This window comes from Cherax quadricarinatus, chromosome 100, assembly GCF_038502225.1.
Source record: "Cherax quadricarinatus isolate ZL_2023a chromosome 100, ASM3850222v1, whole genome shotgun sequence".
Lineage (NCBI taxonomy): Eukaryota > Metazoa > Arthropoda > Malacostraca > Decapoda > Parastacidae > Cherax > Cherax quadricarinatus.
The window spans coordinates 4,827,509-4,971,687 of NC_091391.1; the positions used below are offsets into that span (position 1 = coordinate 4,827,509).

The following is a 144,179-nucleotide window of genomic DNA, read 5'->3' on the forward strand; positions in this document are numbered from 1 at the left end:
CCCATGAAAAGCAGGGGCACCATTAGTACACTAAGAAAAAACACAGTAAATTCAATAAGTTCAAGGACATAATGGGAAGAATATAGAACTATATACAGAAGATGAGGTAATCAGTCCCTCAGCCTTTGAGTTGAAGACCACCGTAGTGTTGTAATAAAGTTGGTAGAATTACCGACAATATGTAAAGTAAAAGGACACAAGTGCAACTAATGTGACATTTATTGTGGCAACGTTTCGCTCTCCAGGAGCTTGATAAAGCTCCTGGAGAGCGAAACGTTGCCACAATAAATGTCACATTAGTTGCACTTGTGTCCTTTTACTTTACACCGTAGTGTTGAAGACTCTGAAGCCCGGGCAAGAAGGCTTTATATATATAAACAAACACTGATCTCTGGCTGAATGAGACTCGAACCTACGAACCTTGGAACAAGGTACGCAGTGCTTTACCAATCTACCCACACTGGACCAATACCTTGGAGTCCAGCTTGTGCTAGACTTTGATCCAAGGCAGCCAGCTTTCAGGGAGAAGGCTTACAGCTTTTCATCCCATCCCCTGCATGCATCAGCCTTTCTAGAGATATTAACAATGCAAGGAATTCGCAAGAGCAGGCGAAATATACACAATATATACAGTGGACCCCCGGTTAACGATATTTTTCACTCCAGAAGTATGTTCAGGTGCCAGTACTGACCGAATTTGTTCCCATAAGAAATATTGTGAAGTAGATTAGTCCATTTCAGACCCCCAAACATACACGTACAAACGCACTTACATAAATACACTTACGTAATTGGTCGCATTCGGAGGTAATCGTTATGCGGGGGTCCACTGTATATCCCTGACCCCCTGAGACCATGAGGTGGGACCATAAGACCATACAAACTGCATCTTCGGTTTTTATTCGTTCATTGTGATTGTCTTTTATATATGGTTACAAGGATGCTGCTTGGGATCTGGTCTCTGAGTATTCCTTAAGGCACTGGCTGTTTCCCACAAAGGTAGGGGCACGCAAGAGACGAGGCACATTTACCATTATTCACGCCAAAGATGCTTTAATGGTGTGTTGATATCGTGATTCTAATGACCTCCAGAACTGTAACATCCTCACTCATCCTTCAGAGTACAGGTACTGTACTTCCCACCTCCAGAACTGTGACATCCTCACTCATCCTTCAGAGTACAGGTACTGTACTTCCCACCTCCAGAACTGTGACATCCTCACTCATCCTTCAGAGTACAGGTACTGTACTTCCCACCTCCAGAACTGTGACATCCTCACTCATCCTTAAGAGTACAAGTACTGTACTTCCCACCTCCAGAACTGTAACATCCTCACTCATCCTTCAGAGTACAAGTACTGTACTTCCCACCTCCAGAACTGTAACATCCTCACTCATCCTTCAGAGTACAGGTTCTGTACTTCCCACCTCCAGAACTGTGACGTGACATCCTCACTCATTCTTCAGAGTACAGGTACTATACTTCCAACCTCCAGAACTGTGACATCCTCACTCATCCTTCAGAGTACAAGTACTGTACTTCCCACCTCCAGAACTGTAGCATCCTCACTCATCCTTCAGAGTACAGGTACTGTACTTCCCACCTCCAGAACTGTAGCATCCTCACTCATCCTTCAGAGTACAGGTACTGTACTTCCCACCTCCAGAACTGTAACATCCTCACTCATCCTTCAGAGTACAGGTACTGTACTTCCCACCTCCAGTACTGTAACATCCTCACTCATCCTTCAGAGTACAGGTACTGTACTTCCCACCTCCAGAACTGTGACATCCTCACTCATCCTTCAGAGTGCAGGTACTGTACTTCCCACCACCAGAACTGTGACATCCTCACTCATCCTTCAGAGTACAAGTACTGTACTTCCCACCACCAGAACTGTGACATCCTCACTCATCCTTCAGAGTACAGGTACTGTACTTCCCACCTCCAGAACTGTGACATCCTCACTCATCCTTCAGAGTGCAGGTACTGTACTTCCCACCACCAGAACTGTGACATCCTCACTCATCCTTCAGAGTACAAGTACTGTACTTCCCACCACCAGAACTGTAACATCCTCACTCATCCTTCAGAGTAAAGGCACTGTACTTCCCACCTCCAGAACTGTGACATCCTCACTCATCCTTCAGAGTGCAGGTACTGTACTTCCCACCACCAGAACTGTAACATCCTCACTCATCCTTCAGAGTACAGGCACTGTACTTCCCACCACCAGAACTGTGACATCCTCACTCATCCTTCAGAGTACAGGTACTGTACTTCCCACCACCAGAACTGTAACATCCTCACTCATCCTTCAGAGTACAGGCACTGTACTTCCCACCACCAGAACTGTGACATCCTCACTCATCCTTCAGAGTACAGGTACTGTACTTCCCACCACCAGAACTGTGACATCCTCACTCATCCTTCAGAGTGCAGGTACTGTACTTCCCACCACCAGAACTCTAACATCCTCACTCATCCTTCAGAGTACAGGCACTGTACTTCCCACCTCCAAAGCTGTAACATCCTCACTCATCCTTCAGAGTACAGGTACTGTACTTCCCACCTCCAGAACTGTAGCATCCTCACTCATCCTTCAGAGTACAGGTATTGTACTTCCCACCTCCAGAACTGTAGCATCCTCACTCATCCTTCAGAGTACAGGTACTGTACTTCCCACCTCCAGAACTGTAACATCCTCACTCATCCTTCAGAGTACAGGTACTGTACTTCCCACCTCCAGAACTGTAACATCCTGACTCATCCTTCAGAGTACAGGTACTGTACTTCCCACCTCCAGTACTGTAACATCCTCACTCATCCTTCAGAGTACAGGTACTGTACTTCCCACCTCCAGAACTGTGACATCCTCACTCATCCTTCAGAGTACAGGTACTGTACTTCCCACCTCCAGTACTGTAACATCCTCACTCATCCTTCAGAGTACAGGTACTGTACTTACCACCTCCAGAACTGTGACATCCTCACTCATCCTTCAGAGTACAAGTACTGTACTTCCCACCTCCAGAACTGTAACATCCTGACTCATCCTTCAGAGTACAGGTACTGTACTTCACACCTCCAGAACTGTGACATCCTCACTCATCCTTCAGAGTACAAGTACTGTACTTCCCACCTCCAGAACTGTAACATCCTCACTCATCCTTCAGAGTACAGGTACTGTACTTCCCACCACCAGAACTGTGACATCAATGGAATATCATTGTGTATATACACTGTGAGTGTACCATGTGTATAGTGTCACAGTGCTCATGACTGGTAGTGAAGGTTACATGCAGCCTTAATGACCATCGTGTAGTAGATAAGCTTGAAACCTAATAATATAACCAGTAATCAACATGCAACCTCAACCACACAGCCTTCCACTCCCGGGTTCAAATTTGGGCTATTCAAGCCTTATTTAACGAAACCTTTTCTCCTGCTAGTACAATAGCACCTGAGTACACATAACCACCACTTAGAAGACTGAAACCATGACTACGTTTCGGTCCGATTTGGAACATTAACTAGTCACACTTAAGGGAGAAGGGAAGGAAGTCAGGCCCTCGAAAAAGAAACATAAGGGTGATATACAACTCAGCTTCGGCCACAGACTCTCTTTACCTTCTACAAAGGGCCTATGAGGCATAGTTATATAGATCTCTTTTCTCTCTCTCTCCATGTGGGTTTTAAGCTTTCGGTATCAATGGTGTAACCTAGAGTTGAAACGGATCGATATAGCTAAAAGCAATTCTCTTGGCATGTGTCTTGACGGTCGTGTGTGTCAGATCATCCTGTGGACAGTACCACGTATTACATAAAAGGCCTGGTTCCTAGGCCTTTTTATGTATCCATATGCTCTTGCGCTACTATCCATAGGATGGATATGAGGTACACAATAAACTAGCCACTACCATCCACAGGATGGATATGAGGTACACAATAAACTAGCCACTACCATCCACAGGATGGATATGAGGTACACAATAAACTAGCCACTACCATCCACAGGATGAATATGAGGTACACAATAAACTAGCCACTACCATCCACAGGATGGATATGAGGTACACAATAAACTAGCCACTACCATCCACAGGATGAATATGAGGTACACAATAAACTAGCCACTACCATCCACAGGATGGACTGATTACATCTTCATTTCACTACTACACCTGCTGCCTCTGTATTTGACTGAAGAAGTCTATGTAGGCGAAACATTTCATCAATAAAGATACCCAACTGGTGCACATGTGTCTTAATCAAAGAGTTAGGTAATCAGTCCCTCAGCCTGGAGTCGTTGTGTTCAGTTCAGTCAGCTGATAGACTGAACACAGTGCTGACTCGCGAAATCGTAATGACACGATTGCAAACAAATCATACCACGGGTGGGGTTAGAACTCGCGGTCAGAGGGTCATAAAACTCCAGATCGACGCGTTAGCCACTGGGCCAAATGGCCACAATACGATTCATCCAACTAGGTATATTTATACACCATAGGAAGGTTAGCATAGGCCACCACTGTGACCACAAATGCAAGTTTTTACAGACGAATCTCCAGCTAGCGTGGCCGTGACAAACTCGAGCTCAAGTCCCCTCATAGCCGTCAACATGACGGATGAAGGAATCTTATTGTGGCTAGCTGGCCCAGTGGCTACCGCGTCGGTCTGGAGTTTTATGACCCTCTGACCGCTGGTTCTAACCCCATCCGTGGTATGATTTAACACAGTCCTGGCTTAGCAATCCACTCATTGTAAAAGACTATGTGAATTTGTTCTTGTGTGTACACAGTGGCAGGATCTTTGCATAGCTTTGAGATCAGGTATGGGAGGGCTCAGGCAGCCAGAAGAGTGAACCTAGTAGCAGCCAGTGTAGAGGCGGTGTCAGGAGCTGAGATTCAAACCATGCTCCAATACCTTGCAGCGAGTAACAGCCTGGCTGATCAGGCCCTGATTCACCGGGGGGCCCTGGTCATGGACGGGGCCGCAGGGGCGTTGACCCCCGGAACATCCTCAAGGTAGTGGAGGGTGATGTGATGCTGCCTCCAGCATCACATCACTGCAGCCTCCAGCATCATTGCATCCTCCAGCATCACATCACTGCAGCCTCCAGCATCATTGCATCCTCCAGCATCACATCACTGCAGCCTCCATCATCACTGCAGCCTCCATCATCACTGCAGCCTCCAGCATCACTGCAGCCTCCATCATCACTGCAGCCTCCAGCATCACATCACTGCAGCCTCCAGCATCACATCACTGCAGCCTCCAGCATCACTGCAGCCTGCAGCATCACTGCAGCCTCCAGCATCACATTACTGCAGCCTCCAGCATCACTGCAGCCTCCAGCATCACTGCAGCCTCCAGCATCACATTACTGCAGCCTCCAGCATCACTGCAGCCTCCAGCATCACTGCAGCCTCCAGCATCACTGCAGCCTCCAGCATCACTGCAGCCTCCAGCATCACTGCAGCCTCCAGCATCTCCACCGGATGCTGGGAACACAAGATCTGCAGGCAACATTTTTTGACCTCTTGAGGCGGAAGCTGTTAGCTCAGCAATTCTCTTGACAACTTTTCCTGTCTAGGTCGCGTGAGCACAGATTACACGCCTCTGATCATTCTCTCTGTCTCTCTCTCTCTCTCTCTCTCTCTCTCTCTCTCTCTCTCTCTCTCTCTCTCTCTCTCTCTCTCTCTCTCTCTCTCTCTCTTTCTCTCTCTAAATTAGTCATGACAAAACGTATAAGTGAACATAAAGGTCAATTTACCGTGTATTGTTTAACCGTGGTCTTGGGGTTAATACACTCGGGGGACTGATTCCCTTTAATGCGTCAGCACAAGGTAACTGACGTTTTTCTTTCTGTATTTCGTTTGTTGTTGGTGCCTTCGGCAGGAAATCAAGCTGACATGAACAAGCTGACATGAACAAGCTGACATGATGCCTGGAGTTAGTCGTTCACTTGTGCTGATAGCAGGACTTTCTTGTAATCCATTACAGTAGTGTCAGCTCAGGCTGACACTACTGTAGTCTGCCAGCTCAGGCTGACACTACTGAAGTCTGCCAGCTCAGGCCGACACTACTGTAGTCTGCCAGCTCAGGCTGACACTACTGAAGTCTGCCAGCTCAGGCTGACACTACTGTAGTCAGCCAGCTCAGGCTGACACTACTGAAGTCTCCCAGCTCAGGCTGACACTACTGTAGTCAGCCAGCTCAGGCTGACACTACTGAAGTCAGCCAGCTCAGGCTGACACTACTGTAGTCAGCCAGCTCAGGCTGACACTACTGAAGTCTGCCAGCTCAGGCTGACACTACTGTAGTCAGCCAGCTCAGGCTGACACTACTGTAGTCAGCCAGCTCAGGCTGACACTACTGTAGTCAGCCAGCTCAGGCTGACACTACTGTAGTCAGCCAGCTCAGGCTGACACTACTGTAGTCAGCCAGCTCAGGCTGACACTACTGTAGTCTGCCAGCTCAGGCTGACACTACTGTAGTCTGCCAGCTCAGGTTGACACTACTGTAGTCTGCCAGCTCAGGCTGACACTACTGTAGCAGCGAAGTCAGCCAGGTCAGGCTGACACATTTCAACACCTCGTATGAGCACCATCCTGTGTGATGGAATATGACAGGGAAACATAGCTAGCTTTTGTTCCCACTGTAGCAACACTGCTGGTGTTACCACTGTGTAACTATTATATAGTGTAGCAATACTGCTGGTGTTACCACTGTGTAACTATCATATAGTGTAGCAACACTGCTGGTGTTACCACTGTGTAACTATCATATAGTGTAGCAATACTGCTGGTGTTACCACTGTGTAACTATCATATAGTGTAGCAACACTGCTGGTGTTACCACTGTGTAACTATCATATAGTGTAGCAATACTGCTGGTGTTACCACTGTGTAACTATCATATAGTGTAGCAACACTGCTGGTGTTACCACTGTGTAACTATCATATAGTGTAGCAACACTGCTGGTGTTACCACTGTGTAACTATCATATAGTGTAGCAACACTGCTGGTGTTACCACTGTGTAACTATCATATAGTGTAGCAACACTGCTGGTGTTACCACTGTGTAACTATCATATAGAACAGTGTAGCAACACTGCTGGTGTTACCACTGTGTAACTATTATATAGTGTAGCAACACACTGCGATCACAGACGTGCAAATTAAAGATTTAGTAGATGCGGCTGGCAGCGCAGTGGCTTGGCTAAACCGAATAAACGTTAACTTGTGCACGAGTGATACCCTGGGTGGGGGAAATTGGTTGTAACCCGCTGCTACCAGGGGGCAGAGTGTGCCCCAGGGGGCAGAGTTATAACTGTACCCGTGAATGTCTTCCCCAGGCTCAGGGCCACAGGTCTTGGAAGAAAATTAACCCGCTTTTAATATACTCTAGGTTCGTGAAGCCAGGGGGAAGCCGCAGTGAAAGCCACAGGGGAAAGCCTCTGGGTAGGAACTCGTGGACGGCAGGATTGAAACCCCCGGACAAATATTACAGAGTTCACATATGCAAGATATATGACCATGATAAGGGTATACAACACTGACATGTTGGTGCGTAAGACACATGTAACAAACTTTGCTGTACTCGACTGGAGGAGCCTGCCGTGTAGGCGATACTTTTCAGAATAAAGATACCTAACTATTACACATGTACCTTATTAAGCCACGTGAAATATAAATTAAGGAACATCCATTTACTAATTTTTCCATATGGTACCTAATTTTTCCACATGGTATCTAATTTTTCCACATGGTACCTAATTTTTCCACATGGTATCTAATTTTTCCACGTTGTACCTAATTTTTCCACATGGTACCCAATTTTTCCACATGGTACCTAATTTTTCCACATGGTACCTAATTTTTCCACATGGTACCCAATTTTTCAACATGGTACCTAAGTTATCCACATGGTACCTAAGTTTTCCTCATGGTACCTAATTTTTCCACATGGTACCTAATTTTTCCACATGGTACCTAATTTTTCCTCATGGTACCTAATTTTTCAATATGGTACCTAAGTTTTCAACATGGTACCTAAGTTTTCCTCATGGTACCTAAGTTATCCACATGGTACCTAAGTTATCCACATGGTACCTAATTTTTCCACATGGTACCTAATTTTTCCACATGGTACCTAATTTTTCCACATGGTACCTAATTTTTCCACATGGTACCTAATTTTTCCACATGATACCTAAGTTATCCACATGGTACCTAAGTTATCCACATGGTACCTAATTTTTCCACATGGTACCTAATTTTTCCACATGATACCTAAGTTATCCACATGGTACCTAAGTTATCCACATGGTACCTAATTTTTCCACATGGTACCTAATTTTTCCACATGGTACCTAATTTTTCCACATGGTACCTAATGCTGTAGTTTGTGTGTTCATATTCTGTATCCATAGATGAATTGTAATTCTGAATTCGTGTAGTTTATGGGTCTGTTTGATGTACATATTACTGTACTGTGATAAGTGTACATGTGCGGTAATTTATAAGATAAGATAAGATAAGATTTCGTTCGGATTTTTAACCCCGGAGGGTTAGCCACCCAGGATAACCCAAGAAAGTCAGTGCGTCATCGAGGACTGTCTAACTTATTTCCATTGGGGTCCTTAATCTTGTCCCCCAGGATGCGACCCACACCAGTCGACTAACACCCAGGTACCTATTTGCTGCTAGGTGAACAGGACAACAGGTGTAAGGAAACGTGTCGAAATGTTTCCACCCGCCGGGAATCGAACCCGGGCCCTCCGTGTGTGAAGCGGGAGCTTTAGCCACCAGGCCACCGGACCTAGTGAAGGGTAAAGTTCTACTCTGCAAGTATGTCTTGGCTGGTTCTTGGGACGAAGTCTATAGATTGGTATGTGGGTCAGCGGGCCACCAGCAACAACAGCCTGGTTGACCAGGCTAGCGCCAGACGAGCCTGGCCCATGGCCGTGCTCTGAGAGTAGTAAGACTCTCGAAACTCATCACAGGTAAAGTTAGTACCTTTTACTAACTACCTTTTCAAAGCCTATATGTGGCGCCACTAGTACGCTCAGAGACAATAGAATAAGTGTCAGGGGCCCAAGACTGTTCAGCTGTCTCCCAGTATACATAAGGGGGATTACCAATAGACCCCTGGCTGTCTTCAAAACCCATGGCTATCTTCAAGATCCATGGCTGTCTTCAAAAGGGAGCTGGACAGACACCTGAAATCAGTACCTGATCAGCCGGGCTGTGGTTCGTGCGTTTTCTTACGTGAGACCAGCAGTAACAGCGTTGTTGATCAGGCCCTGATCCACCGCGAGGCCTGGTCATTGACCCCCGATACCCCGCAGGACTTAAATAGGCCTAGGGTGCTTGCGTGAGCTACATTTGTCACTATCTTAACGCTTAAACTGTCCGAACGCAGATCTACGTTCAGTTTTATATTCTTTCTTATGAGAGATTAGTCGAGTCAATTTGAAGAGAAGTGAGGAGAAGTGAGGAATAAGAGAACTGAGAGCAAAATGTTAAAAGAATACAATGAAAAGATTGTGATATGAAAAGAGAGAGAAGTATTACAAACACAAGTTTATTCTAGTGGCCTGCACACCTGGCTGTAGCACAACCGAGTTAGGAACGCGCAAAAGGCAGCAGAGTAAATGCTTATGTTTCCTTAACCAAAGAACAAGCAGTGTATGTACAATATATACTAAGAATATTTACAACTCAACTGCCAGCAAGACACACGGTGAGAAGCATAACAACCAGACTTACAACTGCCAGCAAGACACATGGTGAGAACCGTAACAACCAGACTTACAACTACCAGCAAGACACATGGTGAGAACTGTAACAACCAGACTTACAACTGCCAGCAATACACGGTGAGAACCGTAACAACCAGACTTACAACTGCCAGCAAGACACACGGTGAGAACCGTAACAACCAGACTTACAGCTACCAGCAAGACACACAGTGAGAACCATAGCGACCAGACTTACAACTGCCAGCAAGACACACGGTGAGAACCGTAACAACCAGACTTACAGCTACCAGCAAGACACACGGTGAGAACCGTAACAACCAGACTTACAACTGCCAGCAAGACACACGGTGAGAACCGTAACAACCAGACTTACAACTACCAGCAAGACACACGGTGAGAACCGTAACAACCAGACTTACAACTACCAGCAAGACACACGGTGAGAACCGTAACAACCAGACTTACAACTGCCAGCAAGACACATGGTGAGAACCGTAACAACCAGACTTACAACTGCCAGCAAGACACACGGTGAGAACTGTAACAACCAGACTTACAACTGCCAGCAAGGCACATGGTGAGAACCGTAACAACCAGACTTACAACTGCCAGCAAGACACACGGTGAGAACCGTAACAACCAGACTTACAACTGCCAGCAAGACACACGGTGAGAACCGTAGCAACCAGACTTACAGCTACCAGCAAGACACACAGTGAGAACCATAACAACCAGACTTACAACTGCCAGCAAGACACACGGTGAGAACCGTAGCGACCAGACTTACAGCTACCAGCAAGACACACAGTGAGAACCGTAACAACCAGACTTACAACTGCCAGCAAGACACACAGTGAGAACCGTAACAATCAGACTTACAACTGCCAGCAAGACACACAGTGAGAACTGTGACAATCAGACTTACAACTGCCAGCAAGACACAGTGAGAACCTTAACAACCAGACTTACAGCTACCAGGAAGACACACGGTGAGAACCGTAGTGACCAGACTTACAACTGCCAGCAAGACACACGGTGAGAACCGTAACAACCAGACTTACAACTGCCAGCAAGACACACGGTGAGAACCGTAGCGACCAGACTTAAAACTGCCAGCAAGGCACAGGGTGAGAACCGTAACAACCAGACTTACAATTGCCAGCAAGACACACAGTGAGAACCGTAACAACCAGACTTACAACTACCAGCAAGACACACTGTGAGAACCGTAACAACCAGACTTACAACTACCAGCAAGACACACGGTAAGAACCGTAGCAACCAAACACGGTGGTAAATCTGCCAAGGATGATTCACGTGTGTGCCGCATCACTTAACATCTTAAGCAAGCTTGTAATTGTCAGGTTAAAGCAAGGTACTGGCATAACAAAGGGGCTCTTACTCATTACACCCTCCACACCTAGTTCACTGGTTGGGAAGGAATGCCTATATGGGTGTGTGACATAGGCCGATTAAAATGTAATTTTTAACATGGGACAAGAAGATAGTGAAACAGAAGAGGAGAAGTGGTAGAGGTGAGATAACAGGATGACGGGGCTAATGGTTACCAATTTTCACTAGAGTTGAAGTCTGCATTTTCTCCTCATCCCCTTCCTCCTCCTCCTCCTCCTCTTCCTCGTAGCCTGTACAAGAACTGCAAATAGTGTAAAATAATGGTAAATCTCTGCAAAAGTTGAATATTTGCGGGTCAGTTGAAGGAAGATTGAAGGAGTACCACCAGGTCACCTTTGTTTACACCAGGAAACATCAAGAATTGTCCAAATATACTTTCCCAACCACCTTCCTGGTGTGTGTGTGTGTGTGTGTGTGTGTGTGTGTGTGTAACATGGGGTCCACCTCTAATGCAAATTGTGAGGATCCATAACCTCGGAGCAATAAATAAGAAAAAGAGTATTTATATTTGCCCATTTCCACCACCACTCCATCCTTCATAAATACACAGATAATTATATTGTACCATGTAACATGGTATACAGAAGTCGAAGAATACATTGGTATTTTAGTATTTTATACGTGATGTTTGAGAGATCGACTAACCGTCAACTTTGTTGGTGAGGATAGAGGCATCAAGGCTAGGTACAGCACCAGTGTGGATAGTCTGAGTGTCGGTACGAGTGCCAAAGGAGGAATATTGGACAGCCAACAGGAAATTCCCGGCATGAGGAGCTCTCACTGCCAGTGATTTGGACATGTAGGCAAGACACATGCGAGCACTTGTGTAAACACAATCATGCATTTTCCAAGACACAATCATTCACTTGTCTTTGCCTACAGCTGTTGGTGCAGGCTCTCACCTCTGTTTCAAAATGTCCTCAAGAATATGTGGACTCTGAAGCACACAAAAGAGAGTCTTAGTTAAACCATAGAGTACAGTTGTTACCTTTATTTACAAGACGGAAGAAAAGTACCAAGTCCATCAACCAACAGATAATGTAATCAGTCTATCAACCAGAGTATTTCGAGCAAATTAAGTCAACTTTATCCCAGGATGCGACTCACACCAGTCAACTAACACACAGGTACCTACTTACTGCTAGGTGAACATGGACAGCAGGTGTCTTAAGGAAACACGTCCTAATGTTACCAGCCGTACCGGGGATCGAACCTCTGACCTCAGTGTGTGAGCTGAGTGCCCTACCAATCGAGCTACGGGATTATATAGGGATGTAATAGGGAGGGAGGTAGGGAAATAGGGAGGAGCAGAGGGAACTAAAGGAAGGGGGAAAGAGAGATGAAGGGATTTGGGTTGAGGGGAGGGGGAGGGGGAATTATTTTGTTAGTGAGGGGGAGGGGTAGGAGGAGGGGGCTGCTGACCCTTGTTATAAGGAACTTCCTCACTCTTGCTCTACATGTTGCAGCTACGGTGTTGCTGCAACGAATATATATTAAGTTGCAGCAATTATTTACGATTCTTTGTAGTTCTTGAGATGATACTTGGGTTGAGAGATGTTTCGGGTCACTATTGATGCTATCTTCAGAGCTGTTTAAGTATGTGTTGTCGTATTTAATTAAAACAAATTGCAATTGCAAAATTAATTACCTGTCGTAGTTGCTTTTTGACATCTTGAAATATCAGAAATTTATAAATTTGAAATGAGGTTTGTGGGTGTTGGATAGGTATTTTCGTCTCACGGCTGGCAAGGGAGAAGCGTACGATAACTTGGGTGTTGTGTTGACGTTGCCAGAGCACCCACAGCATCCTTCTCCCAGCGTCTTAAGATCTCAGTTTAGCTTGAGCGACGGGGGGGTGTACACGTCACTCTCGCTTCTTCCTTCACTGACTTGGCCAGCATCTTTCCGGGGACTTGTACGAAATATTTTAAGCCCAAAACGACGGAAGAACTGATGTGTGAGCGTAATACTTATGACGATTTTCTTCACCAGTGATTAATTACGGTGTAAATAAGGTCCTTTAAAATCATTATTTAGTGGGGAAAGTGTAATTGCTATGATAGTCGTCTTTAACGACGACCATTAGGGTTTACCTGCGTAAAAAATAACATTGGAATTAAAAGGTACAATACCGAGACCGGAACAATACAGGTAACTAATGACTACGTTTCGCTCCGACTAGTTGATCTGACACTCAAAAGATGGAGTTGTTACTCAAGTGGTTGTTTGTGTTGGTGTTGAGTGTTAGTTACAGCTGGTCGTCCAGGGTCGTCCTGACAGACCAGGGCTACCAGGGTGTGGTAGTGGCCCTCGACGAGGGTCTTCCACTTACGATCTGCCAACAAGTTCTTGAGGGACTTCAAGTAAGTGTTACGACTGATTTTGTCTTCTTATCTTCAGGTGCCTGATCAACCAGGCTGTGGTGGATATGTGGGGCAGCGGGCCTCCAGCAGCAACAGCCTGGTTGACCAGGCAAGCACCAGACTAGCCTGGTCTATGGCCGGGCTCAGAGAGTAGAGAAACTCTCGAAACTCTTGAAAGGTATATCAAAGGTATATTTCCTAGGCAAAAAGGACACAAGTGCAACTAATGTGACATTGTGGCAACGTTTCGCTCTCCAGGAGCGAAACGTTGCCACAATAAAATGACACATAGCTGCACTTGTCCCTTTTACATAAAAACATAAGAAAGGAGGAACACTGCAGCAGGCCTGTTGGCCCATACTAGGCAGGTCCTTTACATAAATAACAAAAAGGCACAATACCGTGACTGGAACGATACACAAATAACCCGCACATAAAAGACAGAAGCCAGTGTGACTTTGTCAATGGTCCAAGTCGGACCGAAACGTCGTCGTAAGCTTCTGTCTTTTATGTGCGGGTTATTTGTGTACAGGTCCTTTACAATTCATCCCACTAACAAACATTTGACCAACCCAATTATCAAATCCAACCCCTCCCGCTCATGTACTTATCCAACCTAAATTTGAAACTACCCAAAGTCCCAGCCTCAATAACCCAACTAGGCAGACTGTTCCACTCATCAACTACCCTATTTCCAAACCAATACTTTCCTATGTCCTTTCTAAATCTAAACTTATCCAATTTTACCTTAAAGGTGATGTTAATTAAGTATTGAGGATGTGGAACCAGATAAGAACCAGAAATAATGGAATTAAGTTGGACAAATCACTCAGTTTTAACATATCATGGAATTCCCCTAATAATGGCAATCAAGTCTCCGTCCCTGACTTTCGCTTGGCTGATTTCATAGGACTGAAAAATTACTTAGGTGGGCTGAACTGGAATGACCTGACTAAGGGTCAGGTAGGTGGTGATGGATGCCGATGTGACGCTTTCCAGGGCATAGTTCTAGCTGCTCAGTCAAATTATGTTCCAAATAGGGAAAGCAGATCAAACAAAAATGATCCTAAATGGATGAACAATAGATTAAAATATCTGATTGGTCAAAAGAGAGGCATATATAGGCAAATCAAAAGAGGAGAGGGACAATTAAGAAATCGATATATTCAGTTATAGATAGAAATAAAAAAGGTAATTAGAAAAGCAAAAAGAGATTATGAGGTTAAAGTTGCAAGAGAATCGAAGACTAATCCAAAAGGATTCTTTCAGGTATACAGAAGTAAGATCAGGTACAAGATAGGCCCACTCAAAAGTTCCTCGGGTCAGCTCACTGACAGTGATAAGGAAATGTGTAGAATTTTTAACACATACTTCCTCTCAGTTTTTACACAGGAGGATACCAGCGATATTCCAGTAATGATAAATTATGTAGAACAGGACGATAATTAACTGTGCACGATTAGGGTCACAAGTGACATGGTCCTTAGGCAAATAGATAAATTAAAACCTAACAAATCCCCAGGCCCTGATGAACTGTATGCAAGGGTTCTAAAGGAATGTAAAGAGGAGCTTAGCAAACCTTTGGCTAATCTTTTCAACATATCACTACAAACTGGCATGGTGCCAGATAAGTGGAAAATGGCAAATGTGATACCTATTTTCAAAGCAGGTGACAGGTCCTTAGCTTCGAAATATAAACCAATAAGCCTAACCTCCATAATGGGAAAATTTATGGAATCAATAATTGCCGAGGCAGTTCGTAGCCACCTTGAAAAGCATAAATTAATCAACGAATCTCAGCATGGTTTTAGAAAGGGGCGTTCCTGCCTTACGAATTTATTAACTTTTTTCACTAAGGTATTTGAGGAGGTAGATCATGGTAATGAATATGATATTGTGTATATGGACTTCAGTAAGGCTTTTGACAGGGTCCCACATCAGAGACTATTGATGAAAATTAAGGCACATGAAATAAGAGGAGAAATTTTTTCCTGGATAGAGGCATGGTTGACAAATAGGCAGCAGAGAGTTTGCATAAATGGGGAGAAATCAGAGTGGGGAAGCGTCACGAGCTGTGTTCCACAGGGGTCAGTGTTGGGCCCCTTGCTGTTCACAATTTACATAAACGCCATAGATGAGGGCATAAAGAGCGACATCAGCAAGTTTGCCGATGACACCAAAATAGGCCGTCGAATTCATTCTGACGAGGACATTAGAGCACTCCAGGAAGATTTGAATAGACTAATGCAGTGGTCGGAGAAGTGGCAGATGCAGTTTAATATAGACAAATGAAAAGTTCTAAATGTTGGACAGGACAATAACCATGCCACATATAAACTAAATAATGTAGATCTTAATATTATGGATTGCGAAAAAGATTTAGGAGTTCTGGTTAGCAGTAATCTGAAACCAAGACAACAGTGCATAAGTGTTCGCAATAAAGCTAATAGAATCCTTGGCTTCATATCAAGAAGCATAAATAATAGGAGTCCTCAGGTTGTTCTTCAACTCTATACATCCTTGGTTAGGCCTCATTTAGATTATGCTGCACAGTTTTGGTCACCGTATTACAGAATGGATATAAATTCTCTGGAAAATGTACAAAGGAGGATGACAAAGTTGATCCTATGTATCAGAAACCTTCCCTATGAGGATAGACTAAGGGCCCTGAATCTGCACTCTCTAGAAAGACGTAGAATTAGGGGGGATATGATTGAGGTGTATAAATGGAAGACAGGAATAAATAAAGGGGATGTAAATGGTGAGCTGAAAATATCTAGCCTAGACAGGACTCGTAGCAATGGTTTTAAGTTGGAAAAATTCAGATTCAGGAAGGATATAGGAAAGCACTGGTTTGGTAATAGAGTTGTGGATGAGTGGAACAAACTCCCAAGTACAGTTTTAGAGGCTAAAACGTTGTGTAGTTTTAAAAATGGGTTAGATAAATGGAAATAAATGGTATAAGTGGGTGTGAGTTGGAGCTGATTAGCTTGTGCTACTAGGTCAGTTGCTGTGTTCCCTCCTTAAGTGAATGTGACCTGACCTGACTAGGTTGGGTGCATTGGCTTAAGCCGATAGGAGACTTGGACCTGCCTCGCATGGACCAGTAGGCCTTCTGCAGTGTTCCTTCGTTCTTATGTTCTTATGTTAAGGAGAGGATGAGTTTGAGGTAATCAGTCCCTCAGCCTGGAGTCGATGTGTTCAGTCCATCAATCTTGTAGAATGCTATGACCCCGCCTCCTCCTGCTTCCCCTCGCCTGACTACTTCGACTAGTGGATGGTACCACTATGACCCCGCCTCCTCCTGCTTCCCCTCGCCTGACTACTTCGACTAGTGGATGGTACCACTATGACCCCGCCTCCTCCTGCTTCACCTCATCTGACTACTTCGACTAGTGGATGGTACCACTATGACCCCGCCTCCTCCTGCTTCCCCTCGCCTGACTACTTCGACTAATGGATGGTACCACTATGACCCCCCCCGCCTCCTGCTTCCCCTCGCCTGACTACTTCGACTAGTGGATGGTACCACTATGACCCCGCCTCCTCCTGCTTCACCTCATCTGACTACTTCGACTAGTGGATGGTACCACTATGACCCCGCCTCCTCCTGCTTCACCTCATCTGACTACTTCGACTAGTGGATGGTACTACTATGACCCCGCCTCCTCCTGCTTCACCTCATCCGACTACTTCGACTAGTGGATGGTACCACTATGACCCCGCCTCCTCCTGCTTCACCTCATCTGACTACTTCGACTAGTGGATGGTACCACTATGACCCCGCCTCCTCCTGCTTCACCTCATCTGACTACTTCGACTAGTGGATGGTACCACTATGACCCCGCCTCCTCCTGCTTCCCCTCGCCTGACTACTTCGACTAGTGGATGGTACCACTATGACCCCGCCTCCTCCTGCTTCCCCTCGCCTGACTACTTCGACTAGTGGATGGTACCACTATGACCCCGCCTCCTCCTGCTTCCCCTCGCCTGACTACTTCGACTAGTGGATGGTACCACTATGACCCCGCCTCCTCCTGCTTCACCTCATCTGACTACTTCGACTAGTGGATGGTACCACTATGACCCCGCCTCCTCCTGCTTCCCCTCGCCTGACTACTTCGACTAGTGGATGGTACCACTATGACCCCGCCTCCTCCTGCTTCCCCTCGCCTGACTACTTCGACTAGTGGATGGTACCACTATGACCCCCCCCCGCCTCCTGCTTCACCTCACCTGACTACAGTACATAAGCCACGTCTACTGCCCTATGTTGTACATTCTACAAAATTGATGGACTGAACACATCGACTCCAGGCTGAGGGACTGATTACCTTCCTGTTTTGTATAAGACTGATGAAGCCACTGTGTGGTGGAACGTTTCCTCAATAAAGACTCCCATATGTTGCTTAAGTGTCTCAATTCTTCAAGGAAACACGTCGTAATGTTTCCACCTGTACCGGGGATCGAACCACGGACCTCAGTGTGTGAGCTGAGTGCTCTACCAACCCAGCTACGGGAGACGGCCATTGTCCAGCATATAGAGTGAAGATCAGAAGCAGTGGAGATAAATACGAGGTGACAGATCAGTGCCTTCCTCATAACGTAAGAAGGAAGGAACACTGCAGCAGGCCTACTGGCCCATGCGAGGCAGGTCCAAGTCTCCTACCTAGTCAGGTCAGATTACATTCACTTAAGGAACACGGCAACTTACCTAGCAGCACAAGCTAGTCAGGTCCAACTCACACCCTCTCATGTATTTATCTAACCTGTTTTTAAAACTGCACAACGTTTTAGCCTCTATAACTGCTCCCTCTTGAAAACAACCAGGGGTCTATTGGTAATTCCCCTTATGGGTGGTGGAAGGCTGTTGAACAGTCTTGGGCCCCCAGACACTTGTTGTGGTTTCTCTTAGTGAGGGCACTAAGTTAAGCTGCGCTACCAAGAGGGAGTTTTGGGGGGGGGGGCAACGCCCCCGTGCCAAGGTCCATGACCAGGCCTCATATGTTTGACTTTTTTGAGTTAACCCATCGGAATTAATAAAAAAAAAGTCTTGCACACCGGATGTACATCTGGCCGAGCCTGCTGGGCCTGTGGCCGGCTACACCACCGCACAACACTGCTCATTAACTTACAAACATTGTTGCTTTAAGAGTTATGTCCAGACTGGAACCACAATGACCAAATCATTCTCTTAAATCCGTTTCCTGCCCCTAAACCAACCCAAAATTTCAATGGGAACACTAACGAATACATTATTATCTCCAATGGTTTCTTCAAGCTTATCTAATGTTTTATTACATCCTCTTTCGTGTCTTCTTTGTCCCGGGTTCGGTTTCTTTTTCTCTGTTATTGTCTCGTCCTTTTTTTTTACCGGCCGTCGGTGTGGGCCGGTCATATACTCTGAACCTGACCGTTGGGGTGTGAACATAAGAAAGAAAGAATTCTGCAGCAGGCCTGCTGACCCATACGAGGCAGGTCTAAGTTTCCTACCGGCTTAAGCCAATGCCCCAACCTAGTCAGGTCAGGTCACATTCACTTAAGGAGGGAACACAGCAACTGACCTAGTAGCACAAGCTATCAGGTCCAACTCACACCCACTTACACCATTTATTTCCATTTACCTAACCCATTTTTAAAACTACACAACGTTTTAGCCTCTAAAACTGTACTTGGGAGTTTGTTCCACTCATCCACAACTCTATTACCAAACCAGTGCTTTCCTATATCCTTCCTGAATCTGAATTTTTCCAACTTAAAACAATTGCTGTGAGTCCTGTCTAGGCTAGATATTTTCAGCACACTATTTACATCCCCTTTATTTATTCCTATTTTCCATTTATACACCTCAGTCATATCCCCCCTAATTCTACGTCTTTCTAGAGAGTGCAGATTCAGGGCCTTCAGTCTATCCTCATAGGGAAGGTTTCTGATACATGGGATCAACTTTGTCATCCTCCTTTGTACATTTTCCAGAGAATTTATATCCATTCTGTAATACGGTGACCAAAACTGTGCAGCATAATCTAAATGAGGCCTAACCAAGGATGTATAGAGTTGAAGAACAACCTGAGGACTTCTATTTATGCTTCTTGATGTGAAGCCAAGGATTCTATTAGCTTTATTGCGAACACTTATGCACTGTTGTCTTGGTTTCAGATTACTGCTAACCAGAACTCCTAATTTTTTTTCGCAATCCATAATATTAAGATCTACATTATTTAGTTTATATGTGGCATGGTTATTGTCCTGTCCAACATTTAGAATTTTGCATTTGTCTATATTAAACTGCATCTGCCACTTCTCCGACCACTGCATCAGTCTATTCAAATCTTCCTGGAGTGCTCGAATGTCCTCGTCAGAATGAATTCGACGGCCTATTTTGGTGTCATCGGCAAACTTGATGTCCCATGTGCAACATCTGGATATCTTTATTGTAGTAGACGTTTCGCCATCCTAGAATCTGTATTGATAAAGCCACTGGATGGCGAAACGTCTACTACAATAAAGATATCCAGATGTTGCACATGTGTCTTAACTTTCATATTGTCGGTATTTTATACCTTTCTTACACAAACTTGATGTCGCTATTTATGCCCTCATCTATGTCGTTTATGTAAATTGTGAACAACAAGGGGCCCAACACTGACCCCTGTGGAACACCGCTCGTGACGCTTCCCCACTCTCTGCTGCCTATTTGTCAACCATGCCTCTATGCAGGAAAAAATTTCTACTATTCCATGTGCTTTAATTTTCCTCAATAGTCTCTGATGTGGGACCCTGTCAAAAGCCTTACTGAAGTCCATATACACAATATCATATTCATTACCATGATCTTCCTCCTCAAATACCTTACTGAAAAAAGTTAATAAATTCGTAAGGCAGGAACGCCCCTTTGTAAAACCATGCTGAGATTCGTTGATTAATTTATGCTTTTCAAGGTGGCTACGATCTGCCTTAGCAGCCATGGCTTTGTAACCCTCCACACTAATCTCCAAAGCAGCTCAGAACCGTATGACCTCTTGTGACCACTAACCTCACTTCAGGTCACCATGTGTCACTCACAGCTCACTTCAGGTCACAATGTGTCACTCACACCCATTCTCCACCTATATATACAGTCTTTAACATGCATATTAGAAGTGATCAAGGTCCCAGGACCGAAACGTTTTCTAATAAATATGTCCTGGTGTTTATACCAAGGTTTATACCATAAGGAAGGAGCACTGCAAGAGGCCCGGTGGTCTGGTGGCTAAAGCTCCCGCTTCACACACGGAGGGCCCGGGTTCGATTCCCGGCGGGTGGAAATTCCGACACGTTTCCTTACACCTATTGTCCTGTTCACCTAGCAGCAAATAGGTACCTGGGTGTTAGTCGACTGGTGTGGGTCGCATCCTGGGGGACAAGATTAAGGACCCCAATGGAAATAAGTTAGACAGTCCTCGATGACGCACTGACTTTCTTGGGTTATCCTGGGTGGCTAACCCTCCGGGGTTAAAAATCCGAACAAAACCTTATCTTATCTTACTGGCCCATGTTAAGGCAGGTCCAAGTTACTGACCCGAGCTACTGGCCAACGCAGCCAGATGCAAGTCACATCCGGTATATACTACCGACAAGATGAAGAATTAAACACATGCAACATCTGGGTGTCTAATTCGTCACAACGGGATATAAATATCCGAGAAAATAACCTAGTCTTTGTATGCTTCTGTAACTCCTCCAGGAACTGTATAGGATGTAAGGGCTCGTGTCTGCTTCCCAGGATGTATCTCATAGTTTTTGGTTTATGTTCCAGTCATTTCTATGGGTGTTGAATTAAACTGAACATCCTTTCTCTTAGGGCTGTAGTTCCCTAACCCTGAGTTAATATTCTTTTGTACTTCTATGTGACCTGGACCTGACTAGGTTGGGTCAGTGGCTAAAGCCGGTAGGAGACTTGGACGTGCCTCGCATGGGCCGGTAGGCCTTTTCTTATGTTCTTATATTTTATTGTGGCAACGTTTCGCTCTCCAGGAGCTTGATCAAGTCGTTACCGGCTGGAAAGCGAAACGTTGCCACAATAAAATATCACATTAGTTGCATTTGTGTCCTGTTATCCATATTTTTGTCAGTGTTTTTACCATTTTTTACCATCTCTACGCTTATTTTCCACTAGTACACTTCAAACATGTCTCCCCTCATTTTCCACCTCTTAAAAGAGAACGGAGGTTCAGAGCTGCACTAGAAGCACCATTTTGCTAGGCATGGTACGCTAGTTTTTCTCATTCTTCACTCCGGGCTAGGTGTGGCGCTGCCATCATCCCACTACACCTGCCTCCACTTACGTTTACCTCCTGGCGACCCACAACACCTCCTACCCAAAGACATTGACCACCTCAACCTCCAGCCACAACCTTGCTGGCCTGCAACAAAAATGCGATTCCCATATAAGCTAGCGGCCACTGCTATCGTTACCCGCCATAGGGCCATCAGCCACTGCTACCATGGACCACAATAAGGCCATCGGCCATTGATCACTGTTACAATGACCCGCTATAGGGCCATCAATTACTGTTACCGTGGACCCGCTATATGGCTATCAGCCACTGCTACCGTGACCCGCTATAGGGCCATCTGCCCCTTACCGTAACACGCTATAGGGCCATCATCCACTGCCATCGTCGAACGCTCTGGACTTATTGGAACCACTGAACAAATCATCTCATGACAGATTCATTTCCATTAATATGTCGTTAGTGTGTATTTACACGTCCTTCATCGCGTTTACATTCCTGGAGCGGCAGCTGAGCGAGGCATCGTCGAAGACCTGCATCAGGATGCTGTTCCTTACTAATATTTACTACCTGCAGTAGAAAAGCCCCTTTATCCGTGTATATACTATACTTATATCGAGATTGATGGACTGGCTGCATCATCTCCAGGCTGAGGGACTGATTACCTCAAACTTCCCATCTTCCACCTTTGTATTGGAACGATGAAGCCGCCGGTGGGCGAAACGTTTCCACAAGGAAGATACCCAAGTGTTGCACATGTGCCTCAGTCATCAACATGTCAAGTTTTAAAACCATTTGTATATAACAGAAGTTGGGAGCCAGGTATACGAATGGTGGCTAAAGACGAGGTCCACAACAAGGCTGAATGTTGATACGTATTTCAGATAGTAGTGAACTGGTCTTTAGCAATATTGGAAACAAGAAATCACTGTCTTATTGCGTTTATATACTTAACAGTTCGCAGACAGGTGAAATTATTTACAAACATCTCGGTCCACCGCAGTATTCGAACCTGCAAACTTGTCATCAGAGTGGTAGGTAAGACACATAGGCAACAGTTAGGCAACTTTATTCCGAAACGTTTCGCCTACACAGTAGGCTTCTTCAGTCGAATACAGAAAGTAGGCAGGAACAGTATAGATGTGAAGACGATGTAATCAGTCCATCACCCTTGAAGTCGTAGAATTTGAGGTTGTCAGTCCCTCGGCCTGGAGAAGTTCAGTTCCATAGTCAGGAACTATCTGAAGATCAAGCGACAGTGCGGAGACTTAAATACTGTCGGAAGGAGAGGTGCAGAGTAGTAGTAGTAGTAGTCAGAATGTAGCCACTGAGAGGTCAGGTCCCTCTCAGATCCAACAGTTCTCACTTGAAAGCGTTGTCTAAGGCGTTTTCTGTACCAAGAGGCCATGTATTGTATACCATTTTGATGTTCATCTTGTCATCAGAGTACACAGCTGTGTGGATCAAATACTGAGTACTCTGATGCCGAGTTTGCAGGCTTGAATCCTGCGGTGGACTGAGAGATAATGGTTGTATGGAACCTGTAAGTGTTGGAAGGGAAAATAACCATGACACTTATAAACTAAATAATGTAAAGTGAATAGAATCCTTGGCTTCATATTAAGAAGCATAATAGGAGTCCTCAGGTTATTCTTCAACTCTATATATCCTTGGTTAGGTCTCATCTAGATCATGTTACAGAGTTCTGGTCACCGTATTACAGAATGGATATAAATGCTCTGGAAAACGTACAAAGGAGGATGACAAAGGTGATCCCATGTATCAGAAATCGAACCCGGAACATTTAGCCAGCTTCCTGGGAACTTAACTAGCCTCCTTCACAGTAATTAATCCACCCACCATCATGTTACAGAAGAATTAAATCATAGCAAGTGATACAAGAATTTGCATGAGCGGATGTAAACCAAGTCTTCAGCTGGAATACAGTATGATGCTAATCATAACCAGTCAGTGGAGTGAGAATGTGAAAGACACTGGAGTGATAATGACAGATAATTTCTCTTGGTATAAACCTTGGTAATAGATACCGACAAATTGGTTTAGAAAAATACACGATCAAGGTCCCAGGACCGAAATGTTTTCTAATATGTACTAGTGTTTGCTTACGTGTTTTTTAAACCAGAATCTTGCAAGGATCACAACAGCGTCATTATCACAGCCAACCAGCCCAAGGCCGGGTTCTGAGAGTAGGAAGACTCTCAGAATTCATTAAAGGTATAACAAGAATCTTCAAAACAAGAGTTGGCAAGATAATGATCCGCTTCGTCATTTGTTATTTCTAAGACCCGGATGTTGGTGTACACTAACAGCCCCTTTCAAGCCAGGTAATATTGCAGATCTAGAGAATATACTGGGAACCTTCACTGCAAGTAAACTTAAGTCCAGCATCTCAGTTACCAGGAACGTTTAACGTTCCTTGACCTGTACTCCTTGCTCTTAAATCTATGCACATAAATCATTCCACACAGAAGTAAGAGTATAGGCAGATGGTGCAATGAGCCATCTGCTTATACCTCTGCTTCTCACTGCACGAGGCAGTGAGAAGCAGAGGTGCCATGAACAACTGAGACAACATAATAAGTATAATGGGTCCAAGGCTGTTCAGTACTCTCCTCTCATACGTAAGGGACAACTGGATAAATTCTGGAGCTTATTTAGCGCCCTCTTGAAGACAATTTGGGGTCTATTAGCAATCCCCTTTATGTATGGTCAGCTGGGCTCTGGTTCGCATGTTGAATGGCGTGCAGCCAGCAGTAACAGACTGATTAATCAGACGTTGATCGCTAGGATTGAAGAATTGAGACACTTATGCAACACATGGGAATCTATATATTTCTACTTTGTATTGGACTGGTGAAGCCACTGTGTGGCGAAACGTTTCTTCAATAAAGATTCCCATGTGTTGCATAAGTGTCTCAATTCTTCAACTTGTCGGTTTTCAAAACCATTCATCACATCGCTAGGATTGGTCTGGGACCGGGCCACGGGGGCGTTGTTCCTTGAAAACCTTCAGGGAGACGCCAGATGGAAATGTAAATAGTGAGGAGAGTTGGGCTGTTTCTTTCCGTCTCCATTTGTGATAAACGGTTTGTTTACACACTTTTCCGCTAACAAATTGTGAATGTTATTCTTCGTGCATTGTGTGATACAAAGCAAAATATTTTAGTAAGCCCAGACACGACTGGGCGTCACAACATTGTTCACAAGTTGTGTGGTGCTGTGTATCAGTTACTGGGGACCCGGAGGGGTTGTAAGGGCTCTTGTTTACAAGCTGTGTATCAGTTACTGGGGACCTGGAGGGGTTGTAAGGGCTCTTGTTTACAAGCTGTGTATCAGTTACTGGGGACCTGGAGGGGTTGTAAGGGCTCTTGTTTACAAGCTGTGTGTATCAGTTACTGGGGACCTGGAGGGGTTGTAAGGGCTCTTGTTTACAAGCTGTGTGTATCAGTTACTGGGGACCTGGAGGGGTTGTAAGGGCTCTTGTTTACAAGCTGTGTATCAGTTACTGGGGACCTGGAGGGGTTGTAAGGGCTCTTGTTTACAAACTGTGTGTATCAGTTACTGGGGACCTGGAGGGGTTGTAAGGGCTCTTATTTACAAGCTGTGTATCAGTTACTGGGGACCTGGAGGGGTTGTAAGGGCTCTTGTTTACAAGCTGTGTATCAGTTACTGGGGACCTGGAGGGGTTGTAAGGGCTCTTGTTTACAAGCTGTGTGTATCAGTTACTGGGGACCTGGAGGGGTTGTAAGGGCTCTTGTTTACAAGCTGTGTGTATCAGTTACTGGGAACCTGGAGGGGTTGTAAGGGCTCTTGTTTACAAGCTGTGTGTATCAGTTACTGGGGACCTGGAGGGGTTGTAAGGGCTCTTGTTTACAAGCTGTGTATCAGTTACTGGGGACCTGGAGGGGTTGTAAGGGCTCTTGTTTACAAACTGTGTGTATCAGTTACTGGGGACCTGGAGGGGTTGTAAGGGCTCTTATTTACAAGCTGTGTATCAGTTACTGGGGACCTGGAGGGGTTGTAAGGGCTCTTGTTTACAAGCTGTGTATCAGTTACTGGGGACCTGGAGGGGTTGTAAGGGCTCTTGTTTACAAGCTGTGTGTATCAGTTACTGGGGACCTGGAGGGGTTGTAAGGGCTCTTGTTTACAAGCTGTGTGTATCAGTTACTGGGGACCTGGAGGGGTTGTAAGGGCTCTTGTTTACAAGCTGTGTGTATCAGTTACTGGGGACCTGGAGGGGTTGTAAGGGCTCTTGTTTACAAACTGTGTGTATCAGTTACTGGGGACCTGGAGGGGTTGTAAGGGCTCTTGTTTACGGAGGGGTTGTAAGGGCTCTTGTTTACAAGCTGTGTATCAGTTACTGGGGACCTGGAGGGGTTGTAAGGGCTCTTGTTTACAAGCTGTGTGTATCAGTTACTGGGGACCTGGAGGGGTTGTAAGGGCTCTTGTTTACAAGCTGTGTGTATCAGTTACTGGGGACCTGGAGGGGTTGTAAGGGCTCTTGTTTACAAACTGTGTGTATCAGTTACTGGGGACCTGGAGGGGTTGTAAGGGCTCTTGTTTACAAGCTGTGTATCAGTTACTGGGGACCCGGAGGGGTTGTAAGGGCTCTTGTTTACAAGCTGTGTATCAGTTACTGGGGACCTGGAGGGGTTGTAAGGGCTCTTGTTTACAAGCTGTGTGTATCAGTTACTGGGGACCTGGAGGGGTTGTAAGGGCTCTTGTTTACAAGCTGTGTGTATCAGTTACTGGGGACCTGGAGGGGTTGTAAGGGCTCTTGTTTACAAGCTGTGTATCAGTTACTGGGGACCTGAAGGGGTTGTAAGGGCTCTCCCAGAATCTTGAAGTGGTAGTGGAGGCTGCCATCATCCTACCATTGAGATTATGGAGGTTGTACACATAGGAAATGACGTTTGGTAGGTAAGACACATAGGCAACAGTTACGCAGCTTTATTCCGAAACGTTTCGCCTACACAGTAGGCTTCTTCAGTCAAGTACAGAGGAGGCAGCAGAAGCAGTAGAGATGTAAACACGATGTCATCAGTCCATCACCCTTGAAGACGTAGTTTTGAGGTGGTCAGTCCCTCAGCCTTTTCCAATATATTTAAGAATAGGTTTTACAATTCTTAATATTATAAGGAAGGGTTGATGGATTTGGAAAGGACCTGCCAAACCTAAGAACACGGCAGAAAGCCTACTGGCCCATGCTAGGCAAGTCAAAATTATCTATTGGCCCAAACCAATCGGGTCCAACTCACACCTACATACTCATAAGAATATAAGGTACTGGATAGGTTGTTAAGTCAGTTCCTGACCAGCCGGACTATTGTACGTTGGACTGTGTGTGGCCAGTAGTAACAGCCTGGTTGATTATGAATTAATGCACTGGGTTACCTGGTTACCTGGAGGTTATTCCGGGGATCAACGCCCCCGCGGCCCGGTCCATGACCAGGCCTCCCGATGGATCGGGGCCTGATCAACTAGGCTGTTGCTGCTGGCCGCACGCAGTCCAACGTACGAGCCACAGCCCGGCTGATCCGGCACTGACTTTAGGTATCTGTCCAGCTCTCTCTTGAAGGCAGCCAGGGGTTTATTGGCAATTCCCCTAATGCTTGATGGGAGGCTGTTAAACAGTTTTGGGCCCCGGACACTTATGGTGTTTTCCCTTAGTGTACCAATGGCGCCCCTACTTTTTATTGGGGGCATTTTGCATCGCCTGCCCAGTCTTTTACTTTCGTAGGGAGTGGGAGGCCTGGTTATGGGCCGGACCGCGGGGGCGTTGGCCCCCGGAACACCCAGGCAGGCCTACTGCATTATTCCTCTGTTATGTTCCCTCAGCCTATCGTTGAGGGCAGTGCAGGTTAATTCATTCTCCCACAGTAACAGTGTAGGTTCGTACAACCTCCCAGTGACAGTGGAGGCTCCTGCAACCTCCCACAGTGACTGGGGAGGCTCCTGCAACCTCCCACAGTGACTGGGGAGGCTCCTGCAACTTCCCACAGTGACTGGGGAGGCTCCTGCAACCTCCCACAGTGATTGGGGAGGCTCCTGCAACCTCCCACAGTGACTGGGGAGGCTCCTGCAACCTCCCACAGTGACTGGGGAGGCTTCTGCAACCTCCCACAGTGACTGGGGAGGCTTCTGCAACCTCCCACAGTGACTGGGAGGCTCCTGCAACCTCCCACAGTGACTGGGGAGGCTCCTGCAACCTCCCACAGTGACTGGGGAGGCTCCTGCAACCTCCCACAGTGACTGGGGAGGCTTCTGCAACCTCCCACAGTGACTGAGGAGGCTCATGCAACCTCCCACAGTGACTGGGGAGGCTCCTGCAACCTCCCACAGTGACTGCCGAGGCTCCTGCAACCTCCCACAGTGACTGGGGAGGCTTCTGCAACCTCCCACAGTGACTGGGGAGGCTTCTGCAACCTCCCACAGTGACTGGGGAGGCTCCTGCAACCTCCCACAGTGACTGGGGAGGCTCCTGCAACCTCACAGTGACTGGGGAGGCTTCTGCAACCTCCCACAGTGACTGGGGAGGCTCCTGCAACCTCCCACAGTGACTGGGGAGGCTCCTGCAACCTCCCACAGTGACTGGGGAGGCTCCTGCAACCTCCCACAGTGACTGGGGAGGCTCCTGCAACCTCCCACAGTGACTGGGGAGGCTCCTGCAACCTCCCACAATGACTGGGGAGGCTCCTGCAACCTCCCACAGTGACTGGGGAGGCTTCTGCAACCTCCCACAGTGACTGGGGAGGCTTCTGCAACCTCCCACAGTGACTGGGAGGCTCCTGCAACCTCCCACAGTGACTGGGGAGGCTCCTGCAACCTCCCACAGTGACTGGGGAGGCTCCTGCAACCTCCCACAGTGACTGGGGAGGCTTCTGCAACCTCCCACAGTGACTGAGGAGGCTCCTGCAACCTCCCACAGTGACTGGGGAGGCTCCTGCAACCTCCCACAGTGACTGCCGAGGCTCCTGCAACCTCCCACAGTGACTGGGGAGGCTTCTGCAACCTCCCACAGTGACTGGGGAGGCTTCTGCAACCTCCCACAGTGACTGGGGAGGCTCCTGCAACCTCCCACAGTGACTGGGGAGGCTCCTGCAACCTCACAGTGACTGGGGAGGCTTCTGCAACCTCCCACAGTGACTGGGGAGGCTCCTGCAACCTCCCACAGTGACTGGGGAGGCTCCTGCAACCTCCCACAGTGACTGGGGAGGCTCCTGCAACCTCCCACAGTGACTGGGGAGGCTCCTGCAACCTCCCACAGTGACTGGGGAGGCTCCTGCAACCTCCCACAATGACTGGGGAGGCTCCTGCAACCTCCCACAGTGACTGGGGAGGCTTCTGCAACCTCCCACAGTGACTGGGGAGGCTTCTGCAACCTCCCACAGTGACTGGGGAGGCTCCTGCAACCTCCCACAGTGACTGCCGAGGCTCCTGCAACCTCCCACAGTGACTGGGGAGGCTCCTGCAACTTCCCACAGTGACTGGGGAGGCTCCTGCAACTTCCCACAGTGACTGGGGAGGCTCCTGCAACCTCCCACAGTGACTGCCGAGGCTCCTGCAACCTCCCACAGTGACTGCGGAGGCTTCTGCAACCTCCCACAGTGACTGCCGAGGCTCCTGCAACCTCCCACAGTGACTGCGGAGGCTTCTGCAACCTCCCACAGTGACTGCCGAGGCTCCTGCAACCTCCCACAGTGACTGCCGAGGCTCCTGCAACCTCCCACAGTGACTGGGGAGGCTCCTGCAACCTCCCACAGTGACTGCGGAGGCTTCTGCAACCTCCCACAGTGACTGCCGAGGCTTCTGCAACCTCCCACAGTGACTGCGGAGGCTCCTGCAACCTCCCACAGTGACTGCCGAGGCTTCTGCAACTTCCCACAGTGACTGCGGAGGCTCCTGCAACCTCCCACAGTGACTGCGGAGGCTCCTGCAACCTCCCACAGTGACTGCGGAGGCTCCTGCAACCTCCCGCGGCAGGAGAAGTAATTGCACTACCGTGTTGTTGACCCTCCGACCGCAGGAGCCCGGTAGCAGCAGCCTCTGAGCACAGCCCAGGAAGGGATGCTGGAACTGGTATTATTATAGTCGTAACACCAATTTCTCAAATGCGGGTTTGAGGCTATGTCTCGCTGCGTTCTGACCGTTTTCATTTCGTTCACCCGGACGTTCTTTTACGTCGTGAGAGCCTGGGCGTCTAGCAGGAACGTTCAGCTGTAACTGTAGCAACTTACAGCTGCTCTGGTAGCTGTAAGTTGCTGTACTTACAACATCATTCGCGTTCAATGCATCTGGCATCCTTCAGATTACGTTTCGCTGTATTCTTGCCTCGTTCCGTCTTCAATTCGTTCATCCTGACGTTCTTTTACGTCGTGAGAGCCTGGACGTCTAGCAGGAACGTTCAGCTGTAGCAACTTACAGCTACTCTGGTAGCTGTAAGTTGCTGTATTTATAAAATCTCTGAAACACAAAGCATCCGGCAGCCTTTCATTATAGCCATCTCGGGGTTTTTTTTTCCTCTTAGCATCGTTAAGAAACCTTCAGCGGGGTTTCAGAATTCATCGTCCGGGTAAGGAAGCCCTTTAGGGCTGCCTGGCGAGCGAACTTTGTAGGGACGTGAGTGAAAGGTTGGAGGGGTTGATAGTTGCCGGGGGTTAAAAAGAGAACAATTACTGAGTTGATTCCTAGTGAGTGGAGGAGAGGAGGCAGTAAATGCAGTAGATGAGGCAGTAGATGCAATAGAGGCAGTAGATGCAATAGAAATACGTAGCAGGCGAAGCAGTAGAGGTAGCAGGCGAGGCAGTAGAGGCAGCAGACGAGGCAGTAGAGGTAGCAGACGAGGCAGTAGAGGTAGCAGACGAGGCAGTAGAGGTAGCAGACGAGGCAGTAGAGGTAGCAGACGAGGCAGTAGAGGTAGCAGACGAGGCAGTAGAGGCAGCAGACGAGGCAGCAGAGGTAGCAGACGAGGCAGCAGAGGCAGTAGAGGTAGCAGGCGAGGCAGTATAGGTAGCAGACGAGGCAGTAGAGGTAGCAGACGAGGCAGCAGAGAAGGGGACCCTTCAGGCAGGTCTCGGCCGAGATTACAAAAACACCTATTTCTCCAGCATCACTGGTGACACCCTGCGGCCAGGTCGAGAAAGCTGATTTAGAGACATGATTACAGTACTGGGTTGTAGCTATCTGGTGGTGTTATTGAGCCAAATCAGTGGGTGTTCGTTAAGGAACACGTTCCACGTTCCTGGGTGCTTCTGTCAGCCAGTTGTGGTCAGTAGTGTGGCTATTGACCATCCTAGGTCATAAGAATGGAGGAGCACTGCAGAATGCCTACTGGCCCATACAAGGCAGGTTCTTATCAAAGCAAAACCAGTCTTGATGGAACACATCTATTCCAGGCTGAGGGACTGATTATCTCAAACTAATAGTACTTTTTCTACCATTTGTATTGGACTGATGAAGCCACTGTATGGCGAAACGTTTCCTCGGTAACAATTCCCAAATGGTGCACAAGTGGGTCATTCTTCAACCAAGGGGGCAACGCCCCCGCGGCCCGGTCCCAGACCAGGCTTCCCACGGTGGATGACCTGATCATTTAAGCTACTGGTACTACCCGAACAACGTCCAACGCATTCACCACAGCCCAGCTGATCAGGTACTAGTTTGAGAAACTTGTCCACTTCTTGAAGACGGGAGATGTGAGCGAAACGTTTTATCAATAAAATTCCCAGAGCAAGATACTTAGAAGACTGCAATATACTTACAAAAACAGAGATTCTGTGAGTACACTGACAGACAACACAAGTGTAAGGGACCCGAGACTATTCAACAGCCTCCCAGCTAGATGTCTTCAAGATGGAACTGTGATAAGATTCTAGTCAGTACCTGACAAGTCGGGCTGTGGTTCGTGTGTTGGACTACAGTCAGACAGCAGCAACAGACTGGTTAGGCCTTGACCAGGAGGTCTGCTCATGGACCAGTCCGAGGGGGCGTTGACCCCAGGAATACCCTCCAGGTAGACCCCAGGCAGGTAGATTTAAGGTGCTTAGTCATCTGCATATGACTGAGTACCCATGACTGATGACTTGGGCCACTCAAGGGTAATGATTCGGGAATCTGAAGCTTTGTACGGAGAATCGGGTTCCTGTTTGAGGTCCGGATCCCCGAAGCCTCACCCAAGGGGAGACTTCGAGTCAAAGAATGGTTCGCTGAAGACCCGGCCTCCCATCCATCTCCAGCCTAGTCAGGGTGTGAATAGGAGCGGTAGACCGTAGAGTAGCCGGGAGGGGTATGTGGGTGGGTCATTCAGGGTGTGGGTGGGTTGAGTGGGCGAGCAATACTGGGTGTGGGTGAGTGTGGAGAGTGTTAGTTACCATCAGTCACAGGCTGGATCGGGTATAAGAACATAAAGAAAGAACACTGCAGCAGGCCTACTGGCCCATGCGAGGCAGGTCCAAGTCTCCTACCGGCTTAAGCCAATTCCCCAACCTAGTCAGTTCAGGTCACATTCACTTAACCCTTTACCGGGATGTTGAAGTGGAAGTTGGGTGTGGGGTGGATGTTGAAGATTGTAGGTGGGACTTTCAGGGTATGGGTGGATAGTGGGCGGGTCTTTGAGGGTGTGGGTGGATAGTGGGCGGGTCGTGGAGGGTGTAATTGGCTTGTTGGGAGTTCTTTTAATATCCATAAGTTTCGACGTCGTTAGAACGACAAGACCATAATATGAAATCAATATTTCTTTCTCATTTCCAGAAATATCTACCAGGTAGATGGAAGAATCTACTGTGATCTACCTAGTACATGAGTAGATGTAAGAATCTAACTACTGTGATCTAGGTAAGACACATATGCAACAGTTAGGTATCTTTATTTCGAAACGTTTCGCCTACACAGTAGGCTTCTTCAGTCAAGTACAGAAAAGTTTGGAACAATGCTCTTCTCCAGACTGAGGGACTGACCACCTCAAAACTTTAAGGGTGATGGACTGATTACATCGTCTTCAAGTATCTTCTGCTTCTATCAACTTTTCTGTACTCGACTGAAGAAGCCTACTGTGTAGGCGAAACGTTTCGAAATAAAGATACCTAACTGTTGCATATGTGTCTTACCTAACAATCTGTCGGTATTTTATACCATTTTAATGTTCATACTGTGATCTACCAGGCAGATGAGAAGATATAATCTGACTTCTGTGATTTACAAAGTAGATGAGTATATGTCACCACATCTGTTGATCTACCAGGTAGATATCACATTTACCAGAAACTACAGCCTGGTTAACCAGGCAAGCACCAAACGAGCCTGGCATAGAACCGGGCTGCTGGAGCAGGAAAAGTCTGGAAACCCGTCTAAAATTTAAGAAAGGTGCTCAGGACACTTTTAGTGGAAAGGTTTCGATTCTAAATGAGTTTCGAACCTATTTTTCTGAAGCTTAACTTTCTGTGGGTCATAACCGAAAAAATCACTTCAGTAGGCCTACTGGCCTACGTTGAAAATTGTAAAATATACCAGACCATAGAGTTGAACTCTTCTCCAGGCTGAGGGACTGACCACCTCGACTTTTTCTCCAAGGTTGAGGGACTGACCACCTCGACTTTTTCTCCAAGGTTGAGGGACTGATGACATAGTCTTTATTTCACTACGACTTCTGCCTTCATGTTTGACTGAAGAAACCTACTGTGGTGCTCGAACTGCGAAAAGTTCAGTGTCCCAAACAGTATTTTCAAGGCTTTAATTATCAACCTCACACACGAGGACTGGTCACACACTGGGCCCGGGGGCGTTGACCCCTTAAGCCCCCTCTAGGTATCTCCAGATATACTGTACGTTGAAGATTGAGACACTTATACAATGTATGGGAATCTTTATTCAGGAAACGTTTCGCCACACAGTGATTTCATCAGTCCAATACATAGCAGAAAGGTATAAGGAGAGGAGGAGTTTGAGGTAATCAGTCCCTCAGCCTGGAGTCAATGTGTTCAGTCCATCAATCTTGTAGAATGTACAGCATAGGGCCGTAGACGTGGCTTATATACTGTAGTGAGGTGAGGTGAAGCAGGAGGAGGCGGGGTCATAGTGGTACCATCCACTAGTCGAAGTAGTCAGGTGAGGTGAAGCAGGAGGAGGCGGGGTCATAGTGGTACCATCCACTAGTCGAAGTAGTCAGGTGAGGTGAAGCAGGAGGAGGCGGGGTCATAGTGGTACCATCCACTAGTCGAAGTAGTCAGGTGAGGTGAAGCAGGAGGAGGCGGGGTCATAGTGGTATCATCCACTAGTCGAAGTAGTCAGGTGAGGTGAAGCAGGAGGAGGCGGGGTCATAGTGGTATCATCCACTAGTCGAAGTAGTCAGGTGAGGTGAAGCAGGAGGAGGCGGGGTCATAGTGGTATCATCCACTAGTCGAAGTAGTCAGGTGAGGTGAAGCAGGAGGAGGCGGGGTCATAGTGGTATCATCCACTAGTCGAAGTAGTCAGGTGAGGTGAAGCAGGAGGAGGCGGGGTCATAGTGGTATCATCCACTAGTCGAAGTAGTCAGGTGAGGTGAAGCAGGAGGAGGCGGGGTCATAGTGGTACCATCCACTAGTCGAAGTAGTCAGGTGAGGTGAAGCAGGAGGAGGTGGGGTCATAGTGGTACCATCCACTAGTCGAAGTAGTCAGGTGAGGTGAAGCAGGAGGAGGCGGGGTCATAGTGGTACCATCCACTAGTCGAAGTAGTCAGGACCTTCCCTCTCTCTACCAGGACCTTCCCTCTCTCTACCAGGACCCTTCCCTCTCTCTTCCAGGACCTTCTCTCTCTCTACCAGGACCTTCCCTCTCTCTACCAGGACCTTTCCTCTCTCTACCAGGACCCTTCCCTCTCTCTACCAGGACCTTCCCTCTCTCTACCAGGACCTTCCCTCTCTCTACCAGGACCCTTCCCTCTCTCTACCAGGACCTTCCCTCTCTCTACCAGGACCTTCCCTCTCTCTACCAGGACCCTCCCTCTCTCTACCAGGACCCTCCCTCTCTCTACCAGGACCTTCCCTCTCTCTACCAGGACCCTTCCCTCTCTCTACCAGGACCTTCCCTCTCTCTACCAGGACCCTCCCTCTCTCTACCAGGACCCTCCCTCTCTCTACCAGGACCTTCCCTCTCTCTACCAGGACCTTCCCTCTCTCTACCAGGACCTTCCCTCTCTCTACCAGGACCCTCCCTCTCTCTACCAGGACCTTCCCTCTCTCTACCAGGACCTTCCCTCTCTCTACCAGGACCCTCCCTCTCTCTACCAGGACCCTCCCTCTCTCTACCAGGACCCTCCCTCTCTCTACCAGGACCTTCCCTCTCTCTACCAGAACCCTTCCCTCTCTCTACCAGGACCTTCCCTCTCTCTACCAGGACCTTCCCTCTCTCTACCAGGACCCTCCCTCTCTCTACCAGGACCTTCCCTCTCTCTACCAGGACCCTTCCCTCTCTCTACCAGGACCTTCCCTCTCTCTACCAGGACCTTCCCTCTCTCTACCAGGACCTTCCCTCTCTCTACCAGGACCCTTCCCTCTCTCTACCAGGACCCTTCCCTCTCTCTCTACCAGGACCCTTCCCTCTCTCTACCAGGACCTTCCCTCTCTCTACCAGGACCTTCCCTCTCTCTACCAGGAACATCCCTCTCTCTACCAGGACCTTCCCTCTCTCTACCAGGACCCTCCCTCTCTCTACCAGGACCTTCCCTCTCTCTACCAGGACCTTCCCTCTCTCTACCAGGACCTTCCCTCTCTCTACCAGGACCCTCCCTCTCTCTACCAGGACCTTCCCTCTCTCTACCAGGACCCTCCCTCTCTCTACCAGGACCTTCCCTCTCTCTACCAGGACCTTCCCTCTCTCTACCAGGACCTTCCCTCTCTCTACCAGGACCTTCCCTCTCTCTACCAGGACCCTCCCTCTCTCTACCAGGACCTTCCCTCTCTCTACCAGGACCCTCCCTCTCTCTACCAGGACCTTCCGTCTCTCTACCAGGACCTTCCCTCTCTCTACCAGGACCCTCCCTCTCTCTACCAGGACCTTCCCTCTCTCTACCAGGACCTTCCCTCTCTCTACCAGGACCTTCCCTCTCTCTACCAGGACCTTCCCTCTCTCTACCAGGACCTTCCCTCTCTCTACCAGGACCTTCCCTCTCTCTACCAGAACCTTCCCTCTCTCTACCAGGACCCTCCCTCTCTCTACCAGGACCTTCCCTCTCTCTACCAGGACCTTCCCTCTCTCTACCAGGACCTTCCCTCTCTCTACCAGGACCTTCCCTCTCTCTACCAGGACCTTCCCTCTCTCTACCAGGACCCTCCCTCTCTCTACCAGGACCCTCCCTCTCTCTACCAGGACCTTCCCTCTCTCTACCAGGACCTTCCCTCTCTCTACCAGGACCTTCCCTCTCTCTACCAGTACCTTCCCTCTCTCTACCAGGACCTTCCCTCTCTCTACCAGGACCTTCCCTCTCTCTACCAGGACCCTCCCTCTCTCTACCAGGACCTTCCCTCTCTCTACCAGGACCTTCCCTCTCTCTACCAGGACCTTCCCTCTCTCTACCAGTACCTTCCCTCTCTCTACCAGGACCTTCCCTCTCTCTACCAGGACCTTCCCTCTCTCTACCAGGACCTTCTCTCTCTCTCTACCAGGACCTTCCCTCTCTCTACCAGGACCCTCCCTCTCTCTACCAGGGTCTTCCCTCTCTCTACCAGGACCTTCCCTCTCTCTACCAGGACCTTCCCTCTCTCTACCAGGACCTTCCCTCTCTCTACCAGGACCTTCCCTCTCTCTACCAGGACCCTCCCTCTCTCTACCAGGACCCTCCCTCTCTCTACCAGGACCCTCCCTCTCTCTACCAGGACCTTCCCTCTCTCTACCAGGACCTTCCGTCTCTCTACCAGGACCTTCCCTCTCTCTACCAGGACCTTCCCTCTCTCTACCAGGACCTTCCGTCTCTCTACCAGGACCTTCCCTCTCTCTACCAGGACCTTCTCTCTCTCTCTACCAGGACCTTCCGTCTCTCTACCAGGACCTTCCCTCTCTCTACCAGGACCTTCTCTCTCTCTCTACCAGGACCTTCCGTCTCTCTACCAGGACCTTCCCTCTCTCTACCAGGACCTTCCCTCTCTCTACCAGGACCTTCCGTCTCTCTACCAGGACCTTCCCTCTCTCTACCAGGACCTTCTCTCTCTCTCTACCAGGACCTTCCCTCTCTCTACCAGGACCTTCTCTCTCTCTCTACCAGGACCTTCCCTCTCTCTACCAGGAAACTCCCTCTCTCTACCAGGGTCTTCCCTCTCTCTACCAGGACCTTCCCTCTCTCTACCAGGACCCTCCCTCTCTCTACCAGGACCCTCCCTCTCTCTACCAAGACCTTCCCTCTCTCTACCAGGACCTTCCCTCTCTCTACCAGGACCTTCCCTCTCTCTACCAGGACCTTCCCTCTCTCTACCAGGACCCTCCCTCTCTCTACCAGGACCCTCCCTCTCTCTACCAGGACCCTCCCTCTCTCTACCAGGACCTTCCCTCTCTCTACCAGGACCTTCTCTCTCTCTCTACCAGGACCTTCCCTCTCTCTACCAGGACCTTCCCTCTCTCTACCAGGACCTTCCCTCTCTCTACCAGGACCTTCCCTCTCTCTACCAGGACCTTCCCTCTCTCTACCAGGACCCTCCCTCTCTCTACCAGGACCTTCCCTCTCTCTACCAGGACCTTCCCTCTCTCTACCAGGACCTTCCCTCTCTCTACCAGGACCTTCCCTCTCTCTACCAGGACCTTCTCTCTCTCTCTACCAGGACCTTCCCCCTCTCTACCAGGGCCTTCCCTCTCTCTACCAGGACCTTCCCTCTCTCTACCAGGACCTTCCCTCTCTCTACCAGGACCTTCCCTCTCTCTACCAGGACCTTCTCTCTCTCTCTACCAGGACCTTCCCTCTCTCTACCAGGGCCTTCCCTCTCTCTACCAGGACCTTCCCTCTCTCTACCAGGACCCTCCCTCTCTCTACCAGGACCCTCCCTCTCTCTACCAGGACCCTCCCTCTCTCTACCAGGACCTTCCCTCTCTCTACCAGGACCTTCCCTCTCTCTACCAGGACCTTCTCTCTCTCTCTACCAGGACCTTCTCTCTCTCTCTACCAGGACCTTCTCTCTCTCTCTACCAGGACCTTCCCTCTCTCTACCAGGGCCTTCCCTCTCTCTACCAGGACCTTCCCTCTCTCTACCAGGACCTTCCCTCTCTCTACCAGGACCTTCCCTCTCTCTACCAGGACCTTCCCTCTCTCTACCAGGACCTTCCCTCTCTCTACCAGGACCCTCCCTCTCTCTACCAGGACCCTCCCTCTCTCTACCAGGACCTTCCCTCTCTCTACCAGGACCTTCTCTTTCTCTCTCTACCAGGACCTTCTCTTTCTCTCTCTACCAGGACCTTCCCTCTCTCTCTCTACCAGGACCTTCCCTCTCTCTACCAGGGCCTTCCCTCTCTCTACCAGGACCTTCCCTCTCTCTACCAGGACCTTCCCTCTCTCTACCAGGACCTTCCCTCTCTCTACCAGGACCTTCCCTCTCTCTACCAGGACCTTCCCTCTCTCTACCAGGACCTTCCCTCTCTCTACCAGGACCTTCCCTCTCTCTGCCAGGACCTTCCCTCTCTCTACCAGGACCCTTCCCTCTCTCTACCAGGACCCTTCTCTCTCTCTACCAGGACCTTCCCTCTCTCTACCAGGACCCTTCCCTCTCTCTACCAGAACCTTCCCTTTCTCTACCAGGACCTTCCCTCTCTCTACCAGGACCCTTCCCTCTCTATACCAGGACCTTCCCTCTCTCTACCAGGACCTTCCCTCTCTCTACCAGGACCATCCCTCTCTCTACCAGGACCCTTCCCTTTCTCTACCAGGACCCTCCCTCTCTCTACCAGGATCTTCCCCCTCTCTACCAGGACCCTTCCCTCTCTACCAGGACCCTTCCCTCTCTCTACCAGGACCCTTCCCTCTCTCTACCAGGACCCTTCCCTCTCTCTACCAGGACCCTTCCCTCTCTCTACCAGGACCCTTCCCTCTCTCTACCCGGATCCTTCCCTCTCTCTACCAGGACCCTTCCCTCTCTCTACCAGGACCTTCCCTCTCTCTACCAGGACCCTTCCCTCTCTCTACCAGGACCCTTCCCTCTCTCTACCAGGACCCTCCCTCTCTCTACCAGGACCTTCCCTCTCTCTACCAGGACCCTCCCTCTCTCTACCAGGACCTTCCCTCTCTCTACCAGGACCCTCCCTCTCTCTACCAGGACACTCCCTCTCTCTACCAGGACCCTCCTTCCTACCCTCCACGTGACGGGGACCTCCTTCCCTTCACGTGACGGGGACCACCTTCCTTCCCTCCACGTGACGGGGACCTCCTTCCTTCCCTCCACGTGGTGGGGACCTCCCTCCCTCCCCCCACGTGACGGGGACCTCCTTCCTTCCCTCCACGTGACGGGGACCTCCTTCCTTCCCTCCACGTGACGGGGACCTCCTTCCTTCCCTCCACGTGACGGGGACCTCCTTCCTTCCCTCCACGTGGCGGGGACCTCCTTCCTTCCCTCCATGTGACGGGGACCTCCTTCCTTCCCTCCGCGTGACGGGGACCTCCTTCCTTCCCTCCACGTGACGGGGACCTCCTTCCTTCCCTCCACGTGACGGGGACCTCCTTCCTTCCCTCCACGTGACGGGGACCTCCTTCCTTCCCTCCACGTGACGGGGACCTCCTTCCTTCCCTCCACGTGACGGGGACCTCCTTCCTTCCCTCCACGTGACGGGGACCTCCTTCCTTCCCTCCACGTGGCGGGGACCTCCTTCCTTCCCTCCACGTGGCGGGGACCTCCTTCCTTCCCTCCACGTGGCGGGGACCTCCTTCCTTCCCTCCACGTGGCGGGGACCTCCTTCCTTCCCTCCACGTGACGGGGACCTCCTTCCTTCCCTCCACGTGACGGGGACCTCCTTCCTTCCCTCCAAGTGACGGGGACCTCCTTCCTTCCCTCCAAGTGACGGGGACCTCCTTCCTTCCCTCCAAGTGACGGGGACCTCCTTCCTTCCCTCCACGTGACGGGGACCTCCTTCCTTCCCTCCACGTGACGGGGACCTCCTTCCTTCCCTCCACGTGACGGGGACCTCCTTCCTTCCCTCCACGTGACGGGGACCTCCTTCCTTCCCTCCACGTGACGGGGACCTCCTTCCTTCCCTCCACGTGACGGGGACCTCCTTCCTTCCCTCCACGTGACGGGGACCTCCTTCCTTCCCTCCACGTGACGGGGACCTCCTTCCTTCCCTCCACGTGGCGGGGACCTCCTTCCTTCCCTCCACGTGGCGGGGACCTCCTTCCTTCCCTCCACGTGGCGGGGACCTCCTTCCTTCCCTCCACGTGGCGGGGACCTCCTTCCTTCCCTCCACGTGGCGGGGACCTCCTTCCTTCCCTCCACGTGGCGGGGACCTCCTTCCTTCCCTCCACGTGGCGGGGACCTCCTTCCTTCCCTCCACGTGGCGGGGACCTCCTTCCTTCCCTCCACGTGGCGGGGACCTCCTTCCTTCCCTCCACGTGGCGGGGACCTCCTTCCTTCCCTCCACGTGACGGGGACCTCCTTCCTTCCCTCCACGTGACGGGGACCTCCTTCCTTCCCTCCACGTGACGGGGACCTCCTTCCTTCCCTCCACGTGACGGGGACCTCCTTCCTTCCCTCCACGTGACGGGGACCTCCTTCCTTCCCTCCACGTGACGGGGACCTCCTTCCTTCCCTCCACGTGACGGGGACCTCCTCACTGGAGGTGCTGGTTCACTCCACCTTCCCTCCACGTGACGGGGACCTCCTCACTGGAGGTGCTGGTTCACTCCACCTTCCCTCCACGTGACGGGGACCTCCTCACTGGAGGTGCTGGTTCACTCCACCTTCCCTCCACGTGACGGGGACCTCCTCACTGGAGGTGCTGGTTCACTCCACCTTCCCTCCACGTGACGGGGACCTCCTCACTGGAGGTGCTGGTTCACTCCACCTTCCCTCCACGTGACGGGGACCTCCTCACTGGAGGTGCTGGTTCACTCCACCTTCCCTCCACGTGACGGGGACCTCCTCACTGGAGGTGCTGGTTCACTCCACCTTCCCTCCACGTGACGGGGACCTCCTCACTGGAGGTGCTGGTTCACTCCACCTTCCCTCCACGTGACGGGGACCTCCTCACTGGAGGTGCTGGTTCACTCCACCTTCCCTCCACGTGACGGGGACCTCCTCACTGGAGGTGCTGGTTCACTCCACCTTCCCTCCACGTGACGGGGACCTCCTCACTGGAGGTGCTGGTTCACTCCACCTTCCCTCCACGTGACGGGGACCTCCTCACTGGAGGTGCTGGTTCACTCCACCTTCCCTCCACGTGACGGGGACCTCCTCACTGGAGGTGCTGGTTCACTCCACCTTCCCTCCACGTGACGGGGACCTCCTCACTGGAGGTGCTGGTTCACTCCACCTTCCCTCCACGTGACGGGGACCTCCTCACTGGAGGTGCTGGTTCACTCCACCTTCCCTCCACGTGACGGGGACCTCCTCACTGGAGGTGCTGGTTCACTCCACCTTCCCTCCACGTGACGGGGACCTCCTCACTGGAGGTGCTGGTTCACTCCACCTTCCCTCCACGTGACGGGGACCTCCTCACTGGAGGTGCTGGTTCACTCCACCTTCCCTCCACGTGACGGGGACCTCCTCACTGGAGGTGCTGGTTCACTCCACCTTCCCTCCACGTGACGGGGACCTCCTCACTGGAGGTGCTGGTTCGCTCCACCTTCCCTCCACGTGACGGGGACCTCCTCACTGGAGGTGCTGGTTCGCTCCACCTTCCCTCCACGTGACGGGGACCTCCTCACTGGAGGTGCTGGTTCGCTCCACCTTCCCTCCACGTGACGGGGACCTCCTCACTGGAGGTGCTGGTTCGCTCCACCTTGAAATACTTGATAAAGTCGACTGTTTTTGCTCCTCCATAACAAAGACTCTTGTGGTAATTATTTATGTACGTTATAGTGTGGCGGTGGTAGTGGTGGTAGTAGTAGTGGTGGTGGTGGTGGTGGTGGTGGTTGTGGTTGTGGTGGTTGTGGTTGTGGTGGTAGTACTGATTGTGGTGGTTGTAGTGGTTGTGGTAGTACTGATTGTGGTGGTTGTAGTGGTTGTGGTAGTAGTGGTAGTGGTGGTTGTAGTGGTGGTTGTGGTAGTGGTAGTGTTATTGATAGTAGTGATGGTAGTGGTAGTGTTATTGATGGTGATGGTAGTGGTAGTGTTATTGATGGTAGTGATGGTAGTGGTAGTGTTATTGATGGTAGTGGTAGTGTTATTGATGGTGGTGATGGTAGTGGTAGTGTTATTGATGGTGGTGATGGTAGTGGTAGTGTTATTGATGGTGGTGATGGTAGTAGTAGTGTTATTGATGGTGGTGATGGTAGTGGTAGTGTTATTGATGGTGGTGATGGTAGTGGTAGTGTTATTGATGGTAGTGATGGTAGTGGTAGTGTTATTGATGGTAGTGATGGTAGTGGTAGTGTTATTGATGGTAGTGATGGTGGTGGTAGTGTTATTGATGGTGGTGGTAGTGTTATTGATGGTGGTGATGGTAGTGGTAGTGTTATTGATGGTAGTGATGGTAGTGGTAGTGTTATTGATGGTAGTGGTAGTGTTGATGGTGGTGGTAGTGTTATTGATGGTGGTGGTAGTGTTATTGATGGTGATGGTAGTGGTAGTGTTATTGATGATGGTGATGGTAGTGGTAGTGTTATTGATGATGGTGATGGTAGTGGTAGTGTTATTGATGGTGGTGATGGTAGTGGTAGTGTTATTGATGGCTGTGGTGGTGGTGGTAGTGATGATGGTGGTGGTAGAACACGTTCTCCTGGGTTATTAACCATCTGTGGGTTAATAACCCGTCAAAACCCTAAGATGCAACCCAAGCCAACCATCACCAAAGTACCTATTTACTACTAGGTAAATATGAGTTCAAGTGTCCTAGGATCCAGTTGTCCGGATTCGCCTGGGAATCGAACCTCGGTCCCCTCGGTTGCAAGCGGAGAGGTTTTGGAGGATGGTAACAACGATAGAAAGTCTTATCTCACCTGTCTCAGGTACAAGGGGCGTCATCTTAGTTGCTACGTCACTTCCGGCAGGAGCATAATTGCTAGAAAGAGAACAGCATCCTCAGAGAGAGAGAGAGAGAGAGAGAGAGAGAGAGAGAGAGAGAGAGAGAGAGAGAGAGAGAGAGAGAGAGAGAGAGAAAATCTACAGCATCCTCAGAGAGAGAGAGAGAGAGAGAGAGAGAGAGAGAGAGAGAGAGAGAGAGAGAGAGAGAGAGAGAGAGAGAGAGAGAGAGAGAGAAAATCTACAGCATCCTCAGAGAGAATGAATCTTCAGCATCCTCAGAACCTACAGCATCCTTAGAGAATCTACAGCATCCTCAGAACCTACAGCATCCTTAGAGAATCTACAGCATCCTCAGAGAGACAATCTACAGCATCCTCAGAGGATCTACAGCATCCTCAGAGAGGGAGAAAGGATCTCCCACAGCATCCCTCATCATCAACATACGATCTGCCTGACAGCATCAACTTTGTGACTGATTTCTAGTGTATAACATGCTGGCGGAGCCTTCAGTATTTGCCTTCCTTGAGACTACCTGGAGGGCGTTTCAGGACCCAGCTACCCGGTCCTTGACTACGCCTCCCAGTGGACTAAAGCCTGATCAAGCAGGCTGTTTATTAACGTACGAGCCACAGCCGGGTCTTGAACCATGGTTCAGTTCTTGGGTGAGTGCGTGTGTGCGTGTCCAGTCCGTGCCATGGTCGAGCTGCCACAGCTCACAAATACCAACCCTTATATACCATCAACTGCGGCTTTCTGGGAGCAATTATATACAAGAAGCATAGTGTGTCTCACGATATAATCCCCCCCCCACCACTTACTGTAAAAGTTATATAGTGGGAACACCACACGACGAGCCTGGCCCATGGCCGGGCTCAGAGAGTAGATGCTCTCTCGAAACTCTTAAAAGGTATAAACCATACCACGAGCGGGCTTTGAACCCGCGGTCAGAGAGTCTCAAAACTCCAGACCGTCGCGTTAGCCGCTGGTCCAGTGGCTAACGCGACGGTCTGGAGTTTTGAGACTCTGACCGCGGGTTCAAATCCCACCCGTGGTATGGTTTGTTTGCAATCGTGTCATTACGATTTCGTGAGTCTAAGGTATATCTTGAAAGGTGCTACAGCACTCTGCGTGATAGTTACGCAGTGGGAACACCAGTAGTGTGTTGCTATAGACCAGGCCCTACTGGTACATCAAGGCTTGATCAACCAGGCTGTTACTTCTGGCCACATGCAGTGCAACATACAAACCACAGTCCGGCTGATCAGGAACTGAACTGGAGAAACGTATCAAGTTCCTTCTTGAAGACATCCAGGAGTTTTTTAGTAATTCTCCTCATGAATGTGGGAGGCTGTTGAAAAGCCTTGGACCTCTTACACTTAATGTGTTATATCTATGTATTGAAAGCATCCCTGTTCTTCACTGAAGGTATTTTGCACTGTCTGTAGTGCATCTTTCATAGGGAGTGATTTCAGTGTGCATATTTGAGACCAGTAACCCTAAGATTTTGTCTGGTACCTAAAGATACCTAAAGACGGTGCCGGATCAGCTAGGCTGTGGTTCGTACGTTGGATTGCGTGCGGCCAGCAGTAACAGCCTCGTTAATCAGGCCTGATCCACCGGGAGGCCTGGTCGTGGACCGGGCCGCGGGGGCGTTGATCCCCGGAATGCCCTCCAGGTAGACTCCAGGTACGGTGCTATGATTTATGTCCCTGTCTAAGTCAGTATGAGGTTGGGAAAAATGATGGGGGAGAGTACCGTGCCCTGCGGTACCCAGCTTTTCACTATTTACTAATACCCTTTGTGTTCTGTTGGTTAGAAATTCATAGAGGCATCTACCCACTTTCCCAGTTATTCCTTTATCACTTTATACACCTTTGAAGGGTTTCGAGAGTTTCTCTACTTTCTGAGCCCGGCCATGGGCCAGGCTCGTCTGGTGTGTGTATACTACCTCTGAATTTTGTCTGTCCTCCAGAGTTCAACTGCCTTCTATATACAATTGGTCGGCACACATAGCTAGAGAGGCAACATAGGGTATCCTGCAGTGGCTAGGATGAGGTATCCTGATGTGCTCAAGAGAGGGGTATCTTGCCGTGACCAGGATAGGGCATCCTGATGTGCTCAATAGAGGGGTATCTTGCCGTGACCAGAATCGGGCATCCTGATGTGCTCAAGAGAGGAGTATCTTGCCGTGGCCAGGATCGGGCATCCTGATGTGCTCAAGAGAGGGGTAGGGGTATCTTGCCGTGACCAGGATAGGGCATCCTGATGTGCTCAATAGAGGGGTATCTTGCCGTGACCAGGATCGGGCATCCTGATGTGCTCAAGAGAGGAGTATCTTGAACATCAAAATGGTATACAATACCGACAGGTTGTTAGGTAAGACACATACGACTTTAAGGGTGATGGACTGATTACATCGTCTTCACATCTCTACTGTTCCTGCCTACTTTCTGTATTCGACTGAAGAAGCCTACTGTGTAGGCGAAACGTTTCGGAATAAAGTTGTCTAACTGTTGCATATGTGTCTTACCTAACAACAGAGGAGTATCTTGCCGTGGCCAGGATCGGGCATCCTGATGTGCTCAAGAGAGGGGTAGGGGTATCTTGCCGTGGCCAGGATAGGGCATCCTGATGTGGTCGAGAGGGTATCCTGCCGTATGCAGTCTCCAGTGAGTCTACCTGTGTGAAACTGTTGATAATCCCCAACACATCCTGAAGGATCCTGCGGGAGAGCCAGGTTCCCATGAGAGACTGTCAGAGCCACAGGATCCTAGGGGCTGCGGCTGCGGCTGTGGCTGCGGCTGCGGCTACCCCAAAGGTTTCCGGAACACCACAAGCCAGCCTCAAGTTACCCGAAGGAGGAGCTGCCGTGGGGTTGTGGCTGAGTAGAGAGCATAAAGCAGGAACACTGCAGCAGGCCTACTGGCCCATGCTTTTAAGCCAATGCCCCAACTTAGTCAGGTCAGGTCACATTCACTTAAGGAAGGAGCACGGCATCTGACCTAGTAGCACAAGCTAGTCAGGTCCAACTCATGTATTTATCTAAATGTTTCGCCACTGATTTTCTTCAGTCCAATACAGTGAATATCGGTGCAAGCTGAGGAAGAGTTTGAAGGAATCAGTCCCTTAGCTTGGAGTCGATGTAATTAACACTGACGAACTGAGCATTTCTACCTGACTAATTTCGAGTTTCTATCAGGCTTGTCTGGTCAACCAGGAAATCGCTTCTCTGTTCTCCAGGATGAATGTACTTCAGTGGCCAGTGAAGGTAAGGGTACTACTGCCCCTGCTAATGAAGGTAAGCGCATTCTTGTGGTTGGTGACTCTCAGGTAAGATATGTTGACCGTGCTTTTTGTAATAGGAATAAGAAGATGAGAGATAGATTGTGCTTCCCTGGAGCTGGTGTTGGGGACATTGTCAACAGACTGGATAATATCATGTCAGGTAATGGGAACAAGCCCATTATCTGTCTCAGTGCTGGTGGAAATGATATTGGGAAGGGTAGGAGAGAAGAGCTGCTAGATAAGTACAGGTCAGCTATAGATTTCATTAAGTCTAAGGGAGGGATCCCAATCATATGTAGCATCTTGCCTAGAAGGGGAGTAGGAAATGAATGGTTGTCTAGGGCAATTGGTGTAAATTGCTGGCTAGACAGATACTGCAAGGAACTTGCAATCCCATTCATTGACAACTGGAACAACTTTTATGGCAAACATGATATGTATGCAAGGGATGGGGTTCATCTCTCTGGGGCAGGGGTGGTAGCACTTGCAGACTCGATTGAGAAGGCCATTGGTGAAATGCCTATGATTTTAAACTGATGGAAGATAGAGGTATGGGTGTGTGTGGGAAACAAGCAGGTTGCAACACTAGGGTTGGAAACAGTAAATGTATAAAAGGCATTCAGCATGAAGTTATAAATAAAGACAATAGAACAGGTCAGAAAACAAAGGGGGACAGCAGAGGGCAGCAAGGGACTAGCTCCCTTAAGGTTTACTATACTAATAGCAGGAGTGTTAGAAATAAGATAGATGAGCTAAGATTAATTGCAAGTGCAGGAAACATAGATATTATTGCTATAACAGAGACCTGGCTCAATCTGAAAGATAGAGAGATGCCCTCTGAATGTCACATACAAGGCTATAAATTATTCCACACTGACAGGGTCAACAGGAAAGGTGGTGGAGTAGCGATGTATGTCAGAGACAATTTAAATTGTTGTGTTAGACAAGATATTAAATTAGAAGCGTCAGCCACTGAATCTGTTTGGTTACAGCTTCTCGAGGGCCGAGAAAAACTAATTTTGGGTGTGATTTACAGGGCCCCAAATCTTGATAGGGAGTGCAGTAAACTTCTATGGGACGAAATTCGTAAGGCATCTACATACGAAAATGTTGTGCTAATGGGAGATTTCAACTATAGACAGATTGACTGGAGCAATTTGACAGGAAATTTAGAGTCGGGTGACTTTCTTGATACGATCCAGGATTGTTTTTTAAAACAGTTTGTGACAGAGCCAACTAGGGGAAATAACCTCCTTGACTTGGTTCTTGCCAGTAGGGAAACACTAATTAATGATCTTGAGGTTAATGATGAGCTTGGGGAGAGTGATCACAAATCACTCAGTTTTAACATATCATGGAATTCCCCTAATAATGGCAATCAAGTCTCCGTCCCTGACTTTCGCTTGGCTGATTTCATAGGACTGAAAAATTACTTAGGTGGGCTGAACTGGAATGACCTGACTAGGGGTCAGGTAGGTGGTGATGGTTGCCGATATGATGCTTTCCAGGGCATAGTTCTAGCTGCTCAGTCAAATTATGTTCCAAATAGGGAAATCAGATCAAACAAAAATGATCCTAAATGGATGAACAATAGATTAAAATATCTGATTGGTCAAAAGAGAGGCATATATAGGCAAATCAAAAGAGGAGAGGGGCAATTAAGAAATCGATATATTCAGTTAAAGAGAGAAATAAAAAAGGGAATTAGAAAAGCAAAAAGAGATTATGAGGTTAAAGTTGCAAGAGAATCGAAGACTAACCCAAAAGGATTCTTTCAGGTATACAGAAGTAAGATCAGGGACAAGATAGGCCCACTCAAAAGTTCCTCGGGTCAGCTCACTGACAGTGATAAGGAAATGTGTAGAATTTTTAACACATACTTCCTCTCAGTTTTTACACAGGAGGATACCAGTGATATTCCAGTAATGATAAATTATGTAGAACAGGACGATAATAAACTGTGCACTATTAGGGTCACAAGTGACATGGTCCTTAGGCAAATAGATAAATTAAAACCTAACAAATCCCCAGGCCCTGATGAACTGTATGCAAGGGTTCTAAAGGAATGTAAAGAGGAGCTTAGCACACCTTTGGCTAATCTTTTCAACATATCACTACAAACTGGCATGGTGCCAGATAAGTGGAAAATGGCAAATGTGATACCTATTTTCAAAACAGGTGACAGGTCCTTAGCTTCGAACTATAGACCAATAAGCCTAACCTCCATAGTGGGAAAATTTATGGAATCAATAATTGCCGAGGCAGTTCGTAGCCACCTTGAAAAGCATAAATTAATCAACGAATCTCAGCATGGTTTTACAAAGGGACGTTCCTGCCTTACGAATTTATTAACTTTTTTCACTAAGGTATTTGAGGAGGTAGATCATGGTAACGAATATGATATTGTGTATATGGACTTCAGTAAGGCTTTTGACAGGGTCCCACATCAGAGACTATTGAGGAAAATTAAAGCACATGGAATAGGAGGAGAAATTTTTTCCTGGATAGAGGCATGGTTGACAAATAGGCAGCAGAGAGTTTGCATAAATGGGGAGAAATCAGAGTGGGGAAGCGTCACGAGCGGTGTTCCACAGGGGTCAGTGTTGGGCCCCCTGCTGTTCACAATCTACATAAACGACATAGATGAGGGCATAAAGAGCGACATCGGCAAGTTTGCCGATGACACCAAAATAGGCCGTCGAATTCATTCTGACGAGGACATTCGAGCACTCCAGGAAGATTTGAATAGACTGATGCAGTGGTCGGAGAAGTGGCAGATGCAGTTTAATATAGACAAATGCAAAGTTCTAAATGTTGGACAGGACAATAACCATGCCACATATAAACTAAATAATGTAGATCTTAATATTACGGATTGCGAAAAAGATTTAGGAGTTCTGGTTAGCAGTAATCTGAAACCAAGACAACAGTGCATAAGTGTTCGCAATAAAGCTAATAGAATCCTTGGCTTCATATCAAGAAGCATAAATAATAGGAGTCCTCAGGTTGTTCTTCAACTCTATACATCCTTGGTTAGGCCTCATTTAGATTATGCTGCACAGTTTTGGTCACCATATTACAGAATGGATATAAATTCTCTGGAAAATGTACAAAGGAGGATGACAAAGATGATCCCATGTATCAGAAACCTTCCCTATGAGGATAGACTAAGGGCCCTGAAACTGCACTCTCTAGAAAGACGTAGAATTAGGGGGGATATGATTGAGGTTTATAAGTGGAAGACAGGAATAAATAAAGGGGATGTAAATAGTGTGCTGATAATATCTAGCCTAGACAGGACTCGCAGCAATGGTTTTAAGTTGGAAAAATTCAGATTCAGGAGGGATATAGGAAAGTACTGGTTTGGTAATAGAGTTGTGGATGAGTGGAACAAACTCCCAAGTACCGTTATAGAGGCCAGAACGTTGTGTAGCTTTAAAAATAGGTTGGATAAATACATGAGTAGATGTGGGTGGGTGTGAGTTAGACCTGATAGCTTGTGCTAACGGGTCGGTTGCCGTGTTCCTCCCTTGAGTCAATGTGACCTGACCTGACTAGGTTGGGTGCATTGGCTTAAGCCGGTAGGGACTTGGACCTGCCTCGCATGGGCCAGTAGGCCTTCTGCAGTGTTCCTTCGTTCTTATGTTCTTATGTTCTTATGTTCTTATATACACAGACTTTGCAAAAGCATTTGACAAATGCGATCATGGCGTAATAGCCCATAAAATACGTGCTAAAGGAATAACTGGGAAAGTGGGGAGATGGATCTTCAACTTCCTAACAAATCGAACACAAAGAGTAGTGGTCAACAGAGTTAAATCGGAGGCTGCCATAGTGAAGAGCTCTGTTCCACAAGGCACAGTACTCGCCCCCATCTTATTCCTTATCCTCATATCAGACATAAACAGAGATATACACCACAGCACCGTATCATCCTTTGCGGATGATACTAGGATCTGCATGAGGCTGTCATCTGCTGAGGACGCGGTTAACCTCCAAGAAGATATAAACAAAGTTTTCCAGTGGGCAACGGTAAACAATATGATGTTCAATGAGGACAAATTCCAACTACTCCATTATGGAAAACTGGAGGAGATAATAACTAGAACAGAGTATACTACTGACTCCGGCCATACAATAGAGCGGAAAAATAATGTAAGGGACCTGGGAGTAGTAATGTCTGAGGATCTCACTTTCAAGGATCACTACAGTGCCACGATCGCACGTGCAAAGAAAATGATAGGATGGATAATGAGAACTTTCAAAACGAGAGATGCCAAGCCCATGATGATCCTTTTCAAATCACTTGTTCTCTCTAGGCTGGAATACTGCTGTACATTAACATCTCCATTCAAAGCAGGTGAAATCGCAGATCTAGAGAGTGTACAGAGATCCTTTACTGCACGTATAAGTTCTGTCAAGCACCTTAACTACTGGGAACTCTTGGAAGCACTTGACTTGTACTCGTTGGAACGCAGGAGGGAGAGATATATCATAATCTACACTTGGAAAATCTTGGAAGGAATAGTCCCAAATCTGCACACAGAAATCACTCCCTACGAAAGTAAAAGACTGGGCAGGCGATACAAAATGCCCCCAATAAAAAGTAGGGGCGCCATTGGTACACTAAGAGAAAACACCATAAGTGTCCGGGGCCTAAGACTGTTCAACAGCCTCCCATCAAGCATTAGGAGAATTGCCAATAAACCCCTGGCTGCCTTCAAGAGAGAGCTGGACAGATACCTAAAGTCAGTGCCGGATCAGCCGGGCTGTGGCTCGTACGTTGGACTGCGTGCGGCCAGCAGTAACAGCCTAGTTGATTAGGCCCTGTTCCATCGGGAGGCCTGGTCATGGACCGGGCCGCGGGGGCGTTGATCCCCGAATAACCTCCAGGTAACCTCCAGATAAGCGGCAGCAGGAGCAGTTATGTTCTTAGCGACAGCAGAAGTTAACGTAGGTTCCAAACTGGTGTTGGTGGCGCCCTGCTGAGACACAGCCTTACTAAGCAATTAACATAGCAGTGCACCGCTATCCCAGCACGCTAGCTGGCTCCTAGCACCGCTATCCCAGCACGCTAGCTGGCTCCTAGCACCGCTATCCCAGCACGCTAGCTGACTCCTAGCACCGCTATCCCAGCACGCTAGCTGACTCCTAGCACCGCTATTTCCAGCATCAATTTATCTCTCTCTCTCTCTCTCTCTCTCTCTCTCTCTCTGTCTGTCTCTCTGTCTCTCTGTCTCTCTGTCTCTCTCTCTCTCTCTCTCTCTCTGTCTCTCTCTCTGTCTCTCTCTCTCTCTCTCTCTCTGTCTCTCTCTCTGTCTCTCTCTCTCTCTCTCTCTCTCTCTCTCTCTCTCTCTCTCTCTCTCTCTCTCTCTCTCTCTCTCTCTCTGTCTCTCTCTCTCTCTGTCTCTCTGTCTCTCTCTCTCTGTCTCTCTCTCTCTCTCTCTCTCTCTCTCTCTCTCTCTCTCTCTCTCTCTCTCTCTTTCTCTCTCGCATGGTCCAGTAGGCCTGCTGCAGTGCTTCTTCCTTCTTATTGACCAGTAGGCCTGTTTCAGTGCTCCTTCCTTCTTATGGGCCAGTAGGCCTTCTGCAGTGATTCTTATGTTCAGCCAAGCTGCGGTTCGTATGTTATTAAATGTGGTTTGTGTGCAACTAGACGGAACAGCCTGGTTGATCGGGCTTTGATCCACCAGAAGGCCTGGTCTAAGATATTGTCTTGAGGACACTGACCCCCGGAAACACCGTCCAGGTATACGTTACAAATAGGACTGATGATGCTCTGAGACCCGTTGACCAGACGACTATATAGGGTACACACACCGTCCACAAGTATAAACAAACGCATTTCGTTCACCATTAAAAAGTCATTTATACCCCAGCTGCCTTTTTTGGGCTAATCTTACCAGACAGACGTATCCTCCTTGCTTGGAAGCTCCCTGTCAGGGTACATAAGAACATAAGAACATAAGAACGAAGGAACACTGCAGAAGGCCTACTGGCCCATGCGAGGCAGGTCCAAGTCCCTACCGGCTTAAGCCAATGCACCCAACCTAGTCAGGTCAGGTCACATTGACTCAAGGGAGGAACACGGCAACCGACCCGTTAGCACAAGCTATCAGGTCTAACTCACACCCACCCACATCTACTCATGTATTTATCCAACCTATTTTTAAAGCTACACAACGTTCTGGCCTCTATAACGGTACTTGGGAGTTTGTTCCACTCATCCACAACTCTATTACCAAACCAGTACTTTCCTATATCCCTCCTGAATCTGAATTTTTCCAACTTAAAACCATTGCTGCGAGTCCTGTCTAGGCTAGATATTATCAGCACACTATTTACATCCCCTTTATTTATTCCTGTCTTCCACTTATAAACCTCAATCATATCCCCCCTAATTCTACGTCTTTCTAGAGAGTGCAGTTTCAGGGCCCTTAGTCTATCCTCATAGGGAAGGTTTCTGATACATGGGATCATCTTTGTCATCCTCCTTTGTACATTTTCCAGAGAATTTATATCCATTCTGTAATACGGTGACCAAAACTGTGCAGCATAATCTAAATGAGGCCTAACCAAGGATGTATAGAGTTGAAGAACAACCTGAGGACTCCTATTATTTATGCTTCTTGATATGAAGCCAAGGATTCTATTAGCTTTATTGCGAACACTTATGCACTGTTGTCTTGGTTTCAGATTACTGCTAACCAGAACTCCTAAATCTTTTTCGCAATCCGTAATATTAAGATCTACATTATTTAGTTTATATGTGGCATGGTTATTGTCCTGTCCAACATTTAGAACTTTGCATTTGTCTATATTAAACTGCATCTGCCACTTCTCCGACCACTGCATCAGTCTATTCAAATCTTCCTGGAGTGCTCGAATGTCCTCGTCAGAATGAATTCGACGGCCTATTTTGGTGTCATCGGCAAACTTGCCGATGTCGCTCTTTATGCCCTCATCTATGTCGTTTATGTAGATTGTGAACAGCAGGGGGCCCAACACTGACCCCTGTGGAACACCGCTCGTGACGCTTCCCCACTCTGATTTCTCCCCATTTATGCAAACTCTCTGCTGCCTATTTGTCAACCATGCCTCTATCCAGGAAAAAATTTCTCCTCCTATTCCATGTGCTTTAATTTTCCTCAATAGTCTCTGATGTGGGACCCTGTCAAAAGCCTTACTGAAGTCCATATACACAATATCATATTCGTTACCATGATCTACCTCCTCAAATACCTTAGTGAAAAAAGTTAATAAATTCGTAAGGCAGGAACGTCCCTTTGTAAAACCATGCTGAGATTCGTTGATTAATTTATGCTTTTCAAGGTGGCTACGAACTGCCTCGGCAATTATTGATTCCATAAATTTTCCCACTATGGAGGTTAGGCTTATTGGTCTATAGTTCGAAGCTAAGGACCTGTCACCTGTTTTGAAAATAGGTATCACATTTGCCATTTTCCACTTATCTGGCACCATGCCAGTTTGTAGTGATATGTTGAAAAGATTAGCCAAAGGTGTGCTAAGCTCCTCTTTACATTCCTTTAGAACCCTTGCATACAGTTCATCAGGGCCTGGGGATTTGTTAGGTTTTAATTTATCTATTTGCCTAAGGACCATGTCACTTGTGACCCTAATAGTGCACAGTTTATTATCGTCCTGTTCTACATAATTTATCATTACTGGAATATCACTGGTATCCTCCTGTGTAAAAACTGAGAGGAAGTATGTGTTAAAAATTCTACACATTTCCTTATCACTGTCAGTGAGCTGACCCGAGGAACTTTTGAGTGGGCCTATCTTGTCCCTGATCTTACTTCTGTATACCTGAAAGAATCCTTTTGGGTTAGTCTTCGATTCTCTTGCAACTTTAACCTCATAATCTCTTTTTGCTTTTCTAATTCCCTTTTTTATTTCTCTCTTTAACTGAATATATCGATTTCTTAATTGCCCCTCTCCTCTTTTGATTTGCCTATATATGCCTCTCTTTTGACCAATCAGATATTTTAATCTATTGTTCATCCATTTAGGATCATTTTTGTTTGATCTGATTTCCCTATTTGGAACATAATTTGACTGAGCAGCTAGAACTATGCCCTGGAAAGCATCATATCGGCAACCATCACCACCTACCTGACCCCTAGTCAGGTCATTCCAGTTCAGCCCACCTAAGTAATTTTTCAGTCCTATGAAATCAGCCAAGCGAAAGTCAGGGACGGAGACTTGATTGCCATTATTAGGGGAATTCCATGATATGTTAAAACTGAGTGATTTGTGATCACTCTCCCCAAGCTCATCATTAACCTCAAGATTATTAATTAGTGTTTCCCTACTGGCAAGAACCAAGTCAAGGAGGTTATTTCCCCTAGTTGGCTCTGTCACAAACTGTTTTAAAAAACAATCCTGGATCGTATCAAGAAAGTCACCCGACCACACCCTGCCCTGCCTAATTCACGTACCTGCTGATGCTTGTGTCCTTATTTGAACTGCTGTTGATCTGTGTCCGTAGGGGTGAAGGATTTTGGCCAGCGATATTTCTCAGTGTCCTTAATCCTTCCTAGTTTAGACCTGCCTAGCGTGGGCCAGTAGGCCTGTTGCAGTGCTTCTTTTATCTTGTGTTTTTATCAGAGCCACGTAGAGCTGTGGCAACATTTGCTTACTAACCTCGAGCAAAACCCGCCTTGAGACGGCGGGTTCGTTTGCGCGATCGGAGAAACGGTCCAGTGAAACCGGGAGTCAGATGACCATCAGACAACAATAAGTATGACCTACTTCTGGGTATCTTTATTGTAGACGTTTCGCCATCCAGTGGTTTTATCATTACAAACTCAAAGACATAATTGGAAGAAAGTAGAATTATATACAAAAGATGGGGTAATCAGTCCCTCAGCCTTGGAGTTGGTGAAGAGCACAAGTAAGGCGGCTGGCACTTACATGCTGGTGTCAGGTGGTGAGGGACGGGTAGCAGACTGACATTGTCACTGGTAGACGGGATTCTCCAGTGGAAGTAGGTCATACCCAATGGACGGGCCAATAGTAATGAAGAAGGTTGTGGAGATGTCCTCTGATCCAATATTCCATGATGTTGCAGTGTCTAACAAGTTATAGAGGAATGATATACAATACCGATAAGAAGACGGTATTGTATACCGACTCCCTCGGGTTCGTTTCCGAGATCAGAGGAGTCGGCGGTCGAGGTTAAAAACTGGTGCGGACTATAGCACTTAGTTTGCAAGTTACTGGTCAGTATACCTCCTAAATAAAATATTAAATCTCTCAGAGATATATATGAGTGGGTTATTTGTACGGCTTGAGCCAGTGGTTTGATGTATTGCTCTCTATTTGAGTGGCCTAGGCCAGTAAGGTCTAAGTCACCTAGTGGCCTAGGCCACAAGGTGACGTGGACCTTACTGGCCTAGGCCACAAGGTGACTTGGACCTTACTGGCCTAGGCCACTAGGTGACGTGAACCATACTGGCCTAGGCCACTAGGTGACGTGAACCATACTGGCCTAGGCCACTAGGTGACGTGAACCATACTGGCCTAGGCCACTAGGTGACGTGAACCATACTGGCCTAGGCCACTAGGTGACGTGAACCATACTGGTCTAGGCCACTAGGTGACGTGAACCATACTGGCCTAGGCCACTAGGTGACGTGAACCATACTGGCCTAGGCCACTAGGTGACGTGAACCATACTGGCCTAGGCCACTAGGTGACGTGAACCATACTGGCCTAGGCCACTAGGTGACGTGAACCATACTGGCCTAGGCCACTAGGTGACGTGAACCATACTGGCCTAGGCCACTAGGTGACTTGGACCTGCCTAGCACCTGACCTCACTCAGGGCTGTCTACCTCTGTTAATCCAAGAGGGGCCACACACCTTCACTACGTGACCTGACCTGTCGTCCTGACCTGACATGCCTCGCTACTTCAAGGACCCGACCAGTTTTAAGTGGAGCTAGGTGGTCAGGTCACCATTGCTAGCCAGTTACTAGTCAACTTGTGTCAATAAATGGCCTTACAAAACCGATGACTAAGACACGTTTCGTCTGTGTCACATTGCCTACAGAGTGCCACTTTCTCCTCAGGGTGCTTGCCTGTCTGAGATCCCAACCTCTGGACATAAATCGTGGGGATATTTCCCCTTTTGCTTAAATTTCCTAACACAGAATTATTTCTAGATACAGAGAGGAGTGCGACCTACGGACGAAGACCTACTTACACTAGAACATAAGAACGTAAGAAATAAGGAACATTGCAGTAGGCCTACTGGCCCATGCGAGGCAGGTCCAAGTCTCCTCCTGCTTCCACTCACCTAACTACAGTATATAAGCCACTTCTCCCACCATATGCTGTACTTTCTACACAAGTGATGGACTGAACACATCGATTCCAGGCTGAGGGACTGATTACCCCAAACTCCTCCACTCTTTCTACCATTCTTTGTACTGGACTGATGAGTCATCATGTGGCAGAACTATTCCTCTGACCAGCTGTATCTGCTCGGTGAATAATGTTTGTCTTGTGGCAGTGGAAATATCACGTCAATTGAAAGTTGATAGGTGTTGTTGCTAGCAGTAACAACCTGGTGGACCAGGCAAGCACCAGACAAGCCTGGCTAGAGTTATAGGAGTAGTGAATAGCTAGATAATTCCCGTGTTTTCCGATTAACGTCAAAAGTCCCTCTCCCACGGGGATTTATCCGTCTATCCTCTTAACCATTCTATTCCACATCCCATTCTTTATCTCACATCCTTTGCCCTTCCATCTCTCTAGCTTGGACCAGTAGGTCTCAGACAGTGCTCCTTCCTTCACAAGTGGATGTGACTTGGTCCTAAATGGCTTGGTGTCCCCCCTCCCCGCCCACACACACCATACATAGTTTCAAGACGAGGTATGATAAAGCTCATAGAGCAGGGGAGAGAGGACCTAGTAGCGATCAGTGAGGAGGCGGGGCCAGGAGCTATAACTCGACCCCTGCAACCACATATAGGAGAGTAAACACACACGAAATAGGTCACAGGTAAATCCGACACAATTCCTGATCCGTCGATCAGCCAGGCTGTTGGTGCTCATAACAGTAATAATTATACCACCACTGTTCATGATATTACAGTCCCAGACAGACTTCAGCCTCTGACGCGGTCTCAGTTATAACTGATCAAGCAGACTGTTACTCCCAGCAGCTCACAAAGCGACTTAGAGGCAACAGGCCAGTGGGCCTTCTGTAGTGCTCCTTCTTTCCTGTGTTATCCCTTTTTGCACAAGTATGTAGCAAAGGCTAGTCTCGTTGCCATATATATATATATATATATATATATATATATATATATATATATATATATAATATATATATATATATATATATATATATCGTGCCGAATAGGTAAACTGTAAAACTTGCGATTTTGGCTTAAATAGCAGCTCTCTTCTTGCCGAATAGGTCAAGCGAAAATTTGTGTATGCAATAATTTCTCAAATTATTCTGAACCTAACGAGAAAAAAAATATTGTGTTTATTAAATTATTGTAAATTTATCTAAAATATATTTAGTTGGGTTAGGTTAAATTAAACTGAGCTTGTTATAATAAGGTCAGGTAAGTTTTCTAAGGTTCTTTTGGTACAAAATTATTAATTTTAACATTAAAAAATATATGTCTTTAAACGTTGAGGATTCTGGGACCAAGGATGTTGATACAATGTTCTCTTATTGTGACCAAGGATGTTGATATAATGTTCTCTTATTGTGACCAAGGATGTTGATACAATGTTCTCTTATTGTGACCATGGATGTTGATATAATGTTCTCTTATTGTGACCAAGGATGTTGATACAATGTTCTCTTATTGTGACCATGGATGTTGATACAATGTTCTCTTATTGTGACCATGGATGTTGATACAATGTTCTCTTATTGTGACCATGGATGTTGATACAATGTTCTCTTATTGTGACCAAGGATGTTGATACAATGTTCTCTTATTGTGACCAAGGATGTTGATACAATGTTCTCTTATTGTGACCATGGATGTTGATACAATGTTCTCTTATTGTGACCAAGGATGTTGATACAATGTTCTCTTATTGTGACCAAGGATGTTGATACAATGTTCTCTTATTGTGACCATGGATGTTGATACAATGTTCTCTTATTGTGACCATGGATGTTGATACAATGTTCTCTTATTGTGACCATGGATGTTGATACAATGTTCTCTTATTGTGACCATGGATGTTGATACAATGTTCTCTTATTGTGACCAAGGATGTTGATATAATGTTCTCTTATTGTGACCATGGATGTTGATATAATGTTCTCTTATTGTGACCAAGGATGTTGATACAATGTTCTCTTATTGTGTAATTAAGATTAAAGATGGATAACTAATTATTATCATTTACGTTACAGGATGTGTTGAGTGCCGCTTCCAGAGTGGTATTTACTGGCACTCGGGGCCGTGCCAACTTCCACAGCGTCACTGTACTAGTGCCCCCGTCATGGTCCCCGACCGGATGCCCACTAATATCTGGTCTCCAGAATGCCACCAGTGAGACCTGGCAGGGGGCAGAGATGAGGGTGACACAGGGTAGGCACCCTCAACATGGCACTCGACCCTGGACGCTCCAGACCCGTGGATGTGGGCACCTAGGGGACTACATCTCCATGGGGTACGAATTCCTCCTCCAGAACAACACTGGAATTACTGGTGAGTAAAGAATTCGACACATGTACATCTGGGTATCTTTATTTGTAGACGTGTCGCCATCCAGTGTCTTTATCAGTGCAAAGTATTAACACTGGAAAATCCTAGAGGCATTAGTACCGAGCTTGCACACGAAAATCAGTCCCTACGAAAGTAAATGACTCGGAAGACAGTGCGACATCCCTCCAAATGAAAAGCAAGGGTGTGGTAAGACACATATGCAACAGTTAGGTATCTTTATTTCGAAACGTTTCGCCTACACAGTAGACTTCTTCAGTCGAGTACAGAAAAGTTGATAGAAGCAGAAGATACTTGAAGACGATGTAATCAGTCCATCACCCTTAAAGTTTTGAGGTGGTCAGTCCCTCAGTCTGGAGAAGAGTATTGTTTCATACTATGGAACAATGCTCTTCTCCAGACTGAGGGACTGACCACCTCAAAACTTTAAGGGTGATGGACTGATTACATCGTCTTCAAGTATCTTCTGCTTCTATCAACTTTTCTGTACTCGACTGAAGAAGCCTACTGTGTAGGCGAAACGTTTCGAAATAAAGATACCTAACTGTTGCATATGTGTCTTACCTAACAACCTGTCGGTATTTTATACCATTTTAATGTTCAAAAGCAGGGGTGTCACTAGCACGTTAAGAGACAATACAATAAGTGTCAGGGGCCCGAGACTGTTCAACTGCCTGCCAGCATACATAAGGGGGATTACCAATAGACGCCTGGCTGTCTTCAAGCAGGCACTGGACAGGCACCTAAAGTCAGTACCTGACCAGCCGGGCTGTGGTTCATATATCAGTTTGCGTGCTGCCAGTAGTAACAGCCAGTTTGATCAGGCCCTGATCCACCATGAGACCTGGTCACAGACATGGCCGCGGGGGCGTTGACCCCCGAAACCCTCTCCAGGTATACTGAGAGGTGTATATCTAAGTGTATGCACAGACTTCGTTTTAATCCATGCTTGAGGCTGTGGCTGGAACAATACACAAACTTTTCGAACATGTTTCGCTCGTGGGATCAAAACGTTGTCTAGTGATTACTTACATGTCTTTCTAAAGGAATTGTGGGTATCTATTACCGAGGTTTGTACAGTACCACAAATAACCCGGACATGGTACCTGACTAGCTTGTGCTACTAAGTCAGATGCCGTGTTCCATAAGTGAATGTGACCTGACCTAACTAGGTTAGAACATTGGCTTAAGCCAGTAGGAGACTTGGACCTGCCTCGCATGGGCCAGTAGGCCTGCTGCAGTGTTCCTTCCTTATGTTCTTAGGCTTATCACAACGTGTCGGTCCAACTCAGAGCATTAACATAGCGAGCAGGTGACTCTCGTGTAGTCGATAGGCTTCAAACCCCATTAAAGTGAAACTTTAACTAGATTACAATCATGTTTGGCTTCTGGTAGCAACAACCTGGTTGATCAGCTAATCTCGGCATTGCTAATAATGGTATAAAATACCGACAAGCTGAATATCAACACACACGTACAATAGTTGTAACGTTTCGCCCAAACAGTAGATTTCTTCAGTCAAATACAAAGGAAGCAGTAAGTGTTTGAAGCGGTCAGTCTCTCAGCCTGGAGAAGAGTTCAGCTCCATGGTCTGGAACAAGGTGGTCAGTCCCTCAGGCTGGAGAAGAGTTCAGCACCATGGTCTGGAACAAGGTGGTCAGTCCCTCAGCCTGGAGAAGAGTTCAGCACCATGGTCTGGAACAAGGTGGTCAGTCCCTCAGGCTGGAGAAGAGTTCAGCTCCATGGTCTGGAACAAGGTGGTCAGTCCCTCAGCCTGGAGAAGAGTTCAGCTCCATGGTTTGGAACAAGGTGGTCAGTGCCTCAGCCTGGAGAAGAGTTCAGCTCCATGGTCTGGAACAAGGTGGTCAGTCCCTCAGCCTGGAGAAGAGTTCAGCTCCATGGTCTGGAACAAGGTGGTCAGTCCCTCAGCCTGGAGAAGAGTTCAGCACCATGGTCTGGAACAAGGTTGTCAGTCCCTCAGCCTGGAGAAGAGTTCAGCTCCATGGTCTGGAACAAGGTGGTCAGTCCCTCAGCCTGGAGAAGAGTTCAGCTCCATGGTCTGGAACAAGGTGGTCAGTCCCTCAGCCTGGAGAAGAGTTCAGCTCCATGGTCTGGAACAAGGTGGTCAGTCCCTCAGGCTGGAGAAGAGTTCAGCTCCATGGTCTGGAACAAGGTGGTCAGTGCCTCAGGCTGCAGGAGAGTTCACCTCCATGGTCTGGAACGATGTCGTTCCAGAATATCAACACTGTTGGACTGACCACCTTAAATACCTTTTCTCCATGGTTGTTATGATTTCGTGAGTGATAGTGTAACTCTTTCACATCACCCAAATAAGATGCAAGATAGTGAATCATTCACCAGTAGTACCACTGTAAACATAATGGTTCAAATCGGACCGAAATGTCGTCAGAAGTTTCAGTCACCTGTGTGTGGGTTATTCGTGTCTTGTACCTTTTTGTTTTTTAAGATTGGCAAAGTTTTGTACATTGTCCCATGTTTGGTTTGGGTTCCAGGGGAGGTAGTCAGTCTGTAGTTCCAGGAAGCTCATCTTCCAGTCTCCCATATCATCCAGTTTTTGTTGTTCGGCAGCCATAGGGATAAGACGGGAGTCTGAGTTACTGTTCAGGGGAGGTGGTGTAATGTGAGACCCAGGGTGTCCTTGGTGGGAGAGAGAGAGAGAGAGAGGGAGAGAGGGAGAGAGGGAGAGAGGGAGAGAGGGAGAGAGGGAGAGAGGGAGGGAGGGAGGGAAGGGAGGGAGGGAGGGAGGGAGGGAAGGGAGGGAGGGAGGGAAGGGAAGGGAAGGGAAGGGAAGGGAAGGGAAGGGAAGGGAAGGGAAGGGAAGGGAGGGAAGGGAGGGAAGGAAGGAAGGAAGGAGGGAGGGAAGGACATTCAGAAATGAGCTGCATCACAAGACGGGCAACAAGCAGCCACTATGACTGTGCCCTTCTCCAGAGCATTACTTCTCACTCCAGTATGTTGTAGCTGTGTGCAGATTTGGGACAAGTCCCTCAAGTACTTTCTAGGTGTATATTATCATGTATCTCTCTCCTCTGCTCCATTGAGTACATATTTAGGACTTTGAGGCGTTCCCTGTAATTTAAATGCTATATGGGTCGTAAATGATCTCTGTATTTGTTCCAGCTCTAACATTTCTCCTGCCATGAATGGGTCCGCCAACAAATGAGACCACAAGCGATTAGACAAGTGTCACTACTGGCTTTATTGCCTTTGTTTTGAAGGTTCTCACGAACTTCTCTGTTATCTTCCTGGTTGTCGTGACATTTGCCTTGTGTTCTTGGAGAGAAAGGTCAGCTGACATGATAACTTCCAGGTCTTTCACATGTTTCTTTCACTATGTTTGATGATTCTGTGTACTGTATACAGTGTCCCTTCTAAGTTCTTCGTTCTTTCTATACCTAAGCAGCTGGAACTTAACACCACTGAACGTCATGTTCTTCTCTACTGCCAACTGGAAAACACTGCTTATGTCTTTTCCAGTGTCCTCTACCGTAGTGACATGCTTATTTTAGTGTCATCTGCAAATGATAGAAAAACTGTGACGGGTGTTTTTATCCATGTCTGCTATGAGGATGAGAAACAGCAGAGGTGCCAGGACAGTGCCTTGGGGCACTGAGCTTTTTACCTCGCTGATGCTGGATTCTGATCTGTTTATACTACGGGTTTTCTCTGTCAAAAACTTAATTAAACATGCGTCTGCCTACCTTCCCCGTAATACTTATGGCCCTCATTTTGTGTGCGATCACCCCATGATCGCATCTGTCAAACGGCTTTGCAAAATATGTGCACTTCACATCTGCGTTCCGGCTTTCTCCCAACGCCTCTGTAGTTCCGTCATGGTGATTTAGCGGCTGTGACAGGCATGTTGTTTCCCCTCGAAAACCATGTTGGTTTGGGTTGTGTTTATTGGCCTGGTGGCTAAAGCTCCCGCTTCACACACGGAGGGCCCGGGTTCGATTCCCGGCGGGTGGAAACATTTCGACACGTTTCCTTACACCTGTTGTCCTGTTCACCTAGCAGCAAATAGGTACCTGGGTGTTAGTCGACTGGTGTGGGTCGCATCCTGGGGGACAAGATTAAGGACCCCAATGGAAATAAGTTAGACAGTCCTCGATGACGCACTGACTTTCTTGGGTTATCCTGGGTGGCTAACCCTCCGGGGTTAAAAATCCGAACGAAATCTTATCTTATCTTATCTTAATGTGCTTTTCCATGAAGTTGAGATATCACATCAATGTTATTTTCACAGTGGTAAAGTAAATGACGAACTGGATAATTAGAGCTCTCAAAACAAAATATACGAAGCCAATAATGATACTCTTAAAGGCATTTATATTCTCTCCAGACTGGAATATTACTAAACAGTCCCTTCTGTGGCAGGTGAATTTAGACCTGGAGAATGTACAGTGAACGTTATCTGCTCGTATCAACACCAGTCAAAAATGTTAATTCCTGGGAACGCAGACATAGAAAGTTAGGAAGAGGCAAAGAATTGTTGATTTGTCAGCGGATTTGTCTGACATTTGGAAAACAAGATAACGTAAACACAGCAAGTTATGTGAGCTTTCAAAACAAGAGAAGCAAAGTCAATGGTGGGACTCACGACATGAATACTGTTTTGTGATCATAGCGCCTTACTCGGCAGTAGAGAACTGGAGCAAGTTCGCCGGTCTTGTCCCGGCCCGGGTCTTCCAGATGGTGACCCGAGGAGCAGTAGAGAAGACAGAGCTGCTGTAGCAAGTTCGCCGGTCTTGTCCCTGCCCGGGTCTTCCAGATGGTGACCCGGGGAGCAGTAGAGAAGACAGAGCTGCTGTAGCAAGTTCGCCGGTCTTGTCCCGGCCCGAGTCTTCCAGATGGTGACCCGGGGAGCAGTAGAGAAGACAGAGCTGCTGTGGTAAGTTCGCCGGTCTTGTCCCTGCCCGGGTCTTCCAGATGGTGACCCGGGGAGCAGTAGAGAAGACAGAGCTGCTGTAGCAAGTTCGCCGGTCTTGTCCCGGCCCGGGTCTTCCAGATAGTGACCCGGGGAGCAGTAGAGAAGACAGCTGCTGTAGCAAGTTCGCCGGTCTTGTCCCGGCCCGGGTCTCCCAGATAGTGACCCGGGGAGCAGTAGAGAAGACAGAGCTGCTGTAGCAAGTTCGCCGGTCTTGTCCCGGCCCGGGTCTTCCAGATGGTGACCCGGGGAGCAGTAGAGAAGACAGAGCTGCTGTAGCAAGTTCGCCGGTCTTGTCCCGGCCCGGGTCTTCCAGATAGTGACCCGGGGAGCAGTAGAGAAGACACTGCTGGAAAACATCCAGAGGATGTATACTGCCAGCACAGAATCAATAAAACGGCGAAATTATTGGCAATGCCTCAAAGCACTTAGCATCTCCTCTCTGGAACAGAGAAGAGAGGTAAGTAGGTATTAGGTTTGTCAGAAAACAGGACAAGTGTTTCCTGACGCGGGTCTTAGTCATATGATAACCCACAACTGGAGCTTTTGGTCATCTGACCGAGGCCTTCCACTGGCTTACCCTCCACAGGTTTTATTTCCAATTTTCACTGGTATTTTCATATAGACTATATTTACTGGGCCGGGGGGCGTTGACCCCCGAGCACCCTCCAGGTAGACTCCAGGTCTAGAAGAGCTCTGGAAACCTGCCGCAGGTAAACTACCTACCTGGAGTCTACCTGGAGGGTATTCCGGGGATCATTGCCCCCGCGGCCCGGCCCACGACCAGGTCTCCCGGTAGATCAGAGCTTGATCAACCAGGCTGTTACTACTGGCCGCACGGATCCCTGACTGTCTTCAAGAGGAAACTGCATACCTGGAGGTTACCTGGAGGTTATTCCGGGGATCAACGCCCCCGCGGCCCGGTCCATGACCAGGCCTCCCAAATTCTGCTTAATAACCTATTTTTAAACTGCCGTTAAGCATTAGCACTGCTCTCTTTCTGCAACATTGCAAGCCCCTTGTGTGTTGATTGCAACACGAAAGGCCTAGAGCTATCACTCAACTCCCCATTTGGATAATTTGAAACTCGGTATTTTAGTATCACAAAAAATAAATTTGGAGGTCAAGCCGTGCCAGATCAACCAGGCTGTGATGGATATGTGGGTTAACGGGCCACCAGCAGCAACAGCCTGGTTGACCAGGCAAGCACCAGACGAGCCTGGCCCGTGGCCGGGCTCTGGAAATAGAAAAACCTCATAGAACTCATCAAAGATAAGCTAGTCTATAGGGGGACTGCGAGCACCAACAGCCTCACTGATCAGCCTTTTTAAATTGGAAGCCTGGGCCGTGGCATTTCACCGCGTCTCGAAACCTTCGTCGGCTCCGGCTTCAGCTAATCTAAAGAGCATTCTTGCTGCTTGTGACTCAGGAGGTGAGGGGACAGGGAATCTGGAAAGCATTCAGTCAGCCTTCAGGCAGCAGCCGAATTACAGTTGGTGGGATGCGCCCTTCGTACCCTCCTGACAGCCTAGGGCATTAATGACGGGGTACTCATCGCTAAATGGGCACGAGACGCTTATCGTAATGGCGCATTTCACCGCGTCTCGAAACCTTCGTCGGCTCCGGCTTCAGCTAATCTAAAGAGCATTCTTGCTGCTTGTGACTCGGCATTAATCTTGGCGTGTTTGGCTGACACCTGGATGATGACGATATCTGGATGATGTTGTCGAGAGTCAACGCACCCTCTGCCCGGTCCCAGACCAGGTCTCCTTGTAGATCAATTCCCGATCGGCACTACTCTTGCCATGTTTGGCTCGGCACTGGTCTTGCCGTGAGAGGCTCGGCAGAAGTCTTGCCGTGATTGGACCAGTGTTTCAGGAGGCCGCCATTATGGAATCCATGACCCGCGAAATGTTTGAACTTGAAGGTGAAAGGTTTGAATTCTTTCTTCATTTGCGCTAAATGTCGTTCATTACTTAGCCTGACAAGTTAAGTTCTTCACAGAAGACACCTACATAGCAGGCGTCTTCAACCAGAGGCAACCGACCATAGAGATGAACTCCAGGCTGAGGGACTGACCACCTCAAATGCTTTTTCTCCAAGGTTTATGGACCGATTACACCATTTCACTGCTACACCTGTTGCCTCTGTATCTGACTGAAAAAGCCTACTGTGTAGGCGAAACGTTTCAGCTGTTGCACACGTGTCTTAATCATCTTTCACATTGATGCTGTGATGGACGCCGCTCACACCGCACCAGCTGCTTCGGGGCACGTTCAGCTGCTTCGGGGCACGTTCAGCTGCTTCGGGGCACGTTCAGCTGCTTCAGGGCACGTTCAGCTGCTTCAGGGCACGTTTCTTTAACCAGGAAAGCGTTTGTGGCTTGTGGCCTAAGATGAAGGTTGGTGCGGTCTCCCTGTGGCCTCTACGGCCTCAGGGAGGCTATTGCAGCTCTGTTGAGTCCTCTACGGACTCTCTGGCCTCAGGGAGGCTACCGCAGTTTATTTTGTGGCCTCTCTGGACTCGGGGAGTGTATTGCAGCTTATTTGGTGGTCTCTGTGGCCTCAGAGAGGCCACTGTAGTTCAGTTCGTGGACTCTCTGGCCTCAGGGAGACTATTGCAGTCCATCTTGTGGCCTCTCTGACCTAGTTCAGTTCGTGGCCTCTCTGGCCTCAGAGAGGCCACTGTAGTTCAGTTCGTGGCCTCTCTGGCCTCAGAGAGGCCACTGTAGTTCAGTTCGTGGCCTCTCTGGCCTCAGAGAGGCCACTAGTCATGATCCTAAAATTACTGGCTGGTAAGTTTTGCTTTCAATTACTTTCAGTTTTGCTTTAATTACATTAATTACAAAGAAAGTATTTCCGGAAGATAATGAGAGAGGTAATTACAAGACTAATTGGAAAGTCAGATATATTACTGATTGGTATGAATACCTGGTAATTAGCAGACCTGATGCAGGTCTCTGTGGGTACCTCGCCTACCTGGTCTGGCAATTATTTACCTGGGGATGATTTACCTGGGGATGATTTACCTGGGGATGATTTACCTGGGGATGATTACCTGGGGATGATTTACCTGGGGATGATTTACCTGGGGATGATTTACCTGGCCTGGGGGATTTACCTGGGGAATGAATTTACCTGGGTATGATTTACCTGGGGATGATTTACCTGGGGATAATTTACCTGATTTACCTGGGATGATTTACCTGGGGATGATTTACCTGGGGATGATTTACCTGGGGATGATTTACCTGGGGATGATTTACCTGGGGATGATTTACCTGGGGATGATTTACCTGGGGATGATTTACCTGGGGATGATTTACCTGGGGATGATTTACCTGGGGATGATTTACCTGGGAATGATTTACCTGGGGATGATTTACCTGGGGATAATTTACCTGGGGATGATTTACCTGGGGAGTGATTTACCTGGGAATGATTTACCTGGGGATGATTTACCTGGGGATGATTTACCTGGGGATGATTTACCTGGGGATGATTTACCTGGGGATGATTTACCTGGGGATGATTTACCTGGGGATGATTTACCTGGGGATGATTTACCTGGGGATGATTTACCTGGGAGTGATTTACCTGGGGATGATTTACCTGGGGATGATTTACCTGGGGATGATTTACCTGGGGAGTGATTTACCTGGGAATGATTTACCTGGGAATGATTTACCTGGGGATGATTTACCTGGGGATGATTTACCTGGGAATGATTTACCTGGATGATTTAATGATTTACCTGGGGGATTTAATGATTTACCTGGGGATGATTTATCTGGGGATGATTTACCTGAGGATGATTTACCTGGGGATGATTTACCTGGGGATGATTTACCTGGGGATGATGTACCAGGGGATGATGTACCAGGGGATGATGTACCAGGGGATGATGTACCAGGGGATGATGTACCAGGGGATGATGTACCAGGGGATGATTTACCTGGGGTCAGTGCCTCTGGTGGATCATACAACATAGATTGGCACTTTGGAGAGGAATCTTAGGACGTGGTTTCGATCCGTCCTGGACTGAAACGTCGTTTTTAGTGTTTCTCCTGGTATTGAAGAACAAGTCATACCGTGACTGGAACAATACCCAAATAACCCGCACATAAGGGGAGCTGACGATGACGTTTCGGCCCAACTTGGACCATTTACAAAGTCACACTGACGAAAAGGAGAGGAGGAGGGAGTATATATAGGTCAGCAGACAGGGACGGGGCAAGAGACCAGCAGACAGGGACGGGACAAGAGACCAGCAGACAGGGACGGGACAAGAGACCAGCAGACAGGGACGGGACAAGAGACCAGCAGACAGGGACGGGACAAGAGACCAGCAGACAGGGACGGGACAAGAGACCAGCAGACAGGGACGGGACAAGAGACCAGCAGACAGGGACGGGACAAGAGACCAGCAGACAGGGACGGGACAAGAGACCAGCAGACAGGGACGGGACAAGAGACCAGCAGACAGGGACGGGACAAGAGACCAGCAGCAGACAGGGACGGGGCAAGAGACCAGCAGACAGGGACGGGACAAGAGACCAGCAGACGGACGGGACAAGAGACCAGCAGACAGGGACGGGACAAGAGACCAGTAGACAGGGACGGGACAAGAGACCAGCAGACAGGGACGGGACAAGAGACCAGCAGACAGGGACGGGACAAGAGACCAGCAGACAGGGACGGGACAAGAGACCAGCAGACAGGGACGGGACAAGAGACCAGCAGACAGGGACGGGACAAGAGACCAGCAGACAGGGACGGGACAAGAGACCAGCAGACAGGGACGGGACAAGAGACCAGCAGACCGCTACCTGGTCCAAAAACCATTAATCATCTCTTTACTGTATTTCCAGGTCGTCTACTGGCGCACGAATGGCTACAGTACAGGTATGGAGTGTTCCATGAAGGTGGGCAGCTGGGTAGCCCCGTCTACCCACCACACTACCGTGCCCCGGACGCCTCCTGGAAGCCCAACACTTGTGCCAACGTTGCTGTGGTCACCAGTCCAGGATGTGACCCTCAGGACCTATCCTGCACCTTCACAGTGGCGCAAGAGGATAATCCTGGCCTCACCAGCTCATTCATGGCGTTCCCAGAGCTCCCATTAGTAAGTGCAAATCAAAATCTAATTCTATTATAGAATTGAAATGGTTTAGACAAGTAGATAAATTAGAAATGTTAAACACTTGGGTACCTTTACTGTAGACTGGTAGAAGCCACCTTCCAGGGAGGTACATACATTGTTATGGTAGGGGTAGTAGACTGGTAGAAACCACCTTCCAGGGAGGTACATACATTGTTATGGTAGGGGTAGTAGACTGGTAGAAACCACCTTCCAGGGAGGTACATACATTGTTATGGTAGGGGTAGTAGACTGGTAGAAATCACCTTCCAGGGAGGTACATACATTGTTATGGTAGGGGAAGTAGACTGGTAGAAACCACCTTCCAGGGAGGTACATACATTGTTATAGTAGGGGAAGTAGACTGGTAGAAACCACCTTCCAGGGAGGTACATACATTGTTATGGTAGGGGTAGTAGACTGGTAGAAATCACCTTCCAGGGAGGTACATACATTGTTATGGTAGGGGAAGTAGACTGGTAGAAGCCACCTTCCAGGGAGGTACATACATTGTTATGGTAGGGGTAGTAGACTGGTAGAAGCCACCTTCCAGGGAGGTACATACATTGTTATAGTAGGGGTAGTAGACTGGTAGAAACCACCTTCCAGGGAGGTACATACATTGTTATGGTAGGGGTAGTAGACTGGTAGAAGCCACCTTCCAGGGAGGTACATACATTGTTATGGTAGGGGTAGTAGACTGGTAGAAGCCACCTTCCAGGGAGGTACATACATTGTTATGGTAGGGGTAGTAGACTGGTAGAAGCCACCTTCCAGGGAGGTACATACATTGTTATGGTAGGGGTAGTAGACTGGTAGAAGCCACCTTCCAGGGAGGTACATACATTGTTATGGTAGGGGTAGTAGACTGGTAGAAACCACCTTCCAGGGAGGTACATACATTGTTATGGTAGGGGTAGTAGACTGGTAGAAATCACCTTCCAGGGAGGTACATACATTGTTATGGTAGGGGTAGTAGACTGGTAGAAACCACCTTCCAGGGAGGTACATACATTGTTATGGTAGGGGTAGTAGACTGGTAGAAACCACCTTCCAGGGAGGTACATACATTGTTATGGTAGGGGTAGTAGACTGGTAGAAACCACCTTCCAGGGAGGTACATACATTGTTATGGTAGGGGTAGTAGACTGGTAGAAGCCACCTTCCAGGGAGGTACATACATTGTTATGGTAGGGGTAGTAGACTGGTAGAAACCACCTTCCAGGGAGGTACATACATTGTTATGGTAGGGGTAGTAGACTGGTAGAAGCCACCTTCCAGGGAGGTACATACATTGTTATGGTAGGGGTAGTAGACTGGTAGAAGCCACCTTCCAGGGAGGTACATACATTGTTATGGTAGGGGTAGTAGACTGGTAGAAACCACCATCCAGGGAGGTACATACATTGTTATAGTAGGGGTAGTAGACTGGTAGAAACCACCTTCCAGGGAGGTACATACATTGTTATGGTAGGGGTAGTAGACTGGTAGAAATCACCTTCCAGGGAGGTACATACATTGTTATGGTAGGGGTAGTAGACTGGTAGAAACCACCTTCCAGGGAGGTACATACATTGTTATGGTAGGGGTAGTAGACTGGTAGAAACCACCTTCCAGGGAGGTACATACATTGTTATGGTAGGGGTAGTAGACTGGTAGAAACCACCTTCCAGGGAGGTACATACATTGTTATGGTAGGGGTAGTAGACTGGTAGAAGCCACCATCCAGGGAGGTACATACATTGTTATAGTAGGGGAAGTAGACTGGTAGAAACCACCTTCCAGGGAGGTACATACATTGTTATAGTAGGGGAAGTAGACTGGTAGAAACCACCTTCCAGGGAGGTACATACATTGTTATAGTAGGGGAAGTAGACTGGTAGAAACCACCTTCCAGGGAGGTACATACATTGTTATGGTAGGGGTAGTAGACTGGTAGAAGCCACCTTCCAGGGAGGTACATACATTGTTATGGTAGGGGAAGTAGACTGGTAGAAGCCACCTTCCAGGGAGGTACATACATTGTTATGGTAGGGGTAGTAGACTGGTAGAAGCCACCTTCCAGGGAGGTACATACATTGTTATGGTAGGGGTAGTAGACTGGTAGAAGCCACCTTCCAGGGAGGTACATACATTGTTATGGTAGGGGTAGTAGACTGGTAGAAACCACCATCCAGGGAGGTACATACATTGTTATAGTAGGGGTAGTAGACTGGTAGAAACCACCTTCCAGGGAGGTACATACATTGTTATGGTAGGGGTAGTAGACTGGTAGAAACCACCTTCCAGGGAGGTACATACATTGTTATAGTAGGGGTAGTAGACTGGTAGAAACCACCTTCCAGGGAGGTACATACATTGTTATAGTAGGGGTAGTAGACTGGTAGAAACCACCATCCAGGGAGGTACATTGTTATAGTAGGGGTAGTAGACTGGTAGAAACAACCCTGGGTTGTGGTACGTACATTGAACTACGTGCGGGCAGCAGTAACAACCTGGTTGATCAGGCCCTGATCCACCAGAAGGCCTAATCATGGACCGGACCACAGGGGCGTTGATCCCCGGTAGGTAGGTAAGGAGGTACAACCCTTCTGTAATACAAGTCATTAATAATATATTTTCAACTACCATAGCTGACATCACTGACATACTAGATGGAAGTTTGTAAATTCTTCTCGTATTTTTATTTACATCTTATATCTGCTGTATACTGTTATATGTATATGTCGAGTGTTCGCTTGAGAGTGAGAGCAGTGCACTCTGGCGGAGGCGAACAGAAACTATAATGGCAGTCATGTACTGTTAATTCACTTACTGCCTGCGGGAGGCTGGGGTGTGGTGGGGATGGCTGAGATGGTGGATTCTGGGGATGGTTGGGGTGGGGATGGTTGGGGTGGGGATGGTTGGGGTGGGGATGGCTGGGATGGTGGATTCTGGGGATGGTTGGGGTGTGGATGGCTGGGATGGTGGATTCTGGGGATGGTTGGGGTGGGGATGGCTGGGATGGTGGATTCTGGGGATGGTTGGGGTGGGGATGGCTGGGATGGTGGATTCTGGGGATGGTTGGGGTGGGGATGGCTGGGATGGTGGATTCTGGGGATGGTTGGGGTGGGGATGGCTGGGATGGTGGATTCTGGGGATGGTTGGGGTGGGGATGGCTGAGATGGTGGATTCTGGGGATGGTTGGGGTTGGGATGGCTGAGATGGTGAATTCTGGGGATGGTTGGGGTGGGGATGGCTGAGATGGTGGATTCTGGGGATGGTTGGGGTGGGGATGGCTGAGATGGTGGATTCTGGGGATGGTTGGGGTGGGGATGGCTGGGATGGTGGATTCTGGGGATGGTGGGGGGGGGGATGGCTGCGATGGTGGATTCTGGGGATGGTTGGGGTGGGGATGGCTGGGATGGTGGATTCTGAGGATGGTTGGGGTGGGGATGGCTGAGATGGTGGATTCTGGGGATGGTTGGGGTGGGGATGGCTGGGGTGGTGGATTCTGAGGGTGGTTGGGGTGTGGATGGCTGGGGTGGTGGATTCTGGGGATGGTTGGGGTGTGGATGGATGGGGTAGAGGATTCTGGGGATGGTTGAGTGTGTGTGGATGGCTGGGGTGGTGGATTCCGAGGGTGGTTGGGCTGTGGATGGCTGGACTGGTGGATTCTGGGGATGGTTGGGGTGTGGATGGCTGAGATTGTGGATTCTGGGGATGGTTGGGGTGGGGATGGCTGGGATGGTGGATTCTGAGGATGGTTGGGGTGGGGATGGCTGAGATGGTGGATTCTGGGGATGGTTGGGGTGTGGATGGCTGGGGTGGTGGATTCTGGGGATGGTTGAGGGTGTGGATGGCTGGGGTGGTGGATTCTGGGGATGGTTGGGGTGTGGATGGATGGGGTAGAGGATTCTGGGGATGGTTGAGTGTGTGTGGGTGGCTGGGGTGGTGGATTCCGAGGGTGGTTGGGCTGTGGATGGCTGGACTGGTGGATTCTGGGGATGGTTGGGGTGTGGATGGCTGGACTGGTGGATTCTGGGGATGGTTGGGGTGTGGATGGATGGGGTAGAGGATTCTGGGGGTGGTTGAGGGTGTGGATGGCTGGGGTGGTGGATTCCGAGGGTGGTTGGGGTGTGGATGGCTGGACTGGTGGATTCTGGGGATGGTTGGGGTGTGGATGGCTGGACTGCTGGATTCTGGGGATGGTTGGGGTGTGGATGGATGGGGTAGAGGATTCTGGGGATGGTTGAGGGTGTGGATGGCTGGGGTGGTGGATTCTGAGGGTGGTTGGGGTGTGGATGGCTGGGGTGGTGGATTCTGGGGATGGTTGGGGTGTGGATGGCTGGGGTGGTGGATTCTGGGGATGGTTGAGGGTGTGGATGGCTGGGGTGGTGGATTCTGAGGGTGGTTGGGGTGTGGATGGCTGGGGTGGTGGATTCCGAGGGTGGTTGGGGTGTGGATGGCTGGACTGGTGGATTCTGGGGATGGTTGGGTGTGGATGGCTGGGGTGGTGGATTCTGGGGATGGTTTAGGGTGTGGATGGCTGGGGTGGTGGATTCTGGGGATGGTTTAGGGTGTGGATGGCTGGGGTGGTGGATTCTGGGGATGGTTTAGGGTGTGGATGGCTGGGGTGGTGGATTCTGGGGATGGTTGGGGTGTGGATGGCTGGGTTGGTGGATTCTGGGGATGGTTGGGGTGTGGTGGGGATGGGGTGGTGGATTCTGGAGGTTAGAATGGGGTGTGTCAGGTGGGTTAGTAAGAGTGAAGGGTGTGTGTGCTTAATTGTGAGTGTGGAGGTCGAGTCCCGGTTCCTGGTCTAGGATTTTATCTGTTGATTTTGTGGGTTTAACCTTTTCCATGGCTAGGTCACAGACTAAGCTTCTTGGTTGACGGTGATCACTTAGACTTTTCTTGCAAGCAGCACACAGTCCAACATATGCACCATAGCCTGGCTAATCAGGAACTTATTCAGAATATGTCAATAGGTAGTCTCTAATTCTTGGCCTTAGAGCATCTCTCATACATACCTATTTTGTTCCATAAATTGTTGCATTGATCAGCCAGGCTGTGATGGATATATGAGTCAGCAGACCACCAGTAGCAACAGCCTGGTTGACCAGGTTAGCACCAGGTATAAGTTCTGTCAAGCACCTTAACTACTGGGAACGCTTGGAAGCACTTGACTTGTACTCGTTGGAACGCAGGAGGGAGAGATATATCATAATCTACACTTGGAAAATCTTGGAAGGAATGGTCCCAAATCTGCACACAGAAATCACTCCCTACGAAAGTAAAAGACTGGGCAGGCGATGCAAAATGCCGCCAATAAAAAGTAGGGGCGCCATTGGTACACTAAGGGAAAACACCATAAGTGTCCGGGGTCCAAGACTGTTCAACAGCCTCCCATCAAGCATTAGGGGAGTTGCCAATAAACCCCTGGCTGCCTTCAAGAGAGAGCTGGACAGATACCTAAAGTCAGTGCCGGATCAGCCGGGCTGTGGCTCGTACGTTGGACTGCGTGCGGCCAGCAGTAACAGCCTAGTTGATCAGACCCTGATCCATCGGGAGGCCTGGTCATGGACCGGTCCGCGGGGGCGTTGATCCCCGGAATAACCTCCAGGTAACCTCTGGGTATATCAAAGGTAAGGTAGACAGGAGCGTGAGAAAATTAAATAAACGGGAACAATCCTGGATGTTTAAGCCAAAGGGTGAAGGATAGTGCTGGGTTTTTAGGTAAGCCGCTCAAACCTCGCCATCACGGCAAGGTTACCCAGCAGTGGTGGGGTATCGTGTACCTTGAGTCAACCTGGAGTGTACCGAGGATCAACACCCCCGCGGCCAGGTCTCAGACCAAGCTTAGTGGATAGCCTGATCAACAGGCTGTTTGTGTTATGCACACGACGTCTAACGTAACCACCATAGCCTGGCTAATCAGCCACTTGAGAAAACATATCCAGCTCCTCCTTGATGACAGCCAGGAAGAAATTGGACAAGTTTCTCAAGTTCTGATGATTTTTGTATCCGCGCAGCCTGACCTGAGGCCAGATTACGTAGATGATTGTCTATTAACCAAGCCGAGGCTGCTAACAGAAACCCGGCTCAACTAGCCATCAGGAACTGACTTGCACTTACCAAGGTCCCTCATGAAAATATCCAGAGGTCATGAAGACAACTAGGGGTCTTAAGTACCCATCGTTCATCTCGTGTTTACGTTTGCTTTGTACTCTGTTCCAACTTTTAATCATATTTTACATAGGGTAAAAGTTAAGACAGTAGTGCAACATGTGCAACCCAGATGTTGCACGTGTGTCTAAATTTTCATCTTGTGTTTTCTGTCACCTGCTGGAAGATTTGATTTGTATCGGCTTGGAGATTTGCGCCATGGATGTCACTCATACAGATTGTATCATCCGTAAAGGATGATGCGGTGCTGTGTTTTATTTCTCTGTCTGAGATGATATAGGTGAGCACTGTGCCTTGAGGAACAGAGTTTTTACGCAATTGACTGTTACTCCATGTTGTCGTTGGAAGCAGCACAGACCCAGGGAAGGTTAACACCTCCAGGAAGCACTGACCTGTACTCTGCACTCAGTGATGAGATTGTTTATATGCAAATCAGTTTGCTGTGGTTGGGGCAGCAACCACCGCCTGCTACGTCTTGTTGGTGTAATTACGATGCCTTCAACTGGCCTCTTCAGAGACTCCAGGCAACACTGGACGGCGCAGGCAAATGACCAAACTCTGGAAAACAGGATTCAGAATGATAACACAGGTGGAAACTCGAGGTAGTGATACCTTTGATATTCCTACACCCTGGCCCTAGTGGCAAATTCAATACACAGTTTCAGGGTTAGACACGATAAGATCCACGGGACAAATAATATCGAGACAGGTTAAACTCGATCCAGTGAAACCACTCGGGGAGTACATACGTTCCCTACCTCAGCACCAATGGTTTTTAACATGTTCTAACTAGTTCTTAACATGTTTTAACTGGTTCTTAACATTTTTTTTTATTTCAGGTTACGGATCTGTGTGACGAAGGAACCCACGACCGTGACGCTCCCACCCGTCACAACCTCTTGTGTTCCGGCAAGTCTGTGTGGGAGGTGCTGAGGGCCAGTCCAGACTTCCAGAACAACAGGTAACACTTTCCCTCTGAAGTCTGTGACGAATTCAATTGTTTTTATGGAGAATGTTCACTTGAAGGACGTGTGACACTGTCCAGTACTGTCTTTAGGGTGATATGTCCACTCACAAGACGAGTGACACTGTCCAATAGTCCAAGTTGACAAATAGGCAGCAGAGAGTTTGCATAAATGGGGAGAAATCAAACTGGGGAAGCGTCACGAGCAGTGTTCCACAGGGGTCAGTGTTGGGCCCCCTGCTGTTCACAATATACATAAACGACATAGATGAGGGCATAAAGAGCGACATCAGCAAGTTTGCCGATGACACCAAAATAGGCCGTCGAATTCATTCTGACGAGGACATTAGAGCACTCCAGGAAGATTTGAATAGACTGATGCAGTGGTCGGAGAAGTGGCAGATGCAGTTTAATATAGACAAATGCAAAGTTCTAAATGTTGGACAGGACAATAACCATGCCACATATAAACTAAATAATGTAGATCTTAATATTACGGATTGTGAAAAAGATTTAGGAGTACTGGTTAGCAGTAATCTGAAACCAAGACAACAGTGCATAAGTGTTCGCAATAAAGCTAATAGAATCCTTGGCTTCATATCAAGAAGCATAAATAATAGGAGTCCTGAGGTTGTTCTTCAACTCTATACATCCTTGGTTAGGCCTCATTTAGATTATGCTGCACAGTTTTGGTCACCGTATTACAGAATGGATATAAATTCTCTGGAAAATGTACAAAGGAGGATGACAAAGTTGATCCCATGTATCAGAAATCTTTCTTATGAGGATAGACTGAAGGCCCTGAATCTGCACTCTCTAGAAAGACGTAGAATTAGGGGGAATATGATTGAGGTGTATAAATGGAAGACAGGAATAAATAAAGGGGATGTAAATAGTGTGCTAAAAATACCTAGCCTAGACAGGACTCGCAGCAATGGTTTTAAGTTAGAAAAATTCAGATTCAGGAAGGATATAGGAAAGTACTGGTTTGGTAATAGAGTTGTGGATGAGTGGAACAAACTCCCCAGTACAGTTATAGAAGCCAGAACGTTGTGTAGCTTTAAAAATAGGTTGGATAAATACATGAGTAGGTGTGGGTGGGTGTGAGTTGGACCTGATTAGCATGTGCTGCTAGGTCAATTGCCGTGTTTCTTGGGTGAATGTGACCTGACCTAACTAGGTTGGGGCATTGGCTTAAGCCGGTAGGAGACTTGGAGCTGCCTGGCACGGGCCAGTAGGTCTTCTGCAGTGTTCCTTCTTTCTTATGTTCTTATATGTAGATATTTTTCCATCCGTATTATGACATATTACACCCGTATAATTGCACATTATAGACGTATTTCTTTGTCATTGACTGCTGCCATAGGTATTATCACCTTAATGGTATTCAGTACCCACATGTTGATAAATAAGACAAGTTGAACACCTGGGTATCTGGGTATCTCTCTGTGAAGATAGATACCCAGGAGATGGAGGAATTTTGAGGCGTTTAGTTTCCCAGACTTGAGTGAGGAATTTTTTAGGTCGGACTAAACTAGATTCGTCACTCAGGACTGATAGGTGTCGAGTCCCTTAGCTTTGAGAAAAGTAAAAGACGTGCAAATCCATTCCATTGTTTTATCAAGATTCAGGAACTTAACACCTATCAAGGCTTAGGTATTGCTATATGTATTTATCTCGGCATCTTAGTGCTTGTGTATGATTGTAAGTTGATGCTCTGTATGAGTAATGTCTTGTATAATCTGTGTGTGTGTGTGTTAGTTACCATTTTGTCCTAGGCACATGTTGATTAGACACTAGGCCTGTTGTATATACGTACGTGTGTGTGTAGTTGTCCTAGGCACATGTTGATTAGACACTAGGCCTGTTGTATAGACGTACATGTGTGTGTGTGTGTGTGTATGTGAGTGTGTGTGTGTGTGTGTACTCACCTATTTGTACTCACCTATTTGTGGTTGCAGGGGTCGAGTCCTAGCTCCTGGCCCCGCCTCTTCACCGGTTGCTACTAGACCCTCTCTCTCCCCGCTCCATGAGCTTTATCAAACCTCGTCTTAGAACTGTGTATGGTTCCTGCCTCCACTACGTCATTTTCTAGGCTATTCCACTGCCTATTCCACTGTATGTGAGTGTGTGTGTGTGTGTGTGTGTGTGTGTGTGTGTGTGTGTGTGTGTGTGTGTGTGTGTATGTGTGTGTGTGTGTGTGTTAGTTACCATTTTGTCCTAGGCACATGTTGATTAGACACTAGGCCTGTTGTATATACGTACATGTGTGTGTGTGTATGTGAGTGTATGTGTGTGTGTGTGTGTATGTGAGTGTATGTGTGTGTGTGTGTGTATGTGAGTGTATGTGTGTGTGTGTGTGTGTGTATGTGAGTGTGTGTGTGTATGTGTATGTGAGTGTGTGTGTGTGTGTGTGTGTGTGTGTGTGTGTGTGTGTGTGTGTATGTGTGTGTATACTCACCTAATTGTGGTTGCAGGAGTCGAGTCTCAGCTCCTGATCCCGCCTCTGCTGGTCGCTACTGGTTTCATACCTATTCTTAAAGCTATGTGTGGATTCTGCCACTACCTCTTCACTGTCCAGGTTTACCTGGAGACGCTTCCGGAGGTCAGCGCCCCCGCGGCCCGGTCACAGACCAGCCCTCGTGGTTGCTGCCTTGATCAATCAAGCTGTCAGTGCCCGCCGTCAGTCATCTAACATATGCACCACAACCCGGCTGATCAGGAACTGTTTTCTGGAAGCTGTCGAGTTCCCTCTTGAAGACAGTCAGGTGTGTGTGTGTGTGTGTGTGTGTGTGTGTGTGTGTGTGTGGTGTATGTATCATATCTGTTTGTGTTTGTACTTGCCTAGAGAAGACTGAATGATTTAATTTACATGATTCGTGTCGCATTTTGACATTTGCTCGTAAAGTGTGAGTTACATTTTAATTACTAAGTTTTCCCCTTTCTCATCCTGGTGTCTCTCACAACAGTCACTGCCTTTGTAATGTTGAAACCCATGGGTATCTTTCATGTTGTGATTATTGCCGCCTCCAAACCACCCCTCTAGGATTGTTATATTATTATTATAATCCAGAGGGAGCACTAAACCCATAGGATTATGCAGTGCCTGTGGGGGGGGACGTGGAAGGTATTCAGGCTTAATTCAGGGAACTGGAGCACAGATCCAATTCATTAGATCAAGAGCCCCTCCCCAGCGTCAAGGAACCTTCCTTGAGGGGTAGCATTGATATAACCAGTGGTGGCTCGTGCAGGGGGGACTGCGAAACTGCAGCACCCCCTATTTTCACTCGATATTCTCGATAACATTCAATATAATGAGTTTTTTCTTTTAATTCCTTTTTCTTACAGAAAATAGGGGGTGCTGCAGTAGCGCAGCACCCCCACACGAGCCGCCATTGGTTAGTACCTCTGGTGCTTGTGGTGTTTACATCACAGGTTTTGTGAACATTAAAATGGTATAAAATACCGACAGGTTGTTAGGTAAGACACATATGCAACAGTTAGGTATCTTTATTTCGAAACGTTTCGCCTACACAGTAGGCTTCTTCAGTCGAGTACAGAAAAGTTGATAGAAGCAGAAGATACTTGAAGACGATGTAATCAGTCCATCACCCTTAAGGGTGATGGACTGTACTCGACTGAAGAAGCCTACTGTGTAGGCGAAACGTTTCGAAATAAAGATACCTAACTGTTGCATATGTGTCTTACCTAACAACAGGTTTTGTAAAGTAAAAGGACACAAGTGCAACTAATGTGACATTTATTGTGGCAACGTTTCGCTCTCCAGGAGCTTTATCAAGCCATTACAAACAATACATGGACACAGAGGGTATATAAAGGCTCAGAGTGAGGTGCAATACTAGTGAGGTACCATTTCAATGTTCACTAGTGGTAGTAGTAGTAGTAGTAGTAGTAGTAGTGGTAGTAGTAGTAGTAGTGGTAGTAGTAGTAGTAGTAGTGGTAGTAGTAGTGGTAGTAGTAGTAGTAGTAGTGGTAGTAGTAGTAGTGGTAGTAGTAGTAGTGGTAGTAGTAGTAGTGGTAGTAGTAGTAGTAGTAGTGGCAGTAGTAGTGGTAGTAGTAGTAGTAGTAGTAGTAGTGGTAGTAGTAGTAGTAGTAGTAGTAGTAGTGGTAGTAGTAGTAGTAGTAGTAGTAGTAGTAGTAGTAGTAGTGACAAAAGTAATACAATATGGTAGAGCAATTAATTCGTACATGAGTAAAAGGATATAAAAGCCTTTATATACCCTCTGTGTCCATGTATTGTTTGTAATGGCTTGATAAAGCTCCTGGAGAGCGAAACGTTGCCACAATAAAATGTCACATTAGTTGCACTTGTGTCCTTTTACTTTACATATTGTCGGTAATTCTACCAACTTACCTAACAACAGGTTTTGTACTCTCTTCAGGAACATTGAGGGGAGACTACAGGAAAGTGATGTTACTGTGAAGTATGTACGTGCTCGGCTCCCCAGGATTGTTCTCCTTGTTGAGGATACAAGTGTTATGATCGTACAGGTAAGTGTATTCCTGTGTGCTTATATATTTGTTGACTTTCAGGGGATGAGCTCTATCTCTAGGGCTCAGCTTAACACATCAACAGTCTACTGGTATGACCTGAGTTCCATTATATTTGTGTTAGTGTTTATATACTGTGTGTGTACTCACCTATTTGTGGTTGCAGGAGTCGAGACATAGCTCCTGGCCTAGCCTCTTCACTGATCGTTACTAGATCCTCTCCTTGCTCCATGAGCTTTATCATACCTCGTCTTAAAACTATGTATGGTTCCTGCCTCCACTACATCACTTGCCAGACTATTCCACTTCCTGACAACTCTGACTAAAGAAATGCTTCCTAACATCTCTTTGACTCATCTTCAATTTCCAACTGTGAAACCTTGTTTCTGTGTCCCATCTCTGGAACATCCTATCTTTATCCACCTTGTTAATTCCTCGCTGTATTTTGTATGTCGCTATTATGTCTCCCCTGTCCCTCCTGTACTCCAGTGTCGTCAGGCCGAGCGTGTGTGTGTGTGTGTGTGTGTGTGTGTGTGTGTGTGTGTGTGTGTGTGCGTGCGTGTGCGTGCGTGCGTGCGTGCGTGCGTGCGTGCGTGCGTGTGTGTGTGTATGTGTGTGTGTGTTGTGTGTGCGCGTGCATGTGTGTGCGCGTGCATGTGTGTGCGCGTGTGTGCATGTGTGCGTGCGTGTGTGCGCGCGTGTGCGTGCGCGCATACGAGTGTGTGCGTGCGTGCGCATGCTTGAGAGAGTGAGTGAGAGTCAGTCAGACACAACAGTAGGTAGGTAGGTACCTACCTACCTACCTACCTACCTACTTACCTACTTACCTACATACCTACTTACCTACCTAGCTACATACCTATCTGCCTGCCTACCTACCTACCCATCCATCTACCTACCTACCCACCTACGTACCTACGTACCTACCAATCCATCCACCTACCTACCAACCTACCCACCCACCTACCTACGTATCTGCCTACTTACCTTCCCACCTACCTACGTACCTACCTACCTACCTATCTATCCACCCACCCACCTACCTACCTACCTATCCACCCACCTACCTACCTACCTACCTACCTACCTACCTACCTACCTACCCACCCACATACCTACCCACCTACCTACCTAAACCCACCCACCCACCTACCTACCTACCTACCTCCTACCTACCTACCTACCAACATGTTGGGTGGTAGGTAGACATCATGGTAGCCAAGCATTGTGGTGCATCTGCTGCCATCTTTTTCAGCTTGTAATGATGTATGATAAATGATCAACCAGGTTGTGATGGCTACATGAGCCTGCACAGTGCTAGCACCAACAGATCAGTTTAATGGACAGTCAACAGGAAAGCCTGGCCTTAGTACACATCGAGGAGAGAGAGAGAGAGTGAGCGAGTGAGAGAGCAGAACCACTGATAGATTCTTAACATAAAGGTGGCAGGTGTGTGTGTCCCTGGGTTGAGGGGAGTGAGGTGTCAGTGTGGTGGCAGGTGTGTGTGCCCCTGGGTTGAGGGGAGTGAGGTGTCAGTGTGGTGGCAGGTGTGTGTGCCCCTGGGTTGAGGGGAGTGAGGTGTCAGTGTGGTGGCAGGTGTGTGTGTCCCTGGGTTGAGGGGAGTGAGGTGTCAGTGTGGTGGCAGGTGTGTGTGCCCCTGGGTTGAGGGGAGTGAGGTGTCAGTGTGGTGGCAGGTGTGTGTGCCCCTGGGTTGAGGGGAGCGAGGTGTCAGTGTGGTGGCAGGTGTGTGTGTCCCTGGGTTGAGGGGAGCGAGGTGTCAGTGTGGTGGCAGGTGTGTGTGTCCCTGGGTTGAGGGGAGTGAGGTGTCAGTGTGGTGGCAGGTGTGTGTGTCCCTGGGTTGAGGGGAGCGAGGTGTCAGTGTGGTGGCAGGTGTGTGTGTCCCTGGGTTGAGGGGAGTGAGGTGTCAGTGTGGTGGCAGGTGTGTGTGTCCCTGGGTTGAAGGGAGCGAGGTGTCAGTGTGGTGGCAGGCGAGTGTGTCCCTGGGTTGAGGGGAGTGAGGTGTCAGTGTGGTGGCAGGTGTGTGTCCCTGGGTTGAGGGGAGTGAGGTGTCAGTGTGGTGGCATGCGAGTGTGTCCCTGGGTTGAGGGGAGTGAGGTGTCAGTGTGGTGGCAGGTGTGTGTGTCCCTGGGTTGAGGGGAGTGAGGTGTCAGTGTGGTGGCAGGTGTGTGTGTCCCTGGGTTGAGGGGAGTGAGATGTCAGTGTGGTGGCAGGGGTGTGTGTCCCTGGGTTGAGAGGAGCGAGGTGTCAGTGTGCTGGCAGCTGTGTGTGTCCCTGGGTTGAGGGGAGTGAGGTGTCAGTGTGGTGGCAGGCGAGTGTGTCCCTGGGTTGAGGGGAGTGAGGTGTCAGTGTGGTGGCAGGTGTGTGTGTCCCTGGGTTGAGGGGAGTGAGGTGTCAGTGTGGTGGCAGCTGTGTGTGTCCCTGGGTTGAGGGGAGCGAGGTGTCAGTGTGGTGGCAGGTGTGTGTGTCCCTGGGTTGAGAGGAGCGAGGTGTCAGTGTGGTGGCAGGTGTGTGTGTCCCTGGGTTGAGGGGAGCGAGGTGTCAGTGTGGTGGCAGGCATGTGTGTCCCTGGGCTGAGAGGAGCGAGGTGTCAGTGTGGTGGCAGGTGTGTGTCCCTGGGTTGAGGGGAGCGAGGTGTCAGTGTGGTGGCAGGTGTGTGTGTCCCTGGGCTGAGAGGAGTGAGGTGTCAGTGTGGTGGCAGGTGTGTCCCTGGGCTGAGGGGAGTGAGGTGTCAGTGTGGTGGCAGGTGTGTGTGTCCCTGGGCTGAGAGGAGTGAGGTGTCATTGTGGTGGCAGGTGTGTGTGTCCCTGGGCTCAGAGGAGTGAGGTGTCAGTGTGGTGGCAGGTGTGTGTGTCCCTGGGCTGAGAGGAGTGAGGTGTCAGTGTGGTGGCAGGTGTGTGTGTCCCTGGGCTGAGAGGAGTGAGGTGTCAGTGTGGTGGCAGGTGTGTGTGTCCCTGGGCTGAGAGGAGTGAGGTGTCAGTGTGGTGGCAGGTGTGTGTGTCCCTGGGCTGAGAGGAGTGAGGTGTCAGTGTGGTGGCAGGTGTGTGTGTCCAGGCCACAATTAGTCTCACTTCACTTACAATGAGTCGCTCACGTGAGCGTTAAAACTTTTGATCAAGTGTTTAGCCCACACCCGCCTGCCCGTGACGCTCTGGCTGTCTCTGAGGGAAGACTACACCTGCTTCCTCCTTAAATTTGGTCCCGTTACTCTGGATGTATATATTTCTACTCACCAGTTGTCTCTCACTGAGGCAGAGTAACCTAAAAAGAAAAGATTTGCTTTTTACATTTAGTAATTTATGCAGGAGAAGGGGTTACTAACCCCTTGCTCCCGGCATTTTAGTCGCCTCTTACAACATGCATGGCTTACGGAGGAAGGATTCTTTTCCATTTCCCTATTGAGTCATTCTGGATATGTTTACATACAAAATATTGAATAGGGTATAACAGGTATATTACATGGATGATGATAATTAAATAATTATTAGTTGTGGTTGATGGGATCAGATCCCCATTTCTTGCCTCACTTCCCCCTAATCATGTATTCACAGTCCCTCTGTAACCTCATGGTTCACCTCTTAAAGCTGTCTATAATGTAAGATTTTGTTCATCATTTTAACCCTGGAGGGTTAGTTACCCAGGGTAACCCTGAAAAGTCGGTACATCATTAAGGGACTCTATCTTATTTCCATTGTGGTCCTTTAATCTTCTCCCCCAGGATGCCACCCACACCAGTTGACCAACACCTAGGTACCTGCTTACTGCTAGGTGAACAGAGACAACAGGTGTAAGAAAACATACCGAGTGTTACCACCCTTACCAGGGATCAAACCACAGACACTCAGTGTGTGAGACGTGAGCGTTGCCTAGCAGGCCACGGGACACTGTATGGAATCCATGGATGTGGATGTATGGGATATAACTCAGTTATAATAGGATTTAATCCATGTATTTCTGTACAGAATGTTCATCTATACAACGTTAAGGTTAACCAAGCTATGGCAGTGATTACACTTGAGACCCTCTATACCACTTTAGGATATTTCTTACCTTAATTCTGGGAATCACTGCCCTTGTGGCCAGTCCCAGACCAGGCCTCCTGGATACTGGTCTGACCAATCACAGTCAAGTACACTAAGTTAGTCCTTCCACACAACCAAAGATTATTTATTATTATGAACATAACTAAGCAATAAGTAGGTAGTAGGTTGGTAGACAGCAACCACCCAGGGAGGTACTACCGTCCTGTGGTAGTAGGTTGGTAGACAGCAACCACCCAGGGAGGTACTACTGTCCTGTGGTAGTAGGTTGGTAGACAGCAACCACCCAGGGAGGTACTACCATCCTGTGGTAGTAGGTTGGTAGACAGCAACCACCCAGGGAGGTACTACCATCCTGTGGTAGTAGGTTGGTAGACAACAACCACCCAGGGAGGTACTACTGTCCTGCCAAGTGAGTGTAAAACGAAAACCTGTAATTGTTTTACATGATGGTAGGATTGCTGGTGTCCTTTTTTTCTGTCTCACGAATATGCAAGATTTCAGGTACGTCTTGCTACTTCTACTTACACTTAGGTCACACTACACATACATGTACAAGCATATATATACACACCCCTCTGGGGTTTCTTCTATTTTCTTACTAGTTCTTGTTCATGTTTATTTCCTGTTATCTCCATGGGGAAGTGGAACAGAATTCTCCCTCCGTAAGCCAAGCATGTTGTAAGAGGCGACTAAAATGCCGGGAGCAAGGGGCTAGTAACCTCTTCTCCTGTATATATTACTAAATGTAAAAGGAGAAACTTTAGTTTTTCCTTTTGGGCCACCCTGCCTCGGTGGGATACGGCCGGTGTATTGAAAGAAAGAAAGAACTAAGCACTAAGTGGGAGGGGTTGGGTTTAATTGGTGTTGTAGGTACAGGAGTAAGCTCTTGGGTACCTTTGGGAAGGGGTGGTATTGATAAGGACCTGCCTTGTATGGGTCAGTAGGCCTTCTGCAGTGTTCCTCCATTCTTATGTTCTTAAACCCATATGGGTCATACAGCACACAACCTAAGAAAATAGAGAAAAATTTAGTGTTGAGGTTGTCAGGTGAATTTTTTAAAGGTTATATACCCTTATCAAGTGAGTTGCTTTACCTAAGGACATATTTGGCATCTATTGCCAGATGTGCTGTTCCTTATGGTGATCTATACTTTAATGATACAGAAAATCCTCCATTTTGTAAGGGTAATGTTCCTGACGACCCAGTGGTTGAAGAAATATACGAGAAAGTTCACTTGAACATTGACGCAGGTCACAGGGTGTGGTGGAATGTTGAGTGCTCACAAAGTTGCTAACATTCTCACAATAAAATAGGCCTTTTTTTTTATAGGGAACACCTTTGAAAAAGGAGATTCTGAAGAGAAGTTGCAGAGATTGGTGGATAAATTTGGTAGGGTGTGCAAAAGAAGAAAATTAAAAGTGAATACAGGAAAGAGTAAGGTTATGAGGATAACAAAAAGATTAGGTGATGAAAGATTGGATATCAGATTGGAGGGAGAGAGTATGGAGGAGGTGAATGTATTCAGATATTTGGGAGTGGACGTGTCAGCGGATGGGTCTATGAAAGATGAGGTGAATTTATTTATTTATTTGTTTATTTAGTAATTTGAACATACATACAGAGGTACAAAAAAATACAGGTAAGAGCAGCATGCCAAAGCCACTTGTATGCATAGCATTACGGGCTGGCTTAAAATTAACTTAAGATTAACTAAGCAATGATGTAATCAGTGATAAAACATTATTGTAAACAGATAACAATAAAGCACAAATGAGTATTACAAAGACAGGTCATATGGTTGCATGCATTGCTGTACATAGAATTGATGAGGGGAAAAGGGTGAGTGGTGCACTTAGGAGTCTGTGGAGACAAAGAACTTTGTCCTTGGAGGCAAAGAGCGGAATGTATGAGAGTATAGTTTTACTAACGCTCTTATATGGGTGTGAAACATGGGTGATGAATGTTGCAGCGAGGAGAAGGCTGGAGGCAGTGGAGATGTCATGTCTGAGAGCAATGTGTGGTGTGAATATAATGCAGAGAGTTCGTAGTTTGGAAGTTAGGAGGAGGTGCGGGATTACCAAAACTGTTGTCCAGAGGGCTGAGGAAGGGTTGTTGAGGTGGTTCGGACATATAGAGAGAATGGAGCGAAACAGAGTGACTTCAAGAGTGCATCAGTCTGTAGTGGAAGGAAGGCGGGGTAGGGGTCGGCCTAGGAAAGGTTGGAGGGAGGGGGTAAAGGAGGTTTTGTGTGCGAGGGGCTTGGACTTCCAGCAGGCATGCCTGAGCGTGTTTGATAGGAGTGAATGGAGACAAATGGTTTTTAATACTTGACGTGCTGTTGGAGTGTGAGCAAAGTAACATTTATGAAGGGGTTCAGGGAAACCGGCAGGCCGGACTTGAGTCCTGGAGATGGGAAGTACAGTGCCTGCACTCTGAAGGAGGGGTGTTAATGTTGCAGTTTAAAAACTGTAGTGTAAAGCACCCTTCTGGCAAGACAGTGATGGAGTGAATGATGGTGAAAGTTTTTCTTTTTCGGGTCACCTTGCCTTGGTGGGCCACCCTGCCTTGGTGGACCACCCTGCCTTGGTGGGCCACCCTGCCTTGGTGGGCCACCCTGCCTTGGTGGACCACCCTGCCTTGGTGGGCCACCCTGCCTTGGTGGACCACCCTGCCTTGGTGGACCACCCTGCCTTGGTGGGCCACCCTGCCTTGGTGGGCCACCCTGCCTTGGTGGGCCACCCTGCCTTGGTGGGCCACCCTGCCTTGGTGGGCCACCCTGCCTTGGTGGGCCACCCTGCCTTGGTGGGCCACCCTGCCTTGGTGGGCCACCCTGCCTTGGTGGGCCACCCTGCCTTGGTGGGCCACCCTGCCTTGGTGGACCACCCTGCCTTGGTGGGCCACCCTGCCTTGGTGGGCCACCCTGCCTTGGTGGGCCACCCTGCCTTGGTGGGAATTGGCGGTGTATTAATAAAAAAAAATTAAAAAAAAAAAAAAAAAAAAAAATTAGTGGATGAGCTATGATGCTTTATTGTGCAGTATAATGTAAGCATATGTTCATTTGAAAATACTCTACTTAATAATTTTTGAAAGGTAACTTCACTTAACACTATTCATATGTTATTTTTGTTTTTTCTTGCAGAAGCGGTGGGATTTCATGCGCAAGGCTGTGAGGAAGTTAGTAACATATGATGTTCCTGATGGCTACAGTGTTGGGCTGGTTGTGTTTGACTCCATTGCAGCCACCAAATACCCCTTGACTACACTCACTGATGGTGCCACTAGGGAGAAGGTGGGCTCTTCGCTGCCCCGCAATCCTTCGCAGGAAGGCGAACACAAGAGGTGCATTGTGTGTGGCCTGCGTGAGGCCCTCCGCTTGCTTCGTCAAGATGGCCCTGGTGGACACATTGTCATGGTGACAGGTGGGAGTGGTAGTCTTGCTGAATCTGAAGCTACAGAGGCTATGCACATGCTATCAGATTCTAGTGTGTCACTCCATGCCATCATATACCCACTCACTGAGAAATACCCTAGACCTAATGCAGGGTTAGAGACATTGGCAACACGATCTGGAGGCCACAACTTCATTGTTCCTGATGAAGGTATTGGTGCCGATTCTAAGCTAGGAATGTACTACAACTTGCTGGATTCATTATACCATACCCTGAGTGCTGTGGCTGGTCGCTCTGTTCTGCCAGTTAAAGTTCACTCAGCAGAGCATCCTGGAGGTAAAGTACCAGTGTCAGAGGGCAGCTTCCTTGTGGATCCAGCTTTAGGGGCTGACACAGTCTTTGCTATCTTCTACTATGATGTTGCCCATGTTGGTAACCTAATTCACCTAGTGAGTCCTCAGGGTCAAGTCATCGACACAGCTAATATGCAAAAAGAAGACGCCAACATCAATATGATCACTGTACGGCTGGCCGAGGCGCAGGTCACTCCTGGACTATGGCAGTACAAGGTGGGAAATAGAGCAGATTCTCATCAGGCCCTCTATGTACAGGTTACCTCCCGCCCACGCCTGCGACCTGGTGCACCCCGTGTCAATGCCAGGGCATGGACAAGTCATTCTATGGGAATTGTCAATGCCAGCGATATATCCAGACCTCTTGCTCTGTACACAGAAGTGGTTGCAGGTGTGGCTGGTGTGGAGTCAGCCACAGTCACTGCCACCATCACCAGACTTGGTTACACCAACAATGGCACTCATCATCCTCCTCTCAAGGTCAACTTGTTTGATAATGGGCTAACAGGTCAGTATTTGTGCTATATCATGTACCATATTTAATACATTAAAGACAGTTGAATATAAAATATATATTACCTGTGAAATATGTGACTGATCTCTAGACAAGACCAGTCATGGATGTGGTAACACTTTTCAGATCTATCATGCTGTTCATTACTTATTTTCATGTCTAAATTCATTTTGTATTGCAGGTCCAGACATGATGCGTGGTGATGGGGTGTACTCTCGGTACGTGCCATGGCTGGTGGCTGGCAAGTACAGTGTGACAGTGCATGTGCAGGGTGAGGTGGAAGGTAACAAGTTTGTGCGTCATGTAAGACTGGGTATGGTAGATGTTGTGGGTACTCCACCAGTTCGTGATGCACTCCCGCCTGCCAGGGTTGTTGATCTCCGTGCTGCTCTACTTCCAAACACTGTCAATCAGGTGGGCTTTACCTGGACAGCACCCGGAGGTGACCTTGACTATGGAACAGCTGATCGCTATGTCGTGATGGCTTCACAAAAGCAGCATGATCTGAGTGAGGGTGGAGGCAATCTCTTGGAGGGATGGGCAGCACCAATAGCCTCTCCAGGAGTGCAACAGCACACTGTAACATGGCGTGAGTATGACACTGTCAGCTATCTCACACTGTATGCTGTAGATGAAGAAGGGAACACAGCAACTTTGAGTAATATTGTGACAGTATTCGTGCGAGCCCCACCCACTACCACTCCAGCTCCACCATCTTTAGCACCACCTGTTGTTCCTGCCAACGTCTCAGCAGTCAAAGAGGGTGCTGCCCCAGTTTTGACTACTCTTGACACTCGACAACTGGCTGTGGTGTTTGGGTGTGTTGGTGGTTTCATTGTGGTGGTGACAATCATTGTGTGTTATTGTACAGCTGCTCACCGACGCAATAATAAATCTGCTGCCACCAAGAAGGTCCATGAAGCTCCAGATGCCTACAGTGTCACAGTCACTGTTGCCTCTAAAGGTACTGACTTCCCTGAGGGAAAGGATGCTTTGAAGGATGGCATGAAGAAGGAATACATTAGTCCTGTGGAGTCATGGTCTGCATCTCAGCTGCTGAGCAGCCACCATGACACTAAGAGAGGAAGTGTGTCAGCACGCTCAGACAACACCTCTGACCACAGTGCCTCTACCAAGAAGAGTTATGGAGGATCTTCTGGGGCTATGGACTACTATGGTGATGCAAACCAGTATCAGTACCGCCATGCTGGCTTTCCAGATCACTACCCACCCCCTACTGATGGCTACCCCACTCCTACTGAGGGTTACCCAGTTTCTGCTGAAGGGTATCCAAGTGAGGCATATCCTGTACCACTTGAGACGCGCTCCTACATCAGCTCCCAGCCATCAGACTCCTTCCTGTCTGTGTCATGTGACCTGCTGCCATCTTCCAATGGACCTCCAGCTTATGCTGCTTATCCTTCTTACGACTCCTCCCTGAGGTCGACTAAGGTGCCACCACCCATCCCACCAAAGCCAAAGGTGCTGTACACTCCTGAACCTTATGTATATGACACCAACTCCCTGGACCCTCATTCCTCGACTCCTTCTGTTGCCTCAGAGAAGCGCGTGCGGAATGTAACCATGGTATAATGGATATTACCACTTACATCAACCATGATGAGAGCTTTGGCATTATTAGTGATAGTTTTACATTTAATAGCAGAAACAATGCATTGTGCATAACAGACAATTTAACCAGTGTGCTGGAAATATGCTGACACTGCCAGGCAAGTTAATAGCTGGAGAATTAGACACACATGCAACATCTGTGTATCTGTATTTGTAGACATTGCACATGTGTCTAATTCTTCATCTTGTCAGTATTGCATACAATTCATGTACAAGTTAGTTATTCCCCACATTTAGTTATTAAATGCACTGGTACTATTTATGTCAGCATCAACCTAGAACAATCTGACAGAGGTTTAATACCTGACTCTTATTTTATAATAGGTTAGCAGTGTGTGATGAAGTTCTAAATTACTGCCACAGTGACTGCAGCATCAGTCAGAATTACTTGCACTTGCAGTATAAATGATGTTGCACTTTAAGATGATGCAAGACCGTAAAAAAGTTTAAACGTCACTAGGTGCTGTTACAGAGGAAACAAGTATTATGGTAAAAGTATTGCTTGTAGACATTGAGTCACCTGTGCTAGTGAAAAATATGTACCTGTTTCTGTTGTAAAGATGTTTTGTGGTGACAGATGAAATTATGCTGGCAAGGTGGTGCACAAGATAGTGAGAATGTTAATGCAAGCATTGCAATATTGGGTGACACAACACATGGGGAGGGGGGGGCAAAGAAGTGCCAAATTCTGAGATTGCAGACGGTTGGGGGAGACTGAAAATACACATAAAACTAGTACATGATGGCAGGTACACGGCTTGGGCTGATTCTATACAATGTCAAAGTACACAACATGAAACATTATAGATACATAAGTAGAACATTGGAATGAAAGCGTACGTAACTGAAACTGTAATGCAATACAAGGTATACTATAGTACAACTTAAAACTCAACAAATGAACAACGAACTCAACATTGAGATTACAAGTGATAAAAACAAAAATTTTGATCGATCGATCTGTATTCATGTGATCTACGGATTCTGAGGAAGGAATATATACAAAGAAGGAGTGTTTAACAGAAAGGCAGATTCGGTGCACGCAAATCTAGACTGTTAACTCTCAGAATGCGGAGAGAACATGAACACAAAAAAAAATTCTTGAATACTGATAAGTTGATACTGTAATTATTCATCTATACAGGTTATTTACATTTAACCCCAACTCTGCTAGGGTAAGATTGGCATATGCAGAATGGGTGTCATCTCTGGGAGGATCAAACTCTGTAGCATTGGCTAACTCATGCTGTATTTGAGGCAAATCTGAATTGGAAGTTACAAATGATACTTGAGGATTTCTCAATACCTGTCGTGTACGTAGGGAATAACGACATTCAGGTTGATCATCTGACTGAGTATCAGAGGAAGAGAGTACAGGATCAGGAGGATTGTCAGAGTCTGTCACATTAGTCTGGGTTGGAACATCATTATCGTCACATACTAACTTCATATGATCCAAATGCGATTCTTTATACTGACCAGTACTAATCTCTCTAACCTTATACTTATTTCCAGTGATATGTTCAACTACGCGATAAGGACCAACAAACCTTTGATCAAGCTTTGGCATTGCAGACGTTTTGTTAAAGTTAATCAGCATAACTCTCGAACCTACTTTGATTTTGGATGGCTTTGATCGAGTGTTTGCGACTCTTGTAAATTCTGCTGTTGATTTATGAAGTGTTTCACGGATTCTTCTAAAAACACTTTGAGCTAAGCTGGTACGAGTTGCTACGAAATCATCAGGGTTGTAATTTGGTTTCGGATTAGAATATAACAACTCATAAGGCAAACGTTTATCTACACCGTACAATGCATAATGTGGAGTGTCACCTATAGAAACATTGTAAGCAGAATTTATAGCACACTGCCTCTTCAAGGGGGGCTCCTTGGCGTGGTGAAGAGGCTCTTGGTCTGAGGAATTAGACCTATCGGTCTTCTTCCTCAGACCGAACCTAATTACCCCCCAATCTCCCCTCCCCTATCCCATCCTCCCCATCCTCCCCTTTTTCCTTTCCTCCTCCTCCTCCCCACTCCTCCCTTTTGCCCTTCCTCTTTTTGTCCTTTGGGATTTCTCCCACAGGCGCGCTAGTTCCTAGGTAGGAGAAAGGACACCGGGGTCCATCCCATTCCGTTGAGGTTTCTTGGCGGTGGCGTAGTTTGCCGTGGAATCTGGATTGCCTAGGGATGTCCCGATCCCTCTCCGGTATCCCGGAGTAGCTTTGGGTGTCTTTTGGGCGACGGGTGTAGCTCTGGAAGCCACCTTTCGGATTCCAGGGGTGGTGGCTGAAGGAGGTATGCTTTGTGGCGGATATCCGGCCGCCCTCTCTTTTGTCCACCGAGGTAGCTCGGCAGATGTGAGGTTGCTATCCCAGATTGCTGGTTTACTGGCATGAAGGGTAGGGTATGGCACGGGTTCCATGCTGCATCTGCGCTACTAGCGGTGTCGAGTCCTCTTGGGCGCGGAGGGAGATTTCTGGCCCTTTCATCCCTCCTAGGAACTATCCCTCCCCGGTCCCCCCTTTTTTTTTCTTTTTTTTATTTTTATTTTCTTTTCTTCTTTCTTTTTTTTTCTTAAAAACAAAAAGAAAGAAGTAACCTAACCATGGCAGCCCTAGTCCATGAACCTGGTACCCCCGGGCCCCTTCTTGATACCGCACCCCGTTCTGACCCCGCCTCGTCTTTGGACCACTCTTCAGACATTCCTCATGCCTCTGTACCTATTGCCGGTGCTGTTTCCTCACCCGCTTCAGGTACTGAGGCCTCGACTGACTCCTTCGATTTATCAGACCTTCGCTCTCCTCTGACTATGCTTCCGGCCTCTCCCTCTACGGTGCGGCAATTTTCAAATCGCCGACCCGTTCCACGTCGGACCAACTCTGGTCCCACGCCTAAACGTCAACGACAATTACCTGCTGATGATACTTCTCCACCTTCACCTTCTCGTTCTTCTCAGAAACGATCGACACGTCCTTCACTACCTTTCCACGCTCAGTTTCAGACTGAACAGTGGACTAAATTCTTCACTTTACGACCAACTTCCTCTACTGCCTATCTTTCTGACCATAGTATTGGCAAGGCACTCCTACGCCATGTTGGTAAAGATATTTCTTTTCATGCTCTTAAGAGCGGTACGCGCATCATTACCGTACAGAATGCTACCCAGGCTCGTGAGCTCTCTCGTCTTACCCATATAGATACTGTTCCTGTCACCCTTGAAAAACATCATTCCCTCAATTCTTGTAGTGGTACCGTTATTCTGCCCCATACCATAGTTCAACAAAATTTCCAGACATGTGGCACCGACATTCTAGAACAGCTGGAACTCCAAGATCTCCCAATCCTCAAGGTAGACACTTACGTTCTTCCTGCCCGTGGGCGGAGACGATACCCTAGCAATGTGGCTCGTTTAACTTTTGACAGCCGAGAACTCCCATCCTCCGTTTATATAGCAGGACATCGGTTACAAGTTCGAAAGGTGATCCCTACACCACAACAGTGTAGAAATTGCTGGCGATTTGGCCATCCAGCGAAATATTGCAGATCTATCGCCGAATGCCCAGTCTGTGGTGCCGATGACCATTCTAATACGTCTTGCAATCGATCTCCCTCTTGCCTTAACTGTCATGAGGCTCACCCTTCGTACTCTCGCCGTTGTCAGGTCTATTTAAACGAGCGGGAAATCCGTTACCTCAAAGAGACAGAAGGTCTCCCTTATGCCATGGCAGTTTCTCATCTCCGCCTCCAAGGGAGACTCCCACGTGTTTCTTATTCCCGTGTTTCAAAACGTCCCCCCACTTCTGGTATCCCATCTTCTACACCCACCTCTGTGGTTACCTCTCCCATAATCACTCCTGTATCTAATCCTTTTGCTGTCCTCGGCTCAGACGTCCCTACTTCAACGCCTCAGTCTAATCTCGCTTCTTCGAGTTCTCTCTTACAAGCCTCAGTATCGACGAGACCTCGTACGACACCTCTTCCCAATCGTCCCTCTACTTCTCAAAAGTCAAAAAAGGTCCGGTAACACCTCCTACCCATCTTCCACCTCCTCATTTTACCCTCCCTGTCTCTGTCCCTAGTTCTTCCCCTCTCACTGGCTCAGTTACAAGTGCAGAGGTTCACCCTCCTCCTCGTAATGTACCTTCCTCCCCTGTTCCCTCCCAAGTTTCTTCCTCTTCTGCCACCTCCCAGGTTCCTGTCTCTTCTGTCCCCTGCCACGCTTCTCCAGTTCCCTCCACCCTTTCGCCCCCCCCTACCTTGGTACAGTCCAATACAGTTCCAATCTTTACTCATCCTCCCCCTACCATTCCCAATATTGTCTCCCATACGACATCTCTGAATTCCGAAACACTTGAAGCAATCTCTGAATATATTGCAGAGACCAAACCATCAATGGACACTGATCCACCTTCCGCTCTTCCTCTCTCCTCTGCTCCATCTGCGCAACTCCTTTCTTCACAGCGCACCGTTCCTTCGCTGCTTGAACATTTTCCACTGCCTCCGCATGTGGACTTTTCTAACCCTTCTAGTCCGTAGGAACCCTTACCTGCGGATTTCAAGTATCTTTATCATTGCCAATCATGGCCTTTTTACAGTGGAATATACGCGGCCTCAGGGGTAATCGGGGTGAGCTTCAGATGTTACTCTCCCAGTTTGCCCCTGTTGGTGTTTGCTTACAGGAACCAAAATTACACTCTGCTGTTATTTCTCACATCTCAGGCTATAATTTATTGTATTCTTCAGATCCTTTTCCTGATGGGACCTTTAATGAAAGTGCCCTTCTTCTCCGCACTGATATTCCGTACCATCAGCTATTTGTTCATACTTCGCTGCATTACACAGCAGCCCGTATCCACTTACATAGGTGGTATACGCTCTGTTCTTTATATCTCTCTCCTTCTCGGGCATTATCTATTCCGGATTTTGCCTTCCTTGTTTCGTCATTACCGCCACCGATTCTGTTACTTGGTGATTTTAATGCCCACCATTTCCTCTGGGGAGGGTCTCACTGTGATTCCCGTGGAATTCAGTTAGAGGCTTTTCTTGCCACCCACCCCCTCCATGTTTTAAATACAGGTACTCACACCCATTTTGATCCTCGGACTCATACTCTCTCTTGCATCGATCTCTCAGTTTGCTCTTCCTCCGCCGCATTAGACTTTACTTGGTCTGTTCTCCCGGACTTACATGACAGTGATCATTTCCCAATCATTCTTACTTCCCCTTCATATTTGCCACCTCTTCGCACCCCACGCTGGCAATTTAATCGGGCAAATTGGAACCTTTACTCACACCTGACTGTTTTTAAAGAGGTTCCTTCTTCGTCCTCCATCGATGAGCTTTTACACCTCTTCTCGTCCTCCGTTTTCACCGCAGCTTCTCATCCTATACCCCAAACTTCGGGCAGGCATTCTCAGAAATGCGTGCCTTGGTGGTCTCCTGCTTGTGCTCGTGCAGTACGTTTGAAACGCGCTGCATGGGGCAGGTACCGGTACAATAGAACCACAGAGCGACTCCTTGATTTTAAACAGAAGCGTGCGATCGCTCGCCGTGTCATCCGTGACGCTAAACGCACTTGCTGGCGAGATTATGTCTCCACCATCACCTCTGCTTCCTCTATGAGTGCAGTCTGGAAAAAAGTACGAAAACTGAGTGGTAAATATTCTCCTGACCCGGCTCCTGTTCTGCGGGTTGCCGGTGTTGATATAGCAAACCCACTAGATGTTGCCAATGAAATTGGCAATCATCTGGTCCGTATTTCTCAGGGACTCCATCTATGCCCCTCATTTCTTTCCTCAAAGTCTGCCAGAGAGTTAGCACCCTTGGACTTTTCTTCTCTCAGAGAAGAACAGTATAATGTGCCTTTTACACTTCAAGAACTGGAGGCAACACTCTCAGCTTGTCGATCATCGGCAGCTGGGCCCGACGACATTCATATTCGTATGCTACAACATTTACATCAGTCAGCCCTTGCAGTCCTATTACACCTTTACAATCTTATTTGGTCACAAGGAGTTCTTCCACAGCTGTGGAAATCCGCCATTGTTCTCCCTTTCCGCAAACCAGGCACTACGGGACATGAAACCTCCCACTATCGTCCCATTGCTCTTACCAGTGCAGTTTGCAAAGTAATGGAACGTCTAGTAAATAGACGTTTAGTGTGGTATTTAGAGACACACAACAGTCTCTCCACTCGTCAATATGGCTTTCGTAAGGGACGTTCTACCATAGACCCCTTACTGCGCTTGGATACGTATGTTCGTAATGCCTTTGCGAATAACCACTCAGTTATTGCCATATTTTTTGACCTTGAGAAGGCATATGACACAACTTGGAGGTATAATATTTTAGCCCAAGCCCACTCCTTAGGCCTTCGAGGCAATCTACCATCCTTCCTTAAGAACTTTTTAACTGACAGGCATTTCCGTGTTCGGGTTAATAATGTGCTCTCCCCGGACTTTGTCCAAGCTGAAGGTGTCCCCCAGGGATGTGTTCTGAGCACAACACTTTTTCTCCTTGCTATTAATGATTTGGCCTCTAGTCTTCCATCAAATATTTGGTCATCACTCTATGTTGATGACTTTGCTATTGCCTGTGCAGGCGCTGACTGTCACCTCCTTACAGTTTCTCTCCAGCATGCAGTCGACCGTGTTTCCAATTGGGCCACCACACATGGGTTTAAATTTTCCAGCACTAAAACCCACCAAATCACTTTCACTAGACGCTCTGTCATCTCTGATCATCCTTTGTACCTCTATGGCTCACGTATCCCTGAACGTGATACAGTCAAGTTTCTGGGCCTCCTCTTTGATCGTAGGTTATCCTGGAAACCTCACATTACCTCTCTGAAGGCAACTTGTCACAGCCGGCTGAACCTTCTTAAAACCCTTGCTCATCTTTCGTGGGGAGCTGATCGTCGAACCCTCCTTCACCTACATTCCACCCTTATTTTATCGAAACTTGATTATGGTGACCAGATCTATTCAGCGGCATCTCCTGCTACTCTCTCTAGCCTTAACCCCATTCATCACCAAGGATTACGTTTATGCCTTGGTGCTTTTCGCTCTTCCCCTGTCGAAAGCCTCTATGCAGAAGCGAACGTTCCATCCTTATCCGATCGCCGTGATGCCCATTGCCTGCGCTACTATGTACGCTCTCATGATCTCCGCAATCCTTCCATTTATAGAATGGTCACTGATATTAGTAGACATTCTTTATTTGTTCGCCGCCCCTGCTTACTCCGTCCCTTCTCTCTTCGCCTTCATTCGCTCTTGTCTTCTCTTCAACTACCACCTTTCTATGTACATGTAGCATCTCACTTTTCCCTCCCCCCCTGGGAGGTCCCAGCTGTTCGAGTCTGTTCTTTCTCCCTCCCTTGCTCGAAAGCCCAACTGTCTACGGTCGCTTCCCGCTCTCTTTTTCTTGACCACTTTCACTCTCATTCTCATGCCATTGCTGTGTACACAGATGGCTCTAAGTCTTCTGACGGCGTAGGATTCGCAGCAGTGTTTCCGGACAGCGTCGTACAAGGGCATTTACTATCTTCAGCTAGTATTTTTACTGCTGAATTATATGCCATCCTTACAGCACTTATCCGTATTGCATCTATGCCTGTGTCATCATTTGTGGTTGTCTCAGACTCCCTTAGTGCTTTACAGGCTATACAAAAATTTGATACACCTCACCCCTTAGTCCTCCGTATCCAACTTTGGCTACGCCGCATCTTTACTAAGCATAAATATATTGTTTTTTGTTGGGTCCCTGGTCATGTTGACGTACAGGGCAATGAACAGGCAGACACTGCTGCGCGGTCAGCAGTACATGACCTACCAGTTTCTTACAGAGGTATTCCATGTACGGACTATTTTGCTGTAATATCTTCCCACCTTCACACCCGTTGGCAACAACGTTGGTCTACTATGCTCGGCAACAAACTTCAGTCTATTAAACCGAGTATAGGTTACTGGCCGTCTTCTTATCACCAGTGTCGAGGTTGGGAGACTACTCTCTCCCGTCTTCGCATTGGCCATACTCGTCTTACTCATGGATATCTCATGGAGAGGCGTCTTGCTCCTCTCTGTGAGAATTGCCAAGCTCCATTATCAGTCAGCCACATTCTGTTGGACTGCCCACTTTATCAACGAGCACGCAGAATTTACCTCTGTCGTCGTCTTCGCCCCGCTGCTCTCTCTTTACCTTCCCTTCTCGCTGATGGACCCACCTTTCATCCGGACTCTCTTATTGACTTTTTGACAACGACTGACTTACTTCACAAATTCTGATACTTTCAGCCCTTTCTACTTGTATCTCTTGCTACCCTCTACCCCCGTACTATCCCCTGCCCCGCTGTTTTCTGTAACCTGCTGATCATCCCCCCTCCCTCCTGCCATCCAATTCCCTTGCTTCCTTCCCTACCCTGCAGCGCTGTATAGCCCTTGTGGCTTAGCGCTTCTTTTTGATTATAATATAATAATATAGCACACTGCACATCAGGTATAACTTCATCCCAAGTTTCACTATTGGGATTGATAGTGGCTCTCAATACATCAAGTACTTTCTTATTGGTTCGTTCCGCTAACCCATTGCTGGCAGGATGATGAGGAACAATGGTGGATTTAGAGATCTTGTACAAGGTACACAAATTTTCAAGAATTTCATTACAGAATTCACCTCCGTTATCTGTTACTAGGGACTTAGGAGTGGTATGCCTGCAGATAATGCGTTCTTTAAACGCTTTGGCTACTGTCTCGGCAGTCTTATCTGCAATAGGGACTAACTCGCAATATCTGGTGAAATGGTCTACCATAACACACAGATGTTTGTTACCTTGGAGGGAACATTGGAAATTAGTTAACAAATCTAGCGCAACTCTTTCCCAAGGTTCGCTAGTAGTTGGATACACTTGGATTGGATTAGGACCATTAGCATTGCCTTTATGTTGCATGCAGACACTACATTTCCTAACATACTCAGAAATATCAGTTGCCATACGAGGCCAAAAGTATTTCAATCTGGCTTGTTTTACTGAACGATCCATACCAGGGTGTGCAACACCTGGTACATCGTGAACTAGCTGTAAGGCTACATTCACTAGTGACTGTGGAATTACTAACTGGTATACTCTTCTGCTTGGAGTACCCAACTCTGCTGTTCGATACAGTAATTCTTGGTTCATGACAAAGTCACTAATGGGTGCTGGTGGCTTCACAGTCAGAATAAGATCTTCCTGGAGCAGGAATCGTATCACACCAGACCACATGGGATCTGTTCGTTGAGCATTCTTTACATCTTCAGCACTAAATGGAGGGTCTGCAGTTACTATACTAACATGTCGCGATAAGGCATCTGCGACTACATTTGACTTGCCAGGTAAATGCTCAAAGGTGGGATTGAACTCTTGGATAGTCAAGGTCCATCTAGCTAACCTTCCAGTAGGTTGTTTGTTCTGGAATAAGGGTATCAGTGGAGCATGATCTGTCAAGACATGAACAGAGTACTGATAAATAATGTCTCGGAAGTGCTTTAAAGACCATACTATTGCTAAAGCTTCTTGCTCCGTTACTGTATAATTACGTTCAGCCTTTGTAAGGACGCGGCTAGCAAATGCAACTGCGTTGTACTTGCCATCGGTCTTCTGAGCTAGTACGGCACCTATGCCAATTGAACTAGCATCAGTTGTCAGATAGAAAGGCTTAGAAAAATCTGGAAATTTCAAAATTGGAGCAGAAGTTAGCTTTTCTTTTAGAGTTTGGAATGCTCTTTCTTGACGGAAGGTCCAAACAAAAGGAGCATCTTTCTTAAGCAACTCAGTTAGAGGAGCAGCTATGGAAGAAAAATTGGCAATGAAAGCTCTATAAAAACCTGCTAAGCCCACAAAGGATCTTACGGCATCAGCAGTTTTGGGAGTTGGAAAATTTAGTACTGCAGTTACTTTACTTTGGTCAGTCGTAACCCCTCTAGGAGTGACTACGTGACCAAGAAACTTAATTTCTGATCTGAAGAATTGACATTTTGACAGTTTGATCTTTAAATTGGCTTCTTCAAGCTTACCAAGTACTACATCAAGTCTTTTCAAGTGTGTATCCACGTCTTTAGACATGACGATTACGTCATCTAAGTACACCATAAGTGCATTACCTATGAGACCTCTAAAGATATTAGTCATGAGCCTTGAGAACGTGATAGGGGAAGATCGTAATCCAAATGCCATTCGGAGGTAGTGATAATGACCTGTAGGAGTGGAGAATGCAGTTAGCTCTTGGCTGTCCTCGTGAAGAGGGACTTGCCAAAACCCTTGTAACAAATCTAGGGTTGAAAAGACTTTGTTATCTCCAATATTACGTAAAAGATCACCCAGTACAGGGAGTGGAAAGCGATCTGGAATGGTTTTTGCATTTAACTTCCTAAAGTCAATTACTGGACGCCAAGTACCATCCTTCTTAGGTACTAGTATCAAGGGTGCATTCCAAGGTGAATTGCTAGGTGCAATAACTCCATCATCAAGCATTTGATTGATCAATTCTTCTGCGACAGCAACTTGTGAATGAGGCATTCTGTACGCAGGTATGTAGATAGGTCTAGTACCAGGTTCAAGTGGAATACGATGGGACAATAAGTTCGTTATACCCATCTTCTCACCTGGTAAAGCAATGGCTTTACGACGTTTGTTCAACAGAGTCAACAAACGCTTGACTTCATCTGGGAAGTCAGTGGGAGCTAAGTCTTTCTCCTCAACTGGTGGAACAGATTGATCCAGTGAGGTGGATGAGGTCTCCCCGGCAGAAATAGCACCGACCCACTGGTCAGGTGACAACTCATCCTCTACCTGAACAGGGTAAGGATAGTGAACAAGGTCAACAAGATTGGTATTTGCTCTAAGGCGAACACTGTGACCAGAAGTGTTGGCCAGGTAGAAATGGATCTTACTATCTCTTACAACATGTAAGGATGGTTCAACAAATAGACCTTTTACTTTGCAGGAATCACTGTCAACTAGGACGTTATCACCATCTGGAACACTAGGGACAACTACAGACACTCTAGTGAGAGCACTAGCCGCAACAGAAACGTCTTTCTGCAGACGGCATGTGACATCAACAAGAGATGGCATTACTAGTTGCAAGTAATTGTTTTCCGACAAGGCGTCCCCTGTGGAGAAACTACTACTCGAACTAGCAGGCATTGCAGGGATAGGTTGAGCACTCAAGGCAATCTGAGCGTCCTCGGACACTTGAGGCATCGGACTATCCTGCAATTCTGAAGGTATAGGTGGAACACTGATGGGAGTGACAGAATTACCAGTGCCTGACCGCTTGGGTACGCTACTGGAGAATGCATTAGCTTGTAAGGACTTAATCCGTACATCATACTCTGCAGCAGTATAACAGATTTCGGATCCAAGCTGGTAACCCCAGAATGGAACGATCAAGTCGTCAATTTGTGCATGCCATCGATAAGGGTCGAGCACAATGCGTAAGTCTCGCATGGAAGCAAATCCCAGTAGAAGGTCACCAGGGAAAGTAATCTGGTCGACCACAAGGAAGGAAACAGTGAAGTCTCTACCTTGGATAGAAAAGGTTAGGGCAGTCGTACCTCGGACACGCAGGTGAGAACCAGATACTCCACTAAGAGAGGACACAGGAGTCGGTTCTACAAGAAGGACATGTCGTAACTTCTTATCCTTAAACAAACTAGACCTAATAATATTGATTTGCGCACCAGAGTCCATGAACAATTGAACGGGCGCATTATAAACAGATGCTTGCACTATAGGGCCTATGGTTGCATTGGAAGTTATGTGCAAACAAAAAGGTGGATTGTCATCAGAAAAGACTTGTTCTACTCCATCCCCAAAATCATCTGTGTCAGAGACATGTGAAGCAACAACCTCGGCAGGGTTGTCATTCTCGAGACTGCTTAAGGCTTCAAAGGAGTTGTGAACGGGGATGGTGTACTCATTATCACCTACCGTCACCATGGGGCGGTTTGACTGGGGCGCTCGAATTCCCCCGAATTGGAAGAACGAGCCTGGTTCTGGTGAGTTTGAGAAGTGAATGAATGAGCCTGGTTCTGGTTATTCTGAAAACCACGAGATCTGCCACCTCGACGGGTTCTGCGGTTGGAACGACCACGGAAAGATCTAGAGTACTGAAGGTTATAGAGAGCATTACACTCAGATGTGTCATGTCCATGTATTCTATGATAAGTACAGTAAGGAAGATCTGAGTACTCATCATCAGTACGACGTCTCTTAGGGTAACTATCAGGACAATTAATTGCAATATGTCCACGGAAACCACAGTTGTAACAATTCCGCCGACTATGGTTACTGAATGTGCTATGAATACTACGAGGTGTATAACGACTCTGTACACTGGTTCTTGATGATCTCTGAGATGGTTGACGACTACGATTTGTCTCTGTGGCGCAAACAAGAGGTGGTGCAGACTGAGGCATATTTGTGACATTACTTTTAATACAAGGGAAAGTACCCTGGGGGCACAAGGAACGTACATGATTTAAGGCTGTAAGTGGTTCCATCGTTACAGTTGGAGGATCAGCCTCATAAGCACACACAGAAGCAGGTGGCATTAATTCTTTAATTGCTCCAAAAGCTGCTATTTTAGCAATTGATTCTGTAAATGGTTTAGCCTCTTCAGAGAGAAAAGATGATGATTGGACAGCATTGATAAATGATGATAAAAGTTTATCTAATCTAACAGCAAATGCACTCAACGATTCAGTACTCATGGGTGTAGCATTCACTAGTTCCCTAAGAACAACATATGGATCAGCTGTTTTTACTGGGACAAGGAAAGAACGAATCAGTTCCTCATATTGTGACCACCTAGTAAGATTCCTGAAGTCTCGCATATCCAGGAGATCAACAACGTGAACAGCAGCAGGAGATCGATAAAGAGCTTCTTTAGCAAGTCTGATAAGGCTTTCCTCTGAAGGAGGACCTTCAGCTAGGGCACTAGCACGAGAACGAATGGCTGCAAACCATGCTTCAAGACTATGTACATGGCCATTGAATAAAGGTAATGCATCAAGGGAATCACGAGTATAACTATAATATCTCGGTGTCTGAGTCGGTCTGTCAGTCGGTAAGGAACTGTGAGGACTGATGACAGGACCAGCAGTAGTAGCCTGAGAGGTCTGAGTGTCGACATTCACTAAAGTATCACTTGACGGTATGTGAGACATAATGGCAAAGTAACACGAGAACAAATAAAGCAAAAATAATGAACAATAAAAATGATATAAAATTCTAGAATTGAAATGAAAAGATATACAACTAATTCTGCAGAATAATACCTAAATACACTGCAAGAGGAATGAAAACTCAATTTAAAGGACTATTGACCAAGGGAAAAAAATTTATATTGAAATATACAAGTAAAAATATTACTGGAGACTGAATTAAATTCAAAATGAGCTGTCTTTACTCTTGCTAATAAAGAAATTAATTAATTAAATTTTTAAATCAATGTGAAAGTGTCAAATAAAATTATTAAATTGTTAACTGGGAAATTTTAAATATTTTCTAAGAATGCATAGACAAAACTAAAATATAATTCATAAGATATCAATAAAAGAAAAGAATTCACTGCAGAACAGTTCAACAAAATAATTCACTTCAGAACAAGTGCAACAAAATAAAGTGTAGAAACAATCACTGCAGTAATAAAGTGTCACTGGGAAAACTCAGGTAAAATAATGAATTAAAATTATGAAGATCAAAAAAATAAACTGATTGAACACTTTAACTCTTAATTGTAAATTAGACAAAACAATTTACTCAAACAGAGTAAGAAAAACACTTTACGTTAAAAGTAATTGAAATTACATCAAGAGTGAATTTGTTCAAGAATTATAAAAATATGAAAAAAATTAAAACACAGGAATACAAACTTACAGGGCACAAGTATAACACTTACAATTCCTGACGTGAGCACAAAATCTTGCTTCTTAAAAAAATCCTATGTCTGATACAACAAAATCTTGCTGTGACTGATACGACAAAAATTTTGCTGGCAAAAATAATGGTACACAGTCTGCGAAAAAATTAGAGAAATGAGACACTGTTGGCATACGAAAAAAAATGACACACATAGAAATAAATGGAAAATTTGGTATACTGGGGTGAATATCACTGCATGAAATACAATGACAATACAATAAAAAAAAATTGAATCACTTCACACAGGGTGACTGACTGGTACACTACACAATAATACTTACGACAGACGAATAGCATAAAGAAAAACACAGGATAAAATAATATAAGATAAGTGAAAACACTGAAAAATATTGGAAAAATACTGAGTTAAAGAAATACTGCGTTTACACTGAAAACACAAGGTTTAGAATACACAAACAAATTTACTATAAATGTCTCACACACGCAAATGTCTTTAAATGCAAGAAAATGTCTCAAGAAATTATCACTGAAGTCGAGAGTAGAGAGACTGGTGACGGGGGATGAGTGGTATGGTGTCCCGCGGTGATGAGGCCTCCTATATTCACTGTTGTCGGAAGAAATGTGCGTTCTAGGCGAACTCACATAACTGGCTTTATCTCGTTGGCACCAGCTACAATCTCTTGACCAATTATGTGAGCCAAAACAGTACTAGGACCCGGTACAAGGGTGCAAACAACCACAAGTATATAGGGTGGATGGCTGGTGGTGGTGGGAGAGTGGTGGGTATGACTCTGCTTACTGCCGCGCACCCCGGGTGGTGGGAGAGTGGTGGTGGGGGGGGGGGACGGTGAGGCTGCCGCGTACCCCACTCACCCACGAAGATGTCTTAACCCACTCTATGCCACAGGAATGGTAAAAACCACTCTTAGCATCCAACAGGAAGCACAAAGCGAGATACACAATACTTCAGAGGAACTTGGCTTACTTCTTACTGCGTGGCTTACTTCTCTCTCTCAGCTGGGTTAGAAGCTGGGTTGGCTGACTGGCTTACCCCACGAGAATGGCTGACTGGAAGACGTGTAACGATGCACAAAGCACGGAGGAGCAGTTGGATGACAGGAGACAGGCTGGATGATAGGCTGACTGGCGTTCACTTCCACAGTCTGGCTTACTGACTGGCTTAATTGCAAAATCCGGGTCAACCCCTCGGAGATTGAAGCAATTAGCACACGAACTAAGCCAGGAAGCTTGAAACGGCTGCAACAGGCTTGCAGGCAGTAGGTTGAGTGAGGGTATAAGCTGCTGGCTGGAGGGTGTGAGGGGCTGGTGGCATTCACCTTTGACCCTGCCGGCCACTCACAACAGTCTTCAAACGCCTTGAATTACCCTTAAAAACGTAAATCCACGCTCCACACCGCTGTACACCATTTATCATGTGGGAGTTCGATACGTGGATTAGGGTAGAAATACTCACGTAGGCTGTTATACGTATAATTACTGATATGTGGACAGAGCCCGCAGCCGTACCTATCTCCTTGGCTACACTCGTAAAACTGCCTAGCCGGCTGGCCAGTACCCCGTAGTGGGTCTTTTGAATTAGTGTCAGCTCAGCACAATATGAAGGACCGTGACTCAAGACGGTTGGTCGTTGAGTCAACGGACAGGTTACTGGTAACTGGTTACTACTACTGAGACTGGTAACTGGTTACTACTACTGAGAGAACAACAGAAGCGGCCGTATCTAGAATCCCACAACCTACTCCTCAACACAGATTAAACTATTATATATTCCACCCTGGTCGTTCAGGTCTTAATCAGTATTATTTCATGGGATAACTGGTGTCTGCAAGTGGTTTAGTAGACTCACGAAATCGTAATGCCATGATTGCAAACAAACCATACCATGGACGGGGATAGAACCCGCGATCAGAGAGTCTCTGATTGCGGTTTCTATCCCCATCCATGGTATGGTTTGGTTTAGTAGACTTATCCCTTTGTCAGTTGGTGGGATATTTGCCTCTAGTCACTACTGTGCATTAAATGACAATCTTTGTTTGTGTCACACCTGAATGTTATATGTAGTCTTTTTTATGCCATATATTTAAGATATTTTTGTGCAATTGTGTAAATAGTGTATATAAAATGTTTTTTCCATTTATATGAATTTGTAAATTTTGTATGTAAATAAAGTTGAAAGATTGAAAGGGCTTCTTTTTCAACTTCAGAGCCGTCATGAAGAAAATTTTGAAGAACCTATGAATGCAATATTGTTGATTGTATACACTACCAATGAGTGAATAAGATGTATCTGCAACAGTTTATTGCCAAAACATTTTACCTCCACAGCTCGCTTCTTCAGTCAAATGCAGTATAACACTGAAGGCATTAGGCAATCAGTCCTTCAGCTTGAAGCAGAGGCATACAACCGAACCTTATATACTGGAGTAGTAATTTGGTGTAGCAGCTGAAGTTAGCATCACAAGTGAGCATGGCCCACTAGTGGAAGCAGTCTTAGACCATGTTAAACACTTGTTTAGCAAAGGAGTAACAGAAGAGTTCCCCTGCACTAAGTACCATGGTGTTGCTGCACAAGACTAGTACCCCTCAAGTGAGGTTCCTTGATGCTGGTGAGGGGCTCTTGATCTAGGGAACTGGATCAGTGCTCCAATTCCCTGAATGCTTTCCATCTCTTCCCCCCACACAGGCATGGTACAATCCTTATGGGCTTAGCACTTCCCCATGATAATTATAAACCCATCAAAACTTATTGAAACAAAATACAGTGGACCCCCGGTTAACGATTTTAATCCGTGCAAGAGGGCTCATCGTTATGCGAAATAATCGTTATGCGAATTAATTTTCCCCATAAGAAATAATGGAAATAAAATTAATCCGTGCAAGACGCCCAAAAGTATGAAAAAAAATTTTTTTTACCACATGAAATGTTAATTTTAATACACACAAACTGAAAAAGGCATGCACAATTACATGACACTTACTTTTATTGAAGATCTGGTGATGATTGATGGGATGGGAGGAGGGGAGAGCATTATCTTCTTACTGTTTAGAAGGGGAATCCCCTTCCATTAGGACTTGAGGTAGCAAGTCCTTTTCTGGGGTTACTTCCCTTCTTCTTTTAATGCCACTAGGACCAGCTTCAGAGTCACTGGACCTCTGTCGCACAACAAATCTGTCCATAGAGCTCTGTACCTCCCGTTTCTTCAAGACTTTCCTAAAATGGGCCATAACATTGTCATTGAAATAGTCACAAGCACGGCTTGCAACAGCTGTGTCAGGGTGATTTTCATCTATAAAGGTTTGCAGTTCAAACCACTCTGCACACATTTCCTTAATCTTTGAAGTAGGCACAATGGATTCCACAACTGGCATAGGCTTCTCAGGGTTAGCCCCAAACCCTTCAAAATCTTTCTTAATTTCCATACTAATTCTCACCCTTTTTACCACAGGGTTGGCACTAGAAGCTTTCTTGGGGGCCCATGGTCACTTATTTTCCAGAAACACCACCGAAAACACTGTAATAATACGAAATATTCCGAGTGTATGCTTGGATGTTACCGCGGAGGCTGGCTGGTAAACAATGGGACGGCCGGCACATGTGAGGGCACATTGGACGCGTCTCGGACGAAAATCGGTATGCGGGTTTTTAATCGGTATGCGGGGCAAAAATTTTGCGATAAAAGTAATCGTTATGCGGAAAAATCGCTATGCGATGCCATCGTTATGCGGGGGTCCACTGTAATTAAAAAGCCTATAGAATATCTAACATATTTCCTTTAAGTCTTTATTTAGATCTGAGGCAGTGAATCTCCATCTTATATAAAAATCATTTTTTTTTCGAACTTTAATACCTCCCATTTCCCAGTCACTATGTGATACCCATCACTTTAATGTTTACTCTTGATTAAAATCCCCTCAAGGAAGGTTCCTTGATGTTAGTGAGGGGCTCTTGATTTAGGGAATTGGATCTGTGCTCCAGTTCCCCGAATTAAGCCTGAATGCCTTCCACATCCCCCCCCCCAGGCGCTGTATAATCCTCCGGGTTTAGCGCTTCCCCTTGATTATAATAATAATAATAATAATCTTGATTAAAATTAATAATAAAAACCTGACATTAAACATTGTCATTAAATGTCATTCAGACCCGTACAACCACAAGTGAGTACAATTCATGCACTTGTTAGTTAAATTAGGCGCTATACTTGTAAAGATTATAAACTAGTAAGCAGATACATGTACAGTGGACCCCCGGTTAACGATATTTTTTCACTCCAGAAGTATGTTCAGGTGCCAGTACTGACCGAATTTGTTCCCATAAGGAATATTGTGAAGTAGATTAGTCCATTTCAGACCCCCAAACATACACGTACAAACGCACTTACATAAATACACTTACATAATTGGTTGCATTGGGAGGTGATCGTTAAGCGGGGGTCCACTGTATATGCATATACATGTAGAAACTAAGACGTTGTGTAGTTTTAAAAATAGGTTAGATAAATACATGAGAGGGTGTGAGTTGGACCTGACTAGCTTGTGCTACTAGGTGGAATGCTGTGCTCCTCCCTTAAGTGACGTGTCTGACCTCACTAGGTCAATGAGGTCAAACGGTCAGTGAGAATTGGACCTGCCTCACAAAAGCCAGTAGACCTGTTGCAGTGTTCCTTTTTTCTTATACAATGCCTGTGGGGGATGGAAGGCATTCAGGCTCGGTTCAGGGAACTGGAGCACAGATCCATTTCGCTAGGTAAAGAGCGTCGAGGAACCTCCCTTGAGGGGAACTTATGTGACAGCAGAGACAAAGTAGACAGCTTTCAGTAGACAAATATATACTAACATATAGGCTAAGAATTAACATTTCTTTATCAAACATCACATCAAGAAAATAAAACAAATTTTATGGGTTGTCCTTTTAATCAATAGCAATAAATTATTTGTTGCTAGTCAGGGCATGTACATTTGCTAGCTATAATAGCCTAATTGACGATATTTTTTCTGATATACTTAGAGGAACTGTGTCTGCCTCATCTTGCAGCTCCCTCATAGAAGATCTAGCTAACTAATTTATCTATCATCATCAAGTATTTTCCACCAACATGATACTAAAATTATTAAGCAACAAAATTCTAGTCTACATCAAAATTTAATTTGAAATATTACTTATTTTGTATGTTTATATATACGTATATATATATATATATATATATATATATATATATATATATATATATATATATATATATATATATATATATATATATATATATATATATATATATATATATATATATATATATATATATATATATATATATATATATTTATATATATAATGGGGTCCACCTCTGGTGTAAATTGTGGGACCCACAGCCTCGGAGAAGTGCATAAAAAGGCTTCAAGGAGGAATATTTGGATTTCTTCCTGAAGCCGTTTGAATATTCCACTTCCCCTACCACCCCATCTTTTAGTATATATTTTTTTTACCAATAGGAATATTTTATTACATAATATGATACAGAAGATTTAGGAGATACATTGTTGATTATATATATATATATATATATATGCAAAACAACCACTGTGAAAGAATAGAGAAATTCCAAGCGCTTTCGTGACTACTCACGTTATCAAGGAACTATGAAAGTAAAGCATCCAAGGAAGGTATATAAGGGGTCTGGCCAACACCTCACTATCAGATCCCACAACGGTTAAACACCTGATGTGCGCCGGCCCAACTGGACAGGTACTTTGCACAACCCACCAACAATCTATTCTACCCAAGAAAATTTTAAAAATTATTATTTGTCAAGTGTATTATTAAATTCTTCCCAAATTCTATTATAAATGGATCTAATTTATATAAACCAAAGGAAATATTCATATTGTCAAAACTGCTTTTTATGAAACAAGATTCAATTATATTCCTGTCGACCATGGACTTGCTTGATACTACTTTCTCAACTTTTTGAAAATCAATTGGATGGTTAAAATCTCTTACATGAATAAATAGAGCATTGGAAACTTGTCCAGTTCTAATGCTATATTTATGTTGTTTTAATCTTAGTTCGAGATTTTTACCAGTTTGACCATAAACTTTATCAAAAATTTTACAAGGAATCTTATAGACATCCATCAGCATTTTGGGGGGAATTCTTTATCAAAAGTTTTTTACTGTATCAAGATTTTTTAATACAACTTTAATATTAAAAGTCTTAAGAAGAGAAGGCACATCAACTAAGTTTTCATGGTAAGGGAGAACCAACATATTTTTAGTTGAATAAGGCTGGTTGTCCCTTTTTGGATTGTAAAAAGTATTTCTAGCAACTTTAAAAGATTTATCAATTACATTTCTTGGGTATTTTAAATCATTACCTATTTCATAAATTTTGGATATTTCCTCATCTATGAACTCTGGACTACAAATTCGTAAAGCTCTCAAAAACATTGATGAGAAAACAGAGTCTATCTTGATGGGAAGAATAATAGTGGACATAGGAACAGTTATTTGTAGGTTTTCTGTAAATTTTAAATTTGAATTCATTATTACCCTTAATAATTAAAACATCTAGAAAAGGCAATGAGTTATTTTCTTCAAACTCAACAGTAAAGTTTATAGAATGGGCTAAGCTATTTAATTTTCCAAGGAAATGGTGTATATCTACATTTTTGGGCATAAGAGACAAAATATCATCAACATATCTATTAGGGAGGATTGTGTTATTCAACCTTGTTTCAAAAAATTCCATGTATATGTTACTAAGAACAGGTGAAAGAGGATTTCCCATTGCCATACCAAACTTCTGAGTGTAAAACTTATCATTAAATACAAATTTTGCATCAACAATGCAAAGTTTAATAAGTTTAATGATAGTAGGAACTGGCAATGGTAAATCATAATTAACAAGTTCTTCAGATAAGAAACTTAATAAATCATCAACAGGAACTTTCGTAAACAAGGAAGTAACATCAAAACTAACCATGTTAAAATCATTTAAGTCAGTCAAGGAGCTTAATTTATCAACTAAGTCTATGTTGTTTTTAACATTAAAGTTAGAAATTTTGCCAACAAAGGCAAAGATGAATTAGTCAAACAATTTATTTCCACTAATCCATCTTTACCTTACATGTATGGACTAATAAAAACACACAAACCAGGGAATCCAGTCAGACCAATTATTAGCTCCATAGGGTCAGTTTCATATAAATTATCCAAATGGCTTGTTGATATTTTGAGCCCTATTGTTGGCAAAATTTCTAACTTTAATGTTAAAAACAACATAGATTTAGTTGATAAATTAAGCTCCTTGACTGACTTAAATGATTTTAACATGGTTAGTTTTGATGTTACTTCCTTGTTTACGAAAGTTCCTGTTGATAATTTATTAAGTTTCTTATCTGAAGAACTCGTTAATTATGATTTACCATTGCCAGTTCCTACTATCATTAAACTTATTAAACTTTGCATTGTTGATGCAAAATTTGTATTTAATGATAAGTTTTACACTCAGAAGTTTGGTATGGCAATGGGAAATTCTCTTTCACCTGTTCTTAGTAACGTACACATGGAATTTTTTGAAACAAGGTTGCTTAACACAATCCTCCCTAATAGAGCTAAATGGTTCAGATATTTTGATGATATTTTGTCTTATGCCCAAGAATGTAGATATACACCATTTCATTGGCAAATTAAATAGCTTAGCCCATTCTATAAACTTTACTGTTGAGTTTGAGGAAAATAACTCATTGCCTTTTCTAGATGTTTTAATTATTAAGGGTAATAATGAATTCAAATTTAAAATTTACAGAAAACCTACAAATAACTGTTCCTATGTCCACTATTATTCTTCCCATCAAGATAGAGTCAAACTGTCTGTTTTCTCATCAATGTTTTTGAGAGCTTTACGAATTTGTAGTCCAGAGTTCATAGATGAGGAAATATCCAAAATTTATGAAATAGGTAATGATTTAAAATACCCAAGAAATGTAATTGATAAATCTTTTAAAGTTGCTAGAAATACTTTTTACAATCCAAAAAGGGACAACCAACCTTATTCAACTAAAAATATGTTGGTTCTCCCTTACCATGAAAACTTAGTTGATATGCCTTCTCTTCTTAAGACTTTTAATATTAAAGTTGTATTCAAAAATCTTGATACAGTAAAAAACTTTTGATAGAGAATTCCCCCCAAAATGCTGATGGATGTGTCTATAAGATTCCTTGTAAAATTTGCGATAAAGTTTATTATGGACAAACTGGTAAAAGTCTCGAACTAAGATTAAAACAACATAAATATTGCATTAGAACTGGACAAGATTCCAATGCTCTATTTATTCATGTAAGAGATTTTAACCATCCAATTGATTTTCAAAAAGTTGAGAAAGTTGTATCAAGCAAGTCCATGGTCGACAGGAATATAATTGAATCTTGTTTCATAAAAAGCAGTTTTGACAATAATATGAATATTTCCTTTGGTTTATATAAATTAGATCCATTTATAATTAATAAAATTTGGGAAGAATTTAATAATACACTTGACAAATAATCATTTTTAAAATTTTCTTGGGTAGAATAGTTTGTTGGTGGGTTGTGCGAAGGACCTGTCCAGTTGGGCCGGCGCGCGTCAGGTGTTTAACCGTTGTGGGATGTGATAGTGAGGTGTTGGCCAGACCCCTTATTTACCTTCCTTGGATGCTTTACTTTCATAGTTCTTTGATAATGTGAGTAGTCACGAAAGCGCTTAGAATTTCTCTATTCTTTCAGAGTGGTTGTTTTGCATATTCTGAAATCACCTGTTTACTGTGATCTTATTGCACTGTTGTTTCATATCCTCATTAAAAATTTGTGTCAATGATACACAAGTGAAGCTTAATATATTGAGTTATAGTGTTCACTAAATACACATACTAATTATATGAAACAGGGGAAACCTTCCCAAGACAAGGGCTTCCTTCCTTGGGGTTTCCCTTAAAAAAGGCCACAGGATATGGTAGCCGTCAATTTCACCCACGATAAAAATAAAATATATTGATAATAAACTACTTAAAACATGATGTGTGGGTATTACAGGTATCCAGAAGTCAATTCCCATTAATAAAATACCTCAGTGTGTGTCGATAAACTAACTTCCATGACAAGACACACTCAGGTTAGGACACAATTCTAAACTGCGACAGTTAACACAGGCAATTCATTTTAAGAAAGTATGTCCTTCAACATCGTTTTCTCTAACAAGCGTCGTTCTCTGATTACATTTTCTTTGATGCAGCGGGAGAGAATGAATGGCGTGAGGGATGGCAATATTCTCCCAGTAGCCGGGGAACCTCTCACCTGACGACCTGTGGCAGGTAATAATGACCTATAAGTATATCCTACACCTGTATGGGAATTTCAGGTACTTTTCTAACAGTGGGGTTATACCTAGTAGTACTTTATAACACGTAATAAAGGACCCCAATTGAAATAAGTCACTTTGACTATTTTGGGTCATTATAGGTAATTAATAATTATATACATGTTGCTATGAATGATAACGTATGTATCTGTATATATGTGTACCTGAATAAACTTACTAATGATTTCTGAGAGGTATGCGAGTTTGTTGGGGAATTTTTACAGGGGAAGCAATGGGTCACAGGTGGTAACGAGCAAATTGGGTTGTTAGGAAGTATTTCTTTAGTTGTAGGCTGGTTGAAGAGTGGAAGCATTCTTAATAGATTTGTAAGTAAATATGATAAGGTGTCCCGTAGCTCGGTTGGTAGCGCACTTAGCTCATGCAGTGAGCTCCGAGATTCGATTCCCGGTACTGCTGTCCATGTTCACCTATCAGTAAAATGGGTACCTGGATGTTAGTGGACTGGTGTGAGTGGCATCCTGGGTGTTAGTGGACTGGTGTGGGTGGCATCCTGGGTGTTAGTGGACTGGTGTGGGTCACATCCTGGGTGTTAGTGGACTGGTGTGGATCACATCCTGGGTGTTAGTGGACTGGTGTGGGTCACATCCTGGGTGTTAGTGGACTGGTGTGGGTCACATCCTGGGTGTTAGTGGACTGGTGTGGGTCACATCCTGGGTGTTAGTGGACTGGTGTGGGTCACATCCTGGGTGTTAGTGGACTGGTGTGGGTCACATCCTGGGTGTTAGTGGACTGGTGTGGGTCACATCCTGGGTGTTAGTGGACTGGTGTGGGTCACATCCTGGGACAAAACTGACCTAATTTGCGGGAAATGCTCAGCATAACAAGGGACTTTCTATATATTAGTATGTCACTGATGTCAGCCATGATCTGTATACCTTGTACATGTACTTGTATACCTTGTACATGTACTTGTATACCTTGTACATGTACTTGTATACCTTGTACATGTACTTGTATACCTTGCACATGTACTTGTATACTTTGTACATGTACTTGTATACCTTGTACATGTACTTGTATACCTTGTACATGTACTTGTATACCTTGTACATGTACTTGTATACTTTGTACATGTACTTGTATACCTTGTACATGTACTTGTATACCTTGTACATGTACTTGTATACCTTGTACATGTACTTGTATACCTTGTACATGTACTTGTATACCTTGTACATGTACTTGTATACCTTGTACATGTACTTGTATACCTTGTACATGTACTTGTATACCTTGTACATGTACTTGTATACCTTGTACATGTACTTGTATACCTTGTACATGTACTTGTATACCTTGTACATGTACTTGTATACCTTGTACATGTACTTGTATACCTTGTACATGTACTTGTATACCTTGTACATGTACTTGTATACTTTGTACATGTACTTGTATACCTTGTACATGTACTTGTATACCTTGTACATGTACTTGTATACCTTGTACATGTACTTGTATACCTTGTACATGTACTTGTATACCTTGTACATGTACTTGTATACCTTGTACATGTACTTGTATACCTTGTACATGTACTTGTATACCTTGTACATGTACTTGTATACCTTGTACATGTACTTGTATACCTTGCACATGTACTTGTATACCTTGCACATGTACTTGTATACCTTGTACATGTACTTGTATACCTTGTACATGTACTTGTATACCTTGTATATGTACTGGTATACCTTGTACATGTACTGGTATACCTTGTACATGTACTTGTATACCTTGTACATGTACTTGTATACCTTGTACATGTACTGGTATACCTTGTACATGTACTTGTATACCTTGTACATGTACTTGTATACCTTGTACATGTACTTGTATACCTTGTACATGTACTGGTAGAAATAAATATTATTATTATTATTATTATTATTATTATTATTATTATTGTATTTAGTATATTTTTCCTACCATCATCACTTCATGTTACCAGTCCCGTGTTCTGTTTCTACGTGAGGGTTCACAACTGTAGGGTTCTACGTTAAGCGTTGGAGAATGGATGAACCTATTCTTGTGTTTAAGTTGGTGAAGTTCACATTGAACCTGGAGAGTAGTAGTACACTGAACCTGTGAGAGTAGTAGTACACTGAACCTGGGAGAGTAGTAGTACACTGAACCTGGGAGAGTAGTAGTACACTGAACCTAGGAGAGTAGTAGTACACTGAACCTGGGAGAGTAGTAGTACACTGAACCTGGGAGAGTAGTAGTACACTGAACCTGGGAGAGTAGTAGTACACTGAACCTGGGAGAGTAGTAGTACACTGAACCTGGGAGAGTAGTAGTACACTGAACCTGGGAGAGTAGTAGTACACTGAACCTGGGAGAGTAGTAGTACACTGAACCTGGGAGAGTAGTAGTACACTGAACCTGGGAGAGTAGTAGTACACTGAACCTAGGAGAGTAGTAGTACACTGAACCTAGGATAGTAGTACACTGAACCTAGGAGAGTAGTAGTACACTGAACCTGGGAGAGTAGTAGTACACTGAACCTGGGAGAGTAGTAGTACACTGAACCTGGGAGAGTAGTAGTACACTGAACCTGGGAGAGTAGTAGTACACTGAACCTGGGAGAGTAGTAGTACACTGAACCTGTGAGAGTAGTAGTACACTGAACCTGTGAGAGTAGTAGTACACTGAACCTGGGAGAGTAGTAGTACACTGAACCTGGGAGAGTAGTAGTACACTGAACCTGGGAGAGTAGTAGTACACTGAACCTAGGAGAGTAGTAGTACACTGAACCTAGGATAGTAGTACACTGAACCTAGGAGAGTAGTAGTACACTGAACCTGGGAGAGTAGTAGTACACTGAACCTGGGAGAGTAGTAGTACACTGAACCTGGGAGAGTAGTAGTACACTGAACCTGGGAGAGTAGTAGTACACAGAACCTAGTAGTACACTGGGAGAGTAGTAGTACACTGAACCTGGGAGAGTAGTAGTACACTGAACCTGGGAGAGTAGTAGTACACTGAACCTGGGAGAGTAGTAGTACACTGAACCTGTGAGAGTAGTAGTACACTGAACCTGATAGTAGTACACTGAGTAGTAGTACACTGAACCTGGGAGAGTAGTAGTACACTGAACCTGGGAGAGTAGTAGTACACTGAACCTGGGAGAGTAGTAGTACACTGAACCTGGGAGAGTAGTAGTACACTGAACCTGGGAGAGTAGTAGTACACTGAACCTGGGAGAGTAGTAGTACACTGAACCTGGGAGAGTAGTAGTACACTGAACCTGGGTGTGTAGTACACTGAACCTGGGAGAGTAGTAGTACACTGAACCTAGGAGAGTAGTAGTACACTGAACCTGGGAGAGTAGTAACACTGGGAGAGTAGTAGTACACTGAACCTGGGAGAGTAGTAGTACACTGAACCTGGGAGAGTAGTAGTACACTGAACCTGGGAGAGTAGTAGTACACTGAACCTAGTAGTACACTGAAGAGTAGTAGTACACTGAACCTGGGAGAGTAGTAGTACACTGAACCTAGGAGAGTAGTAGTACACTGAACCTGGGAGAGTAGTAGTACACTGAACCTAGGAGAGTAGTAGTACACTGAACCTGGGAGAGTAGTAGTACACTGAACCTGGGAGAGTAGTAGTACACTGAACCTGGGAGAGTAGTAGTACACTGAACCTGGGAGAGTAGTAGTACACTGAACCTGGAATAGTAGACCTGGGAGAGTAGTAGTACACTGAACCTAGGATAGTACACTGAACCTGGGAGAGTAGTAGTACACTGAACCTGGGAGAGTAGTAGTACACTGAACCTGGGAGAGTAGTAGTACACTGAACCTGGGAGAGTAGTAGTACACTGAACCTAGGAGAGTAGTAGTACACTGAACCTGGGAGAGTAGTAGTACACTGAACCTGCCCTAGTAGTAGTACACTGAACCTAGGAGAGTAGTAGTACACTGAACCTGGGAGAGTAGTAGTACACTGAACCTGGGAGAGTAGTAGTACACTGAACCTGGGAGAGTAGTAGTACACTGAACCTGGGAGAGTAGTAGTACACTGAACCTGGGAGAGTAGTAGTACACTGAACCTAGGAGAGTAGTAGTACACTGAACCTGGGAGAGTAGTAGTACACTGAACCTGGGAGAGTAGTAGTACACTGAACCTGGGAGAGTAGTAGTACACTGAACCTGGGAGAGTAGTAGTACACTGAACTGGGAGAGTAGTAGTACACTGGGAGAGTAGTAGTACACTGAACCTGGGAGAGTAGTAGTACACTGAACCTGGGAGAGTAGTAGTACACTGAACCTGGGAGAGTAGTAGTACACTGAACCTGGGAGAGTAGTAGTACACTGAAGAGTAGTAGTACACTGAACCTGGGAGAGTAGTAGTACACTGAACCTGGGAGAGTAGTAGTACACTGAACCTGGGAGAGTAGTAGTACACTGAACCTGGGAGAGTAGTAGTACACTGAACCTGGGAGAGTAGTAGTACACTGAACCTGGGAGAGTAGTAGTACACTGAACCTGGGAGAGTAGTAGTACACTGAACCTGGGAGAGTAGTAGTACACTGAACCTGGGAGAGTAGTAGTACACTGAACCTGGGAGAGTAGTAGTACACTGAACCTGGGAGAGTAGTAGTACACTGAACCTGGGAGAGTAGTAGTACACTGAACCTGGGAGAGTAGTAGTACACTGAACCTGGGAGAGTAGTAGTACACTGAACCTGGGAGAGTAGTAGTACACTGAACCTGGGAGAGTAGTAGTACACTGAACCTGGGAGAGTAGTAGTACACTGAACCTGGGAGAGTAGTAGTACACTGAACCTGGGAGAGTAGTAGTACACTGAACCTGGGAGAGTAGTAGTACACTGAACCTGGGAGAGTAGTAGTACACTGAACCTGGGAGAGTAGTAGTGCACTGAACCTGGGAGAGTAGTAGTACACTGAACCTGGGAGAGTAGAAGTACCTACTTGTTACACTGCATGGAGATGGGAGAGTTGTTGTAGAGGTCAGCCAGCATCCCAGATCTGAGAGGCGTCCAGTGGATGCTTTGATAGTTCTCTCTCCAGCCCAACTCTGGTGATGTGTCCTGTAACTCCCACCTGTGGAAGGCTGTGATATTTACCGTTCCTGCTACTGCTGTTGTAACAACACTCACTACACCTGCTGTTACGTAACACTCGCTACACCTGCTGTTACTGTAACAGCTCTCACTGAACCTGCTGTTACTGTAACAACACTTACTACATCTGCTGTTACTGTAACAATCACTACACCTTCTGTTGCTATAACACTCGCTACACCTGCTATTACTGTTAAAATTACTACACCTGCTATTACTGTGACAACACTTAATACACCTGCTGTTAATGTAACATTATACCTACTGTTACTGTAACAATCACTACACCTACTGTTACTGTAACAACACTCACTACACCTACTGTTACTGTAACAACACTCACTACACCTACTGTTACTGTAACAACTCACTACACCTACTGTTACTGTGACAACTCACTACACCTACTGTTACTGTAACAACACTCACTACACCAACTGTTACTGTAACAACACTCACTACACCTACTGTTACTGTGACAACTCACTACACCTACTGTTACTGTAACAACACTCACTACACCTACTGTTACTGTAACAACTCACTACACCAACTGTTACTGTAACAACTCACTACACCAACTGTTACTGTAACAACTCACTACACCTACTGTTACTGTAACAACACTCACTACACCAACTGTTACTGTAACAACTCACTACACCAACTGTTACTGTACACCAACTGTTACTGTAACAACACTCACTACACCAACTGTTACTGTGACAACTCACTACACCAACTGTTACTGTAACAACACTCACTACACCTACTGTTACTGTAACAACTCACTACACCAACTGTTACTGTAACAACTCACTACACCAACTGTTACTGTAACAACACTCACTACACCTACTGTTACTGTAACAACACTCACTACACCAACTGTTACTGTAACAACACTCACTACACCTACTGTTACTGTAACAACACTCACTACACCTACTGTTACTGTAACAACAAAAATAGAAAAGCCAGATACAGCGATTGATAAACAAAGAGGTCGACTGTACGTCATTGTAGGAGCTGCCAGATATCACCGGCTCTTCAACACGCAAGTTATACTTTTGTATCAGTCAAATCACATATTACTCGGGTAGATAATTTCCAGTAGATCCTTCATGTGTTAGCTCAAATCACCGACCAGTATGTTTTAAATAAGTGACCCACTGATCAGAGCAGATCGACTGGTCCGAACCCTTGACTGGTCCGAACCCGGGACTGGTTTCAAACAGTTTCGTTGGACAATAAAGCAGACTGTAAACGGATGGGTTTGTAGGCGCCCTTATAAACACAAACATTAAAAATCAGGAACGTGACGGTAAGCTGTCCAATATACAAAAAGAGTTAGAAACAGAAATACAAATAGCTAGAGCTTCATTTAAGGTTATTAATATAATATTCAAGAGGTTGCTAGTAGACTTGCAGTAAATCAACCATTCAAATCATTATGAAGCTGTGTGTAGTCTGTGGTCAGTCAAACAAACGGGCTTCCACATGGATAAATTGTCATTTTTGTGGAAATTGGTGTCACGCTCCTTGTGCAGATATCCAAGAACTAGCTACAAGCAGTATTAAAACAGAGAAGTGTTTTTGGGTATGCCCAAATGAGGAAAATCTGTGGACTAAAATCACAAGGGTATTAAAAGAGGATAACATCAAAGCTGCTTTCATAGAAAACCTGGAAGCTTTCTACAACAGATGGGAACATAAAAAGTCCGGGCTGAATGGTACTGCCCTTGATACTGGCCATGTAGTCACAAACTGTAAGGCTGGAGGTGATGTCCTGGTAGTCAGTAAATGTAGGGCTGATAGTGCTGTCCTGGGAGACAGTAATGGTGAAGCTGGAGGTGCTGTCCTGGGAGACAGTAATGGTGAAGCTGGAGATACTGTCCTGGGAGACAGTAATGGTGAAGCTGGAGGTGCTGTCCTGGGAGACAGAAATGGTGAAGCTGGAGATACTGTCCTGGTAGACAGTAATGGTGAAGCTGGAGATTTTGTCCAGGTAGTCGGGAATTATACGCAGGAAGGAATACATATAAATGACCTCATAGAGGACAGGAGCCATAGTAGGGAAACAAGTGTAGTCAAAGATAAGATAAAACCAATATTGCAAACCAGAAATACCGCAGGAAATAGCAAACAAGAGGACTCCAATAGCAATAGTGAGGATAAATTACCAAAAACAACTGGTGGGAGCTCCATTGTTGGTGCTAAGGAGGATAGGAATAAGACAGGGAAACATGCACCAACAGGGAATACAGTCACAGAAACCCAAGGCAAACGGAAACCAAGCCTGTGCACATACTATGCACTTGGTATCTGCTGGCATGGGAAATCTGGAAAAACAGATGGGACATGCAACTATGACCACCCTAGAAAATGTCATGCCCATATGACAACAGGAAAATGCAAACTCCCTTCCTGTAAGCTTTTTCACCCTGAAATGTGTACCTCTTCAGTACAGGAAAGACTGTGCTATAACTTAAATTGCCAGGCATACCATCTAAAGGGGACAAAAAGATACAAAACATCCAGGCCATGGGAAAACCTGGGTAGCCACAGCCACTCAAGAGGGAGAGGTTTTTTAGTGCCAGGAAGGAAAAAAAACTGGCAGGAAATGGCAGAAATCGTACACCAAATCCAGTCATTCCTGGAGTGGAACCACAGTCGATGGCCTCCACTCCAAACCAACAGATACAGATACTAATGCCGGAAAAAAAATCCCCCCCCAGTACCAACAATACCACCAGTCCGATAACATTCTTCTTTGCAAATATACAGGGTCTAAAGCCAGCAATAAACAACAAAATACCTTTCATCCGTGGACTGCTTGCAGAGGCAAAGGCAATGTTCGCGGCTTTCACTGAGACCCACATAAAGGATCACTTGGACAACGAAATATGGATCCCAGGTTACAACCTATACAGATGTGACAGAGTGAACAGGCAAAAGGGGGGGGTTGGCCTGTACATTGCAGAGTCACTTGTTTGCACAGAACTGCTTAATGCCTCAAATGACGTAGTGGAAGTTTTAGCAGTAAAGGTCGAGAACCAAAACCTAGTCATTGTGGTAGTCTACAAGCCTCCGGATGCAACATCCCAGCAATTCCAGGAACAGCTGTTAAAAATTGACCACTGTCTGGAAAATCTTCCAGCTCCTGCACCCAACATCTTGCTCCTGGGGGATTTCAACTTAAGGCACCTAAAATGGAGGAATATAGCAAATAATATTGTTGCAGTAATAACACCAGGAGGCAGCTCTGATGAAAACTCACACTCACACGAGCTTTTAAATCTCTGCACAAAATTCAATTTAAACCAGCAAATAATAGAGCCTACTAGACTGGAGAATACACTAGACCTCATCTTCACTAACAATGATGATCTGATAAGAAATGTCACCATATCAAAAACAATATACTCAGATCACAACATAATTGAGGTTCAGACATGTATGCGTGGAGCCTCAGACCGACAAAATGAGACTAGTCACGAGGGAGCATTCACCAAATTCAACTTCAATAACAAAAACATAAAGTGGGACCAAGTAAACCAAGTCCTAACCGATATAAGCTGGGAAGATATACTAAGCAACACAGACCCAAACTTATGCCTAGAACAGATTAACTCGGTGGCACTCGATGTATGCACAAGGCTTATTCCTCTAAGAAAAAGGAGGAGTAGATGTAAAATAGAAAGAGACAGGCGCTCCCTTTACAGGCGACGGAAAAGAATAACAGAGCGGCTAAAAGAGGTCAATATATCAGAAATGCGCAGGGAGACACTGGTCAGAGAAATAGCAAGCATCGAACTTAAGCTAAAAGAATCCTTTAGGAGTCAGGAATCGCGGGAAGAACTAAAAGCCATAAATGAAATCGAAAGAAACCCAAAGTATTTCTTCTCCTATGCCAAATCAAAATCGAGAACAACGTCCAGTATTGGGCCCCTACTTAAACAAGATGGGTCCTACACAGATGACAGCAAGGAAATGAGTGAGCTACTCAAGTCCCAATATGACTCAGTTTTTAGCAAGCCGCTAACCAGACTGAGAGTCGAAGATCAAAATGAATTTTTTATGAGAGAGCCACAAAATTTGATTAACACAAGCCTATCCGATGTTATCCTGACGCCAAATGACTTCGAACAGGCGATAAATGACATGCCCATGCACTCTGCCCCAGGGCCAGACTCATGGAACTCTGTGTTCATCAAGAACTGCAAGAAGCCCCTATCACGAGCCTTTTCCATCCTATGGAGAGGGAGCATGGACACGGGGGTCGTCCCTCAGTTACTAAAAACAACAGACATAGCCCCACTCCACAAAGGGGGCAGTAAAGCAACAGCAAAGAACTACAGACCAATAGCACTAACATCCCATATCATAAAAATCTTTGAAAGGGTCCTAAGAAGCAAGATCACCACCCATCTAGAAACCCATCAGTTACACAACCCAGGGCAACATGGGTTTAGAACAGGTCGCTCCTGTCTGTCTCAACTACTGGATCACTACGACAAGGTCCTAAATGCACTAGAAGACAAAAAGAATGCAGATGTAATATATACAGACTTTGCAAAAGCCTTCGACAAGTGTGACCATGGCGTAATAGCGCACAAAATGCGCGCTAAAGGAATAACAGGAAAAGTTGGTCGATGGATCTATAATTTCCTCACTAACAGAACACAGAGAGTAGTCGTCAACAGAGTAAAGTCCGAGGCAGCTACGGTGAAAAGCTCTGTTCCACAAGGCACAGTACTAGCTCCCATCTTGTTCCTCATCCTCATATCCGACATAGACAAGGATGTCAGCCACAGCACCGTGTCTTCCTTTGCAGATGACACCCGAATCTGCATGACAGTGTCTTCCATTGCAGACACTGCAAGGCTCCAGGCGGACATCAACCAAATCTTTCAGTGGGCTGCAGAAAACAATATGAAGTTCAACGATGAGAAATTTCAATTACTCAGATATGGTAAACATGAGGAAATTAAATCTTCATCAGAGTACAAAACAAATTCTGGCCACAAAATAGAGCGAAACACCAACGTCAAAGACCTGGGAGTGATTATGTCGGAGGATCTCACCTTCAAGGACCATAACATTGTATCAATCGCATCTGCTAGAAAAATGACAGGATGGATAATGAGAACCTTCAAAACTAGGGAGGCCAAGCCCATGATGACACTCTTCAGGTCACTTGTTCTATCTAGGCTGGAATATTGCTGCACTCTAACAGCACCTTTCAAGGCAGGTGAAATTGCCGACCTAGAAAATGTACAGAGAACTTTCACGGCGCGCATAACGGAGATAAAACACCTCAATTACTGGGAGCGCTTGGGGTTTCTAAACCTGTATTCCCTGGAACGCAGGAGGGAGAGATACATGATTATATACACCTGGAAAATCCTAGAGGGACTAGTACCGAACTTGCACACGAAAATCACTCACTACGAAAGCAAAACTACTGTTACTGTGACAACTCACTACACCTACTGTTACTGTGACAACTCACTACACCTACTGTTACTGTGACAACTCACTACACCTACTGTTACTGTGACAACTCACTACACCTACTGTTACTGTGACAACTCACTACACCAACTGTTACTGTGACAACTCACTACACCTACTGTTACTGTGACAACTCACTACACCAACTGTTACTGTAACAACTCACTACACCAACTGTTACTGTGACAACTCACTACACCAACTGTTACTGTAACAACTCACTACACCTACTGTTACTGTAACAACTCACTACACCTACTGTTACTGTAACAACTCACTACACCAACTGTTACTGTGACAACTCACTACACCTACTGTTACTGTGACAACTCACTACACCAACTGTTACTGTAACAACTCACTACACCAACTGTTACTGTGACAACTCACTACACCAACTGTTACTGTGACAACTCACTACACCAACTGTTACTGTGACAACTCACTACACCAACTGTTACTGTGACAACTCACTACACCTACTGTTACTGTGACAACTCACTACACCTGCTGTTAGTGAGACAACAACCAGTCAGGTGTGAGGGTAGCCTACCTAGCAGACAGGTGTTACACATCCTACTGAGGACGCTTCTTATACGAGCCTGATTGACAGGTGTTTGCCTATCACTTGCAATAAGAGCAGGTGTACTGCAACAGAAATCTGAAAGCCCACCTGTTCATAAAGTTGAAGTAGCTGATAAGGGTTGCAGAGTCGATTGAAGACTTGCAAACCTCGAGTTCCACCTTCGGGTAGTAGTGAATGTAGTTGACACACATCTCGTCACTGATGGCAAACCCTCCCACCGTCACATTGGTTCGCGTCACTGTTGAGTGTTCACAGGTGGTGATGAGGGCGTCACCCTGTGGGACAGATCACACCGGGTGGGGTTTACATCCTGAGTTCGTACCAGGTCTCACGAAATGTTAATAACACGATTGAAAATAAGTCAGGAAACGGGTTGTAAAACTCACAGGCCAGTGCGTTAACTACTCAGCCAGGTCGCTCAGCCTTCTGAACCTCCCTGTACCACAGGGAGGTTCAGGACTCACTTGCCATAGATTCAAGCCCTACCTATTCTGTGATTCGGATCAGGTCACTGAATCACTGAGATCACGACCGTGTACTTCTAGACACGTATAGTTCGGAATTAAAATGACACACTCACACATACACATACACACATACACACATACACACATACATACATACATACATAGCTTTAAGCAGAGGTATGATAAAGCTCACGGTTCAGGGAGAGTGACCTAGTAGCGACCAGTGAAGAGGCGGGGCCAGGAGCTTGGACTCGACCCTTGCAACCTCAACTAGGCGAGTACAACTAGGTGAGTACACACACACACACATGCTGGTGGAAAATTAAAAATTTTTACATTAACATTAATGAAAAAAATATATCTTTAAACGTATATATATAAATATATATAATTACCAGTTTTACATATTCGGCACGACATATATATATATATATATATATATATATATATATATATGATTATTGTAACCACGAACAAGTGGTATTGTGAAATTATTTAATTTCCGAAGCTATAGTGCCTAATAAGTGTTTAATGTGTTGATTTGGGTCAAAATGTATTCGTATTTTGAATGGAACCAACTGGGTTCCCGCTGCGCCTGCGCAGATGTGCGGGGGTATAGGTCGAGCTGGGGCACGAGGAGGCGGCAGTGTTTTGAATGTAGTGAGGAGGCTGAGAAAACATGGGACCAGGAAATTGGCGTTCACGGCGGCCTAAGGATTAATATAGGCCTCATTTCATAATAGGAAGTGTCGTAACTGTTCCTGGTGAAGAGTGAGGGAACGTGATTTACAGGACCACCGTAATAAAGATGGTAAAATTAGTGAATAATGGTTCACCCGGGGGTGACTGGTGCGCGGCCATGGTGTGTGTCCAGGGGAAATACCCGTGAGTTAATCCTCACTCATCGGTCTCAGATCTTAATGGAGTGACATCTAATGTGTATAATAATTATGAGACATTAAATCGGCTTGTGAACTGTAATGTAATCAATGATAATAACCTTAAGTTAAGAGAATGCGTGAAGTGAAATAAATCACCTTACTCCGAGTGAACACGTTAGACATCGTGTTCCTGTCCCGAGGATAGTGAAGGTTTTATGGAGTCACGATTTGTAAACTGGGACAAACCAACGAATACCTCGTCGTGTTGGAATAAGAACTGTGTCGGTGTAGCAGGACATCGAAATGAGATGGTGAATGGAGGAAATAAGGAGCATCAATCACCCACAGTTAAGTAACCCTTCTAGTTATAGCAGACTGATACTGGCCAGTTAGGTATGTTGTAATTGGATAGGTTATGAGTGATCCAGCTACATCAAGTGACCACCAGAGAATATCTGGTAAGTGGTGGGATTATGTACAAGTGTTTTTCCTTGATGGATATATCCAAGTGTAACCTACCCCCCCCCTTCATTCAGTTAAACTAATATAATCTATACAGTCCACAATTAATCAGTAGCGCCGTACTTGTGGGTGCTATACAATTTATACTGGTCCCGGATAGATATGGATAAGATTGTGAGGTCGAAGGAACCACCTGCCGTGACCAGGGGTGGTTAAGTTTTCTCACATGTCTACACGGGGTGACTACGGTAAACAATATGGTTGTCTCCCAATGAGATTACTTGTATGCATGTAATGTTGAGGTACGTACAGGTAATCACCCCTAGGAAATTTTCCATAGGTATTGATCAATAACAACACTGCGCTAGCCAAGGATTCGAACCCATGTTGTACTGGCCTGCCTCAGGGTAAGCAAGAGCCACATGACGCTTTTAACCACAGGACCACCCAACCCTACAAGAATGGAGCAGCCAGCACACAGCTAGCTGTTGGGCCGCCATCCGAGGGCATACGGAGGTGTGGGAGCTTCTAAGCTAATTTCATTCTCATCCCTGTTTGGTGTACTAGCCTCACGAGCAGTTCGAATCCTTGGCTAGCGCAGTGTTGTTATTGATCAATAACACTCGTTCATGGTTACAATAATATATAAATACTGCTCGTGAGGCTAGTACACCAAACAGGGATGATAATGAAATTAGCTTAGAAGCTCCCACACCTCCGTATGCCCTCGGATGGCGGCCCAACAGCTAGCTGTGTGCTGGCTGTACCATTCTTGTAGGGTTGGGTGGTCCTGTGGTTAAAAGCGTCATGTGGTATATCAGCACCCCACCTTCAGAGTGCAGGCACTGCACTTCCCACCTCCAGGACTCAAGTCCGGCTAACCGGTTTCCCTAAATCCCTTCACATAATCTAACATATAATGTAATTAAAAGACAGAAAGCAATATACGAGTGTGTGTATGGTACACACACGCTCGTGTGCACGGCACACACACGCTCGTGTGCACCAGACATATTTTATTTGCCTTATAGGAGACACTACAATTGTGACCAGACAGTACAGAAGTGGACAGTGTCAACTTGGGCTCCAGTGACAAATGTGTTATGTGGAGCCTTACACCCGGCCCTGTGGTGGCTAAATTTCTAACACTAAGCGATGTACAGGGTGAGGGAAGTTAGTCTGACATGCGGCTCTTACCACCCAAGATTTATGTTGAAGGGGAGTTAAGGTTGGTGGAATGAGAGGTGCTCCTATCTTCTTCATCCTCCGGAGTACAACTACTCCAGGATATAGAAGTCGTGTGTCTCTACATTCGCATCCTACTGACTCTCGCATCCTACTGACTCTCGCACCCTCCTGACTCTCGCACCCTCCTGACTCTCGCACCCTCCTGACTCTCGCACCCTCCTGACTCTCGCGCCCTCCTGACTCTCGCGCCCTCCTGACTCTCGCACCCTCCTGACTCTCGCACCCTCCTGACTCTCGTGCCCTCCTGACTCTCGTGCCCTCCTGACTCTCGTGCCCTCCTGACTCTCGTGCCCTCCTGACTCTCGTGCCCTCCTGACTCTCGCGCCCTCCTGACTCTCGCGCCCTCCTGACTCTCGCACCCTCCTGACTCTCGCACCCTCCTGACTCTCGCACCCTCCTGACTCTCGCGCCCTCCTGACTCTCGCGCCCTCCTGACTCTCGCGCCCTCCTGACTCTCGCGCCCTCCTGACTCTCGCGCCCTCCTGACTCTCGCGCCCTCCTGACTCTCGCGCCCTCCTGACTCTCGCGCCCTCCTGACTCTCCCGCCCTCCTGACTCTCGCACCCTCCTGACTCTCGCACCCTCCTGACTCTCGCACCCTCCTGTCTCTCGCCCCCTCCTGACTCTCTCCCTCCTGACTCTCGCGCCCTCCTGACTCTCGCGCCCTCCTGACTCTCGCGCCCTCCTGACTCTCGTGCCCTCCTGACTCTCGCGCCCTCCTGACTCTCGCGCCCTCCTGACTCTCGCACCCTCCTGACTCTCACACCCTCCTGACTCTCGCACCCTCCTGACTCTCGCACCCTCCTGACTCTCGCACCCTCCTGACTCTCGCACCCTCCTGACTCTCGCGCCCTCCTGACTCTCGTACCCTCCTGACTCTCGTGCCCTCCTGACTCTCGTGCCCTCCTGACTCTCGCACCCAGTAGGACACGATACCATGATACAGGATCAGAAAACCCCTGGCGAACAGTCTTCCCTGCCCGGCGTACTTGTGTGTATGTGGGTGTACTCACCTAGTTGTACTCACCTAGTTGAGGTTGCGGGGGTCGAGTCCGAGCTCCTGGCCCCGCCTCTTCACTGATCGCTACTAGGTCACTCTCCCTGAACCGTGAGCTTTATCATACCTCTGCTTAAAGCTATGTATGGATCCTGCCTCCACTACATCGCTTCCCAAACTATTCCACTTACTGACTACTCTGTGGCTGAAGAAATACTTCCTAACATCCCTGTGATTCATCTGTGTCTTCAACTTCCAACTGTGTCCCCTTGTTACTGTGTCCAATCTCTGGAACATCCTGTCTTTGTCCACCTTGTCAATTCCTCTCAGTATTTTGTATGTCGTTATCATGTCCCCCCTATCTCTCCTGTCCTCCAGTGTCGTCAGGTTGATTTCCCTTAACCTCTCCTCGTAGGACATACCTCTTAGCTCTGGGACTAGTCTTGTTGCAAACCTTTGCACTTTCTCTAGTTTCTTTACGTGCTTGGCTAGGTGTGGGTTCCAAACTGGTGCCGCATACTCCAATATGGGCCTAACGTACACGGTGTACAGGGTCCTGAACGATTCCTTATTAAGATGTCGGAATGCTGTTCTGAGGTTTGCTAGGCGCCCATATGCTGCAGCAGTTATTTGATTGATGTGCGCTTCAGGAGATGTGCCTGGTGTTATACTCACCCCAAGATCTTTTTCCTTGAGTGAGGTTTGTAGTCTCTGGCCCCCTAGACTGTACTCCGTCTGCGGTCTTCTTTGCCCTTCCCCAATCTTCATGACTTTGCACTTGGTGGGATTGAACTCCAGGAGCCAATTGCTGGACCAGGTCTGCAGCCTGTCCAGATCCCTTTGTAGTTCTGCCTGGTCTTCGATCGAGTGAATTCTTCTCATCAACTTCACGTCATCTGCAAACAGGGACACCTCAGAGTCTATTCCTTCTGTCATGTCGTTCACAAATACCAGAAACAGCACTGGTCCTAGGACTGACCCCTGTGGGACCCCGCTGGTCACAGGTGCCCACTCTGACACCTCGCCACGTACCATGACTCGCTGCTGTCTTCCCGACAAGTATTCCCTGATCCATTGTAGTGCCTTCCCTGTTATCCCTGCTTGGTCCTCCAGTTTTTGCACCAATCTCTTGTGTGGAACTGTGTCAAACGCCTTCTTGCAATCCAAGAATATGCAATCCACCCACCCCTCTCTCTCTTGTCTTACTGCTGTCACCATGTCATAGAACTCCAGTAGGTTTGTGACACAGGATTTCCCGTCCCTGAAACCATGTTGGCTGCTGTTGATGAGATCATTCCTTTCTAGGTGTTCCACCACTCTTCTCCTGATAATCTTCTCCATGATTTTGCATACTATACATGTCAGTGACACTGGTCTGTAGTTTAATGCTTCATGTCTGTCTCCTTTTTTAAAGATTGGGACTACATTTGCTGTCTTCCATGCCTCAGGCAATCTCCCTGTTTCGATAGATGTATTGAATATTGTTGTTAGGGGTACACATAGCGCCTCTGCTCCCTCTCTCAATACCCATGGGGAGATGTTATCTGGCCCCATTGCCTTTGAGGTATCTAGCTCACTCAGAAGCCTCTTCACTTCTTCCTCGGTTGTGTGCACTGTGTCCATCACATGGTGGTGTGCCCCACCTCTCCGTCTTTCTGGAGCCCCTTCTGTCTCCTCTGTGAACACTTCTTTGAATCTCTTGTTGAGTTCCTCACATACTTCACGGTCATTTCTTGTTGTCTCTCCTCCTTCCTTCCTTAGCCTGATTACCTGGTCCTTGACTGTTGTTTTCCTCCTGATGTGGCTGTACAACAGTTTCGGGTCAGATTTGGCTTTCGCTGCTATGTCATTTTCATATTGTCTTTGGGCCTCCCTTCTTATCTGTGCATATTCGTTTCTGGCTCTACGACTGCTCTCCTTATTCTCCTGGGTCCTTTGCCTTCTATATTTCTTCCATTCCCTAGCACACTTGGTTTTTGCCTCCCTGCACCTTTGGGTAAACCATGGGCTCATCCTGGCTTTTTCATTATTCCTGTTACCCTTGGGCACAAACCTCTCCTCAGCCTCCTTGCATTTTGTTGCTACATATTCCATCATCTCATTAACTGGCTTCCCTGCCAGTTCTCTGTCCCACTGAACCCCGTTCAGGAAGTTCCTCATTCCTGTGTAGTCCCCTTTCTTGTAGTTTGGCTTCATTCATCCTGGCCTTCCTGCTTCTCCCTCCACTTGTAGCTCTACTGTGTATTCGAAGCTTAAAACCACATGGTCACTGGCCCCAAGGGGTCTTTCATATGTGATGTCCTCGATATCTGCACTACTCAAGGTGAATACTAAGTCTAGCCTTGCTGGTTCATCCTCTCCTCTCTCTCTTGTAGTGTCCCTTACGTGTTGGTACATGAAGTTTTCCAGTACCACCTCCATCATCTTTGCCCTCCATGTATCTTGGCCCCCATGCGGGTCCAAGTTCTCCCAATCGATCTCCTTGTGGTTAAAGTCACCCATGATCAGGAGCTTTGCCCTGCATGCATGAGCTCTTCTGGCCACTCTAGCCAGTGTATCAACCATCGCTCTATTGCACTCGTCGTACTCTTGCCTTGGCCTCCTGCTGTTCTGTGGTGGGTTATACATCACTGCTATTGCCACCTTGGGACCTCCAGAGTGAAGTGTTCCCGCTATGTAATCACTTTCTTCTCCGCTGTCTCCTCTCTCCAGCTCATCAAAATTCCAGCGATTTTTGATCAGCAATGCCACTCCTCCACCCCCCCCCTGTTCCCTCTGTCTTTCCTCAGGATTTGTATCCCATTGGAAAGATGGCATCTGTTATCATACCTGTAAGTTTGGTTTCTGTGAGAGCTATGATGTCTGGTGATGCCTCTTTGACTCTTTCATGCCACTCCTCCCACTTATTTGTTATACCATCAGCGTTTGTGTACCATACCTTCAGTTTCCTTTCCAACACTGTGGTTTGTGGGGCCTGTGAGGGTGGGAGACCTGGTGGCATACTGTGGGATTCTATAGCTCGGTGTTGGGTGGAGGCTGTGGGTATGGATTGTAGTGTGTGTTGGGATGGTGTGATAGGTTGTATGGTTCTGAGAATAGTTGTGTGTGTGCTTGCCCTTGTTGTTCTGTTCTGCTCTGACTGACCTCTGCTGGTTCCATCCTTGTCTCTTTTCCTAGCTCCTTTCGCTTTTTTGTCCTCTCCCTCAGCTGCTGTCGTTCTGATTGTGTTGTCTCTGTCTAGGAACACCCTCTTGTACTCTTCCGAGTATTTCAATCGTGGTTTCTCTTGGAGGATCCTGTTCCGCACTGTTTCCGTCCTGAGAATCAGCTTGATTGGTCGGTTTCTCCCCTTCGAGTACCCCCCTATTCTCTGAAAATTTACAATCTCGTCCATCTCTTCACCTATTTCCGTGATGATTTTCTCAATCTCCTTACTTTCTTCCTGCTGCCTTTCAGTGTGTGTCCTTTCCTCTCTCTCCTGAAGCCCATGGATAAACACTGATTTTGCCCTTTCCTCCTCCCATTGCCTCACCCTCTGTGTCTCTGGATCCTGCCTGTATGTGGTCAGTTTCTCCCTTGATTTTTCCAGTGGCTCTTGATAGCATGGTTGTGCCTCAGCATTCGACCTATCACCCTCTCCGTCTGCAACCAGCTGTTCTTCCCTTCCACTCCTTGGCTCTTTTTGGCAGGTTGATATGACCTTAGCATAATTCATAATTCCTTCCTTCCTGTTCGGCCTCGCAGCTTCATATGCTGTGTCTTCTCTGGTCACTGCCCCTGTAACTCGCTTCAGCCTATTTATCTCAACTTCTAGGACCCTTATCTTGGCTACTGCAGTTTCGACTTGTGCCTCCCAATTCTTTGTCTCCTTCTCCAACCTCTTTTCCAATTTCACAGAGAGCTCTTTCTCCATTTTTTCAGAAAGCTCTCCTAATTTTCTCTCCCACTCTTGTTCCATCCTTTTCCACTGCTCCTCCATCCACTCCTCCCTACCAGAACCATTCTCATCTGATCCTTGGTTCCTGCGTGCTTGTGTGGGTGTGGGTGTGCGTGCTTGTGTGTGTGTGGGTGTGCGTGCTTCTGTGTGTGTGGGTGTGCGTGCTTCTGTGTGTGTGGGTGTGCGTGCTTGTGTGTGTGTGGGTGTGCGTGCTTGTGTGTGTGTGGGTGTGCATGCGTGTGTGTGTGTGGGTGTGCATGCTTGTGTGTGTGTGGGTGTGCGTGCTTGTGTGTGTATGTGTGTGAGCGCTCGTGTGGGTGTATGACCCACTTAATATTTGTATTTATAACTCATTACAATTGTGACCAGGTGTGGACGTATCAGTGGTTCATTACTTTGTAATTTGTTCATGACTGTAACCATGTATAGGAGTGAGGCTGATTCATTACCTCTGTAACTTGCCATGATTGTGACCAGATCTACCTGGAGTTCATTACCTTTGTAACTAGTTCAGCTATCATAACTTTGGGGTCCAGTCACTGGACCCATTATGTACCTTTGTAATCTTTTGACTACCGCCCACAGGATGGGTATGGGGTGCATAATAAAGATATTAAACTAACTAACTTCCCTACGGCATTACACAGATAACCCGCCATAGGAGGAGCTTACAACGACGTTTGGGTCCCACTTCAACCATTTACAAAGTCACACAGTCACTAGGTACTAGTCACACAGTCACTAGGTACTAGTCACACAGTCACTAGGTACTAGTCACACAGTCACTAGGTACTATGCGTAGTGGTAGTAACAGTGAGATTTATCAGAGATGCATTGTTCAGAGGTTTTATTTCTAACAATCTTCTGTGTTTACAACAGGTGAGGTAGCTTCACGCAGAGGCGAGTACCAAGAGAGTACTCACCGGGAGTACATGGACTGGTTCAGGAAGTCTGCGTATCTCCTGGAAGTGTGTGGAGTAGTGGTCATCACGGTTGAGCTCTGGAAGTTCCTCCTCACCTCTGAGGTGTTTGGTCCAGGCTCTCAGCCCCGTCAGGTGTGTGTGTAGCTGCGACCCGAAGATGTGGATACCGTCCTCAGGCAGCCCCTGTGACAGGTGTGTAGTGTCAGAGGTGTGGGTTGTTTGGGTTGGTATTGGGTCCTGCTGTAGGTGTGGGATATTAGGGTTGGGTCCTGCTGTAGGTATGGGATATTAGGGTTGGGTCCTGCTGTAGGTGTGGGATATTAGGATTGGGTCCTGCTGTAGGTGTGGGATATTAGGATTGGGTCCTGCTGTAGGTGTGGGATATTAGGATTGGGTCCTGCTGTAGGTGTGGGATATTAGGGTTGGGTCCTGCTGTAGGTGTGGGATATTAGGATTGGGTCCTGCTGTAGGTGTGGGATATTAGGATTGGGTCCTGCTGTAGGTGTGGGATATTAGGATTGGGTCCTGCTGTAGGTGTGGGATATTAGGATTGGGTCCTGCTGTAGGTGTGGGATATTAGGATTGGGTCCTGCTGTAGGTGTGGGATATTAGGATTGGGTCCTGCTGTAGGTGTGGGATATAAGGATTGGGTCCTGCTGTAGGTGTGGGATATTAGGGTTGGGTCCTGCTGTAGGTGTGGGATATTAGGATTGGGTCCTGCTGTAGGTGTGGGTTATTAGGATTGGGTCCTGCTGTAGGTGTGGGATATTAGGGTTGGGTCCTGCTGTAGGTGTGGGATATTAGGGTTGGGTCCTGCTGTAGGTGTGGGATATTAGGGTTGGGTCCTGCTGTAGGTGTGGGATATTAGGATTGGGTCCTGCTGTAGGTGTGGGATATTAGGATTGGGTCCTGCTGTAGGTGTGGGATATTAGGATTGGGTCCTGCTGTAGGTGTGGGATATTAGGATTGGGTCCTGCTGTAGGTGTGGGATATTAGGATTGGGTCCTGCTGCAGGTGTGGGATATTAGGGTTGGGTCCTGCTGCAGGTGTGGGATATTAGGGTTGGGTCCTGCTGCAGGTGTGGGATATTAGGGTTGGGTCCTGCTGTAGGTGTGGGATTCTGAGGTGGGTATTGGGTCCTGCTGTAGGTGTGGGATAGGGTTGGGTCCTGCTGCAGGTGTGGGATACTGGGGTGGGTATTGGATCCTGGAACAGGTGTGGAATACACAAAGTATAAAACACTAAACCAGACAAACGAAACAAGAGAAAATCGTTGTTTGTTTCGTTAATTACTTCTGAACGTTAAACCAAAATAAATTAAAAAAAACTGAGAATTCATTTAAGGTTAAAAATTTTGTTAATAACTTTAGCATTTAATAATAATAATAATAATAATAATAATAATAATAATAATAATGTTTATTTCTACCAGTACTTGATGCAACTTATACAGACCATAGCTCACACCTATGACATCGAAAGTCCCTGGTTACGTAGAGCATTTCCCACAACTTGGGTTAATTTTGTCCCCAGGATGCTACGCACACCAGTCCAATAACACCCAGGTACCTACTTACCGCTAGGTGAACAGGGAGAGCAGGTATCTTAAACGAAACACGCCAAATGTTTTTACCCTTGCCGGGAATCGAACCCAGACCCTAAGCGTGTGAAGTGAGAGCTTTTGCCCCCAGGCCACGAGCCACCAAATGTGCAAATATGTCACCTTTGCTCTTCTCTCAGAGTTAAGGAAAACAAGTTAGTTATGGGCTTATATTACACGGTAGAGAACTTAGAAGGTTAGTAAGAACTTGGGTATTCAGTCTTAAGAAAAACAAGTTAGTTATGGGCTTATATTACACGGTAGAGAACTTAGAAGGTTAGTAAGAACTTGGGTATTCAGTCTTAAGAAAAACAACTTAGTTATGGGCTTATATTACACGGTAGAGAACTTAGAAGGTTAGTAAGAACTTGGGTATTCAGTCTTAAGAAAAACAAGTTAGTTATGGGCTTATATTACACGGTAGAGAACTTAGAAGGTTAGTAAGAACTTGGGTATTCAGTCTTAAGAAAAACAACTTAGTTATGGGCTTATATTACACGGTAGAGAACTTAGAAGGTTAGTAAGAACTTGGGTATTCAGTCTTAAGAAAAACAACTTAGTTAAGGGCTTATATTACACGGTAGAGAACTTAGAAGGTTAGTAAGAACTTGGGTATTCAGTCTTAAGAAAAACAACTTAGTTATGGGCTTATATTACACGGTAGAGAACTTAGAAGGTTAGTAAGAACTTGGGTATTCAGTCTTAAGAAAAACAACTTAGTTAAGGGCTTATATTACACGGTAGAGAACTTAGAGGTTCAGTAAGAACTTGGGTATTCGATACCCACCGACAACACGAGGAACGAGACCAGAGGTACATAATTATTCTGGGTATAGGGTTCAGTTATAATTATAATAACTAGGCACCTGTTCACCATTGTATAGGGCGTTTCGCCACTGGTTGGCGAAATGTTTCCACGGTAATATGTAAATAATGAAGTTACAATACCGTGACTGGAACAATTCACAAATAACCCGCACATAGCTACCACGACGTTTCGCTCAGACTGGGACCATTTACAAAGGCACTTTTTAAATTTACAACCTGACTTCGTAAATTTACCAAGTGACTTTGTAAATGGTCCCAGTCGGAGCGAAACGTCGTGGTAAGCTCCTCTCTTCTATGTCCGGGTTGTGTATTTTTCCAGTCACGATATCGTACCTTCATTAATTACATATCATTACTGTGGAAACGTTTCGCCAACCAACTGGCGAAACGTGGGTTATTTATGTGTAAGATATGCAAATATTGGAAGGTAGACGCCTTACATGTCCTTGTTCCTTGTTCCAGGGATCGATCCCCGGTACGGGTGGGAACATTGGGACGTGTTTCCCTAAGACACCTGCTGTCCATGTTCACCTAGCAGTAAAATAGGTACCTGGGAGTTAGTGGACTGGTGTGGGTTGCATCCTGGGTGTTAGTGGACTGGTGTGGGTTGCATCCTGGGTGTTAGTGGACTGGTGTGGGTTGCATCCTGGGTGTTAGTGGACTGGTGTGGGTTGCATCCTGGGTGTTAGTGGACTGGTGTGGGTTGCATCCTGGGTGTTAGTGGACTGGTGTGGGTTGCATCCTGGGTGTTAGTGGACTGGTGTGGGTTGCATCCTGGGTGTTAGTGGACTGGTGTGGGTTGCATCCTGGGTGTTAGTGGACTGGTGTGGGTTGCATCCTGGGTGTTTGTGGACTGGTGTGGGTTGCATCCTGGGTGTTAGTGGACTGGTGTGGGTTGCATCCTGGGTGTTAGTGGACTGGTGTGGGTCACATCCTGGGTGTTAGTGGACTGCTGTGGGTGGCATCCTGGGTGTTAGTGGACTGCTGTGGGTGGCATCCTGGGTGTTAGTGGACTGGTGTGGGTCACATCCTGGGTGTTAGTGGACTAGTGTGGGTGGCATCCTGGGTGTTAGTGGACTGGTGTGGGTCACATCCTGGGTGTTAGTGGACAGGTGTGGGTCACATCCTGGGTGTTAGTGGACTGATGTGGGTTGCATCCTGGGTGTTAGTGGACTGGTGTGGGTTGCATCCTGGGTGTTAGTGGACTGGTGTGGGTCACATCCTGGGTGTTAGTGGACTGGTGTGGGTCACATCTTGGGTGTTAGTGGACTGGTGTGGGTTGCATCCTGGGTGTTAGTGGACTGGTGTGGGTCACATCCTGGGTGTTAGTTGACTGGTGTGGGTCACATCTTGGGTGTTAGTGGACTGGTGTGGGTTGCATCCTGGGTGTTAGTGGACTGGTGTGGGTCACATCCTGGGTGTTAGTGGACTGGTGTGGGTCACATCCTGGGTGTTAGTGGACTGGTGTGGGTCACATCCTGGGTGTTAGTGGACTGGTGTGTGTGGCATCCTGGATGTTAGTGGACTGGTGTGGGTCGCATCCTGGGTGCTAGTGGACTGGTCTGGGTCACATCCTGGGTGTTAGTGGACTGGTGTGGGTCACATTCTGGGTGTTTGTGGACTGGTGTGGGTAACATCCTGGGTGTTAGTGGACTGGTGTGGGTCGCATCCTGGGTGTTAGTGGACTGGTGTGGGTCACATCCTGGGTGATAGTGGACTGGTGTGGGTGGCATCCTGGATGTTAGTGGACTGGTCTGGGTGGCATCCTGGGTATTAGTGGACTGGTGTGGGTCACATCCTGGGTGTTAGTGGACTGGTGTGGGTCACATCCTGGGTGTTTGTGGACTGGTGTGGGTAACATCCTGGGTGTTAGTGGACTGGTCTGGGTGGCATCCTGGGTGTTAGTGGACTGGTGTGGGTCTCATCCTGGGTGTTAGTGGACTGGTGTGGGTCACATCCTGGGTGTCAGTGGACTGGTGTGGGTCACATTCTGGGTGTTAGTGGACTGGTGTGGGTCACATCCTGGGTGTTAGTGGACTGGTGTGGGTCGCATTCTTGGTGTTAGTGGACTGGTGTGGGTCGCATCCTGGGTGTTAGTGGACTGGTGTGGGTCACATCCTGGGTGTTTGTGGACTGGTGTGGGTCACATCCTGGGTGTTTGTGGACTGGTGTGGGTCACATTCTGGGTGTTAGTGGACTGGTGTGGGTCGCATCCTGGGTGTTAGTGGACTGGTGTGGGTCACATCCTGGGTGTTAGTGGACTGGTGTGGGTCACATCCTGGGTGTTAGTGGACTGGTGTGGGTTACATGCTGGGTGTTAGTGGACTGGTGTGGGTCACATCCTGGGTGTTAGTGGACTGGTGTGGGTGGGATCCTGGGTGTTAGTGGACTGGTGTGGGTGGGATCCTGGGTGTTAGTGGACTGGTGTGGTTGGCATCCTGGGTGTTAGTGGACTGGTGTGGGTCGCATCCTGGGTGTTAGTGGACTGGTGTGGGTGGGATCCTGGGTGTTAGTGGACTGGTGTGGTTGGCATCCTGGGTGTTAGTGGACTGGTGTGGGTCGCATCCTGGGTGTTAGTGGACTGGTGTGGGTCGCATCCTACTTGTTTGTGGACTGGTGTGGGTGGCATCCTGGGTGTTAGTGGACTGGTGTGGGTCACATCCTGGGTGTTAGTGGACTGGTGTGGATGACATCCTGGGTGTTAGTGGACTGGTGTGGGTCACATCCTGGGTGTTAGTGGGCTGGTGTGGGTCATATCCTGAGTGTTAGTGAACTGGTGTGGGTCAAATCCTGGGTGTTAGTGGACTGGTGTGGGTCACGTCCTGGGTGTTAGTGGACTGGTGTGGGTCACATCCTGGGTGTTAGTGGACTGGTGTGGGTCACATAATGGGTGTTAGTGGACTGGTGTGCGTCACATCCTGGGTGTTAGTGGACTGGTGTGGGTCACATCCTGGGTGTTAGTGGGCTGGTGTGGGTCATATCCTGAGTGTTAGTGAACTGGTGTGGGTCAAATCCTGGGTGTTAGTGGACTGGTGTGGGTCATATCCTGAGTGTTAGTGGACTGGTGTGGGTCACATCCTGGGTGTTAGTGGACTGGTGTGGGTCGCGGGACAAAACTGACCTAATTTGCGGGAAATGCTCAGCATAACAAGGGACTTTCTATATAGTAGTATGTCACTGATGTCAGCCATGATCTGTATACCTTGTACATGTACTTGTATACCTTGTACATGTACTTGTATACCTTGTACATGTACTTGTATACCTTGTACTTGTACTTGTATACCTTGTACATGTACTTGTATACCTTGTACATGTAATTGTATACCTTGTACATGTACTGGTAGAAATATAACCAGGTACCCAGTATTACAGTCTCGATTACTGCACTGAACTCGTCCCTGGGCCGAGGGACTAACCCCCCTATCTTCCACCTCTCCACTCTTCTGTCTCTAAAATGCACATGACAGCCAAGAGTGGAGGAGTCTTACCAGAGCTGTGCACTCGGGGACGCAGTAACCGGAGAGGGTAAAGAGTGGAGAGTCTTACCAGAGCTGTGCACTCGGGGACGCAGTAACCGGAGAGGGTAAAGAGTGGAGAGTCTTACCAGAGCTGTGCACTCGGGGACGCAGTAACCGGAGAGGGTGAAGGCTGTCATTCCAGGTGGAATAGCCATCTTGCTGGTATATTCCAGCCCCAGTTCCATGATACCAGCATCATGATGCCTCAGCTCACTGGTGTAGTGCAAGGCGATGCCTGAGCTGTCAACACGACCTGCAACAACCCAGACTGTTAACGTTTCCTGTTTGTAACACGCAAGCAACACCAGTAACAGCAGCAACACACAACTAACAACAGTAACACACAAGTAACACCAGCAGTAGCAAATGTCAACACAAACTGGTAACTTTATAAGTATTGGTGAAAGTCTTAAGAATAAATGCCACAACAGCCTGGCATGGACAGCCTGGCATGGACAGCCTGGCATGGACAGCCTGGCATGGACAGCCTGGCATGGACAGCCTGGCATGGACAGCCTGGCATGGACAGCCTAGCATGTACAGCCTAGCACGTACAGCCTAGCACGTACAGCCTAGCATGGACAGCCTAGCATGGACAGCCTAGCATGGACAGCCTAGCATGGACAGCCTAGTTGTGCAAGAATGGTATATAATACCGACAAGATGAAATTAAGACACATGTGCAGACAGATGTTGCACATGTGTCTTAATTTCATCATGGACAGCCTAGCACAGACAGCCTAGCACAGACAGCCTAGCACAGACAACCTAGCACATACAGCCTAGCACAGACAGCCTAGCACATACAGCCTAGCACAGACAACCTAGCACAGACAGCCTAGCACAGACAGCCTAGCACAGACAGCCTAGCACATACAGCTTAGCACAGACAGCCTAGCACAGACAGCCTAGCACAGACAGCCTGGCACATACAGCCTAGCACAGACAGCCTAGCACAGACAACCTAGCATATACAGCCTAGCACAGACAGCCTAGCACAGACAGCCTAGCACAGACAACCTAGCACAGACAACCTAGCACAGACAACCTAGCACAGACAGCCTAGCACATACAGCTTAGCACAGACAGCCTAGCACAGACAGCCTAGCACAGACAGCCTGGCACATACAGCCTAGCACAGACAGCCTAGCACAGACAACCTAGCATATACAGCCTAGCACAGACAACCTAGCACAGACAGCCTAGCACAGACAGCCTAGCACATACAGCCTAGCACAGACAGCCTAGCACAGACAGCCTAGCACATACAGCCTAGCACAGACAGCCTAGCACAGACAGCCTAGCACAGACAGTTGACCACTAGTCCACGAACAGGAAACAAAAGGAAAAGTTTCGGGTCATGAAGGACCAGTTTCAGGTTACTAGCAGGTCAGGTCAGGTTCGTCAGGAAACAGGACAAGTGTTTCCTGACGCTGGCCTCAGTTATATGATAACCCACAACTGAAGCTTTTGGTCACCTGACCGAGGCCTTCCACTGGCTTACCTCTCCACCCCTTTAAGAAATGATATATATTTATAACGATTTAGATTACTAGTAATTTGATAATGGTCCAGCAAGGAGAGGAATGATAGTTTCTCTCTTAACTTACAACTTAGTGGTCATGTTTATATATATATATATATATATATATATATATATATATATATATATATATATATATATATATATGTCGTGCCGAATATGTAAAACTGGTCAATTAGCAAGAACTCATTTAAAATTAAGTCCTTTCTAAAATTTTCTCTTATACGTTTAAAGATATATTTTTTTTCATTAATGTTAATGTAAAAAAATTTAATTTTGCACCAAAAGAATCTTAGAAAACTTACCTAACCTTATTATAACAAGAACAATTTATTTTAGCCTAACCCAACTAAATATATTTTAGATTTGTTTACAGTAATTTAATACTAAACAAACACAGTGAAATATATTTTTTTCGTTAGGTTCAGAATGATTTTGGCGAAATTATTGCATACACAAATTTTCACTTGTCCTATATGGCAAGATGAACGTTGCTATTTAAGCCAAGATCGCAAGTTCTGCCTATTCTGCACGACATATATATATATATATATATATATATATATATATATATATATATATATATATATATATATATATATATATATATATATATATATATATATATATGTATATATATACTGAGAATTACGAGGAGTACTGACCAGTGATCAGTTGTGGGTTGTTGTAGTGAACCTCTAACATGATGTAGGGGTTGAAGTCAGCTCCACCGATGGGCATCCCAGCCTCCTGTGTGTCAGATGACATTATACAGATGTTTATTGAAATGTTTATTTAAATTAGAGACCATTGAGGAGGTTTCAGTGGGAGGTTTAAAAGTGTGGTTATAGATGGGTCGGTTTATATTACGAGTTTAGTGTTGCTTGTTACATTGTGTACTTAAGTATGATGTACTTAATTATGTTTACAAAGATTATGGTATGAATAGCATTTGTTGTTGCTGCTGCAGCAGCAACAGGGCTAGAGTAGCTTCAGTGCCTTGGATCAAGGACTCACCGGAGGGTAGATAAAGGCAGTAGCACCCATGGCCCAAGCAGCCAACACTCTCTTGCAGGCGTCGATCTCTGGCGCTCTGTCAGCAGCATGACACAGTCCCTGCCAAGCAGAGTTTCTGTTTTGAACTGGGACTGGGGTGTGACAGAGCCGGGAAAAACAAGGTTAGGGTAAAACAGGGTCCAGGGAAGACAGGGTCCAGGGAAAATAGGGTCCAGGGAAAATAGGGTCCAGGGAAACAGGGACCAGGGAAAATAGGGTCTTGAGAAAACAGGGTCCAGGGAAACAGGGACCAGGGAAAACAGGGTCTAGGGAAAACAGGGTCCAGGGAAAACAGGGTCCAGGGAAACAGGGTCAAGGGAAAACAGGGTCCAGGGAAACAGGGTCCAGGGAAAATAGGGTCTAGGGGAAACAGGGTCCAGGGAAAATAAGGTCTAGGGAAAACAGGGTCCAGGGAAACAGGGTACAGGGAAAATAGGGTCTAGGAAAAACAGGGTCCAGAGAAACGGGGTACAGGGAAAATAGGGTCTAGGGAAACCAGGGTCCATGGAAAATAGGGTCTAGGGAAAACAGGGTTCAGGGAAACAGGGTCCAGGGAAAATAGGGTCCAGGGAAAACAGTGTCTAGGGACGTCACCTAGAAGACATCACTGAGGACGCCACCTAGAAGACTTCACTGAGGACGTCACCTAGAAGACTCACTGAGGACGCCACCTAGAAGACTTCACTGAGGACGTCACCTAGAAGACATCACTGAGGACGCCACCTAGAAGACTTCACTGAGGACGCCACCTAGAAGACATCACTGAGGACGCCACCTAGAAGACTCACTGAGGACGCCACCTAGAAGACATCACTGAGGACGTCACCTAGAAGACATCTCTGAGGACGTTACCTAGTAGACATCACTGAGGACGCCACCTAGAAGACATCACTGAGGACGTCACCTAGAAGACTTCACTGAGGATATCACCTAAAAGACATCACTGAGGACGTCACCCAGAAGACATCACTGACGATATCACCTAGAAGACATCACTGAGGACGTCACCTAGAAGACATCACTGAGGACATCACCTACAAGTCATCACTGAGGAAGTCACCTAGAAGACATCACTGAGAATATCACCCAGAAGACATCACTGAGGAAGTCACCTAGAAGACATCACTGAGGATGTCACCTAGAGAACATCACTGAGGACATCACCTAGAAGACATCACTGAGGACGTCACCTAGAAGACATCACTGAGGACGTCACCTAGAAGACATCACTGAGGACGTCACCTAGAAGACATCACTGAGGACATCACCTACAAGACATCACTGAAGACATCACCTACAAGACATCACTGAGGACGTCATCTAGAAGACATCACTGAGGACGTCACCTAGAAGACATCACTGAGGACATCACCTAGGAGACATCACTGAGGACGTCACTTAGAAGACATCACTGAGGACATCACCTACAAGACATCACTGAGGACATCACTAAAGGCACCACCTAGTGGTATTGACTTACCTGGTACCTGGGTACGTCTACATCTG

At 46.6% G+C, this 144,179-nt stretch overlaps 3 protein-coding genes across 3 annotated transcripts in view; 2 read left to right on the top strand and 1 right to left on the bottom strand.

Annotated features, from left to right (window-relative positions):
• The first annotated feature begins 13,234 nt into the window (after window positions 1–13,234).
• LOC128704622 (calcium-activated chloride channel regulator 1-like) lies at window positions 13,235–90,942 on the top strand. Its single transcript, XM_070079598.1, has 7 exons — window positions 13,235–13,547; window positions 58,669–58,966; window positions 68,800–69,053; window positions 76,076–76,197; window positions 80,604–80,712; window positions 87,913–89,023; window positions 89,211–90,942. The coding sequence occupies exons 1-7, from the start codon at window positions 13,386–13,388 to the stop codon at window positions 90,620–90,622; spliced, it is 3,468 nt and encodes a 1,155-aa protein (XP_069935699.1). The 5' UTR covers window positions 13,235–13,385; the 3' UTR covers window positions 90,623–90,942.
• A 22,377-nt stretch (window positions 90,943–113,319) lies between these two features.
• The window catches only part of Tbh (Tyramine beta hydroxylase), a 76,245-nt gene continuing 45,385 nt past the window's right edge, over window positions 113,320–144,179 (bottom strand). Inside the window, exons 5-12 of the mRNA XM_053799751.2 lie at window positions 144,154–144,179; window positions 142,635–142,733; window positions 142,283–142,367; window positions 140,161–140,327; window positions 134,126–134,308; window positions 125,299–125,486; window positions 118,957–119,088; window positions 113,320–113,939 (exon numbers count right to left, since the gene is read on the bottom strand). The exon at window positions 144,154–144,179 is cut by the window's right edge and continues 73 nt beyond it. Coding sequence (XP_053655726.2) covers window positions 113,792–113,939; window positions 118,957–119,088; window positions 125,299–125,486; window positions 134,126–134,308; window positions 140,161–140,327; window positions 142,283–142,367; window positions 142,635–142,733; window positions 144,154–144,179 — 1,028 coding nt within the window. The 3' untranslated portion in view covers window positions 113,320–113,791. The remainder of the gene's footprint in view (window positions 113,940–118,956; window positions 119,089–125,298; window positions 125,487–134,125; window positions 134,309–140,160; window positions 140,328–142,282; window positions 142,368–142,634; window positions 142,734–144,153) is intronic.
• Window positions 113,916–144,179, top strand: part of LOC128704641 (protein zyg-11 homolog B) — a 203,544-nt gene continuing 173,280 nt past the window's right edge. The window contains exons 1-2 of the mRNA XM_053799749.2: window positions 113,916–113,948; window positions 134,082–134,317. The gene's annotated coding sequence lies outside the window, so the exon portion shown is untranslated. The remainder of the gene's footprint in view (window positions 113,949–134,081; window positions 134,318–144,179) is intronic.

Coding starts and splice junctions, on each gene's coding strand:
- LOC128704622 (XM_070079598.1), top strand. CDS start 13,386: ATGGAGTTGTTACTCAAGTGGTTGTTTGTGTTGGTGTTGAGTGTTAGT. Junction 13,548..58,668: donor AAGTTCTTGAGGGACTTCAA/GTAAGTGTTACG, acceptor TTTACGTTACAG/GATGTGTTGAGTGCCGCTTC. Junction 80,713..87,912: donor CAAGTGTTATGATCGTACAG/GTAAGTGTATTC, acceptor TTTTTCTTGCAG/AAGCGGTGGGATTTCATGCG.